At 42.3% G+C, this 116,761-nt stretch overlaps 3 protein-coding genes across 7 annotated transcripts; 2 read left to right on the top strand and 1 right to left on the bottom strand.

Moving 5' to 3' along the window:
• Positions 1 to 16,878: 16,878 nt before the first annotated feature.
• LOC117484751 (ribosomal biogenesis protein LAS1L-like) lies at positions 16,879 to 19,513 on the top strand. Its single transcript, XM_034133169.1, has 2 exons — positions 16,879 to 17,357; positions 17,756 to 19,513. Exons 1-2 carry the CDS (start codon positions 17,086 to 17,088, stop codon positions 19,209 to 19,211), a joined length of 1,728 nt encoding a protein of 575 aa, XP_033989060.1. The 5' UTR covers positions 16,879 to 17,085; the 3' UTR covers positions 19,212 to 19,513.
• Positions 19,514 to 20,727: 1,214 nt separating this feature from the next.
• Positions 20,728 to 23,707, top strand: LOC117484752 (CREB/ATF bZIP transcription factor-like). 2 transcript variants are annotated; one of them, XM_034133170.1, is made up of 4 exons: positions 20,728 to 20,911; positions 21,856 to 22,696; positions 22,877 to 22,951; positions 23,324 to 23,707. In XM_034133170.1, exons 2-3 carry the CDS (start codon positions 21,915 to 21,917, stop codon positions 22,884 to 22,886), a joined length of 792 nt encoding a protein of 263 aa, XP_033989061.1. In that variant the 5' UTR covers positions 20,728 to 20,911; positions 21,856 to 21,914; the 3' UTR covers positions 22,887 to 22,951; positions 23,324 to 23,707. The 2 variants fall into 2 exon arrangements, with proteins under 2 accessions (XP_033989061.1, XP_033989063.1); XM_034133172.1 differs by having other exon boundaries at positions 21,856 to 22,951.
• Positions 23,708 to 37,177: 13,470 nt separating this feature from the next.
• LOC117484749 (plasma membrane calcium-transporting ATPase 3-like) lies at positions 37,178 to 106,897 on the bottom strand. Of its 4 annotated transcripts, XM_034133165.1 has the most exons (27): positions 106,802 to 106,897; positions 102,258 to 103,086; positions 93,851 to 94,048; positions 91,877 to 92,134; positions 90,666 to 90,791; positions 89,618 to 89,743; positions 87,086 to 87,127; positions 86,695 to 86,859; positions 86,017 to 86,088; positions 85,764 to 85,906; positions 84,781 to 84,913; positions 82,983 to 83,092; positions 82,659 to 82,793; positions 78,864 to 78,970; positions 78,652 to 78,727; positions 76,803 to 76,961; positions 76,106 to 76,285; positions 75,108 to 75,195; positions 74,917 to 75,023; positions 73,854 to 74,045; positions 71,341 to 71,554; positions 69,942 to 70,153; positions 53,262 to 53,369; positions 51,797 to 51,979; positions 49,430 to 49,435; positions 49,276 to 49,317; positions 37,178 to 41,602 (listed from the first exon to the last, which is right to left on the bottom strand). In XM_034133165.1, exons 2-27 carry the CDS (start codon positions 102,502 to 102,504, stop codon positions 41,117 to 41,119), a joined length of 3,915 nt encoding a protein of 1,304 aa, XP_033989056.1. In that variant the 5' UTR covers positions 102,505 to 103,086; positions 106,802 to 106,897; the 3' UTR covers positions 37,178 to 41,116. The 4 variants fall into 4 exon arrangements, with proteins under 4 accessions (XP_033989056.1, XP_033989057.1, XP_033989059.1 ...); XM_034133167.1 differs by lacking the exon at positions 37,178 to 41,602 and adding an exon at positions 43,629 to 44,105 and having other exon boundaries at positions 49,276 to 49,435; XM_034133166.1 differs by lacking the exons at positions 49,276 to 49,317; positions 49,430 to 49,435.
• Positions 106,898 to 116,761: the final 9,864 nt, after the last annotated feature.

Raw genomic sequence — 116,761 nt, 5'->3', positions numbered from 1 at the left:
TCTTTCACTTACTTTTTGGATACAGTTTTATGTATGACAACTTTACAACTGGTAGAAAGTTAAGTACTTTTTCTGAACAGATTTTCTTTAAGACTGTGACTCTTAAAGGTAAGACAATCCAGTTTTATGGAAGTAACTTAAATTATTATTTTTTTGTTTTTCTCCTACAAAGATACTTATAGTTACACTTTAATGGATGCAAACTTTATAACTTGGTAAAATATTCATTATTTTGTAATGAATTGAGTTTCTTTTTTGTTTTTTGTTTTTCAACATACTATTGTACACAATGACTTTTCCATATATATATATTTTTTTTTTTTTTTTTTTTCAGACAAACTATACTTTTGACTTTTTCCGTAAAATCGTGACAAACTATTACTTATTCTTACATTTGACCTCTTGCTGCTTGGTTGGAAATGATAGATGAAAAAGCTACAAAGCTTAAAGAACTTTTCTAAAAACTCTCAATTATACCGATGACTCCCCCACTTCAACGCAATAAGTCCACCCCCCACTCAGCAAATCATCTAAAACGAAGGACCCCACTAAGACGCCCGTTGAAAACTAGCCAGGGATCTGAGAAAAACCAAGTCTCCCCCCGCGAGATGCAGCCAGGAACAAACTCCTGGACTACTATCGTCCCCAGCATTGTGGACACCCAAATCTTGCAATACTACAGCTGCTGATGTTACTCCTGGGCCAAGACGTCTCTGTTTTGAACATAGTGAAATCGGAGTTGGTTGATATTCTGGAGAGGGTGCTGCATCGGTACAGAGAAGAAATCTGCAATGGATCCCGAGTCAGTCACCCCAGCCAGAGGCAACACGATTGTGTGAATGACATTCCAGAATATTTCTTCAGAAACCAATTACAACGCGTTAATGAAAAAGACTTTGGCTCGCCGACTTCATTACTGCGATTGACCAGAGTCTTAATGATATAAACATTTACATAGCTGAATGAAGGATCCAAGGCGCTTCGGAGGCTTTTCTGCACAATCTCAAAAACTGCAGACGCCTCAAGGAGAGACTTGAAAAGATCCACGCCGAGCTGGATGGAGAGGAAGAAGACTAATAACCAGCGGTTGATTTGAAGCCGGGGATTTTTTCGATACTTGACTTTTCTTTAAAGTAAAATAAAAATGGGTAACTACTATGGAAAACAATCTGTATTATCTATCAGAATGCAGTCAATACCTGTTTAATAAGTGTGTTGTTGATGACGATTGAAAACAGAATGAGTAGTGATCCCCGTGTAAACAGAACGGCTGAAGTTTGTAAACTAGAAGACATTTTGGATATCGTTCATTATGGCAGTACTATTCCGGGTCATTGGGAAACGATTGTAAACGAAACATTTAAAGTGGTACTGGAATCTTCATTTTCCGAAACATTCTGTAACATTACCGAAGAAATGAAACAAACACCAAAAGTGTATCATGTGCTCGCATTGTATGCTCTGTTTGTAGATGTAATGCATCTTTGTGTCAAAAACAGCATACACATGAATACTTTGGCCGAAGTGCAAAAACTCCATTATAATATTTCCCTTCATCTGGGGGATTCTATGCTGGAAAAGATCCTGGGGATGTTGCAATCAGTATAATTGTATTATTGATTCCTATGGGGTGAAAACAATAAATTGTAAATATGAAATTCTGCAAATAAAAAAAGTGTTTTTACATTAAAAAAAACTTGTCTTCAAATCATAGTATAGTATTTCCTACATATCATTTTAAAAAAGAGTCACAGTGTAGAATGTCCAAACATTTAATTTAAAAGTACTAGTATAGTATGTTAAAAGTATCTTGAAAAAAGTCCAAGTATAGTATGTAGTTAAGAATATATTATATAGTTTTGTCTGCAATGTCAGTATAGGATCTCTAATAAAAAAATAAAAAAATGAGAGAAAGTCATAGTATAGTTTGACAAAAAGATCCTGAAAAAGTCATGACACTGTGTGTTGAAATGGTTTTGAATAAACACATCAGTATTTTAAAAAGTAAAATTGTATCAAGTGCATCAGACAACTCAAATTACTCCATTTGAACCATATTATAAATAAGTAAAGAATGGTCATAGTATATAGCAGGGGTGTTTAATAGTTTTCTGTGTGTCGGTGTTTCAGTGTTTCAGTGTTTCAGTGTTTCTGTGTTTCAGTGTTTCAGTGTTTTGTGTTTTTGTGTGTCAGTATTTCAGTGTTTCAGTGTTTCAGTGTTTTGTGTGTCAGTGTTTCAGTGTTTCAGTGTTTCAGTGTTTCTGTGTTTCAGTGTTTTCAGTATTTCAGTGTTTTGTGTTTCAGTGTTTCAGTGTTTTGTGTTTCTGTGTTTTGTGTTTCAGTGTTTTTTGTGTTTCAGTGTTTCAGTGTTTCAGTGTTTTTGTGTCCTCCCCTGGAAGGAATATAGCAGGATGAGAGAAAAACATTTAAAAAAAACGTATCTTAGAAGTGGCTATAACATTTGATGCAATTCTAAAAGATAGTCAGATTCCTAAAAAGTTACAAACGGATGCTGGAAAAGAATTATTTGTTTCTTCAGCAAGGCTTCAAAAATCTTGTTAAATAATTATTTTCCAGCATCCGTTTGTAACTTTTTAGGAATCTGACTATCTTTTAGAATTGCATCAAATGTTATAGCCACTTCTAAGATACGTTTTTTTTAAATGTTTTTCTCTCATCCTGCTATATTCCTTCCAGGGGAGGACACAAAAACACTGAAACACTGAAACACTGAACAAAAAACACTGAAACACAAACACAGAAACACAAAACACTGAAACACTGAAACACTGAAACACAAAACACTGAAATACTGAAAACACTGAAACACAGAAACACTGAAACACTGAAACACTGAAACACTGACACACAAAACACTGAAACACTGAAACACCGAAATACTGACACACAAAAACACAAAACACTGAAACACTGAAACACAGAAACACTGAAACACTGAAACACTGAAACACCGACACACAGAAAACTATTAAACACCCCTGCTATATACTATGACCATTCTTTACTTATTTATAATATGGTTCAAATGGAGTAATTTGAGTTGTCTGATGCACTTGATACAATTTTACTTTTTAAAATACTGATGTGTTTATTCAAAACCATTTCAACACACAGTGTCATGACTTTTTCAGGATCTTTTTGTCAAACTATACTATGACTTTCTCTCATTTTTTTATTTTTTTTATTAGAGATCCTATACTGACATTGCAGACAAAACTATATAATATATTTCTTAACTACATACTATACTTGGACTTTTTTCAAGATACTTTTAACATACTATACTAGTACTTTTAAATTAAATGTTTGGACATTCTACACTGTGACTCTTTTTTAAAATGATATGTAGGAAATACTATACTATGATTTGAAGACAAGTTTTTTTTAAATGTAAAAAACACTTTTTTTATTTGCAGAATTTCATATTTACAATTTATTGTTTTCACCCCATAGGAATCAATAATACAATTATACTGATTGCAACATCCCCAGGATCTTTTCCAGCATAGAATCCCCCAGATGAAGGGAAATATTATAATGGAGTTTTTGCACTTCGGCCAAAGTATTCATGTGTATGCTGTTTTTGACACAAAGATGCATTACATCTACAAACAGAGCATACAATGCGAGCACATGATACACTTTTGGTGTTTGTTTCATTTCTTCGGTAATGTTACAGAATGTTTCGGAAAATGAAGATTCCAGTACCACTTTAAATGTTTCGTTTACAATCGTTTCCCAATGACCCGGAATAGTACTGCCATAATGAACGATATCCAAAATGTCTTCTAGTTTACAAACTTCAGCCGTTCTGTTTACACGGGGATCACTACTCATTCTGTTTTCAATCGTCATCAACAACACACTTATTAAACAGGTATTGACTGCATTCTGATAGATAAATACAGATTGTTTTCCATAGTAGTTACCCATTTTTATTTTACTTTAAAGAAAAGTCAAAGTATCGAAAAAATCCCCGGCTTCAAATCAACCGCTGGTTATTAGTCTTCTTCCTCTCCATCCAGCTCGGCGTGGATCTTTTCAAGTCTCTCCTTGAGGCGTCTGCAGTTTTTGAGATTGTGCAGAAAAGCCTCCGAAGCGCCTTGGATCCTTCATTCAGCTATGTAAATGTTTATATCATTAAGACTCTGGTCAATCGCAGTAATGAAGTCGGCGAGCCAAAGTCTTTTTCATTAACGCGTTGTAATTGTTTCTGAAGAAATATTCTGGAATGTCATTCACACAATCGTGTTGCCTCTGGCTGGGGTGACTGACTCGGGATCCATTGCAGATTTCTTCTCTGTACCGATGCAGCACCCTCTCCAGAATATCAACCAACTCCGATTTCACTATGTTCAAAAACAGAGACGTCTTGGCCCCAGGAGTAACATCAGCAGCTGTAGTATTGCAAGATTTGGGTGTCCACAATGCTGGGGACGATAGTAGTCCAGGAGTTTGTTCCTGGCTGCATCTCGCGGGGGGAGACTTGGTTTTTCTCAGATCCCTGGCTAGTTTTCAACGGGCGTCTTAGTGGGGTCCTTCGTTTTAGATGATTTGCTGAGTGGGGGGTGGACTTATTGCGTTGAGTGGGGGGAGTCATCTGTATAATTGAGAGTTTTTAGAAAAGTTCTTTAAGCTTTGTAGCTTTTTCATCTATCATTTCCAACCAAGCAGCAAGAGGTCAAATGTAAGAATAAGTAATAGTTTGTCACGATTTTACGGAAAAAGTCAAAAGTATAGTTTGTCTGAAAAAAAAAAAAAAAAAAATATATATATATATGGAAAAGTCATTGTGTACAATAGTATGTTGAAAAACAAAAACAAAAAAGAAAACTCAATTCATTACAAAATAATGAATATTTTACCAAGTTATAAAGTTTTGCATCCATTAAAGTGTAACTATAAGTATCTTTGTAGGAGAAAAAACAAAAAAATAATAATTTAAGTTACTTCCATAAAACTGGATTGTCTTACCTTTAAGAGTCACAGTCTTAAAGAAAATCTGTTCAGAAAAAGTACTTAACTTTCTACCAGTTGTAAAGTTGTCATACATAAAACTGTATCCAAAAAGTAAGTGAAAGACAACGGGAGAAAAAAAAAAAAAAAAAACTTCCCCTTTTAGAGTCACAGTCTTAAGAAAATACATTTTATTACAAAATAATTGACATTCTACCAGTTGCCAAATGTTCCTACATTAAAGTGTATCAAAAAAGTATCTTGGTAGCTGAAAATAACTAAAATATCAGAGAACACCTACATTATTTAACTGTACAAGTGTTTTTAAAAATAAAAAACGGGGTATTAAAGAAACCCCCATTCCTTACAAAGTACTTGTATACTTGTAATATTATACCCTTTTGTTAAGTGTTGCATACATCAAAAGTGTATCTAAAAGTATCTTGGTAACACAAGAAAAGAGAAAAAAAAGTAAATAAGTGTTAAAAATCACAAAATTTGCCTTTTAGAGAAACAGTCTTTAAGAAAAAATCTAATCAGACAATGTACTTCATTTTCTAGTTTTAAGGTTTTGCATACCTCAAAGTGTGTCTAAAAGTATCTTGGCATGAGAAAAAAGCCAAAATCTGCCTTGTGTCAGTGAATAAGTGTTAAAATCACAAACTTATAGATAAGCTAGAGGCTATTTTAGATTTGTCTATTAGAGTTAGAGGGTTAAATAACATTTTCAACTGCTGTTCATAGTTACTGGATACATAACGAACCTCATCATTATCTCGATTTTCTACTTCCATTTTTTATTTAACAGTGAAACGTCTTATTTTAGTACAGTCTAGTCAAAGGAGTTAATACTATTACTATATATGAAAGCAAAAATAAAACACATTTTCATTTGTTATGGTTGCTTAATTGAAAAACACACTATTCGCCACATTTTCAGAAAGACATATTACATGTGACCAAGTTAATGTCGTAGTGCATTCAAGGTAATAGACTTAACGATTTGCACTGCTGCTTCTCTCCGCGTTTCATTTACAGTGATCGGTTTATCGTTCAATTCACATTGCCCAAGTAGATGTTTAGGGGTCTCTTGGAAGTAAATGAATGCATTTTTTTTTATATCAGATAAGTGCATTAACATCACTTGCAAATTCTCTGTCCTTTCACCCGCAACGATTATAATCTGCTTTGCTTCTTCTTCGGTTTCACCATTATTAGCTCTGAATGTAATACTTTCTGGGGCTTCTTGTGCTTCTTGTGGTCTGTAGAATACCTGGCATAGGATTTGTTTAGCTGTAAGGACGGGTACCATATAATTATCTTCAAAAGCTGGAAATTCTTACAAGTTCCCCCTCCTCAAAGTTCATTCCCGTAGCACCTTTCCCCCACTGATGCTAGTGACCCCCCTTTGTATGCTAATTACCCCTTTGTTCGAGGCGTTATCACATGTAGGTGTGTTCAGTTAAACACTGAGATTTTCAACATACTACTCTACAAAATGATTTTTTCATATTCTTTTGACAAACTATACTTGACTTTTTTACGGAAAATCATGACACACTTTAATGTGACTTATTCTTAATTTTACCATACTAAAGTAAGACTTGAAAATACTATATCGTTTTCTAGTTTTTTATATTATACATCCTTATTTATGTTAGTGTGCTGAGAAAACACAATAAGCAATAGCGTTTTAACAAGCAGTTTAAACTGTCTGTGTCAGTTTTACTTATCTCCATATTAAGTGATTATATAATATGACAGTGATCAATTTCTATGTTTATTCATTGCAAATACTTAGTTACTTACCACTTGAACTGTTTAGCTCTTCAAGGTTAACTGACCTAATATATATACTTTTGTGTAGTATTGTCACCACGTTCTTAAGAATTATATGGACGAGTTGGCAGCTGCCATGGCTGGACTGTCAATCAAAAGTTACCAGTTATCAAGCGATGGTATGGACAACTTAACAGCTGACTTGGCTAGACTTACTATGAGGAGTCAGCAGGTAACAGATGAGTGTGTGAATGAAATAACAGCTGCCTTCAGAGGACTCTCCACTAATGCACAGCAGCTTCCTGTTAGTGCCTGCACTGAGAATCCTCAAATACAGAGACAAGTCACTTTGTCCACGCTCCCTGAGACCCTCAAGCCCACTAATGCCTAGGTGAATAATATTGACTTGTGTTAGTTTTACTTAAACTTACTTACATTAAGTGATCATAATATGACAGTGATAACTTCTATGTTTATGCATTGCAAATACTTAATTATTTTTTGTTAGTTCTACACCTCTCTTTATCCGCTCTCCAAGCCTCCAAGGGCGGACTCCTGAGGTCCGTAATGCCCCCCTAACATGACACTTAGACTATTTACATCATCTAGGGAAGCACACCAGTAAATGTAGCCTCATGTAACTTCATATAGGGATTCTTTAATAGTTGTGTGAAGTAGTTAAACAATAAGGGGGTAATAAGATCTTTAAATTATAATTTTCCTCTCAAAGAGACTTCGTTGTACACACACACACACAAACAAAACAACATTAAATAATGACATGATATTATAGTGATAACACATAATGTGTAGAAAGAGATGTCCTGTATGGGTTGATTGCGCGTTGATCTGTTGGTAAAATGCTCATCTATCATTTTCAACCAAGCAGTATGAGGTCAAATTTAATAAGTAATAGTTTGTCACGATTTTACGGGGAAAAAGTCAGAGCACAATGTCACATCTTAAAGACAGCTTGAACTGGATAGATGGTTAGTCTTTTTTCAAAACATACCATATGTTCTGCATGTTAGTATATTTGGCCAAATCGGGTTAGGCCCTACTGCCCCACTCCCCCAATAGGGAAGTCACGCTTTGAGAAGAGGTGTTTAATTTCACAGATCTGACTTGATGTGATGGCTGAAGTAATAGGGACGGGGGAGGAAAATTCAGGGGTGAAGAAGCAGAAAGATAACTTGTTTGTAAAACGGACAGCACTTCAGTTTCAGGAAAGATGACACATATAACTTCATATAGGGATTATTTTATTAGTGGATTTGATGTAATTAAACATAAAGAAAAAAACCAAACGCCATGGGGTCATTAAGATCTTTAATTTATTGCCAACCTCTTCAGAGAGACTTTGTTGCATTTATTACCAGATTACCCCTCCTTTCAACAAAGAGAGGCCCTTATAGTTAGTATAGTAATTAAACATTAGTTCATCATCCGTACACTTCAAGAGAGCCTCCTTAGTTATTAACCCAACTCTTATTTAAAAAAAAAAAAAGGCGGGGTAGGAGGGGGAATACGGGTATGTGTGTGTGTGTGTGTGTGTGTGTGTGTGTGTGTGTGTGTGTGGTGTGTGTGTGTGTGTGTGTGTGTGTGTGTGTGTGTGTGTGTGTGTGTGTGTGTGTGTGTGTGTGTGTGTGTGTGGATGGAAATCTCTCAGAATGATATCCCCTTTAGCGCAATACAGCATCAGTTGCACCTCTTATGTGACATACAAGAATAGTGTGTGACAGACAAAAGATGTCCTATAGGGGCTGATTATGCATGGACATAAACGCTAGTAACGTCTAATCTGACGGGGGATACCCGCTGTTGCTGACGGAGGGAGACCCCGGTGCTGCGGACTATTCGACATGCATCTCTGCATGCGGTGAGCGGAACAAAACACACTCGTAGATAACACACGTAGCTATTTTAATTACCTCTCAAACTACCTAAACTAGTTAAAGTTTGTTTTAGTTTTACTGTCGAGTCACTCATTATTGGACCCGCGAGCTGCATGATACTGGCGTGTTGTCAGGAGGGGGGAGAGCAGTCCGTTTATTATTCCCGTGTTATTGTAAATTACTGTACACGTTTTGAATAGTTAATTAATCTACTATAACTAGTTGGTTTAATATCGAATCATATCAGTTTGTTTCAAAGCTCATTAAATAACATAGAAGACCTTTAGCCGGCACTTTTCTAATTTTGCCACGGAAGATTTAAACTGTAACGAACATGCCGACCGGACAGGAGGGGGGAGGAGGAGGAGGGGGTTGAGAGGGGTGGGGGCTGAGGAGGGGATGGGGGGCTACCTGAGAGGATGTAGCACCTGTATGTGAGGGGGAGGGGGGGTGGGCTGAGGGGGGTGGGGGGTACCGGGGAGGATGTCACACCTGTACGCGATAACACCTCGAACAAAGGGCTCATTAGCATATCAAAGGGGGGTCATTAACATAATTAGGGGGCGGGACTTAGAAGGTGTGACCTGTCACTTTTTTATGCATACTAATGAGATTGAAGCGGGATATGTAATACTACTCACTTCCGTGAGTTTCGCCCCGCCCCTCGCTCCAATGACCATTAGACCATTTAGTAAGGTAAAAAGCAAAAAGCAAAAAGGCCTCTCAGACGCTCTTCCGTTTACGTGTTTAATAAAGAAAAACAATTGGACGGTAGATACACGGATTGAACTCTTTAGTTCTCATGAACTAAGTACAGATCGCGTTCACACCGGAATAAGTCCCTGGGGGAGGATTAGGCAAATGAAGCCGCTGACGTCACTTCTTCTTCTTCTGCTTTGGGTTTACTGGCAGGCCGCAAACCACTTCACGGCGTATACTGCCACCCGAAGTCCCCGGCCGGAAGTCCCCGGGGTTGGGGACTGGCTTCAGTAGAAGCTGCTGGGACTCCCAGCAGCTTCTACTGAAGCCTTCCGAGTAAATCGCCAGAACGCCGACACCTCCTCATCTCCACCGCTCCCATGTTTTCTTTTGTGTTGCCATAAGTTAGTCTCTCTGCGTTTCTGCGCTGGGCTAATGCTAATGCTAATGCGAGGATAATGAAATGGCGGCTTCACAAAACTTTTTGGGAGTTTTACGGGGCGTGGTTTGCATTCCGCCCAGCCAATCAGACATAGGAACCTTTTCCACGAAAGTACCTGCTCTCTAGCAGGGGTAAAAAAGGTTCTGATGAACTCATTTTAGTTCCGGCTCTTTTTGGTGTGAACGCGACATTTCGGAACTATATCGGAACTAAAGTGGGAAAAGTACTGCGGTGTGAACGCGGCTAGTGACTGACTGAATGGAAATGACAATAAATGAAAATGTAAAACGAAAAAAGCGATCATGAAAATGTTTCCAATAAATGAATAAAATGATTTTTGACCACTTTGTTGTTTAGATATATCACATATTTGTAACTAAATGATACATTAATTGAAACAAAACACAGTATAAACTGAGGAGTGAGTCCCGTGAGATTCATGTGTTTTCTTCACTCCGCTGGGAAACTGCTCTCATGTCAAGAAGCAACAGATCAGTGCATGCGCTGCATCGTCCAATCAGTGAGCGATACACAGTAAGGGGGCGGGGCGAGTGTCTGAGGATTTCACCGGAGGATGGTCTGGTGGTTCCTCGATTATCGCTCCTCCGTTATCACTCCTCGATCCTCGGTCCTCCGGCAGAAATAAGGCCACTGGGACGGTACGGTATGGGGGGGAGCCAGGGGGAGCTTGGCTCCCCTAAAGAGGGGGGGAGCTCCCCTGAAGGCCGACTTTGAGATAAATAGGGGGAGCCCAAGAAAATCGTGCATATTTGTGTCACACAGATTAGAAATGTTGAGTTTCTGTAAATACAAGTTCTTGAAATAAATAATAGTCATTAGGCGCGTTCACACCAAGTACTTTGCCGTATTTAGTGCCAGCACTCAGTGCCCCGGCACTTATTACCCCAGGGCATTTAGTACAGATCGCGTTCACACCGGAGTACTTTTCCCTGAGGGAAGATTACGCAAATGAGCCGCTGACGTCACTTCGTCTTCTTCTGCTTTGGGTTTACTGGCAGGCCGCAAACAACTTCACGGCGTATAGTGCCACCCGGAGTCCCCGGCCGGAAGTCCTCGGAGTTGGGGACTGCTGCTGCTGGGAGTCCCAGCAGCTTCTACTGAAGCCTTCCGAGTAAATCGCCAGAACGCCGACACCTCCTCATCTCCACCGCTTCCATGTTTTATTTTGTGTTGCCATAAGTTAGTCTCTCTGCGTTTGTGCACTGGGCGAATGCTAATGCTAATAATGCTAATGCCAGGATAATAAAATGGCGGCTCTACAAAACATTTCAGAGTTGTACGGGGCGTGGTTTGCAATTCGCCCAGCCAATCAGAACTGGGGCACTTTTTTCCCTCAGGAAAGTACCATCTCTCAGCAGGCACTGAAAATGGGGGTAAAAGTTCCCGAGATTAAGTGCTCTTTTTGGTGTGAACGCGACATAAGGGGTACTGTGACGACCCCTGCCTTGTTATCTCGTGTGTGTGTGTGTGTGTGTATGTTCCTTTAAGGTTTTCCCTTTGGTCTATCAGCTGGGATTGAGGACACCTGGCGGCTGGTACCAGAGGGTTAAAGGGCCTGAGTGAGACCTGCAATCTCTCTCCCCGCAGAGGACCGGACCTCGGAGAGCAGCCACGTCGCCTATTCTTTTTTGCTTTGCCTTTTTGTTTGTCTTCTGCCACATTAAGTTTTGTTAAATAAATACCTTTTTCCACATATTCTTGTCCTTCCCACGCTTTTTGTTATGGCTAAGAGCCAGGCCATGACAGAACGGAACTAAACGCGAAAAGTACGGTGAAAAGTACTCCGGTGTGAACGCGGCTATTGTTCATTACAGTTTCTGAACATTTGTTTTATATTTGTGAATATTTCTGGGCGTTGCCATCTGTACGTGGCGGCGCTGCATTCTTTACGATACTTACGTTGCTATGGTTACGGCGGCGATGCCGGCGCGGTATTTGACATTTTTATATTGATATTCTTTTAACTCTGGCTTTGTAATAAGAAATATGGCGAAACGAAAACAGCCAAGCCTCACAGCTTTTGGATTCACAAGCAAAGAAGCAAAGGAGTCTAAAAATGACAACGTGAACGGAACAACTTTTAGTTGGCCGGCTGTAAGCGGCGTTAGGGTCAAATTAAATCAAATCAAATCAAGTTTTATTTATATAGCACATTTAAAAGCGATTTTTGGTCGAGCCAAAGTGCTGTACAAACACATTACTACAATCACAATAAAAGACAATAATTTTCAACAGAAATATAAAAAACAAAAACACAGGGAATAGTCAGGTGTCATGCTCCGCTCTTACTAGAAGGTCGAGTTTGACAGCTCCACACCGAGGGAGAGGCCTGCCGATGCGGAGCCTGAAGAGGCTTCAACAACGGCCACAGCCGCCACCTGCACTAGCGAACCTGACGATGCCCATGACCTGCCTTTTAACTGGACACAGAAAAGATGGAGTGAGTGGAATGAAAGGTATCCATGGCTTTTCATTAAAAAAAAAAAAAATGTGGATGTGAGATTTGCAAAGAGGCAAAACGTATATTGATCTCCCTGCCGCTCGCAGAAAAATCCACCGGAGTGCACCTTTCACAATAATGGATTCAGGGAAAACTCAGCAGTGATCAACAGAATAACCTGCGGAAAAAGATTTATAAGCACCATAAGAGCCAGGCACACGAAAAAGCAATCGAGATTTTGGAGATGAGAAAAAAAGATTTCCTACCAAACAAGGTAGGCCTATTAGCCGCGTTCACACCGGAGTACTTTTCACCGTACTTTTCGCGTTTAGTTCCGTTAGTAGGCTACTCCTTATGTCGCGTTCACACCAAAAATCGTACTTAATCTCGGGAACTTTTACCCCCATTTTTAGAGCCTGCTGAGAGATCGTACTTTCCTGTGGGTGAAAAGTGCCCCAAAAGTGCCCCAGTGCTGATTGGCTGGGCGAATTGCAAACCACGCCCGTACAACTGTGAAAATGTTGTGTGGAGCAGCCATTGTTTTTCCTCGCTACAAAAACCGGAGCGTTGGGTTTGTTTTTGAAAGCAGTTATGGCAAGCATCAAGAAATGATGAGGAGGTGTCGGCGCTTCTGGAGATCTACGCAGAGGACGCGACCCAGGGAATGCTACTGAAGCCAGTTCAGTAGCTTTCACTCGACCTGGGAATGTGCACAGCCCCACCGGCTCAAAATAAAGAAACTCAGGCAGGACTACAAACGGCGGATTCAGTGGCCAACGATGACTACCACGACGAAGGTAAAATCAGCTACATGCACTGGGGTTTTAATCTGCACAATAATGGTCTCGGATGTACTTTTATTTGCTCAGTAGATCAAGCTAGCCATGCTAGGCTGAATAGGCTAACACCGGCCCCGAGCTAGCTACATCTAGCTAGCTAGATATTCTCGGCCGCTATGAAAACGTTTTGACTTGTGAATAACTGTGCAGTGTTTCTGTAATTTGCTTCACTAACTCATGGCACTAATCGTCTGTTTCAGGCGAGGATGGACAACTCTCGGGATTGGAAACAAGCGAGCTTTGCATTCTAGATCACAGCGCTTGGTCGTCCTCCTTACCAGCAACCAAACGCAAAGGTACACACACTGTAACTTTGTCTTGAAAGAACGTTACGCATCGAACTGATGTTCACAATCATGTTTATTTCCTTCTTGGTACAATTATGAAACAGCGTGAAAACGTATTCGCCTAGACCGGCATTTCCGTTAGCGCCTTTTTACTCTCACAAACATTGTAAACATCCGGGCTAGAGGTCACATGACTTCCGGTAAGAAAACTTGCCTCAACAACATTAAACAAAGTTCAAGCATACATGAAGCACACAAAAAGGAACAATCCTCCGTGTTTGAACCTCTTAAATCGCTGCATAGCCGATTTATTTGGACTGGATTATCCCAGAGAGGCCAAACATTCTTTATAACACAGTTTCAGATTTGTGAAACCTTAATTCTATTTGTGAAAATACAAAAAAGGGAGATTTCAGTGCTTTTTTTACATGTAGACCACATTAGACCAGGTCCTGATCTAAAACCACTAGACCTAGACTCATCAAATCTGGACTGGATTATCCCAGAGAGTCAAAAGATTCTTTATAACACAGTTTCAGATTTGTGAAACCTTAATTCTATTTGTGAAAATACAAAAAACACATTCCTAGTATGTTGTAAAACTACATGGCGACTAAACAGATCTTGTATCTTGCTTATTTTCCCCTCTTAGGAAAGCGGACACGGGATGCGAATTTCTTTGACACCGCCCAGGCGTTGGAGGACCGGCGTGCCGTGGTGAATGAGTCGCTGCATGGAGATCAGATGGTGCTGTTCACCAAGGCCCAGGAAACGGAGGACAAGATGCTCACCTCGATGGAGCGCCAGGCAGAAGTGTTCAAGCAGCAGATGGAGCGCCAGCAGCACCAGGATGAAGTGTGGGCGCTGCGCCATGAGGAAGCGTCGGCGCAGCGCCAGGAGCGGCAGGATGAGCGACAAACTGCATTTAATAACAGTTTATTTGGTATAGTTTTTGTAAATACTGACACAGGACACACAACTTTGCACTAAGGTGTGTATGCTGCTGAGAATATCCCTACACCTGGGACAGTTTATTTTATATTGTTATTACTGTTATGACTTTATTTTATATATAATGTTTACTGACATGTACAACTGACACTTTATTTACATTTAAAATTGTTCTATTTAATGTTATGTCTTGAGAGTGCAATAAAGAAAACCGACATGGCGATTAAGCTTATTTCTCCTGACACTTTATCTTTTGTGACCTGTGTAGCATCCTATACATCACATGTAAGTGATTATTCTGATACCATCATGTTTCATCGGTTATAAACTGGCAAAGCTTTATTTGTCATTTATTTATCATCAATGTTGCAACCTTGTGGGGGAATGGCAGCGGCACATACACAAATATGATAATTTATATCATTTTAAATATTATTTGACCTAAACTTTTAATTCCCCCCCATTTCACACAACACAACATGGAGTCCATGCTCGCCGGAGCTGTATTAGATTAACATTAACATGCTTATTGTAGTTGTAAGTGCACTGCCTTGCGGCCTGTAGCAACATCCTTGATGGAGCATATGTGGAAAGGAAAGGAGTGAGCAGAGGGTTGAATTGTCGATTCTGGTTCTGTTTGCTGTGACTATCTTCCTCACCCTCTCAGACTTTCAGTTGCGTCTAAAGAGACGCGCTACCATGGAAACCAAACAATGGTGTAGCTGTATTAAAGTCCGAGTGGAAACAGTCCTGAGTAAATCTGATTTAGTCAGAAATCGGGAGAAATGCGGGAGAAATATGACCCCGGGAGGAAACCGGGAGAGGGCAATGAAATCGGGAGTCTCCCGCGAAAATCGGGAGGGTTGGCAAGTATGGTGGCGGCTCCGGATTTTTGTCGGACGCCTAATAGGCTCAGGCTCTGGCCGCATTAACGAAGTTACAAAGCTGTATAACATGAGCACAACTTCAGTCGACTCCATCTCCATCATGTCTGAGGTCGGAAGGTAAACAACAGACAGTATACGCGGGAAGTTTTTCTTCTTCTTCTTCTCTTGTTTTGTAGCGGATTGCAAACAACTTTAAGGTGCTTACCGCCACCTACTGTACTCGCCGTGAAGTGGTTTGTGGCCTGCCAGTAAAGCCAAAGCAGAAGAAGAAGAAGTGACGTCAGCGGCTCATTTGCGTAATCTTCCCTCAGGGAAAAGTACTCCGGTGTGAACGCGATCTGTACTAAGTGCCCTGGGGTTAAAAGCGCCGGGGCTCTTAGTGCCGGAACTAAGTACAGGAAAGTACTTGGTGTGAACGCGGCTATTGGCAATCAATGTTGATCTAATGCAGGAAACATATACATCTTTCAGTCAACAGAGTGTGCGTGACATATTTAGTAGCAGGATGTGCACTGAAAAATAGGGCTCCCCCGAAAGCAAATGGGTAATTCGAACACTGGCGCAGACAAATCAACTTCCGGTGATACCGAGCCCGAGGAGCGAGGACATAAAAAATAACCGAAGTGAAACGCACCCCATGAGTGACCAATCATCTTACAGCAAATCAACAGTTATGTCAATACAGTATACAGGTATACAGCCAGTGAAACATGTGCTCAACTCCATTCTACACACTTAATGTAAACATTTACTCAGGGCCGTACCTGGTCAACATGAGGCCCCACGCAAAGTTATATGATGAGGCCCTCTGTATCGCGAGCGTCGACGGGGGGTGGTCGGGGTGCTATAGTGGAGCCTCGCAGCGGCGAAACCGTGCCGCACCACACTATTTGCGCCGCATAAGTGCATAGGTGCGCAGCATTTTCGGCTCAGTTGAGGCACCCTCCGCACGATGAGGCCCCCTCCGCAAGGTGAGGCCCCACGCAGTCTGCATGATCGGCATGTAGGGAGGGACGGCCCTGCATTTACTAATCTACATAACATTTTTTTGCAGCTACTGTAATGTGATGTAATTAATTACTATAACTAGTTCATATATTCATTATTTTATTTTATATATTTTATTATTATTCATTGTTATTTGAAATATATTGTTGTCTTGAAACTTTGAAACTAATTAATAATAATATATTAGTTAATTTTTGTGTAAATAAATGTTCTTTTAAAAGACTGCTTCTATCCATTTAATAATAATATTTCAATATATTTCACAGCCCTTTTTATTTCCATCTGTTGGATAAACATTGCCTATTCATTTGAATATAACAGACTGTCAAATAAATGTTGCATTCAATAAATAAACCCCCTGAAAGTGAAACATGTGGCAATATGAGATACAATTCCCAAGATAAATGCATTTCGAATTATTATTATTATATACTAGTACGCAGTAGGCCTACGCTTATTTAGTTGAAGAAGAATACTAAACATGACATTTCCGTGGCGAAGAAAGTGGAACTCAACACATCCATGGCTGTTAGAGAGAGAAGCCAAACAAGTTCAGAATCAAATGGATGTTTTAAATGTACGAACATCACAGGTTTTATTTAAATATGTGAGAAAGTTGTCCTCCGGTGCAACAGGTGGCGACACACACCTTCAACGTTGGTTAGTAGTCCGCCATTACACTAAAGAAGAGGACGTCACTTCCGGGATGCGATACAATCCGAACCGAACACTTCCACGCTGCGACTCAGAGCTGGTATTGTTTTTAACGGCCGTCAGGAGGCCCGTTTCTATGCGTTCAGGAGAGGGGTATGTGTGTAAATTGTTAACCTGTTCGACCGACCGCCTTTAACACCGATAACATGAAGAAAAGGAGCGCGGAGAAAAGACGCCATGTGGTGGCGTGGACCAACAAGGCTGAGTGGGACCAGGTTCTGGAGTACCTGTACTCCAAGGATCCCGCTCTACAGAGGTACGCCCTGCAGCGGATCTCAGCCTGGAGAGGCCGGTACGCCAACAGCAGTCCGGTGGCGGTGGACTGCACGGCGGACCTGGTTCGGTGCCAGGTGCTGGACCGGTCGGGCCAGCTGGACGGAGACGACCTGGTCCTGCTCTATGGAGCCGCCCTGATGAGGTTCGACCATTTTTTGCATTTGAAGAAATTATTTGATTACAAGGCATACATAACAAAATAAACACTTGTTGTTACTACAAGTCCTGCATACAACATCTACATAGCAATCCAATAAAGGAAAAGAGAAGAAAGAAACAAAAACACACACATTGATAATTACTTATAAGTTTACACATAATGGATTAACTGTCACATTTTAACAATACATTATAAATGTTTTATAACTTAACCATTTTCCCATCGTTCATCAAAGATATGAACTTGGTTTCTGATTCTCATGGTTATTTTTTCCATTTCATTTTCTAGATAGTTCCATTGTGAGTTAATGAAGTTATTATCGTTTAACCGATTCCTTGTAATTTGTTTAATAATTGCTATTCTTATTTTTGTATTATTAGGTTCGTCAATTTGATCACTGAGAGACAGCAGGGGAAAACAGCCCGTCCCCTGAGGCGGCTGGCTGGGAACCTGAACATCCCAGCGTGGGTGGTCGACCTGAGGCATGACTTCACCCACAGGAAGCTTCCCACCTTGAAGTGGTGTCGAAAGGGATGCAAGGTGGTGTTGGAGTGGCTCCAGCATGAGTACTGGTCCAGGCAGCTGGGAGGAGGGCCCGGTGAGGACTGGGAGTCAGAGTCTGATGGAGAGGATGAAGAGGCTGACCTGAAAGGGGGGGAGCTCATTGCAAGGCAAAAAGAAATGGAAGCCTACAAGAATGCACGGGAGCTGCTGATATCTTATGAGAAGGAGCAGTACCAGGCTTTTGACGGGCTTCCTGAAGACAAAGAGAAGAACATGTCGCCACCCCCCTTTGCAGACATGAGCTGGTTGCTAGGTGAGATCAAGCAGTTTGCTTTGCAGTCCAGTAACCTGCTGATTGACGTGTTGCTGGAAGATGGATTTCTAGTCCCTACTGCTGAACAGCTGGAAACGTTAGGTTGTGACTCTTTTGACAGCGCTGGTCCTTTTGAGCTCAGACTCCCTCAAACCTTACTGCGCTTCTGGCTGCCCCTCGTGAAGGTGCTCAACTCCCCGTCCTTCATTCACGTGCTCCTGGAGAAGCTGTTTGTTGAACTGAAGCAGCTCGCCAAAGAGCAGAATAATAATCAAAGGGCTTTCTACATTTCTACTTGGATTTCAGAAATCATTCTCTGCAACAGCAACAAATTTGAATACCATTTTGAAACGAAGGGACAGAAGAAGACCAGAATGAAGGATAGGATCTTTGTGAACCGCATCCAGCTGAGGTGGCAGCAGCTGCTCTCGGCGTGCCTGGATGCTCCCTGTGTCAGCACGCCTCACCTGCTGCAGTTAATCCTGGACGACATGGAGCATCCTCTCCCTCTGGAGACCCGACAGAGGCTGCTCCAGCTCTGCTCCATCTACACACAAATTGGCCACTCTGAATGTGACACTTTTCTGGAGCACAAACAACAGCCCATATACACACTGGAGAGTTTGCATGAGAAGCTGCAGCAGTCGCGGCGCCACAGCCAGCGATGGCGCTCCACGTCTGACGCGGAGAGAAGGAGTGAGTCCTCCTCCGAGCACAAATGGGCGGATGCTCAGGCTGAAAAGGCTAAATTGCTCAGAGGTTCTCCATGGCAGGTGTGCAACGATAAGGTTTTGTGGAAGAACTATCCTCTTGGTAAAGTACCTGGACAGTCAGATGACCCATCATGCCTCATGGTGGAAAACTACTCAACAATGACTGTCTTTGACCAGCCGGTGGAGTTGGACAGCAGTACGACACACACTGCCTCTGCGGTCTCTGCATCAGTGAGAACAGCTGATGGTCTCCTTTGGAACCACAGTGATGTTAACAAGCTGAAATCTGGACTTCAACTTTTTTGAATTGTTGTTATGCTAGAAGTTTAGTCCCTGGCTGCTGGCATCAAGCCTTTGTTGAGTCATTTATCAGGCAAGAATGCAGAACACAGGCTTTACAGTGATTTGTTTCCTTTCTTCCACCTTTCATTGAAGTTGACTTGCACTGTTAATGAAGTAGTCAGTCCCTACAAGAGGATTTGGAGTAGATGCCTTTCAGTTGAAAACCCTGGCAGAAGGGTTATGTTGTAATTTCAAGGTGTTTATGTGAAATACATTTAAGTGCCATTTACATGGCACTTATCTTCAATAAAAGAAATTATACTGAAGGAATATGATTGTTTTTGTTTTAGTTTAAAATGTATGGAGCTGGATTGCAGCATTTTGGTTTGAAAGAATGTCTAACATGGAGAGTGCCATAAACAGACAAAACCCAAGTGTCTTCTAATCTACAATGTGAAGAGAACTATCTCTGGGTTCTGTTCATGCCTATCCAATTTCAGCAGCTAAGTATAACGGATCAACAGTTCTAGAGTTCACATGAATGGTTCAAGAGAACTACAAACACTACATGAATGATAACATTTCTATTGATATTACTTAAGGAGACGCATCCACCTGGACCACATTAAAGCAAGTAACATAAATCACACGGTATGAATAAAATGAACAATCAAACAGTATATATATGTACCTATAACATTAAATACAAGTACTTGAGTAAAAAATGTAGGTACTTAGATATTTCCACATTATGCTACTTTATACTTTTACTCCACTAGATTTATTTGTTCATATTTAGTTAATAGTTACTTTGCAGTGTTAGATTATAATAAAACATATAAATCAACTAATGCATTATCATCGTTATTATCATTATTGTACGTTAAGCTACCCAGTAATATATGAAATCATTTAAATAAACCCCACTTTTACCAAGTGCAACACTGAAGTGATGAAATCATAAATCCATCAATAATTATAATACAATAATATAAAATATATGGTGCTTAAATAGGACATTCTGCAAATTGAGTATTTTTACTTTTGGTATTTTAAGTATACTTTGATGCTTTTAATTTGGAACTTTTACTTAAGTACACATTTGATTGGAGGACTTGTATTTGTACCTGAGTATTTACACTGTAGTGTAACTTTTACTTAAGCAAATAATAAATGAGTACTTCTTCCACCACTGTTAACATGGTCTTTATTATTGACTGCGTCATATTGAAATATTTAGTTGTGCTTTTATTTTGAATGTTTTGTCCGGAAGTGTCTTGGCAGGTCGACTTGGTTGTGACAGTTGTCACTGTCACTACCCGATAGCTGTCTAACAGTTGTTAAATCCATTTCTCACTTATTCTGACAATGTACTTAACCCAATAAAAGGAGTTATTAAATAATAGTGAAGTCACGTTGTAATAACAATAACTCATCTCTCTCGTTCAGATTAATATTGTCGGTTTTTTGTTGTTTTCTTTTTCTGCTTTGCCAAACGCCACTGTGTCAACTGTCCTATTTGAGTTGCCGTATGTAGTTGTCAAATATGGCGGACCATCTCGCACATGCGCAATGCAGATCGGGTAGAGCCAGCTTGGAGCGCGCCATTGTCCGCTTCACTTCCGAGCTGTGAGCGGTGGAGCCAGCCTTCTGTAACCAGCTCCGTTTCATCGAATGACTCTGCTGCAATCATTTATTGTTGCATTTATTTCTCAAACAGAACGGTGAGTAGTCGGCTGGGGAAGTGGCCTTTTTAAGATGCTGCGTCACTCATTAGCTAACGTTAGCTGCTTCTCTTAGTTAACACCTTATGGCTTTAGTTCGCTTTAACACTTAACGAGCGGGCAGTCGCTTGTAGAATGTGTGAGGTAGATGTTAACCACCTGAATAAAATACAGCATGATGCTTTATTTAAGTTAGATTCTGTGTTTTTGTTAATTAGCATACGGCAGGTGGACTTAAGTTGGACCAACGTTAGCCGGGTACTTAAGCTAGGAGGCTCCCAGGACACTCAAGGCCTTAAGGGAAAGTTACTTTTGTGAAGATTAATGTTGCCATTCTCATTTGCATTTTTTGTCGATTGTATATTGAGGTGTATTGTGTATAGTATAGTGAGGTGTATGTGTGACAGGGTGCATTGCAGAGCATACATTGTTAAACTACGTATAGTACTAGCTTACGCCTCTGGGCCTAGCTTGAGCAACATATCAGCTAACCTTACGTTTGTAATACGATCAGCCAACACACCCTCAGCTATTGTCTGTGCCTCCAAGAAACTGCATGACTGCACCGTCTGAAGTATGCATTTAGTAGCCCAGTTAAATGTAGTATTGTGTCTGACGTTTAATGCATTCAAACTCAACACTAAGCGTGCATGTTAATCAATTCAGCAGATCCTTCTTTTAAAGATTGTCGACTAAATAATCCTCAAAGTGGATCACAGTTATTAATTAAACCACACGATTCAATGAGATTTGTCCAAAGACCACAGTGAAAATATATAGCTTCGTGCTAAGTATTTGATATGTTTGAAATTGTTATCAAATATTTACTAAACTTTGCTCCAGTCATTAAATTGATATCGACATGATACATTGCCTTGATAAACTAATCGTTTAATTGCTGAAAGTTCTCACCCTAACAGTACATTTAATTTATCCCCCCCCAGGTGAGGAACCGATAGACATCTTCTTGACAGACTCCTTGCCGTCTCACTGACAAGCCACAATGATCACCAGAAGAAGAGGACGCACCATGAACAGCACGGAGGGCCAGCTTCTGGAGGTCCAAGTGGGAGATGTGATGGAAACTGTCGAAGATCTCCCAAGTCCATCTGAAGGGTTCCCAGCTGAAGATATTGACGCCACAGGAATAGAGCTAGACGACCTATTTGGAATTGAAGACTTAAAATGGACACTTGAAAGAGACACCGTCTCCTCTCTCTTTGATATTGAGTTGGCAGATCTTGATATGTGCAGTGCCAAAGACCAGGATTCTGAAGTTGAAGCCTCAACGTCTTCGTCTCCAGAGAGATCATCATCTGACTTGAAGACTAAGAACAGGCAAAACCAGTCGAGTCGCATGATCAACAAAAACGCCATCGCTGCCAGATTGAATCGTCTCAGGAAGAAAGAGTATGTCAACAGCTTGGAGAAGAAAGTCGGCGTCCTGTCGACAGAAAACAACGTGCTCAAACAGGAGAATTCTCAGCTGACCAAGAGGGTGGAAGAGTTGGAAGACGAGACCAGGTACCTAAGAGCTGTGCTGGCCAATGAGAGCATGTTAGCCCAGCTCTTGTCCAGACTGAGCGGTGTGAATGGGATGAAATTATCTTCCTCGCTTTTCCAGGGGCCTGACTCGAACGACCACGACTACGCTTTACCGAGGAAGCGCGTGAAAGTGGAGGAGAAAGAGACATCTGGCGGTGTGTGTCTGCACGTGGACAAGAACCACGTCTCTGTGGAGTTCTGCACCAAGTGTGCCGAGAGTGCAAGCGCAACACTCAAAATGTAGGGTCAAGTACTTACCTCTGTTTTCAGATTTTGAGACTGAACTTGCTCTGTACTGAACCCCTTGAGGGTGGATGAACACTGTTGAATAAGTTAAGATTACCTAAGAACTGCTGAATGTGCATGTGTTTCTGTGTAATGATGGATTGAAAACACGTTACTGCTAAACCTTGTTGACAGTTTCTTCTAGGTATTGGTTGATCCTCCATGCGGGATGAGTGGCTTTCTGAACACCTTTACCTGCTTGGCTCCATGGTAAGGATCAGACAAGAAATGTTTTTTTCACAGGCTCGAGGCAGCGACCTCACTACTTCTGTTTGTACTTCTTGTTCCTAGTTAGTAGATTTTGAGTACTTTTTATACTCTTATGTTAACAGTTTGATATTGAAAATGATTTGATTTCAGTTAATATCTAAATAAGAGTTGAATTAAAGAATTCTTAATGTAAATGTTAAGATAAAGGTGAAGCTCCACAAAGAGTGATCTTGAATCAGCAGTCAAGTTGAAACATGCTGACACAGATAAGACTGTTATCCTTGTTGATAAGAATTGATCTCTTTGTGAATCAGCACCAGTGTACAAAAGAATGCTTTCATTTAGCGCCACCTATTTTTCTTTATGCTAAAGTGGATTCTGCTGGTGGAAGGTGACGAGGCTGGAATCGCTGCTGCCAACGTGGCCTGGTATTTTTTTTTTTAAAGGTAGTATCGGTAACAAATGGTATACGTGATCAATCCTTCACAACATCTGTACTTCATGCAGCATTTTTGTCGGCTGTACTACAACTGCTCCATTACTCAGAGTTGCTAGTAGAGGCTTAATGGTCTCATTATCATGTCCTGTTTATTGACATATTGGAATGTATTGTTTAAATATTTCCAAAGTTATCTGATTAAGTGGTGAAATGCCAGTTTTTTGTGTAACAAATGTAAATGTGTATATAACTTTGAATACCTATTGTTTGAGGCAAATGGCCTTGATGTTGGACAAATAAATCATATTTTCATTATGTTTATGAGTTACAAATATTTACTGTGTCTTGTTCTGAACTGTTGATATTAATGCATCTTTTTTTCTCTTTTTAAACAGCAAGCTCTGCCGATAGTGGTCTAACTTTTCCTGAACATTTGGGTCAAGTCTGGTAAAGGTTGTCAAAACAAATGACAGACATCATTTGATGGAAATGCAAAGCCTGCAGTATTGGGGGGGGGGGGGGGTTTAAATAATTCCGATCTGTACAACCAGTCGTAAAAAATCCCACATTTATTTTTGTTTAAAACAAGCATTTCTAGATGTCATAGTAGGAAAAGCACATGTTAAATGGAAAGGGCTATACCTGCATCAGGATATATATATTTTTTCAATTGGATTTAGCATTTCAATACAAAGATCATATTTTCCTTAATATCTGGCCATCAGCAAAACCATTGGCCTGAGTTTCAGTGAAGTTTCTGTAGACACATTTACGTAGTCGCAGCTTCCTAGGTAACCATTCTGCTTTAAAAGGCTTGGGTGTCTCATCAAACGTGGAAAAAACTGTTCACATTATTTATTTATTTTTTATGCAAGTGCTAACGCTGCTAGTATATAAAATATAAAGTTGGCTAATGCCCAGTTTCAAACATCGATCAGCTGACTCAGGGGTAAAGGTCTAAATTTGACTCTTAGGGGAAGCCCTAGAAATTGTTAATATTGATGACATACGTATGACGTAAGCTCCAGTGATCCAGCTTTGAGCTTCCCTTGGTGGAGTTCAGCCAGTTATTGGTATTGAATGCACTTGTGCTTTTTCCACTGACAAATCCAAATTGTGCTGTGAAAAAGATCTATTGAAATTAAAGAGTTGGTGGTTAGTCTGCTTAGACCTTAACAACACAGCTTCAACACGAAATCCTGGTAAACAAAAAACTGTCTCAGTCAGTCAATATTTAACTACCATAGTGGATATTGTGGTCTTTTTTTTTTTAAAGAGTGGGTCCATGGTAATATAGTTGAGAGGTTGTACTGTGCTGAAGCCTTCCAAGTTCCTTCATTCCTGTGTAGTTATGTGAAAGTCAGGATTAAAGGAAAAGTTCAGCATTTTTAGGAAATAAACGTTTTCACATTCTTATTGATAGATGGGGAAATCTTCACAACTAGTTAGCTGAGTAAAGCTATAGCTAGTTAGCTGAGTAAAGCTATAGCTAGTTAGCTAAGTAAAGCTACAGTTAGTTAGCTGAGTAAAGCTACAGCCAGTTAGCTGAGTAAAGCTACGGCCAGTTAGCTGAGTAAAGCTACGGCCAGTTAGCTGAGTATAGCTACGGCCAGTTAGCCGAGTATAGCTACGGCCAGTTAGCCGAGTATAGCTACGGCCAGTTAGCCGAGTAAAGCTACGGCCAGTTAGCCGAGTAAAGCTACGGCCAGCTAGCTGAGTTAGCATGAACACCAAATGGAATTGATCTACCAATGCCCTGTGTAAAGCTCACTAACACATTTACCTTGTTTGTTAAATCTATACAGACACTGAGGTGTAAAACCAACAATGTGTGAGGTGCTGAGACATACTGGAGCCACGTCACCATGATATTGCTATTAATTTAGGACAGAGACAATTAACTGCGACCTGGCAGAAATAATTCTACACATATAGACATTTTATTTATTGGGATAAACCTCTTGAGATGCACCATCTCGTTTTCAAGGGGGTCCCGAAATAACCCTTCATTACATGACATTTCTTGATTAAAATAATATGTTAATTGAGACTAGCCAATTAGTGATTTGCGATGCTGATTGGCAGATGTTAGACTAGATGCCAGGTTAGCTGTTCCTTATTTAATAACATTTAAAGTTCTTAAATTGGCTCCTGTGTCCAATGGAAATTATCATTCTAATGATGTGGATTTTCTTTTTTGTTGCAGAATTAAACAGCATGTTTTGGAAAGGGTTTGTGTGAGGCATTTATCAAAGGTCAGTGTATACCAACAGAAGATGGTGGTCAGCACACCCCCACTTTGTAGAAGCAGACAGGAGTAGCAGCAGTAAGCTCAGCAATGTACTGCTAAGGGCAGAAGCGAAATCTATTTGTCATCCTAAAAAAATCTACATAAGTTTAAGTGTCTGCTATATTTATTTATTTTTTCACCATCCTACTTTGCTGTCAGACAGTTCTTATTACCAGACACTACACTTTTTATCTATGCTCTTTTCAAAGCCAGCAAACCTTTTTGTTAATACTGCTGCCTCAATCAGTAAGTGTGTGTCTTTGTTTGACGTTGGTGTATTAATGGATCAGTTTGGTTTAACCAGTCAAACAATAACTGATTTATGGATCTAGGCAGCGGTAGACCATCAAGTTCCGTTTGATGTTCAGTAACTTTGAAGAGAGCTTTAATTGTGGCTCAATTTCCTCACCCTAACGGACCGTCTCCACAGCAGCGTTAAAAAAATCTTGGAGGTGGGCGTATCTGAGGCTTGGGGATTTTTTTGCGATCAACCAATCACATGAATCTCCCGCCCGCGACATACGAAGCCAAAAAGCCCGAAGTAAACTGGATATAAACTCCCCAAAACAGGCGAAAACATACCACTGTCTCTGCCACCTCCCTCCATGCCTGGCTCCTCCGGTTTATATCCCGGTAGGTCTGGTCATAAAGCACCGGGTGATTGATTCGCTACCGCTAATTTCTCCTCCATTTTTTGGAATATGAGGAAATGATCTGCGGTATGTCTTTCCCAGCATACACGCCGTTTGATTGGCTAGAGCTTGAACTGCCAGATTTGCGTACACGGGATTTGATTGGCTGCCGCTTCCACCTCAGCTTCAAAAGTTGAACATTGTTCAACTTTGAATCTTGAAAATCCTGAGAATCTCCGCTCGCCTGCCCACAATGCATTCCGGCGAAAAGTGAGGGAAAGTGACGTCACCCCATTCAAAGTGAATGGGCAGAAGCGTTTCAAGATTTTTTTAACGCTGCTGTGGAGACGGCCCGTAAGGGCCAGCTGACAGAAAGGTGATTCTGTAAAATATGATAAACAACTATTTCATATATATAATATAAAAAGCTGACTGTCTTATGACTCAAAATACAGTACAACCTCACAAAAACAGAACTAACCCTTTAAGATTAACGGAAATAAGCAAAGTAACAAAATAGAGGTAGAAAGTGATATAGTAGCCTTCTGAAGATGATTGTGTAACTTAGTTTGAATTTGTCTACGAATTAATTCAGCATTAATAAACAGCATTTCAATTCACAATGAACATGTCGCTAGGTAAAACATTAAAACTGCTTCATTTCCTAATCATGACCAGTGGCGTTTTTATATGTACAAAAGTGGTGGGGCACAAAAAACGTAGATGTCTATATATAAGCTTCTGCAGTGACGTGATGTGCAGTGAGGTTCATGGCTGGTGAGGCACTGGCACTGACTCTTCAGGTTTACAAATATTATATTTTGACCTAAACCAAAATATAATATTATTTTCAAAAGCTTTTTTTGTCTGATGCTTCGATTAATTTTAAACAGACAAAAGCATACCCAAAAAATGTAATTTTATCATTTAAATATTGAATTGTTCTCTCTTAGTAAGATCCCATTTTCAATAAAATTGCGGTCTTACCTTGACTTGAAGATTAAGTCCATTTGCCTATCCTTGTGGACAAACATTTCTATAACTTTTTTTGTAAATGTCCTCCTTATCTTCTTGTAGTTTCAAAAGTCTATCATAAATCTAATCGATAGATTTATGATAAAAAAATTATAAAAGTAGGGTAGACGTGGATATTATCCGGCTGAACAAAACGTGCATTTATCTAACAGGTACGTTTCCCACAGATCTTATTTCGAGCTATTTTCTAAAATCCTATGGAGAAACCTCATTGCTTTTTTGTGCTTACTTCCTGGTTTTAGGACGCGTCACTGCAGCTCTCTCGTCTCCTCTTCAAGCACCGCGGCACACGTACTTACAGCCAATCAGCTCTGGATGATTTGAGATGATGTATGGTGGGGATGGTAGCTCCGTGCCCCTCTGGTCATTATTTTTTTGCCACACACATTAAATAGGAAAATACTCTGAGCATGCGCAGTGTAGTTTTTACAGTCACCGTTCACTTCACAGCGAGAGGGAGGGGCATGATCAGGTTTTGTCCCACATGGCTCTAAACAGCTCAATAGGCACACACTGTGACTGTAGACACACTAATTAGAAGAACACAGACTAAAACAGCAATGTACAGACGAATCAGATGATTAAACATGATCTTAAAATATATTTTATATTTTTTTTTAATTTAATTTTTGCATTTTTTGTAATCATTATTTGTAATACTTTCTGCTGACACTAGGTGGGGCTGTGCCCCACCTGCCCCTAATGACCAGTCGCCACTGATCATGACATAAGGTGTCTTGAAGTGCAACACTGAAAAACACTGGGTGTTTCTCAATCGCGAGTAAAGCTGCTTCAGAGCCACTATTTCAAGCATACTACGTCATCGAGTGCCGCCGAAGTACTGTTCCAATCTCCAGTATACTTGGAAATCTACCGAGCCCGGCGTACTCCGTTTGGAGAAATATCGAGTCTGCACATGAGTAGACTTCACGATCTTAAAATCCCCACAATGCTTTGCGCACGGACCAATTTCCCCAAATCTGTGGCGGAAGATGTAAGGCGGGGCCTCTCATATGACGCACACCTGTACACTTGCTAGCGTGTTCCACACTTCGTTTTCCGAATGCCAGGAAGTATTCTTGACTCGCTTCTGAAGCAAGATGCTCGGCAGACATGTGCTACCAAGCAAGCGTACTCGCGATTGAGAAACACCCACTGTCTGTTCTGTAAAGAAGAGTTTCAGCAGTCATGTTTTTCCATTGATCACCAGAGAACTTTAAAGATAATTAGAATGAAAAGTATATCGTATGAGTGACAGTAAACTGCTGAGAAGATATTTTGACAGAAACATCTCAGACTGTGGTATGATATTCCCAGGTGGACCTAGTGTGGTGAAACAGGTTATACCATGGTGCTATTTACCTTAGTGAAAGTAAAGTATTCACAAATCAAACTTTTAGGTATAGTGGGTAGGATTTGGCGCCATTTACTGCTCAGCCCTGCCCCTGCAAGACGAGATGTAGAATCTTTCAGAGGCCAGCCTCACCATAAGACTACTTCTAGAATGTATTTCTGAATAATATATATTCTAATATAGGATTCTAATTGATGCATTAATGTGTTGAATGTAATGTTGCAGCTCGTGAAGGTATTTACTGCTAGGTAGATTTGCAAATGTCCCCTTGCGGGACGAATAAAGGTATTCTGATAGCTTGTGAATTTCACCATGGGATATTTTTTAATGCACATTTCAGCACAACCTCATGGTAAATGAAAATCAGTGCGATGCACCAGTCTTTGATCATCCCTATAATGTGTAATAATGATGATTGGGATATCGCGATAATGCCTTTATAGAGGCTTCATGTGATTAATAAGTGGTGATTCTCTGATGCATAAGGTTTTATGAATTGGGCAAAAATGACATGCATATTTGCCTGACACATTTGTAGTGTAAATATACAGTAGGCCTCAGATAGCTTCACAAATCTGGCCCATTGAGTCCTACTTCTGTTCTTCATTAACCATATAAGTGCTTTTGTTAACCGATGACAGTCAGTGCCTGCAGAGGTTCAGCGAGTCATCTCAAGATTCAGGACTGGAAAATAATTTCATCATGTTTATCCAGTTGCAACACTGGTCCATTGAACAAAGAAAATGAATGCATGACAGTACAACTTTTAAAAGTTATCTGAACTAAGACAAGTCCATATAGGCTCTAACTCGAAGACATGAGCTGGGGCCTCATTTATAAAGGGATATACTCTCAAAAAATGGCGTACGCCAGTTTCTACGCAATGTTTGCGATTTATAAAATACTAACTTGACGGGAAAATGTGCTGTCCTCCACGCAAACTCTAACCCATGCGTACGCACTAAGCACACAAACGGGAGAGACGAGAAACTGCGACACCGTTGGCAGAAGGAAGAATGGAGAGAAATATGTGGAAATAATACCATAAATAAAATGTTACCTCTCATTTATCAAATATGAAGAATTCATTTTCAAACATTGATTAAAGCCAATCTTAAAATGATTAAACAAACGCCTGTTTGAGACTCCTCAGTGCACACAAAAACATAACTTGGAGAAATAAATAAATACGGATATGCTATTTAAAACCACCTCGAATATGTTGTGTTAATGTTATGAAATGTTTTCTCATAAATGATGCGGTAAGCAGGAGGACAGAATTACGTCTAAACTGACGCCGTTTTGCATTTCTATAGGTTGTAGATACGAGCATGGTTTTATATACTATCACGTTTAATCGTGTTTTATGCCGTTTGCCAAGACTTGATAAGTCGCTCGTAAAACACAGGAGGTATGGAAACTAAGAACACCATATGTGGTAAATTGTACAGCTAATATAACACAACCCATTAGTTGTATTTCCTTTAACTGGTGGATTATGGATATATAGTTGCTGATCGACAGCTGGAACACAAACCACCAAATACAACAAAATAATTCAGATCCAGTCGTCATGACTCCACTCCGGAGGGATTCCCCGATCATTTCTTACAGTTTCTCATCAAGGGGGTGTCTCCTGTCCCCGGTACAAACACACTGCCTGAGGAAGGTTATGTGTATTTTTTTTGTCATTAACTTTTTTCGGACCACTTATTTACAGTAGCGTGGCGTGGGGAAAAATTTAGGGGAAGCCCATTTTTTTGGGTTGGGTGGTCAATAACGTAACCAGATGAGTGATTACAGCGCCCGGTATCATTTTACACACATTTGTATCACACAGATGCAGGACTTGCACACAAATCTGATAGTTCAAGCGCTAGCCAATCAAACCGCGTGTATGCTGGGAGAGACATACCGCAGGTCATTTCCTCATATTCCAAAAAATGGAGGAGAAATTAGCGGTAGGGAATCACCCGGTGCTTTATGGCCAGTCCCTATTTACCTACCGGGATATAAACCGGAGGAGCCAGGCATGGAGGGAGGTGGCAGAGACAGTGGTAGGTTTTCGCCTGTTTGGGGAGTTTATATCCAGTTTACTTCGGGCTTTTTTTAATGCTTCATTTGCTTGATAATTTCAAACGGCGGTGATGACAGTTACAGTAAGCTACTACAGTACGTAGTAAAACTGATGTTGATAGATAGATAGATAGATCGTACTTTATTGATCCCAAATTGGGAAATTGTTTTTGTTACAGCAGCATAAAAGGCATTTTACAATAAAACAAAATATACAAGAATAGAAATAAAATAAAATATAAAATAAAATATAAAATATACATGTCAAAATAGAAAATAGAAAATATACATACAGATATTATATATATATATATATATATATATATATATATATATATATATATATATATATTCAAAATATATGGAATTATGGAGTATTAAATATGAAACAGATTATGTGTGAGTAAAATGTACAAGGTGGTTTTATTTCTAGAGAAACTATGGAGCAGAGATGTGATTTGATTGGATGGCAGTGTCCAATCAAATCGCCAGCCGTCTCTGAAGGGAAGCCAGAGGCGGTTGGCTTCCCTTGGCATGGCCCTGACCAATCACAGGTTGGCAGGGGCATCACCTGGGCCTCATCTGATTGGTCAATCCCTCCATTTTTTTTCACCAAGGGAAGCCCGATTTGGCTTGCCTCCTCTCGCAACAGTGAATGCAATCTACTGTTTCACCATAACATCTAGAGGGGCGCTGTTTGTTTCACTCTTTGTAAAATACTCAATGAGAGTGGGGGAGAGACGGGCCGGCAGCAACACACAGCAAAGGAGAATTATCTAAACAAAACAAAGTGTTTTATTTATTTATTTAAATTATAACTACAATCCGAAAAAACAGGGGAAGCCTGGCTTCCCTTGGCCTCCGGGAGAAAACGCCACTGCTTATTTATTTATTTTGGTGACGATCCGACCTCCATGCTGCTACTCTGGTTCAAACTGCATCCATCAAACAATATGATTTATCTCGACCTCCCCAAAATAACCAAAATCTGACACGGTGTGAGATGTCTTTTTTAGCTGTTCTGTCCTCATTTCCTGCGATCTTCTTCATGCAGTCAGTCAAAATGAATGAATGAATGGGCGTTTCTTTGACTATGTATAGGCAAATATGGGCGTTACGAGTCGATTGTGATTTATAAAGGGAAACAGGCGTAGGAAGTGCCGTACGCACTTCCCTCGCCGGTACGCAATGTTTTGTGAATCGGAAAATGGCGGAAAATGTATGTACCTATTTTTGTGCTTTGTACTACGTAAGCAACCTTCCTACGTCAATCCTACGCAAGGCGTTATAAATGAGGCTCCAGATGTCCACATAACCCACAGGATGAGATCTACAGACGCCTGAGTTTTAACAGCTCAGGGGCCTCATTTATAACGCCTTGCGTAGGATTGACGTGGGAAGGTTGCTTACGTAGTACAAAGCAAAAAAATAGGTACAGAAATGTTCCGACATTTTCCGATTCACAAAACATTGCGTACCGGCGAGGGAAGTGCGTACGGCACTTCCTACTCCTGTTTCCCTTTATAAATCACAATCGACTCGTAACGCCCATATTTGCCAATAAATAGTCAAAGAAACGCCCATTCATTCATTCATTTTGACTGACTGCATGAAGAAGATCGCAGGAAATTACGACAGAACAGCTAAAAAAGACATCTCACACCGTGTCAGATTTTGGTTATTTTGGGGAGGTCGAGATAAATCATATTGTTTGGTGGATGCAGTTTGAACCTGAGTAGCAGCATGGAGGTCGGATCGTCACCAAAATAAATAAATAAGTGGTCCGAAAAAAGTTAATGACAAAGAAATGATCGGGGAATCCCTCCGGAGTGGAGTCATGACGACTGGATCTGAAGTATTTTTGTTGTATTTAGTGGTTTGTGTTCCAGCTGTCGATCAGCAACTATATATCCATAATCCACCAGTTAAAGGAAATACAACTAATGGGTTGTGTTATATTAGCTGTACAATTTACCACATATGGTGTTCTTAGTTTCCATACCTCCTGTGTTTTACGAGCGACTTATCAAGTCTTGGCAAACGGCATAAAACACGATTAAACGTGATAGTATATAAAACCATGCTCGTATCTACAACCTATAGAAATGCAAAACGGCGTCAGTTTAGACGTAATTCTGTCCTCCTGCTTACCGCATCATTTATGAGAAAACATTTCATAACATTAACACAACATATTCGAGGTGGTTTTAAATAACATATCCGTATTTATTTATTTCTCCAAGTTATGTTTTTGTGTGCACTGAGGAGTCTCAAACAGGCGTTTGTTTAATCATTTTAAGATTGGCTTTAATCAATGTTTGAAAATGAATTCTTCATATTTGATAAATGAGAGGTAACATTTTATTTATGGTATTATTTCCACATATTTCTCTCCATTCTTCCTTCTGCCAACGGGTGTCGCAGTTTCTCGTCTCTCCCGTTTGTGTGCTTAGTGCGTACGCATGGGTTAGAGTTTGCGTGGAGGACAGCACATTTTTATGTTTTTGTGTGCACTGAGGAGTCTCAAACAGGCGTTTGTTTAATCATTTTAAGATTGGCTTCAGTGGCGGCCGGCCCATAGGGGCGCTAGGGGCGCCGCCCCCCCTCTTCCCACATTAAAAAAAAAATATATATATATATATATATATTTTAAAAATATATTTTTTTTTTTTATTTTTTTTTTTAATAAACAAGGTAAATATTATATAATTGGTATCAGTAAAATGTATAATCTACAATAAAATCTAGTTTAAAATTGTGTTACGATGTCTAAAGTTACTGATAAGTCACATGTTTCCTGCCTGGCCTTGCCCGTGTATCATTACCCTCTCTCGTCTGGGCGCTATGCACAGCGCCCAGACGAGAGTGCAGCAAGTGCAGCAGAAGCCAACTGTTGCTATCTTTAAACTATGCCGCCGAAACATAATTTCAGGCAATCAGCGTCGTCAAATCTGATGGTCACAGGGCTCCTACGTGAGCACCCGGTGCAGTCTGTGAGTTGTTTGGACTCGTATCCAAGGAGACAAAACAGGAATCTGTCATACACTCTGGAAGCTACCATTAGCAGCTAATGAAAACTCAGTTTTTGACATAAAAATTGAATTATGGATCATCAATCATTTTTCAAAGTGACAGACACATTGGATTAACCTATGGATTAACCTTCAACTGCGTTTTTCTCGTTTTTGATCAGAATTGTTATTCTGCAAAAGGTGAGCATATCTCCGTGTTTTGCTACCTAAAGCTACGTCGTGTGATGTCTGTATTTGCTTCCCCTTGTCGCGAGTTCTGATCGCTCAGTGATGATACTTATATTTCTAGAATCTGTGGAATCTCAGCTTGTAAGCTTGTTTGTGCATATCCGATAAGTATATCGATTGATTTATACCTAGAGTGCGTTAGCATTTTTTCGCTCAGGGCTCATTTAGACGCTTCTTGTGAGACTTGTGTTTTGTTTCGGTAAACATGGTTCATATCATCAGTTAGATGCGTTTCCTCTGAGTAGGACACATGAATAGTTTATTACATTTTAAGAAGCCCTGAGACACAGTTTCGTGAGAAAAAAACGGGGGAAAAAAGCCCCTTAACAGGTTAAATGGGAATTAAATCAGTGTTCCCAAAGCCCCGGTGTTCTGCAGTTTGTGTGGGCCTACTGTACTGTTGCACAGTTTATGCTGTAGAAACTATGTCTAGGACAAGGTGTTTGGAAGTTTTGGAAGATTCATAGCTAACCACACTGAAGTTATAGAGGTATTGATCAGTCTTCTCATATTTTTAAGCCTCAAATTGTCCCCCCCCCCCCCCTCTAACATCACCAGAAGTCATAATTTAAGGGGTCTTTTCTCCAAAACTTTTACCGGGGGAGCATCCCCCCGGACCCCCTAGTATTGTTTGATCATCATTTCCACAGCCCCACCTAAAATATTTTCCACCAGCCGCCACTGATTGGCTTTAATCAATGTTTGAAAATGAATTCTTCATATTTGATAAATGAGAGGTAACATTTTATTTATGGTATTATTTCCACATATTTCTCTCCATTCTTCCTTCTGCCAACGGTGTCGCAGTTTCTCGTCTCTCCCGTTTGCTTAGTGCGTACGCATGGGTTAGAGTTTGCGTGGAGGACCGCACATTTTCCCGTCAAGTTAGAATTTTATAAATCGCAAACATTGCGTAGAAACTGGCGTACGCCATTTTTTGAGCGTATATCCCTTTATAAATGAGGCCCCAGATGAGGCTCCCTCCGCAAAATGAAGCACTCTCCGCAGTCTGCGTGATCTGCCTGTAGGGAGGGGCGGCCCTGCGAGTAAAGTAACGCGTTACTTTATGTAGAGAGTAACGAAGTAAAGTAATATATTACATTTTGTGAGTAACGACCCCATCTCTGTTAAAGATGATTCAGGTGTTACAATGTCGAACATATAAGTAACAAGACTTCTCCTTTACTACGCTATAAAGGAAATATTTAACATTGTTTGTAGCCTGAAAGCTCACTGTAGCTGTAATGTTTGTTGCAAGCAAATGGATAATCTGTTTATGTCACTTCTTAAGTGTAAATCCCAACATCTGTGTCAACACAGAAACAAAGGTGTTAGGGACAACTTAAAGTGGACCTTCATGCTATATTTAAAGGGGACCTATCATGCAAAATGCACTTTTGTACGTCTTTTATACATGAATATGTGTCCCCGGTGTTCCAGGGAACTCACCAAGTGTCAGAAAACACAACCCTCTCTATTTTCCTCCATACCCAAATCTCTAAAAAAGGGGCTGCAACGGATCTGATAAAAACTGATCCAGATTTGAACACTGTCCTGACGTCAGGACAGTGGCGCTACGGCTATTGGGCCAACTCCACCAATCAGGAGGAGACAGCCACGGCCATTGCCGTTCGAAAGCGCTGGAGACGCTGTAGTACATATGCCAGGCCTGTAGATGGTGCTGTTCTCACATAATCTGCCCTTGCAAAAACAGAGCTAAACATTTTCAAATTGAGCAAAATGAGGCATGGCTAAAATGCATGATCTGTTTGGTATTTTGAAAAAAAAAAAGTATAAATATGCCTTATATAGGTATGGTCCTACACTATATTATTCAAATATAGCATGATAGGTCCACTTTAAATGATATATTGTAGGGCCATACCTATATAAGGTATATTTATACGTTTCTGTTTTCAAAATACCAAACAGATCATGCATTTTAGCCATGCCTCATTTCGCTCTATTTGCTGTTCTCCAGCACTGTTTTTGCAGGGGGCTGATTCTGTGAGCTGCAGCTGACCACGCTCCCCTGCAGGAGAGGGGAGCGTGCTCTGATCAAGTCAGAAGAGGGGGAGAAAAATAGATCTCCGTCCTCCGTGTTTTATTATATTATTATATAGAGTCGTTATTCATTTGTTTTAAAGCTCAATAAATAACAAAGAAGACCTTTGACCGGCACTTTTCTAATTTTTCCGGAAGATTTAAACTTTAACGGACATCTTGACCGGCGAAAGAAACCTGAAACTGAAACTCTGCCGCACGGTCCCCTCGTTCCTTGGAAGAGGCGGAGAGGTGGGTGTTTGTCATCTGCTGGTGGACTAACCGGAGAGAATTACAGTGCTTGCCTCGACGGGGAGGGATTGCATTGAATTACAGCAGCAGGAGGAGCAAACGCTTGCCTCGGGGAGGGAGAAAGAAAGCCACAGCGGAGAATAAACAGAAGGGTAACCATGGTAACCATGCGCGGGAAGTCTTTGCTGCTTTTGTGGCAGACTACAGCGCCACTTACAGGCCTGGCATATGTACTACAGCGTCTCCAGCGCTTTCGAGCGGCAATGGCCGGCCGTGGCCCAACCCCACATTCCCCTGATAGGAGAGTGCCATTAACATCTCTTCACTTCAATGATTAAACGTGCATAAGCATAAACAGCCTCACACTTTATGTCATGCAAGTCTGAAGGGTTTTACATGGTTAGTACTGGATAAATCAGACTGGGATTATACTGCAAGAGTTATGTGAGATTTTCTTTTCTTTTTTACTTCTGAGTGGCCAACTTGCCCCATGTTTACAAGTCAGCATATGCACAGCTAAATGGAATGCAGCCTTTGCTAACGCCCCCTGTGTTTCCTCATGTATGCTTTAAAAAAAAGATCTGATGGAGAAAGTTCTTCAGTCATACACCTTCCCCCCTGCAGGTGTAAATAAGGGACAGTCTTTTTTTACTCTAAGATAAATGATCAAACTCATTTTCTGTGAGTGTACCATTTCAAAAAGACTTCATGAATATTCCAGTAACCTGTGAGAATAAACGCTGCATCTGTTCCCAAACAACAGGCCATGCAGGTTTGACTTTCCAGAGGTGGAAAATGTGAGTATAGTTTTGAATCATTGTGAACAAAAAACACAGGACCAAACAGACTTTGTCAAAGTTATTATTGTAGAATACTTTGATGTATCTTTCATACAGACAAAAGGTGTTGGACTTAATTCCCATTAAATTCTCTTAGATTTCCATACAGATTTAGTCTACAGTATACAGGTGTGTTCTTTCTCATATATAGATATTTATTCGCTTAAATAACAGGCAGGTAACTCTTTAATATATTCAATAGTCTTTATGGTTGTTTTACTTTTTTTGGTCTTTTTTCGTTTTAGCACAGGTAAGGCTGCACTTTCTGTCTGCAGAACAGCACTGCGTTGTGCAAGAAGGGGGACCATTCCACACACAATATGTACAACAGTATGTATAATGAATAATGTAAAACGTTAAGTTCTTCCCATCTTAACATGGCAGTAAATACTTGTCGCAGATCTAAGAGAGCAGCCTAAACAACGCACTGACGCATTGCACTCCTGCAGTCTCTAGCTCTGCATCGCCCTCCAGTTCTCCATCCTCCCCGGGTCTCCACTTGGTCCAGTCCTTTAGATCATAATGAGGTACATCTGTGTCTCCTGTTCTCTATTTACAGAATGGTGTCTCTGGTCTTAAGAGACTAGAAGCTTCTCCACACCTCTGCACACTTCAGGGGCTGTTCAGTGGACAGAAAACACAGCCCTCAGAATATGCTCAGGAGAATGTGCAACCGTCTTTCTCCATCAGTGGGAGCACTGATGGAGAAAATCTAAAATAATAATAATAATAATATACAAGCGCTTTCATTGTGTTGTTCCTCTCTTTACAGAAAGCAATAGGATTCAAGAAAAAAAACATCAGAAAAAACAAAAGTGTAACAGGAACATAGTACCTGTAAATCAAAGATGCACATGTGCACATTTGGGCGATCTGTACAGTAGTGGTGCAGTTGTACAATTTATAATTTTGATAAATATAATATATTCTTTTTCACATTGTGTTTTGTCTTCTGTCTCACAACATCATGATGTAACGTGGCTGGACGGATGGACAGAGATGGCTGGGACTGGACAGTCAAATTTACACCACTGTGGATTATCCGCCAGTTGTTTGCTGTGTGTGTGTGTGTGTGTGTGTGTGTGTGTGTGTGTGTGTGTGTGTGTGTGTGTGTGTGTGTGTGTGTGCACGTGTGTGTGTAGTGCAGAAAAGCATTGATAGAGCTGTGCCAAGAGTTGCTGGAATAGAATAGGTTGGGCATGAACAGGATGTGTGTGTGTGTGTGCGTGTGTGTGTGTGTGTGTGTGTGTGTGTGTGTGTGAGAGAGAGAGAGACAGAAAGAGAGCAGTTGTGGAGAGATCATAGCACACAGTAGTGACAGTAGCCTACATGATTTACCAACACATAAAGAGTGACATTAATGATATCAAATGCATGCTTCAAAACAGACAGACCAATACAATGTCCCCCCCCCCGGCCCCTCCGTCAGGGCAAGGTGGTGGTGATGATGATGATGATGATGAGCATTCAAGAAGACAGGGTTCTGTACAGGTAAGGGTGTTCCCACAGAGCCTCCTCACAGACCAGCAAGACACACTGTTCTCGGTGTGCATGTGTGACGCTGTGTTTCTGACCCCAGCTGGGCAGGAGGGTCCACACGGGCGGGCTGTTGCATAATGTCTGCCAGCGCCTTTCTCGGGGGGGAGGAGCAGGTGAGAACTCAGGGAAGTCAACAGGGCGAGGAAGGGTCCAGATCTGCGGTCCCGCTCCGAGGCAACATGGAGTCAGCGGTTCACCCACACCTAGTGCATCATGGGAGACAGGAGGGCGCTCTCACCCACGCTGGAATGTGATGTTTGGAATGTATGCTCCATGGAATGTCGGCGAGGTGACGGTGGAGTGGGATGTCACAAGCGCCATGCTCGCTGTCACTGGCGCGCTGTCCAAATGTTTTCTGGTATTTTTTGTTTCGTTGGGGTGTGCTCATGCAGCATGGTTTGCTGTTTTACATTGAACAGCTTTAGCATAATAACTCTCTGGGATTCATGTCATTGTAACGGCAGATAAAGGCTTACATAATAAATGGGAATTTCCTCCGATATGACAGGCTAATCTATTCCATGAAAAAAATACATGGCATGTTTTATATGTAACCTCAGGTACATTTGTTTGGTGATTTTGGCCAGTACCTGAGCACTGTATTTAATTCTTGCACATGCCAGTGGGCCTTCATGATAGCAGATAAATACCTTTATTTAACAGTTACTTTCTGCAATAGGGGGTCAAATGGGTGTTTATTGGAATCAGCATATTGGGATAGACCCAATATTGATCCCTAGTTTGAAAGCAATACTCCAACATTTTGTGGTAATGTATCCCAATCAACTAATTAAATATCATGATTAAGCGGAAAGCACAGTATTTGACACATGGACATGACACATGAGCTCTCATTGGTCAAACCTGATTGAGTGGGTCCTTAGGCCTAAAGCTAAAACTGAAATAAGATGGGTTCCTATTCAACGTCAACTAGTGATTATTTGAGTTCTCGGTAAAAATGACTGGACGCAACATCCTACTGATCAAATGAAACAATCTCCTCGTCCTCCAGACTCATGGAGGGTACACCATGGAGACAGCCCGATGGCACGTGAGCAGCTTTGAAGTGAGTGCATGTTAGTCTTAAAGGGCCATCGCCTGTGCATTGTGTTTGATGGCATTTAAAGGGTTAATGCTTCCAAAAAAAACAACTGACACACAAACCCACCAACGAAGGACCAGAAGATTGGATGAAGGGAGCGAAGGAAACTACATAACGGCTTGAGCCAGCATGATGGGACAGAAATGAAGAGGAAGAGGACCTCATAAGTATGACTCATCAGTTCACAAACATGGCAGGTAGATGAAGTTAGTGTGTCCATGACTACACTGTGAGATCCTACACGCTGTGTCCTCTCATAGCAGTGGACAGAGTGACAGATAACACTGGCCTGATGGAAGGCCTCCAAAGGATGGGAGAGTGTGAAGATGACAAGATCTGTGCTGTCGCTTCCCACACATTCAAATGATAACACATAAACTGTATATATATGTACCCCCCCACTTCTTAAGTTGTTTTTTGCAGCCATCCTATTGACTATTAGGTTTAAATGAACAGCATCTTTGTTTGCAATTCCTATTTTTGTTGTGTTTTTTTGTTGTTGTTTTTTTCAGAAGAGACAAGACAATACACATACACACACTGAAAGATAGAGAGAGATGAAAGAAAGAAAAGATTTGGACTGAAGTAGGCTACATTGAAAAAACTTCAACCTTGACTTCAATTAAATGTATCATTTATTAGGTTAGATGAAAGCAATAATATTAAGTTGACCCTAATATTTTATGTAAACTAAATATTATTGCTTTCAGCTAACCTAATACAGTTATGTAAAATCTGTTGACATATTACATTTAATTAAAGTCAATGTTTCAGTCTTTCAGTGTATCTGTCTGTAGCCAGAGAAATGACAGGGGTGGGGGTGACTTTGGTGCCATGGCAGGTAGGTAGGTGGGTAGAGATGAACTCTAAGAAACAGAGTGGGTCAGCCTCTGGCCCTGACGTGGCCCCTGTTCGGCTGAAGCCTTGTAAAATGTGAGGGGTTTAATTTGGGGGGTTTTTCTGTCCCCCTCCCTCCCCAACCCACTGTCACTCAGGACTCTGTGTCTGCAGTTAGGCAGGATGGGGTGGTTTCTTCAGAGAGGGGGACAGAGCGGCCGGTTGAGGTTGGGGGGGGGGTGGGGGTGGTGGAGGGTGTTTTCAGACTGAGAGGGCCGGAGCGAGGGCAAAAGGAGGGAAAGTCGCAATATTCTCAGGGAGTTGTGAGCAGAAGTCTCCAACCATTGTCCACTCCCCCCCTCCGGCCCTCCCTCGGGAAGGGATGAAAATGTCATGTGTGAGTCCTCAGCCCTCTCTTCCTCTTCCCCAAAGCTCCCTTCCCCCCCCCCGACCCACGCTCAGCTCAGTTATAAGGAGGTCTCCACACAGTAGAGATGGGCCAGGTGAGGGGCGGAGGGTTTCCCCGGCCTGTCCCTGCCATGTTGGATATGGTGGTGCTGTTGGGGATGATGGGGGTTCCGGTTGCCGGGGGTAGCTGCAGTGGGGCTTTTTTGGTTGCCGTAGGTGACTGTTGAACTGCTGCTGCTGTTGTTGTTGTTTCTGTTGCACGGAGTCACAGGGAGGCTGTACTGGCGGTAGGGGCGGGTGGGGTGTACGCGGGCTGGGGGCTGGGCGGGAGGGGGCGGCGGCTTGCGGAGGGCCGGGTGCAGGTGCTGGTATCTGCTGAGCTCTGATTCGTCGTCCACGTCGGTGTCGTCGATCAGCGGGATGTTATGGATGAGGTCGTTGATGAGGAACTCTGGGTGGGCCATGAAGTTGTGGATGGAGTTGCGGGATTCCGGTTTCTCCCGGCCCTCGTACAGCGAACTACGGAATGCTTTCACCACTCGCATCTGCCCAGAGAAAGGGAGACGAGGGAGACAACAAGAAAGGAGTAAAAGTCAGACATCAAAAAGAAAGAAATAGACAAGGGAAACCCAGAGAGAGACAGAACAGTGTCCTCCAGCACACAGAGAGACAGACAGACAGACAGACTGACTGACAGACAGACTGACAGACAGACAGACAGACAGACAGACAGACAGACAGACTGACTGACAGACAGACAGACTGACTGACAGACAGACAGACAGACAGACAGACAGACAGACAGAACCAGGTGGCTACAGTCACGCTGATAGAAGCTTCAAATGATTGTTTTTGGGACCGATCCAAAGACGTATGTTTTAAAGACTATTATCATATTTTGGAAAGAGTTAGATTGGAAGATTGTTACCACTCTTAATATGAAACTACAGCCGTTAGCCAGTGGTTAAAGCTTGGCATTACGTTTTGAAAACGAGTGAAATACCTTGTCTGTGTAGATAGAATAATATCCACATACAAACACCTCAAAAGCTAACTAATGAGTCAAATCTCTTCAATCAATTGAAGGGTTAAAAACTAAACAAGTTCTTGTGTGGCACTAATTCTTGGCTTGGAGATTGACTTCCTTTAGTCGGCATTACTGTTTTTCACTAAAATGAGTTATTTTCGAGTTCCGCGTTGTTACTACCGTTTGTTCAGAGTTGGTTTAACGTGCGCAGAGGTGGGACATAAGTAGATTTACTCTAGTACTGTACTTAAGCAACATTTGGAGATACTTTACTTGAGTATTTCTATTTTATACAAAGTCATTCAAACTAGCTGCACCTTTTGATAACACTTTAATGACCAACAGGCCGTTGTGTCCTTGGGCAAGACACTTCACCCGAATTTGCTCCTGTGGGTATTGTCCACAGTACATGTATGATATTATTGTGTACTTGTAAAAGCGCCTTGATGACTTCGAGGTGTGAAGATGGCCAGTGTGGCGCAGTGCGCTGTGCAATGATCATCAGATCAAGGGGGTGAAACCCGCCGCCGCTGCGTCTGTAAAGCCGTTGTGTCCTTGGGCAAGACACTTCACCTGAACTTGCTCCTGTGGGTATTGTCCACAGTACATGACCGTTACATGTATGTGTAATGTGTATTTGTAAAGCGCTTTGAGATTCATTGATAAAGCGCTATAATAAATATAAGGATTATTATTATTATTATTATTATTATAAAACATATCATATATATTATTCTGAAATGGACCAATCTGCACAATGACTACTTTTACTTTTGGTACCTACTTTAACTATATTTTGATGCTACTACGTTTGTACTTTTACTTGAGTAACATTTTGAATGCAGGACTTTTACTGTAACAGAGTATTCCTACACTCTGGTACTTCTACTTTTACTCTAGTACAAGATCTGAGTACTTCTCCCACCTCTGAAAATGTGATATGTGATAAAAGCCCAATTACTTGATGGTTTGAGCAAAATGTGTCTGGTTCTGGATAAAAAATGTTCTGAACATGAGCTAGGACATGAGCTAGGACATAAGCTAGGACATAAGCTAGGACATAAGCTAGGAACTATCACCAAATGTAAAGACAAGTGTAAAAGACGCCTCACTTGACACTGGACTATTCAACATTTAACAACTATTCAACAAGATGCTTGTCTCTTCTTTAAGTCATGTATCCTTGTTTTTCTTTAGGAAGGATATTGGATTAGTGCATGACATTTTAGAGGATATCAAGGTCATTTATCAATCTTTGTAATTTTATAACTGTAGCTTTTGGAACCCAAATACATTGACTAACTGAGATTGTCCACCTGATCCTGTCTCTAACAGACACAAAAATAAAAATGAGTTGATGATGTATTTTTGTCAGTTCTCACACACACAGTCAAACTTCACAAGACTAGAACATTCAGGAGCCACCATCACAGAGACCAAAAAGCTTACATCATACACACATGGTCTGTGTGTGTGTGTGTGTGTGTGTGTGTGTGTGTGTGTGTGTGTGTGTGTGTGTGTGTGTGTGTGTGTGTGTGTGTGTGTGTGTGTGTGTGATACAGCATGTGTGAAGAAACCTAATACCTCAGCATACTGGATAACATGCATGTGCACATACAATGATGGTGTTGTTAGGCACAGATGGAGAAGAAGCGAGACTGGTGAGTGTGTTAGTTAAAGTACATTTAAATTAAAAAAAATCAAGAAAATGGAGCAGTGGCACACACACGCACACACACACGCAAACACCAATGTGCATGCAGCAGCTGTGTAGGTTATTTCATGCAGCTTGGAGGTTGACATCTGCATGCATCGGACAGTTGTCAATCATGGGTGCTGAAGAGAGCTGGCAGACACAAAAACAAACCCACATACACACACACACACACACACACACACACACACACACACACACACACACACACACACACACACACGGACACTGTATTGCAGTCATGAAGCAGTGCGGGACGGAGGACAGCAGAGTGATTGAATTGATGCTGATGCTGATAATGGAGTCGCTGCAGGATAGAGAACAAAATAAGTATTGCAAAACAGAAAAGTGACATCACAGAGAATCAGCAGGTGAGAACAGTGTGTGATTGGTTAGATTAGAAGGGGAAGATGATTGGTTCAAAGGTCAGTGCGAAACTGGGGTGTCAGCTCTGTCGCAAACACAGTTGAGCCAGGTCATGCTGAATCAGACCTTTGTCACTTACGCTCACTTTCTGTCTCTCACTCACTCACTCACACTCACACACACACACACACACACACACACACACACACACACACACACACACACACACACACACACACACACACACACACACACACACACACACACAGACAGACAGACAGACAGACAGACAGACAGAATACTGAGGCCTATGAGTGTACTTGAAGGTGCATTATGTATGTGTGCGTGAAAACATTCCTTTGCCATGGCAGTTGGTCCATGCACCCTTGCCACAAGCCCAAACAGAGGAAAAGAAGCAGCATGAGCTCGAAACAAACCGAGACAGTTTAAATACAGTGACAGGCCCAGGCAGGCAGGGCCATACATAGAGACAGTTTGGCCAACAGGATCAACAGAGAAGAAGCTTTGTGTCGACTGGAGTCCAAACCGTGATGAGAGGTGGATGGGGATCAGAGCTGCAGTTGGTCAAACTACGAGGAGTCTCTATATATGACAGAGACTATACATAGACAGACATACAGACATACAGACAGACAGACAGACAGACATACAGACAGACAGACAGACAGACAGACAGACAGATATACTGACAGACAGACAGACAGACAGACAGACATACCCTGTCAGACATACTGACAGACATACTGACAGACAGACAGACAGACAGACAGACAGACAGACATACATACATACTGACAGACATACTGACAGACATACTGGCAGACATACTGGCAGACAGACAGACATACATACTGACAGACATACTGACAGACATACTGACAGACAGACAGACAGACATACATACATACATACGACAGACATACTGACAGACATACTGGCAGACAGACAGACAGACATACTGACTGACAGACATACTGACAGACATACTGACAGACAGACAGACAGACAGACAGACAGACAGACTGACAGACAGACTGACAGACTGACTGACAGACATACTGACAGACATACTGACAGACAGACAGACAGACAGACAGACATACAGACAGACAGACTGACAGACATACAGACAGACAGACTGACAGACATACAGACAGACATACAGACATACAGACAGACTGACTGACTGACAGACATACAGACAGACAGACAGACAGACATACTGACAGACATACAGACAGACAGACATACAGACAGACAGACAGACAGACAGACAGACAGACATACTGACTGACAGACATACTGACAGACATACTGACAGACAGACAGACTGACTGACTGACAGACAGACAGACAGACAGACAGACAGACATACAGACAGACATACAGACAGACGGTCAAGCAGTTGGTTCAGTGCTTATCTGTTTTTCCAAAGAGCCTGTCAGACAGTAGACAAACACCTCATGCAGCCTGAGAAGGTTTCCGAATGTTACTTTCTCACTTCGTCAGCGCTTGGTTTGTTTTCATTTTGTCTCTGTGGACAGAGTAAACTTTCGAGTATATAACGTCCCCAGTCTGGCCGGGAGGTCAGGGCACTGCTGTGTTACTAATGTCTCTTTCTCTCTCCCTCTCTCCCTGTCGGCTCTTTCAGCAGTGCTTGATGGAAAAACAATGATGGTTATAGAAGGGAATGGCGATAGAGAGGCTGCTGTGTGCGGGACAACTGCTGATGAGAGGGAACTGCAACATAAATACAGGGAGAAGCTGTGAGGTAGATGGCTGGTTAATGGCTCCCATTGCCCACCCGACTCTGATCAGCACCCACCCTTTGATATGTGATGACTGAGCTTGAATCCATAGCAACCCCTCAGCAACACCTTCCTCAATTCAATGCACGTTCTGAGCCAAACCTGAGGGCGGAAGCTGATTTTCTTTTTGAATATTGAAGAACTTAAGCAAAGAATTCAGGAGCTGAGGATGGATTTTGCCTACACACTTATTTCCTCTTTTCCTCACCAACGCAAATCTTCATATTTATCTATTTTCTCAACTCCAGGCCGGTGAAACTAGGCCAGTGTGAAATGAAAACAAACTGGATCCGAATATCTCTGCTAAAGCTGCAGTTGGATCACTAAGGTCCGGCACAGCTCAGATGGATAGATTGGATAGTGATGAGAGATGTGGCTGTAATAGTCAGGAAAGGTGATGGTGTCGACGTCAGAACTTACGCACATCATACTGCAGCGAGGCACACTGCCAAGTCTGAGGACTGGCTCTGCTTTGCAAAGAACTCTGGGTAATGGAGTTTAATAATGACCCTGCAGCTTGGGCAGAGGTCAGGCAGTCATGATGACACACAGGCAGTCATTTAGAGTTTGTGTGTTTCTTGATCCTATTTGACAATGGCTTTAGGCAATCATAAAGTACTCAGATAATAAGGCTGATGATCTGATGAGCTGGTTTTGTTATATTGTTACCAAATAAATAAAAAAGACCTAATCAACAAACTGTGGCTCCAAGCCCCAAGCCATTTGTTCTTATGAAGATGGAAATCTTCAAAAAGGGTGTTAACTCAGCGGCACAATGTAGTCCTTAGCAATCGTACAAATTTGCATTTGTTTCAGGCACTGATTTGGTGCGATATCAATTATATTATTTCCTTATAAGGACAGTGTATATGTGATTATGTCAAATTAACCTATAGTGTGTTTGTTCGTGTCAGCCAGTGCGACAGTGTGGCTCATTGCAGTGTTTTTAGCTAGGCTAGCTGCCTGGCTCAATGGATGTCACTCCACCCAGCTATAATCCCCCCCCCCTCACTCCCCATTGCTCCCCGGGCGCTGTACAATAGCTGCCCACTGCTCCTAGTACTAGGACGGGGTTAAAACCAGAGAACACATGTCACTGTGTGCTGTGTGCTCTGCATGTGTGACCATTAAAGAGGGGTTCATCCCTCCCATTCTATTCTATCTATCATTTTCAGGTCATTTGGGTTTCTACTAGAAACATGTTCACATGGTTAAATGATAAAAACATTATTTTTCTCATACTGTCAGTCTGAGTATACCTAATCATCTGTCTGAAAGCCCAGTCTGATCTGATTGGCTTGTGAGAAAACGTATGGTGCACCGTGGCAAAGGCAGTTCTGCAGCTTCCGGTGGAGATACTCAGATGCATGTGACACAGGACGAAAGCCCATCTGAATGTGTTTTGGACCCAAATGTACAGTATAAGCACAAGCGCTGAAAACGTTTTTCATTATTTATAACATGCACTGACATCCCCATCAACCTCAGCTGTACTCTGTGCTTAATGCTTATTAGCAAACGTTAGCATGTATCTTAAAGCGCTGCTCTGAGTGCAGCCTAACAACGCTTTAGACCTGAACCCTACTCAGCTGGCGTTTCTATCAGACAGTAATGTTGCAGCAATGCCCAGATCTGAGAAATTATATAATGCATTTTATTCAGAATATAATAACGATTTAAAAAAAAAAAAAAAAAAAAAAAAATAACCTCTTGTGTGGGTGTAGGATGATCAACATGTGGTGTCAGCAGCAGCGCCTCACTGTATCTACACCTACAGGGGATGGAGGGGGGCAGCGTGGAATGGGAGGAGGGACGAGAAGGAGCAAGGAAGGTAAGGAGAAGCAACTGAGAAGACGGATGGAGACAATCAAATGAAGAGACAGCACAACCACACACACATGCACACACACGCACAGGTACACGCACAGGTACACACACACACACACACACACACACACACACACACACACACACACACACACACACACACACACACACACACACACACACACACTAAGGCTCTCAGATATGTCAGCAAATGCACACACATAAACACACTTGCAAACAGACACGTGCGGAACTGACATACAAAGAAATCAAGAGAAAACATGAGGGGTGGACGCTACTCTAGAAAGGAGATGGGAGGATGACACAAAGGGATGAGGTAAAGGACAAAGTAAGATGTATAAATAAAATGTAAAATGAATAGAAATCTACTAAAGGAACCTTATCAGTACGCTACACAAGAGCCCATATTTAGATCTGGTGAAATCTAAATACTTCTACAAAAGAACAACTATACTTATGAAGAACAATAAGATTACATTTCACAGAATATTTCTGCAAACACCTGTAATATCTTATGAATATTAGAGAAAAAGGAGAGAACTGTGATGAAGAAAGAGGAAAAAAACAGACTGCAAGAGAGAAAAATCAGGACTTTTTGGAGACATCTGTAGCCAAACGTGTGGAGCTGGAAATACTGTTACAGAAACAACAATCGGACATAAGTGAGAGGAGCAAAAGAAGGAGAAAGAAAGCAATAGTGATAGAGGAAGAGGGAACTTTTTTTGAACGGTTTTCTTGGAAACAGCAGTGATGGGGCTTTTATACTCGAAGGTTTACAGTTTAGAGAATTCAGAAGCCATGTGAAAGCCATTTGGTAATGAGTATGAACTCTATGGCAGTGGAATCTCATCATAGCATTTGCTACGAATAATTAGGAGTCACAGAATTGCAACAACTCCTTTACATTAGTGATGTTTCAACCACGGTAACCACGCTTGACCTCATTCACAGACAGGAAAATAACATGCGGAGCAGGAGGAGCAGCCGTTTGCTCTCTGAACTTTAGGCCTTGTCACTTCACTTCTTTTGGTTCTTTTGAACATCAGTGTATTTCCTTTAGACACCTTTCCCCAGCCAGAGAACAGCAGGCTGCCTCCTGCACCGAGCAACACTCAACAACAAAACAAACTCTGGGCTGGGACCAAGGCTGGATTTTGGACCAGACCAGATCAGACCAGAAGCCGCTCAGAACTGGGTGCTGTTTGAAGGGAGAATAAGAGAAAAGAAAGAGGAGACATTGCACACACACGAGCAGCGAGCGAGCCGGAGGGGAACACAACCATAGAGTCAAAAATACTGCAGTCCACGTGCCGTGCAGCAGTGTGTGTGTTTGTGTCTGCGAACTGAGTGTGAGTGAGAGAGACTGCAGGTATGAGTGCAGGTAAAGGTGTGTGGGTGTGTGTGTGTGTGTGTACATGCGTTCGGCGGACTCACTCCCGGGGGCTGGGCTGGTATTGGCTGTTGCGGTGGAGAGAGCTACGTGAGAGGGGGTAGAGATAGTGTTTACGTCGTGGAGCTGACTGAGCACGGAGGAGCGCCGTCTCACCGCTCCCTGAAACGAACCGCTTCGCTTGAACGTGCTCACTACCTCCATCTGCAGGACAGAGACAAAACAGCAGCACTCAGTGAGGGCCGGCCTGAGTGTGTGGGTGTGGTGTACGTCTCTCTGTGTGTGTCCTGTCACAAAGACCTGATCAAGTTTTATGATTGGAAGTTGTTAATTCATGCTTAGCTTGAAAGGCTTTTCTTGAAATGTAAGCCCAACCGCTTCCCTGGTCTCGAAATCAACGCTTTTGGTTAGATGTCGGAAATAATATCTGTCAACACAAGCTAAAGAGATTTTCACGTTTGGTTCTACGACAGAAAATATGTCAGGAAATACCCCACTGGTGAATGTCTGAAGCATCTTTGAGTCATAAAAATGTTGGTTGTTAACAAGTGACTAAATAAACTACTAAACGTCATCACGCCTAACATTAGCCGCCTTTAGCTTAGCGGTGGTGATGCTCAGGCCTGTTAGTATTTGAGCTTTTTACCACCTGCTACTGCATTCACGCTTTGAAAATCATAAAAGTTGTGTATTTATGTGGAGATTATCCTGCTGAACAAAATGTGTAAGTATCACCAACATGTGTTTGACACAGATTTTATTTTCCTGTAATGTCCCAAAATCCAATGAGAACATCCAATGCTTTTACCGCGGGAGCCCTTGTGACGCTAACTTCTGAGTTGGCTAACAAAAATACATCATCACTGCACCACTGTATAATGTTTACCGTTTGATATTGCAGACACATTTGAGCAATAGTAACAAGCTAGGTCGCCGCTTTTGAGTAAGTAGGCATATTGACATGACATCAAGTCAAATTCCTCGTATGTGTGAACCTACCTGGCAATAAACCCGTTTCTGATTCTGATTCTGATTCTGATTAGCATTATAAGCTGAATAGCATTTCACTCAGGCATTTGGTGTGACAGACTGCTCCTAAAAGGACACTCCTAGTTTAGAGAATGGAGCATTGTTTTATGCCGTCTTTCTGCACGGCTATGTTGAGGAAATTAAAATAAACCATTTTAAACTTTGTAAAACACTGCTGTTTTACAGTTAGTCAATCGTATTTATTTGGAATAAGATGATTCATCTCGTTTTCAACGAGCTCTTCAATTGTCAATTGACCCTTTATTACGACATCATTTTTGAACTACTATCAATGCTTAATTGTTCAAATTCATAAAAATGAATCCAAAAAAAGTGCAATACTTGTTTTACATGCTACTGCAATGAAGACATTTCCCAATTCGGGATTCATAAAGTATATCTTATCTTAACTTACTTATTAGGACCTAACCCCAACTAGGGGATATTACAAATATATACTAAGAAGCTTTTGTGTCAGATTTAAACTCTAGCTAAATGAAATCACTTTGCATTTGTGAAGAAACTAATATGTGTATTTCATCAGCAGGACACAAATCTTCTTATAGTGAACATTGTATTCATGAAAAACAAGCATTCAAACAATTTTAATGAGGTAATTAAAGTCTCTTGTAAGGATAGTCAAGATTATCTCGATAATAAAAAAAAATAATTATAGATGATGACTGTATGAGGTGGATGAGGTTGAGTGTGTGTGTTTGCATGTGTGTGTTGTCTGCACACTCAGACCAAACCCTCCCAATGATAAACTGACCACTAAGGCACTTAAGCAGAGACTCTTGACTGGAACTAACAGTGGTCAGGAGGCTGTTAGCAGAGCGCTCATGTTGATGCTGCTTTGCTGTCTTAATGTACATTCTGACAAAACGCAAGAATCAATCAATTAAAGCAATCCAGCAAGTCAACAGCCTGTCTACTTAGCCTGTATACGAAGTGTAAACACTTACACACACATGTGCAACGCAGGTGGCGACACACAAACTAATTATAGATTTATCTTCTCTCATGAGTTTCTAAAATACCACTTCCAAGTTAGATGAAGCCATTTCACCAGGTTTAAGCAGAACAGAACAGTTAGCTGTGTGGGAGAGAAATGACTGGAATCATTATGTTTGGCACAAGTCAGAAGAACAAATCAGACAGGATGAGAGAAAGATTGCCTTTCCAAGAGTAAGAAAATTCAGATAGTGTTTAAACTCAACTTAAAGTGTATATATCTGCCTACAGAAAATAAAGCATCTCTGAAAGTCTCTAATATTAGCGTGTAAATACCATGATACTGGCAGTTTTTTAAGAATAAAACAATATCCCCCTGATAAAAAATGTGCGTTGCATTATAAAGCACTCAGATTAATATTCCTAAATCATTATGTACATACTTCTGGCTCATTCCCCTGGTATCCAATTCACTTTATGCAAACTGCTTGTGTGTTAGGACCAAAAACCGCTGCTGTTTGAGCTTTTATCTGGAGTCTATTCCAGGACGTTTGGTTTAGGGTTGTGTTGATGGAACAGTACCTGGGTCTGGATGCGGTTGAGGCCTCTGAACCAGAGGATCTGTCCGCGGCGCAGCTCTCTCTCAGCACAGTCGATCTCATCCTCATCATCGGCCATGTCCTCCCCGTCGTCGTCCCCGGGATCCAGGTTCATCCCCGCCTCCTTCAGGCATGGCAGCCGCTCCGTTGGCACCGTGGCAATCACCTTAAAGCAACGTTTGTTCAATTCTTATTTGACCAGAAGACTATGTTGTTTTGCTGAGCAGCAGTGGTTTCTTTTTAAATCTTACACAGATGATGGATCAGGTAACACAAGATTGATTTAATACAAAGAAGTACAGCATTTTGAGTTTAGTGGTGTAATCTAAGCCATGTTCTTTTACACCAAAGTATCGAGTACAGTATATACCGATTTGTTCAGATGTGGGAAAACCTGCTTAAAAAAGGTGATAGACTTATTTCCTATTGCAATGATAAATATGCACTATGTTTTTTATCTATGTAAACGTCACAAACACGCCTGAAAAACAGTGTTATTAAACAGTGAACACTTTACAGTAGTTACTTCTGATTCCCTTTTGTCTTACGTTTAAATGTGTCACTTGTTCAGGTTTCTTTCAAATTCTTTGCAAAGTTGTAGCCGGGCTTGCAGGGCCGGCCCTTGGCATAGGCAGTATAGGCGAATGCTAAGGGCGCATCAACCTATGGGGGGCGCCAAAGATTTTTATTTATAAAAAAAAAAAAAAAGGTTTTATTTAAATTTCATAACAAAACAATTTCCCGATTTTGGATCAACAAAGTACATCCTATTATCTTATCTTGACAGAACTACGCCTATATTGCATACAGCGCCCCTAAACTATGGCGCAAACCCCCCCCCCCCAAATCAGGTAAGTTGAACTGCCCCAGCCCCACTGCCCCCGGAGCGAGGGGGCGGGTCAAGTGTCATTTTTAATGTGGAAGTAGATTACAGCCCTCTCTTCACTTGATTAGGACAGCTCCCTCTGCTGTAATTAATGTAAATTACAGTAAAAACCAGAGGTTTATGTGAAATTGTTCTTTTTTTGAAATAATGGTTTTTGTGTGCAATTATAGGTTTTAATTTTGTATTTGTGTTCATTTAAAATAGGGGGGAGGGGGCGCCAGCTAAAATATTGCCTAGGGCAGCAAATTGGTCAGGGCCGGCCCTGCGTGCTTGGACAGGATACTTGGGCATAGCATTGCACCAGAAAAGTGGGAAAAAAGAGGGTGCCATGTTTTATCCATTGTCTATCAGATAAAAACTGATTAAAACTGGTAATTTGTCCCAGAAATTAATCCTGTTTGTAATCTTTCCCAATCAAGACAAAGGCCAGATATGTGTGGGGTTTTGTCCTGAAGAAAATGGGCTTGGGTGGGAAAATGTTTCCTTAGCCTCATCTGAGCCTCATTACACGCCATGTAAAGCAGGCCTGTCAGACTACACTAGGTCAGAACGGTTTGCTTACCTGCCCCCAGAGGAGCTCCCCGACCCCCACGAACAGACACCAGAGCCACTGCTCCATGTTGAGAGGAGCACAGCTGAAGGGCTTCCCTCCCCACTGCACAATCACGATCTGCAGCAGAAACACAGAAAGGGACATACACAGTCACATATACAGTACACACACACTGTGGAGGGAGGAAACGGAACTGTCTGTGAATAGAAAAACAGAGCCAGGTTGTGCCACCTCTATCTTCTCATCTGTCACCATTCAAGTATAAAGTATGTAATCCCTGCTGCATCCGATCAAACCAACATGTGCCGGTGAAGATGGCCGCATCGTCTACGTGCTCCTCTCCAACTTTGCCCATTTTCGTATTTTGTACATATTTCTTTTACTTTTGCCGTTTTACTTTTAACATGGTTCGCAACATGCTAGCCGACCGCACCTACTCTGCCATACAATATAGCAGAGAGGAACTTCTCCAATTGCGAAACTTCGTGGACAAAAATAACCCTCCGACAAACAATGGAGATTCACCATGGCTACCTGTTGCTGTTCTACCTGAGAGACGCAAGGAGAGGACAAAGCGGGGATGCCGGGCCGGGTTGCTGGTCAGACTGAGGAAACGAGAGAACCGACCCCCTCTTCCGAGTATTCTTCTGGCTAATGTTCAATCCATTGAAAATAAGCTAGATGAACTCAGAAGCCGGATTGCTTTTCAACGGGACATTAAGAACTGTAACGTGTTAATTCTCACTGAGACTTGGCTCAACCCCGCTATCCCGGACTCCGCTATTGTCCCCTGATGGATTCTCTATTTTTCGTCAGGACCGGACTGCTAACTCGGGGAAAAGTAAGGGAGGCGGTGTGTGTGTAATGACTAACAACAACTGGTGCTCAGATGTGAAGATTATTTCATCGGACTGTTCCGCACAGCTAGAGCACCTCATGATCTCATGTCGGGCCTTCCATCTGCCGAGGGAATTCACATCTGTTGTGATAACAGCAGTGTATATCCCGCCGCAGCCACTCGCCGACAACAACACGGCACTCGATCAGCTGTTTGGGATTATTGATAAAACCGAGACTTCACGGCTAGATGCGGCGTTCGTTGTGGCCGGAGATTTCAACACCGCCAACATGAAGAAGGTTTTGCCAAAATATTACCAACACATCAACTTCCCGACGCGCGGGGGAAACATACTGGACCATGTTTATTCCCCTTTCCGGAATGGATATAAGGCTCTCCCTCGCCCTCCCTTCGGCAAATCAGACCATATCTCACTACTGTTGTTGCCTGCGTACAAGCAGAAACTTAAAAGGGACAGACCGGTAACAAGGACAGTACAACGATGGAGCGTGGAATCAGATGAGGCACTGCAGGATTGCTTTGCATCCACGGATTGGAGTGTGTTTGAGGACAATAACATCAACACACACACGGACACTGTCATCTGCTACATTGGGAAATGCATCGATGACGTGGTACCGAAGGTTTCTGTACGGACATTCCCAAATCAAAAGCCCTGGGTAAACGGTGAGGTGCGCAGCAAACTGAAAGCGCGCACTATCGCGCACAGAGCTGGAGAGTACAGGAAATCTAGGTATGATCCGGAGAGCAATTAAAAATGCAAAGAGACAGTACAAAGACAAGGTGGAATCTGACTTCAAAGGCTGTAACACTAGGAATATGTGGGCGGGACTAAGGACAATGACTGAATGAAAGGAGCAGCGGGGGGTGCTGCGGGAGTGTCTGCGTGCGCATCTCTCCCAGATGAGCTAAACAGTTTTTTTTGCACGCTTTGAGAGCAGCCAGGCTGTGGAGGCACAGAGGGACCAGGAGCTATCCTGCCCTTTTGTTTTAAATAGGGCAGATGTGTGTAAATCCTTTAAAAGGGTTAACCCACACAGGCTCCTGGACCTGATGGCATCCCTGGCCGTGTTCTCAGGGTGTGTGCAGTTCAGCTGGCAGAGGTGTTCACAGACATCTTCAACAGGTCCCTGCTGCAGTCTGTAGTCCCCACATGTTTTAAACACTCCACCATCATTCCTGTCCCCAAAAAGACAATCATCACCTGCCCCAACGACTACCGCCCAGTAGCACTCACCTCCACCATAATGAAGTGCTTTGAGCGGTTAGTCAAATTATTCATCACTTCCTCCCTCCCTGAATCTCTGGACCCCCTGCAGTTTGCCTACAGAGCAAACAGGTCCACAGACGACGCCATAGCCCTCACCCGCCACACTGCCCTCTCACACCTGGACCCGAAGAACAGGAACACATATGTGAGAATGCTGTTCATTGACTACAGTTCAGCATTCAATACCATTGTGCCCTCCAAGCTGGCCATCAAGCTCAGAGACCTCGGGCTCAACAGCGCCCTCTGTGACTGGATCCTAAACTTCCTGACGGGCAGACCCCAGGCAGTGCGGTTGGGAAATATCACATCCTCCACCCTGATTCTAAACACCGGTGCCCCTCAAGGCTGCGTGCTCAGCCCTCTCCTCTACTCCCTGTTCACCCACGACTGCGTGGCCACACACAGCTCCAACACCATCGTGAAGTTTGCTGATGACACGACCGTCATCAGCCAGATCACAGACGATGACGAGACGGCGTACAGAGAGGAGGTCAAAAACCTGACATCTTGGTGCCAGGATAACAACCTCCATCTCAACATCAGCAAAACAAAGGAGCTGATTGTGGACTACAGGAAGCAGCAGGGAGAGGGACACGCCCCCATCGCCATCAATGGGACTACGGTGGAGAGAGTCAAAAGCTTCAGGTTCCTTGGGGTCCACATCACTGAGGACCTGACATGGTCTCTTCACACCACCACCATCACCAAGAAAGCTCGACAGCGGCTCTTCTTCCTCCGCAGGTTGAGGAGGTTCAAAATGGATTCCAGGATACTCTGCAACTTCTACAGGTGCACGATAGAGAGTATCCTCACTGGCAGCATGACGGCCTGGTACGGCAGCTGCACCGACCTCGATCGTAAGGCTTTACAGAGGGTGGTGAAAACTGCACAGCACATCACCAGGACGGAGCTGCCATCCATGGAGGACCTTTACTCCCAGCGGCTCAGGAAGAAATCACTACGGATTATCAAAGACCCCCATCACCCCAGCCACAAACTGTTCTTTCTGTTGCCGTCTGGCAGGCGGTACCGCAGCATCCTGGCAAGGACAAGAAGATTCGGAGACAGTTTCTTCCCGCGGGCAGTGAGACTGTTAAAAAATTGAACTGTTGAAACAACATCAAACATTCATCTGCTACTCAGTAGTATGTATCTAATACCTAATATATATATATCATTCCAATAACTTGTATATAGACTCGTACTGCACTATTCCACATCATAACTTTATTTCATTTTTATAACTATTATTATTTTTGTATTGCTCATGCTCTTATTGTTATTATGTTATTATGTTGCATTGTTGGAGAAGCCTGTGACATAAGATTTTCAACTGCATAATTACTCTGTAGCTATGTCAGATTGACAATAAAGAACCTTGAACCTTGATGTGTAATGACATGTTGTGGTTGAGTATTGTATTTAGTTATTCATGAAGTATGGCTCCTCCTTAATGGCTATTACCATCATAAACCGTCTTCTTACGATTAGACTTTCATCAGGTCATAGAAATATATGAGTGTGTATGTAATAACATATGAGGAGAGCATTGTGTTCTCTAGGCCAGTATGTATAAAGCTGTTCAGAGCACAATTTTCGTTGTAAAAATTGTAAAAATTCTAAAAGTTGGTGTTTTTCTGAGAATGCCTATAGCCAATGTGCATTGTAAAAACGTTCATACATGTTAAGTGTCATTTAAAGCAATATATCACCATTTGTGTAAATATGCTTATTGACTTCCTTACTGAGAGTTGGATGAGAAGATGAATACTAATGTCATGTCTGCCTGTAACATTTAAAGCAAAAGCCAGGAAGAGTTAGCTTAATTGAGCATAAAGACTGGAAACAGCTAGCAGGCTCTGTCCAAAGGTAACCTAATAATTACCTACAATTCTAAAGCTCACTTGCTAACACGTTTGTTGAATATTTACCAAACTGAAGTATAAAAGTTGAATTTTTGTGGTTTTTCAGGAGCAAACATGCTATTTTGACTTAGCTTAAGAGTGTTCATATCCTGCTAGCTTGGACGTGCAGCAACATAGTGTACACAAATAAGAGAAGATATAATAATAGCACGAAGCTATTACTATATTAGCTAACATTAGCCACTAAAGCTAGTGGTCATACCATAAACATTGCATTGTTTGTAATGTAAGCGGAAGGGTTTGTTAAGATCAATGTTATATCTCTCACAGGCTTCGCCCTCTACTGGACTCTATGGGTACTACCTTATCCCGCGTGCATTCTCCCACTGAGACTTCTATAGACGTAGCTGGCCCAGGGCGGGCCTACAGATGGAGCCTCTTATTTTGGACCCCAGCATACAGCTTCCTGCCGACTGCCAGCCAGTTGCCAGCCAGTTGCCTGCCAAAGACCAGTATTCAGGAATGTTAGGCCCTCCCACTATTCTCCAATTTCAGGGTTTAACCAGGAGATGGCGCTATATATTAAATAACTAAGACTTAGTTTTTCACAATAGAAAATGCAGATATTATATAAAAAACTAAAGTTAAAATCTTGTTTTTAATGCCCCAAGAGCAATAACATCTTGTCACAAGCTTTTTGGAAGAAAAAGACTGACTCAAGAGACCTGTAGTTGACTAATTACAGGCCTCAATAAAGTTCTGCCATTGGTTGTGAAAAACAACGGTGGACATAGTGGAAAGTGAAATTGACATTGTCGAATTTAATAAAAATACAAAATAATGTATCTGTGTACGTGTTTTACTATGTGATCTGCACTTATCAAACATCTAATTAAGGCGAGACACCCCAGGTGAATAGGGTATTTTTAACTTAAAGATATCAGCTAAATATTTCTCCAGTTAATTACTTACAATAAGGCAATTGTTTTTTGTATTACAAGTTTTCTGAAATAGCATGTTTAAATATCCAAATGAACCATTACCTCATGAAATATGCGCATATTTTAACACATTTCAGGAACCGAAATCTGAACTTTGGATAAAGCCAGGATCAAAATTATTGTTTCATTTTGTAGTCATATTAGTATCTAAGGCTTTTACAGAAGGGATTTTGGATATCTCTTTGTATCACTCCATAAATCAGAAAATACTGTCAACAGCCCTAAAATATCAATTTTCACCATGTTTTTAGGTATAAAATGTTATATAATTCAGGCTATGAATTATATATGACCAAACCCTTCTGTAAAAGCCTTCATAATATTGATAGGAATATAACTGGAAGGTTTGGTGTATGTAACTGCTGAGTGATTCTACAATTTAGGGTACATTCCATGTCCATTGATGTCCATTGATGATAATTATAATTATTCTAACTATTTTCTTCAAAAATATCATATTTTGCCTATTATTGGAAAGCATGTTATAATATCACACAAACATTATGTGCATCCTATGCTTTATTTAGCTTGAAATGTGTCATGATGTTCTTAAATTGTCAGTTTTTGCTATGTCCGTTTTTCAGTTGAGGGTGTCTTGGATTCAAAATAATGAATAAAAACCATTAAAGTAAATTTAAAAAATGATTCATTTATTTCAAAAGTCTAAATACTAAAGAATAATAACATATTTTTAATTGATTTCCCCCTTTAAATAATTTAAATATCTTAATATATGAATGTCCGCAAAAGTTCTGTCAACTATGTTACTAACAGAACTTCCCCCTTTAACTCAAAAATTGTTTGTCCCAATACCATGTCACCAGCATCACATGATGCCATGTTCCTCTTTGGCAGACATTTTGAACACACTGTGGTGATTGTCCTCTACATTTTTACAATATTTTATGTATAATAGCACATGGTCAATTAATATACTCATTGACAATCAACAATGTTACGTACATTGTTATGGTTTACAATTGTTTAATGATTTTAATTCAATTATATGTGCAAATGTGATGTTAACCTGTTCAAGAAAATGACATGTGGTCATCCAGGCAAGGCCTACCATTGAAATGATGGGTCAAAATAGGGAAATTGTCAACTAGGTTACCTGTCAACTGAGTTACCCAGTACTGTAATAACTGTAGTAACTTAGTTGACAGGTAACCTAGTTGACAATTTGTACGACATGTAGACGTCATTACACATCATTATCAATGGAATTTTGCACTTCTGCCTTGAAATTAACATAGTGCTGATGGTTAATAATGTGTCCAGTCAACTATGTTATTTGCGTCAAATGTTTGACTTTCATTGTCAACTATGTTGCACCTCATTTTTTCAAATTTAAAATATCTAAAATAGTGCTTCTGATATCCTTTATAGTATAATGTATATCTACACAGGTTGGAGTTTTACATGACATATCTTAAAACTATCAAAATGACCTGTATGGTAGTTTTATAATACAAAATATCCCTAAACTTAATGACAGTGCTGAACATATCACATGAAAAAACAAAACTTTAATACAATTATTTTTTAAACTTTAAAAAATCTTTGGATATATGGTAGAATAGACTCAAGAGCCTTTCAAATTTGATTTTACTTGAAGTGCAGGACTTAATCAAATGATTGTAATGACATCAAGTTTGTCCGTAACATAGTTGACAAACTGAGTAGTGAAAACATCCTTTCCCTTAAAATAAAAAAATATATAAAAATGTTTAAGCTTTGCAACTAGTGGATATGTTACACTGAGGAATATACTAACTTGAACCACTGATTGTTCTATCTATACATTTTATTTGGCATTAGTAAATAATTATGCACATTTACAGATATTTTACATGATATGAGTGATAACACGTGTTATAAGGGCTATTTCGCACAATAGGTGTGCCTTGAGATTTTTACTTGTCCTTTGGTGTGCCTTGGGCACAAAAAGTTTGGGAACCACTGCTGTAGAGAAATGTAAACGTTCACCATCCCCCACCCGCCTACTGTATGTTGCTTTTTGACATGTAAATGGGTAACTACCCCCCTCTGAGTGAATACCTGTTGTACCTGTCCGGGGCTAAGCCCATAGGACGATGCTCTGATGTCATCACCCTCGCACATTGGTCATATGTTTACAAAAAACGATGTTAACACTTTCTCGTTCTTAATATATGCTATATTTAGGGTCGATATGTGTTGAATTTACTTTAAAATAGCAGATCACTGTGATTCACTTCTCCGCGGCTCCTCCGTGCAGAGAGGCCCCCCCCCCCGTTGACAATTCACGAGCGTCTAACTCTCTCCCCCCTGTGAAGAGATATCACAGGGGGGGGTTGGGACACACACATTCCGATGGCCAATTCGTTTTAAACAAAGAGTGGGGTGGGGACTGGTGAACGGTATGGTCAATGTTTGTAAACACTGTGACATTTTGACTTTATTTGATCATTTCAGTTAAAAACTAACGTTCATATTTCATATTACTGTTTTGCCTGGCTGGACCTGTAATTTACAGGAAAGGAGTGCACGCTACTAAAGAGACACGCTACCATGGAAACCAAACAATGGTGTTGCTGTATTGAAGTCCGAGTGGAAACAGTCATATTTGGAGCGTTATGTTAGAATGAAACAGCGAGGTCGTGACTCACAAAAAAAAAGTGTTACTTCACTAACTGTAAGCTTGTCACTCAGAGTAACCTACAGTTAACTTAACTGTTGGAAAAGAAAGATCAGAGTTAGGAGTGTGAACACACAGCTGAGAGCTGCCGTTTCATTCTGACTGTTTAAAAAACGGTAACAACGGACTATTTTTCTTAGCGGATGCATGTAAATTTAAATCAATACATAGAACTATGTTTTAAATCAATAAAAATATTTTCTAAATCCATAAAAGCATTTTAATTAATATTGGGAGTCATGTCGTTACTTTGTTGAGAATGTGGCCATGTAATAAGCGGGATAATTTGCAGCGACTTGGTCATTATGGGGGAAAATAACACCCAGGGATCAAGGGACCCAGGGATCCCTCCGCGTCGCGGAGGGATCAGTAATTTTTAGTGAATTACTGAGTTTAGGCACGTTAATAACATTTTAATGAAGTTGAATACAGTATATTCATATTTGTCAGTGATTTCATGTCAATTCGGCGAACATAAACGATTAAATTAGGATTAAAAATCGAGAGCCGGCTGCTGTTCGTTACGGTAACCCAACTAGGACACTTGACACAGTGGCTTTTGGCAAAGCACACAAAGAAAACAAAAAAAACCGAGAGAGATGAATTATTGTTATTACAACGTGACTTCACTATTATTTAACAACTATTTTTATTGGGTTCTTTTATTTGGGGTTAAGTACATTGTCAGAATAAGTGAGAAATGGATTTAACTTCTGTTAGACAGCTATCATACTGAATACATATTTATGCAAAAATGTATGGCATTAATAATGTATATCTAATTACATTTAAAAATGTATGGCATTAATAATGTATATCTAATTACATTAACTGTGAATGTCTTTCATTTTATTTAAAATGAAATAAAATTACATAAAACATTTTCCATAAAAAAGTTGATTCAAGAACAAATCAGTACTTTTCTTATATGACTATTATTGCTAAATTTGAAAGGTCTTTACCAGCTTTGGAATTATATATATATATATATATATATATATATATATATAGCACCTTCTGCCATCCCATCTCTACTGACATATGGATCTTAACAAAGATCCGCTATACATTAGTACCAGATATACTGTACACGGACATTTTAGTGAACCAGACCAGCTGTTTCCGCCGGGTCTTCGCTTCCCGGGCATCACGTTGTTTACAAGTGTGTTCAGATGCTAAATGACAAGTGCAAGTGACAATTGTTGTCGTCTTCTCTGTGAACGTTTTTTTCTCCGTTATTTTGCCATTTTCAGATTTAAATTTCGAGCGGAAAGCTAACCAGGAAGTAATAATTACTTAAGCGGAGAACGGAGAAAGTAAACGTTACAGCAGGCATAACAACAGCCGGTGTTTATTTTATTATAATATTCAAGAACAAATCAGTACTTTTCTTATATGACTATTATTGCTAAATTTGAAAGGTCTTTACCAGCTTTGGAATTATATATATATATATAGCACCTTCTGCCATCCCATCTCTATATATAATATCTATCCGTGACATATGGATCTTAACAAAGATCCGCTATACATTAGTACCAGATATACTGTACACGGACATTTTAGTGAACCAGACCAGCTGTTTCCGCCGGGTCTTCGCTTCCCGGGCATCACGTTGTTTACAAGTGTGTTCAGATCGTTCAGATGCTAAATAAAAGTTTAGCTTGTACTTTTGATACCCCGCCTCTCGGCACCACAACATCCAGTTTACTGTATTTCACATGAGCGATGTCGAACATTGAAAAGTCCTTATAAAATCTCTGTTATTAGATCAGTACTTTTCTTATATGACTATTATTGACTTGAACACTGAGAATGTATTTATTAACTTCAGACATTTGAAATATTTGAAATCAGATGAAAACAAACTGTAACGGACCCTGCCGTGTTATCTATGATTACTATGCCTTACTGTACATTCATAATTTCAGCCGGAGGTAGGTGGTAGGCGTTGCGGAGGAGCAGATTGCGAGTGAGGTGCCTGTTCTAAACGAACTATTCCAGCTGTTATAAAGCATTAAATAAAAAGTAAGCAAGGAATACAGAATGTTTCGTTACGTAACTTTGTTGAGAATGTGGCCATGTACATGTAATACATGGGATCATTTGCAGCGACTTGGTCATTGTGGGGAAAAATAACACCCATCCTGATCGTTTCAATGAAGTTGAATACAGAATATTCATATTTGTCAGTGATTTCATGTCAATTCGGTGAACATAAACATCAATGATGATGATTAAATTAGGATTAAAAATCGGGAGAGCCGGCTCGTTCGTTTTTTCCGACTAAACAACATCTATTATTTAGAAGTTGATTTCACATGACTCCAGTGTGGAACCCCACTGCACCCCCTGGTGGATCAATGATCCATTGCAGCTGGCTTCACAATAATTAAATGTATTTATCATGGGGGCGGTATCAAGTCTGACTGGGGGCCGGCCGGCCATCACGGAACGTGCATGAACCGATCACGACCCTCGCACTTTAAACTGTCCAAAATAAGACGCTTCATCTGTACCTGAATGCGCGCGCATCACACCGTATAAAAGGAGGCCTCGCCTCCTGACTATCATCCTTTTTCTCTTCAGCAGCGGAAGTGATTCCACGAGCTTCGAGACGATTGAGAAAGAGAGAGTAAAGTGGAGGACCTACCCGAAATGCCCGAATCTAATTACCCTTCTGCTTCACGTCCTTGGGGCCTGACCACGCGGTGGGTAATATGGGCCCGACGCTGACATGCCCAGACTGCCAGATGATCCCGCGGCTCACACGAGAGCATCGTGGGCAGCACTTCCTGGCGAGGGCTACCCCGCAGGAGGAGTCGGTGGATCTGGAGCTCGACGTCGTGGATGTTGGCGATTCGGGGAGCGAGGTGACGTCTCCCGGTTCTTCCGATGGGGGACGAGGAGGACGCCTCGCTGACCGGAGGTCCAACTCTCAGGTCTGCGCGGATCGATTTCCCGGCGGTGATGACTCTGGCGGCGGAGCATGTAGGCTTACCGCTCCCCCCACCGCTGCCACAGAGGCCTGTAAACCTCCTGAGATTTACGGCCCGGTGCGTTCGGCGCAGCCGACCTTCGTTTCGCCCCAGCTGCCAGAGGTATGGCGGTGTGTGGAGGCGACATGGCAGCAGCCATTTAAAACGAAGGCCCCGATAGCCGCCATGGCGGGTATCGTTAAGGTGGTGGATCGCTCGGACACGACATGTCCAGGTGTGCCCCCCCCCTCGATGAGAGCCTGGCGGCCCATCTGCTTCCGCGGCTGGTTGGGCGGAGGGTAAAACGTCCTCTGCCCCGCTGCCCCGGGACCGAGACACCTGGAATATCTGGATAAGTTGTTCAAGCTCGGTACGCAGATGGCGGCTGCGGCCGATAATCTTGGCGTGTTGGCGTCTTCCTGATCACCCTCAGACAGACGCCCCCGCCCTCCCGTCTCAGGACGAGAGCGATTATTCGGACCACGCTGTTAGTCAGATGAGTAATCTGATTTATGGCGTGGCCACCGCAGCAGGGCGGATGATTTCCCTGGCCACAGTGGCGTCTCGTCACGTGTGGCCAGGGCTCACGGCCCTATCTAAGAAGGACCGAGAAGATCTCCTCGGAGCCCCCGTGTCCACGGAGGGGCTCTTTGGGTCGGTCTCCTCGGTCACCCAGTCAGCCGCCTAGAGGAGGAGAGAGTCCAGCTTAGCCGCATGCTATCGCTGGCTCCTCCTCAGGCCCCGCTACGTGCCCCCCTCGCATTGCCATGCAGGGGAGGGAGCGTAGTACGACAGTGAAGAGGAGGGAGAGGCGCCGGCACGGGGGTCCCGTAGCTGCAGCGCCCTCCACCTCTACGGCCCACCCCGTGGCACCGGCATACCGGCAATCACGGGGAAGGGCTGCCCGACCGAGGCAGGCTCCGCAACAGCAGAGCACCCGGGTGGGGAGCTCCATCTTCGCGGAGTTATCTGTCTATTTAATGCCCAGATCTCTGTCAAAACTTTTAAAATAAAGATGGTGTTGATCTGTATCCAAGTCTGAGTGTCCTTTGTTTCCACAATACACTTGCACATGTTGATGACTGTACAAATTCCCCACTCGCCGCCCCAGCTATAGCTCCCGTTAGGGAGGAGGCTAGTGGGAGTGCGCAGATGAGAGTGATAAACCGCAGGCAGCACTGTTATAGTGCGGTGCGGGTACAGGGACATTATGGCCGACGTTTTTCTGTTAGAAAACATTCTATGCCTGAGGCTAAGACTCCAAATAATGCTGTTTACTATAGTGATAGGGGCTGCACTTGTAAAAAGGCGCGTGGCGGTGCGTTCAGGGGCCTTAGTAAAACACACTACGCCTGTAAGAACTCCGGTTAATGCTGTTTTCCATAGTGAAGACGCGCGGCCCCCCCCCCTGAGAGCGGGCCGCGGTGCGTTCATGGACAGAAGAAGCTCCGATTAATGCCTCTTTCTCTCTAAGAGGAAACAGCATTATGGCGGAGCGCGCGCTCTCACGGGAGCGTGCCGTGGTGCGTTCAGGGACCTCAGTGGAAAATCTGACGTTTTTTTCTTCCAGAGAGTACCACAGCTTCATAGCTGCGGCCCCACAGCTGAGGGCTTGCCCATTAACACAATGTTATGGGGAATGGAAACTCAGCTGTGTACTGACAAGGTGGATGGACACAGCTGAAACGGGGCTATTCACTCCAGTTTTGCAGCATCCCACCTCCTTTTATGGGCATGCGAGAGGTAAATCTGTCTTCCCAGGAGGAGATGGGTTTCCTCTCAGCAGAGATTCAGGCTCTGGTGCAGAAACAGGCTGTGTCTGTTGTGCATCCTCAGCACAGAGAGAAGGGTCTTTATTCCATGTATTTCCTGGTTCTCAAGAAAACAGGGGAATTCAGACCTATTCTAGATCTCCGGGGCCTGAATCGTCATATTTCCAGCAGGAAATTCCGCATGTTAACTGTGAAACAGTTACTAGGGCACCCCCACCCTCATCCACCTACACTGGCTGCCGGTCAAGTCCCGGATTCACTACAAAACACTCCTCCTCACGTACAAGTCCCTCCATACCCTCGCCCCCCTAACAGACCTCCTACATCCCTACACCCCCTCTCGGAGTCTGCGGTCCTCAGACACGGGCCTGCTCTCCATCCCCCGTTCACGCCTTCGTACTGTGGGTGACAGGGCGTTCAGTGTTGCGGCCCCCACCCTCTGGAATGCACTTCCTGCTGAGATCCGGAACGCTGCCTCACTGGACATCTTCAAATCCGCACTGAAAACGCACCTGTTCACCCTGGCCTTCGGACCCTAGTCCTTTCCTGGTCCCCCGGCCTCCTTTATTTTATTTTTGTTTTGTTTGCTCCTCTTTGTCTGTTTTGTTTTGTCTGTCCACCATGGACAGACAAAACAAAACAGACCACTTTGTACAGCGACCTTGGGTCCCTTGAAAGGCGCTTTATAAATTCCATTTATTATTATTTAGTGGGAATGCTGATACAGCATTCCAACTATATGTTATTCTACGGACAAAATTATTATTATTCCGCCGGAATTTTGCACCTCTTCTCCTCCTGCATTCAACATCGCAGAAACTCCGTTCAAACATCAAAACATTCAGCTCGGTCGGGAATTGATGGCTATCATTTGGATTATTCATAACTTTCATAATTCCAGAGATACATCCCATAATTCATCACATTTTTAACCATTGAAGTCAATGGAGAAAATCTTCAGACTTGAACAATCTTCATGCGACTTCAACTGCTAACTGTTCATTCATACTTTCACTCAGAAACCTCATTCCAAATTTTAAATGTTACACATCTTTCTGACATTATTCGTGTAACACAACTTTTAAATCTGATTCTTACTTTTAGAGATATTAAACATTGTTCAGACCTTGGTAAAGAGGCTTTCTTAAGATTTTAACATTAACTAGAGTGCGTGATGTCACAGCTAGAGGGTAGGAAATCTTGAAATTTGCCTTCATATTTTTTTTTAAAACTGCCATAATTCCCAAACCCTACATTCCTGAGACATAATTTTTCATGAGAAACGTAGGAAAACATCTCGTAGCTTGAAAAATGACAAAATGCCTCTTGAGGGCATGAAGTGACAAAAACTTTCAACATGTCTCCATTAAAACCCATTGTAATTTCAGGCTGATATTTCCTCACAGCAGCAGCCGCACACCTTTAGTTAAACTGCCAAAAAGGCCACATTATTAACCCGAAAGTACACAAAAATTACACTTCAGATACTCAACTTCCTTGACATGCTTCACGTTTTGAAATTTCACAGATATCTGTTACGGTTCTTCCACAAAACGTTCACATGTAAGAGGTTTATCTCTCATTCAGAATAATGCAAACCTTTGATCTCTACAGAGCTCGTTAGCTCAACTATAAACACCTGTGTAATGGAACACGATGATGTCATCACTCCAACTGACAGCAGTCAGTTCTAACTGTTCCTCTCTCTCTCTCTCGGCGCAAAAAAACGTCACAGGTTTGTTAACGATGCAGCCATCAACGCATCTAAGCGTATTATGGGGTGTCATCAAATGCCGTTGCCATGGCGACAGACCACTCGCCATGAAACACGATGTCGCTGTAAGTCCAATGGACACGGTCCGATCGTCCCCCAAACTTCACTTGTATATCACCGGTACAGCTCTACGTCAATTATGGGGTTTCTTCAAATGCCGTTGCCATTGGCAACACAATGCTTGCCATGAAACACGGTTTTCTCATAACTTCAGTGAAAATGTTCCAAACGGCCCAAAACTTCACAGGTTTGGTAACGATGCAGCCATCAACGCATCTAAGCGTATTATGGGGTGTCATCAAATGCCGTTGCCATGGCGACAGACCACTCGCCATGAAGCACGATGTCGCTGTAAGTCCAATGGAAACGGTCCGATCGCCCCCAAACTTCGCTTGTATATCACCGGTCCAGCCCTCAACAGCTCTACGTCAATTATGGGGTTTCTTCAAATGTTGTTGCCATGGCAACACAATGCTCGCCATGAAACACGGTTTTCTCATAATTTCAGTGAAAATGTTCCAAACGGCCCAAAACTTCACAGGTTTGGTAACGATGCAGCCATCAACGCATCTAAGCGTATTATGGGGTGTCATCAAATATCGTTGCCATGGCGACAGATCATTCACCATCACGTTAGTTCAAAAGTTTGCAGTTCAAATATTCTGCTGCTTTTCCAAGCCTTTTTACTTTCTTTTCTTCACTCATCACACATTCAAGCCCCCAGTGTTCATGTATCATTTCAATCTAAATTCTTCACTTTCTTCTTACACATTACCTTTCAGCATAGCAGTTTAGCGTCAGCTTTTCAGCATAAAGCATTCCCACTAGCAATTTCTTCAGGAATTGCATTCTCTAGTTATTATTATTATGCCAGTTTCCTTCTAAATATATTCTGATAGCTTTAAGGATTAGTTAAAAAGTAGAAATTATTTAATGTCTAATAACAATATGAATAAAAGGATCCTCTTTTTAAAGTATCTAAGTGGTATTGACATGATTCACTATGAAACAGTTCTGAATTATAAGCGTTGAAACCTTAAATCTGAGACCACAGTAAGCTTGCCTCTCTCAGTGGATGAAGCGTGGTATTTGAAACAGCAACATGATCATTTACAACAAAGGCAAGGTTTATCAGTGACACATCATCCTGACACCAAACTACGCAAATCTCACTGGGAGTATGATACAGTGTATCACGTAACGTAATATCTTCCTACAGGGAGGAGGGATCCCTTCCTTACTTATCTCCCTCGTTCAACTCTCAAGCTGCCACCAGCTCTCTCATCTCTACATTTCCAAATCCCTCTCAACTGTCTCTTTGTTGCTCTTTCACTCCATATCACATTCCGTCCCCTCCAGCTCTCTCTTTTCTTCTTTCTCCCCAGAGTACCACGAGCACTGAGCTTTGGAAAATGTCCCTTTTTCTCTCTATCACTAACTCAGATTTGCTTGCTTGACTATGTTTTTGTGTATGCAAAATTCCCTGCTTAATGCATTTGACTGTATTCTCTGTGAGTTAATTCAACAAACAATTCACCTTTTGTTGGTAATGTTGGACTCTTAAAGCTTGAAATGTGAAACCGGTTACATTGTGAGAGGCAATGTCCGGCCTAAAAATAATCCAATTCCTTTTCCTTCCTTGTACTAAATATACTACATACATAAGAAGGTGACCAAGTCAGCACAGGCCATAACCGAAATGCAACCTCTATCTGTAGAATCCATTGAAGCTCTTATTGCTTTATAAATACAGCCTAAAACCATTGTTACCAAAGCTGAAATTATGCAATTTTGTCACTGATATTTTCAACACATGCTCTTGCATCCTTTCACAAACAAAGCCATGTTAGGAAACGAAGGTATTGTGAAATGCAGCAGGGTTTTGCCTTTGGAACAAACACAGGGAATATGGAGTTGAGAATAACAATGTGATGCAGTAACAACGCTTTAAATGGGGAAATGGGAGCAGATCAGAAAAAAAGCAAGCTTCATACTTGTGCTTACCTGATATTCCTACTGTATCAAACAGAGGAAATTAGAAATCCAGGCATTTGTCTAGTATAGGTCTGCTTCGAAAAGGACATTGACACTATTTGAGAATTAGCTGCAAACTGAATATCTTTTCTTACAGTGCTAATTAAAAAAATGCTATAAAGTTGTAAGGATAGAAACTAAGAGCAAGCTGTTGTATTGGATTGCAATAAATGTTCAAATGTAACTAATAACGTGGCCACATATATACAATATGCAGTAGAATACCATTTATCATACAGGCAGTGCAATAAGAAATATTGCCGTTTCAACATAAATGTACTGAACTGATAGATGGTAGAACATGTTTCTTTAAAATGTTTTGTTTTTCATTGGTGTACTTTACAACAACATGTCACAACCCACAGCCTCATACTGTATCACATCAATTCATAAACAAACCTCTTACAATATTCTCCAGCAAACAGTATGGAAACATTAAAGGGCGATAACCCTTACCTGCACGGCAAAGGTTCCCAGAACGATGGTGCAGAAGATGGGGTTGGCAAATATGCCGTCAAAGACGTTTCTCTCTCCGTGGATCTTGCGAGCGTTGATCTCGTTGAAGAGTTGCATGAGGACGAAGGTGTTGAAGATGATGGTGTAGTGCTCAGAGGGCGGGGAGTGGAGCGGGGCGTTGCGGCCGCTGTCGATGTTAAAAATGTGCTCGCCTGGTGGAGGAAGCAGGAAGTGAGAAAAAAGGCACAATTATCAGCTGTGTTGTACACTAGGAAGTGTGTTGGATAGGCTGCTGGAAAAATAACCCATTACCACTGTAACATAACATGTGACGTGTGAATGTGTGTGTCGACACCAAAGCTTTGTTTTTGTTGTCCTGGATTCTTGGTTATTAGCATATATATATTGTTTTTAATTCTACTTATTCAATATTAATACAGACCATTAATGAAATCAAACCAAATGAGTGGAGGTGGGAGGGCAGAAAGCATAGCCCTCCTGTTATGCCCCTTTCACACCAAGGCTTTTCCCGTTCTAGCTCCGAGCTAGAGCTTTTCTGGTTCGGAACCGGTTCTTCGGTTCAGCTCCCGCTCTGTTCACACCGCTCAGAGCCCGACTGGTACTGCGTCATTGCGTCATCGTTTGCGTCGTGACGTAACTGTTTGCGTGCCTGCTTCATAAAGCCAAACCGCGCGGAAACCCCTCACATCGACAACAACAACAACAATGGCCGATTGTATTGAAGCGCTACTCGTTTTGGTTTTGCTCTGTCGAAACGAAATGGAAAAAATGGGACGACTTCACTACCAACTTTACAGTCGTTACATGCTACATTCAAAAGTTCTTACATATTTACACAGTGGGCCAAAATAAAAAATTCGGTACTAGTCGAGGGCCGGACTGGTTCAATGTTTATTGCAAAACGTATTGAAATGAACTTATTGCACATATTAAACCTGTGCTTTTCAGGCTCCAGCTCCGAACCGGTCCTGGAACCGCGTTGGTGTGAAAGGGGCATTAGTCATCCAGTTCAGCGCTTTTGGTCAGGGACCCAAATACTACGGTATTTTAACTGCAAACTTAGAAGGTAGGTTTCCATGTGTGTATGTATATAAATACATGTCCATGCCCAGATTACAATACAATTTCATATTTCATACTATTTTTAAATCAATAATTATTGTTTTTATTTTTTTATATATATTTGATATATATGATAGAGCTGGTTATTTCTGGCTGTTTTAATAGTAGATGAAATTGTATTCCTTCCTGTGTGTGTGTGGTTGTGTGTGGGTGTGTGTGTGTGTGTGTGTGTGTGTGTGTGTGTGTGTGTGTGTGTGTGTGTGTGTGTGTGTGTGTGTGTGTGTGTGTGTGTGTGTGTGTGTGTGTGTGTGTGTACCTATGAACAGCAGGGTGAAGATGATGATCAGCTGGTACACTCCATGGCCCAGGATGTTCTTCATCATGGTCAGTGAGATGAGCGGGTTGTTCCGACCGTAGGGTTTCCGTAGCAACAGGTCCTCAGTGGGGGGCTCGGTGGCCAGAGCCAGAGAAGCAAAGGTGTCCATGATGAGATTCACCCACAGCATCTGCACCGCCTTCAGAGGAGAGTCCTGCAGAGAGTGTAACAAAACATCTGTGTCACCAAGCAACACACACACACACACACACACACACACACTGGGGTTTGTGGGAAGACCCTGATTCCTTTAGAACAGTTTACAGCTCATAGAAAGTGTGACAAAGGGAACAGTATTTTGTAAGAGGTCACAAGCCAACAGGTTGGGAACCACTGTTTAAATCAATGCATTGTATTTTATAAGTACATTTTCACTATGATTTTAATATAAAATCTTAACCCAAATAGAAACCGGTGTCAGATATGCCTTTTTAAAAGATGTTGAGTAAAATATATCTGTGCGATTTATAGACAACAGAACACTTCATGTGTCTTACTGATGCGACAACCAGCGGTGGAGAGAAAGTACATTTACTCAAGTACTGTACTTAAAGGTGGGGTAGGTGATTTTTTGTCAAAGCACTTAAGATATTCATTGCTATCGGGATGTTAAGAGCATTCCATGGAATATAACAAAAAGTGTTTCTGAAATAAATTACATACCCCACCTTTAAGTAAACATTTGAGGAACTTGTACTTTACTTGAGTATTTTCACAATATGCTACTCTATACTCTTACTCCACTACATTTATTAATTTATTTATTATTTATCAAGATTTAGTGACTTTTCAGATTAAGATGTTGCATTAAAAAACATGTGATACACTTTCAAATTAAACCAATGCATTGACTGTTTAAGGGGGATAAAACCAATTATACAATTTATACAACAAAAAGTTCCTATAATCAATCATTTGTGTATAGAAATTGTGTTTGTCTGAGACAGTAAAATACTACCTGATGCTTCAATATGAAAAATAATGTCATATATATTTAATAATAAATCACATATGGAGGAAATGTTTCTGCATTTGTACTTTTACATGTTATACTCTTGATAATACTTCTGTACCTTTACTTGTAATGGAGTATTTATACATTCATGTATTGCTACTTTTACTTAAAGGTGGGGTAGGTAAGTTTGAGAAACCGGCTCGAGTTACACTTTTTGTTATATTCCATGGAATGCTCTTAACATTCCGATAGCAATGAATATCTGAAGTGCTTTGACAACAAATCCATACAAAAATGTCATCTGTGGAAGCCGTAGTACTGTAAAAAGCACGACCAATCATTTTAGCCGGCCCAGCTAAAATAACTGGATGGCCTACCTGCCTGTCAGCCTTCCATCTGTGCACAAACTTATCTCGTGCCCTCATTGGTCATGTGCGCCTTCGTGTGTGTTGGAGGAGGGGCTCTGTAAGGAAGTGGCAGATTTTCTCCGGTTGTGTATTTTCAAATTCTAGCGCACTCGAGCTGGTTTCTCCGAAATTACCTACCCCACCTTTAAGTAAGTAAGGGATAATGTGCAGCGACTTGGTCATTATGGGGAAAAGAACACCTGTGTTCTATTATTGATTTAAAATGGCTTGCATCCGCTAAGAAAAATAGTCCGTTGTTACTGTTTGAACTACATAGCAACGGCAGGAACTGCTTCGATAGCGTTTTTGCGGACCTTTTTGATTACAGATTTGAAAACATCGTTGCTTGCTTTAAAAGTAGCACAATTCATTATGTCAAACCTTGGAAAGTATCTAGATATCCCTGCCCTAATGCCAAAGGAACTGCACACTGAATATGTGTCGCCGTTTGATGTCTATGTCTGGACCGCTGCGTAAAAAGGAGGGTTTCTGCCCCGTTACTTCTCCGCTGTTTTCTTGTCCCAGTTCGAAAAGCAAACTGCATGCAGTTTGCTTTTCAGCCAAACTGTATACAGTTCAATCGACCGGACTTCTTTCTGCATATGTGAGCGTCCTTAACAACGGTCAATAAGTCCTTGACAGCGGTCTGTCTGTACTGGATTAACAACGTGTCACATGTTCTGAATTGACCAATCAGAATCGAGTATTCAACTAAGCCATGTAATAAAGGATCTTAATACTTCTTCACAATCAAGTAATCAAATATATATGATTCTGAAAATGGGCCTCAGTCATAAGTACTTTTACTTTTAGTAACAGGAAACAAACTGGCACCTGTCCACTCTCCATACTTGTTCCCTTCTGGGACTTGAACCAGGGACCATCTGGTTTCCATGCCAAGCCCCTACAGACAAAGTTTCTGCAGCCCTAAACATGCTTATATAAGCTTAGTGCGAAAAATGCATTAAAAGCATTGTAGCTTTTTGCTTTGTAGCAGATAGAGGGTGAGTGATGTTCACAGAAGTGACGTCTCTGTGACTGAGTATGAATGCACGTGTGTCAGTGTGTATGTTTATTAATAAATGTGTCACCTGAGTGATGCAGGCCCCGGTGAAGGCCACGATGACAGCCACTACGTTGACTGTGAGCTGGAATTGCAGGAACTTGGAGATGCTGTCGTAGACATTTCGGCCCCACATCACCGCCTTCACAATGCTGCTGAAGTTGTCATCAGTCAGGATGATGTCAGACGCTTCTTTAGCCACATCCGTCCCCGCAATACCCTGACACACAATGAGACAGTGAGGAGCAGACGGACACTCGTCACATGATTCACGCAAACACTCAAATTATGTTGGAGTGCTACTGTGTGAATATCTTGTTGCCCTGACTCCAATTGCAAGTGAGAAAGGTCCGTGACCATAACCACTATTAAACCACACTATTAAAACATTTTTTATTCCAAATAAAATACAATATATATTAGGTATGTATTTAATATATATGTATCTATAGATTGTAGGGTACAAATCGAGTCATAAATCCTTGACCATCTTAGTTACCTTAAGTTAGGGCAAGCATAGTTAGGTTGTTTTAAAGTGTTGAGGTATTTATCCAGTGTATAAACGACAATAGATGGGGGTCAGCACACCCCCAGTTTGGAGAAACACACAGCAGTACCAGTAGAGGGTAAGTTACGGACTGCTGTGGATTGGGCAGCTGCAAAACAGATTGTAGACCCCAATAAAAATCAGTTTGGCTGGGTTAATTTGTTTATGTCCTCTGTTCGTCAACAAGATGTCTGACAGCAAGGTGCATTGACAAAATGATAAGTATACTTCAACTGAAGCCACTTATTAAGGTGGCTAAAATATATTTTTCTGAGCAGTAAATTGCTTAGCAGATTCTTCAAAATGGGGGTGTAAACAGGCGTGTACTGTAGTAACACACCAACTATGGAGAATAATGTAAAACAACCTCGCTTCAAAACACTCTTTAAGTCATTAATATATTTAAAGGGATAAGAGATAAGTGTGTAGGTTAGGATCATTTGTTCTCCAAAATGCATTTATATAAGTGTGTGATTGCATTATTGTAGCTACAGAAGGTATGAACATTAAATAAACATTATTGGTGAATACTCTTTCAGGTTACCATGGCAAAGCCAACATCAGCCTTCTTCAGAGCTGGTCCGTCATTGGTTCCATCTCCTGTTACTGCGACAACCTGCCTCTGCTCTAACACCGTGCTGTCGATGATGCCTGGACACAAAAAGGGGGTCAGATGGGCTCCAAGTGTGTGTGAATGAATGTGGGCGTGCATCTGTTTATAAAGCTGAAGCTCACCTTTGACCAGAGTGTGTTTGTCCGTTGGCGAGGATCGAGCCAACACGCGAAGTTTGGGCCAGACTTTGTCAATGCGTTCCTGTTCGATCTGTCAGATGGAGAGAAAAAAGGGGGGAAAGAGTGTGATGATTAATGACATCATAAAGAACCTATTAGCTGTTCTCTTCTTTCAATAGATGTCACTTTTGGATCTTGGATGGAGAGTAAATTATCAGGAATTGGTTCTAGCCGCTGCAGTGCGAGCTGGGGATGTGCTGCTGCTTTTTTGGTATCACATGAGTGCATGTTTCTACACATTTTCAATAGCAACTCTAGAGTCTAGGCATCGTGAGTGCAAAGGTTGCCATGAAAAGGTAATGGTCTCAATCAAGTCAAACTCCATTAAATGAGTATTCCCTTTGAAACAAAGTCAAAGTTCAGAATGGCAGACATTTTTTTGAGGAGTTCTGAGAGTTGGCAACCAAATATTTGGTGCATTACTGAAACCAACTAGACTGGAGGAGCAGATTGTCAGAAGAAATACATTATTCTAGGTCTCTAACATCCTTTTACTGATCCTTTAGCCGAGCTCTGTTTGCCTTCCACCACTACATAAGCAGGAAACCAAGGGAAGGAGATTTCACATCACCTATATGTTCTCTGAGTAGAAAATCCTTTCACAATATAATGCCTGAATGACATACAGAATACAGGAATATGCAATCTGTTGACATGGGAATGTATAGAAGTTCCTGCATGAGCTGTGAATATGTGTATTTCACAGAGGAAATAGTCCAACAGATGTTAATGTAGCAAAGAGATAGAAGTTGTGTTTCATGTCAGAATGCATAAAATATAATTACGTGTACACATGAATCTGACTAAGATTAAAGGCTAGTAACAAACAGATATTTTGTGAATATCCAGTCTAGTTCATTCTAATGAAGTACAGAGACAGAATACTTCATGTGAACACTAAAGGAACCACTTTTATGTAAGTTTACTCAACCCCAGCTCACCTCTCCTTTCTCGTTCCTGATTCGTCGGTTGAATTCTTTGCCGTCTATACAGAGGAAGTCGTCCCCGGGGTGGATGATGCCACATTTAACAGCAATGGCCCTGGCTGTGCTAATGTTGTCTCCAGTCACCATCCGCACCGTGATGCCCGCGCGCTGACACTTACGGATGGCCTCTGGTACCTTAGAGAGACAGTTGCAATTAAAATTCATCTAGATTATAAAATGAAATAGATCTATGTAAGTGTGTGAACATTTGAGCCAACATGATGCAGACATATGCTTTGTTTTGTTTTGGTTGTGTGCTTTTATATGATTTCTTTCTGATATTTTAATATTTTTTTCACATTCTAATTTTAATATCTGAATATTAAATTAGATTAAAAAACACTTGATATATTAAAGTATATTATATAGAGAACACAATATAAAATCTAAAGATAAGTTGTAATACACTGTAATAGAGCCAATTACTACTAAAACAAAATATGAGGGTGTGCGTTCATTATTATGATGCATAAAATGGTCTTAGAATGACAATAACTACATTAATTGCGATTTCTTTTTTCAGGGGAAATTCATCCCCCCACAAAATAAGTTATTGAGTCAGAACTATAATTATTCACACAGTATGGACTGCACATAAAGACAGTACTGTCTCAGAGTGGAACTAGTCTCACCCAGACTGCACTGCTCCTACCTCAGGCCGCACAGGGTCCTCTATCCCCACCACAGTGATGCAGGTCAGCTCCGTCACTATTTCAGCTTCGTTCTCCCAGTCTGGCTCTGGATTCCCCGGCAGGTCACGGTATGCGATGCAGATGGTCCTCAACCCCTCACAGGCCATGGGCTCGATCACCTGTTATTCAGGGAGGGGGTCCACAAAATCTCATTCCGCATCAAACCACAGACTGCTTCATTTACATTCCCATAATCTGATGAATACAAATTAAACACAAGGGGGAAGTTTGTGTCAGATGACCTTTTGTGTTATTCTGTGAGAATGTTCTATGACAGGGATGAAGGGAAAAGCCCCTGGCCTGCTGCAGCCAGCAGAGGGACGTATGATGTAAAGAGGAGGTGACACAAAGCTGCTACAGTGCAAACTGAACTACTGAGCTGGAATAAAGTTGTTCAAAACTGTTAATCCTGAACCATTTATGTCAGTCAGCCTGTCAGTCAATGTAACCTTCCTTCCTTGTGCAGCCTGCATAGGCTAATCTGCTATGTGAAGAATTAAAACATGTGTTTTGCTGCTAAAGATTGTACTCACATGTAATTAGACTGATCTAGCAAAGTAGTCATATGCTCAATTTCTGTGCATTTTTTTAAAGGAAAATGTTAATATTAAAGGTCCCATGTCATGCTTTTCCGGTTATTACCCGTCCCCTTGTGTGTTATGAAGCTTTTTCTGCATGTAAACGGTCTGCAGAGTCACAAACCCTCAAAGTACACCCTCTAGAGAGTAAAACTCTAACACAGAAAAGACCTGTCTATGCTGCCCCAGAACGCCTCGTTGGAGATTTCACTTTTTCTTCCTGGGTACAGTGACGTGACCATACCCAATCCGTGGAGCTCCTCACACACACACACTCTCTCAGTGGCGAAACTGTAACGCGCTGGGGGGGGGGGGGGGGGGGGGGGCCGCTTACACTGTAGGTGCGCCGCATTTGGGGGTGCGGGTGCTAGTGGAGCCTCGCAGATGGGGGTGCTGTACCCATACACTCAACAATATAAATCTATTCTAGTAGAACTCAACAATGGAATTACGATCAGTAGAAATGGCCATGACATGGGACCATTAATAAATATTTGGTTATTTATTCTTATTCTTTTTCATGTCAAGAAATGACATGTCTGTATGCTAAATATGAAACTAGAGCCAGATTAGCTTAGTTTAGCACAAAGAGTGGACTCTGAGGTAAACAGCTGGCCTGGATCTGTTAAAGTAAAAAAATACAAACGCTAACACATTGGTTAAATTGAAAAAACTATAACAATGTGAGAATGGTCAAAGGGTCACTTAAAGTGATGAGTTTTGGTTAGTTCTCACCACTCTCAGTGTCTGTTTTTGGACACAGTGGACAGCTGTTTCCAGAAAGAGCTTTAAAACCCCACTGTACGCTCAGCAGCAAACAGACAGGGTTAACTGGAATGTAGTGAACATCAGAGTATTAGGAAGCTAAGTGCCAGATATTTCCCTCAGGAGTTGGTGCAGACCAAAAGCAGGAGTTGGTGCAGACCAAAAGCAGGAGTTGGTGCAGACCAAAAGCAGAGCTAAAAGAGAACAAATTAGCCTTAAAAGCTTTCAGTCTAATTTAAACATTCCCTAGCTTTAACTTCATATTTAGTGTTTTGGGGGAATTGGCCTGCATTAGACAGTGAGAGTTGACAGGAAACAGGGGGAGATAGAGTGGTAAATGACATGTAGCAAAGGGGTCCGGCTGGGGACAGGATCAGCATCTTAAACCCTATTTCACCAGGTCCAAATTAAAGATATTGTAAAGATACTATTCAGCACATTGGAGTGTTAATTCCTGAAGTCTCACCTGTTTGACCATCTCATCTCTGTCACGGGGGCGGAAAATGCGTGCTTCTCCATTGGTATCCAGGATGAAGGAACACCTAGAGGACAGAAACACTCGTGAGCAAAGCATCTTTGGTCTTTTACATTCTCTATTTAAACACAATCTAATAATCAGTGTTTAACTATCACATTTCCCCTCCACACCTCCTCCCCCATCCTTCCTCCCACACTCACTTCTTCAGCAGGATCTCAGAGGCTCCTTTGCTGTAGATGCGGAAGGAGCCATCAGGCAGCTTGATCACTGTGCACATGGATTTACGCACTGAGTTGAATGTGTACACCTGAGAGGAAGACAGGTGGGCAGGTAAGATCCAGACTTGTCAGAGTAGAGATAGACAGAACATGTATCATGTTTGTACTGTGTACTGTGATCTGCAAGCAAAGGGCGGCACACACATGTTTGTCACTGTTTTGGTTAGATCCAATGTGGGTTTAGCAAAGACTTTTTATAACCAATGATGATTATTTTCTCCTCCAAGTAAGTCATGTTTTCAGCTCTTTCTGTCTGTCAGCAGGATTGCGGAAAAACTACTAACCTGATTTTCATTAAACTTTGGGTAAGGGTGAAGCATGGGCTAAGAAATGTTGTAGCAGATATAATCATAAGGCGGATACGCAAATGAGGTTTCAGTTCTATTGGAATTGCACAATATGGCATTTGTGCTGCATTCATGTAGTATATTAAAAGTTTGTTCCCGACTAGGAAAAACCACAGTAAAACCCCCTCGTGTGAGAACAGAAACTCTGAAACATATTAAGGTGTTGTTAAAATGAGCAATACATTACTACACATCTTCTCTGTAGTGACCATGTTGTTTGCACGACCTAAAGAACGACCCTGAGGACTTTCCAAGTCGCATGTGAATGCACCATAGTCCTTGATAGAGATGTGTGATGTCAGTGTGCTACTGCATTGGTATTGTATTGGTTGTGGAGCATGCAGTCACTCAGTTCATGGCGCTACACATGCATACTGGGGAGAGTAAAGACGTTTTTCTCTACAATTGTACTTAAGAAACGGTATTTAAAGGGGACCTATCATGCAAAATGCACTTTCTGATGTCTTTTATACATAAATATGTGTCCCCGGTGTGTCAGGGAACTCACAAAGTGTCAGAAAACAAAACCCTCTCTCTTTTCCTACGTACCCAAATCTCTAAAAACGGGGGTACAACAGAGCTGATCCAGATTTGCGTCCGATATGACGTAATATCGGAAATGTGGACCCACGGCACTATCAGAAACGTCGCTATCAGAAACAATGCCCGACGTGTTTGGACGTAATATGGTCTGTGTTTACATTAGCAAGCATCGCTAACACTCAGAGCTAACCTGTACTGCACAGAGCATGTGTGTGAAGAAGCAGGAAATAAAAAAGGAACTCACCTTGCGGTAAACCCGTAAGAGAAAAAGCATTGAGCTCCATACTGTTTCAGAAATAATGCTTGATGTGGTTTGGAACATGATATGAACTCTCTCCCCTCCCTCCCTCCTCTCCCTCTCTCTCCTCTCTCCCTCCCTCCCCCCTCTGACATCTCGCCCCTGACCTCTCCACCCTGCCTCCCACCTTTCCCTCCTGCCCCAAATGGACCTGGACTTTAACCCCCCCCCCCCCACACACACACACAACCTTCCCTCATCCAGCACCAGTCACTTTTCTACCCATCTCCGCTGCTACTGCACTGAAACTGCACTAAAGAATACTTGCATTAATGTCAATTCATGTTCTGTGAATTGTGTTTTTAAAAAGATATTATTAACTCGTACTTATTATTACTATTACTTTGTTTTATACCCCGTTTATCTAGGCCCTTTTTGTATCTTGTTTTATGTATATATATCACACTGTGGGACTGCGAGAAACGGTATTTCTAGATTTCTGTATGTATAACACATGTAGACATTTTGACAATAAAGCTGACTTTGACTTTGACTTTAATCACGGCAGCATTTAGCTGCATCTCGTAGAATTCTGAGCAGGCACAAGCTCCCCCTCCTCTTTTTTTTTTTTTTCAAGCTAAGGACCCTGAATCAGCTGTTCTCTAACAGGGCTGGAATAGAGGGATATGAGGGATTTCTAAAATGGATGATCTGTTTGGTATTTTGAGCAGAACACATCATAGACATGTTTTTTATATAATTCTATATATTTGAGACCGATAATATATGCCTAAAAATAGCATAATAGGAGACCTTTAAGTATGATCAGGAACATCTAGTTAAAGTATTCATTGCTGCTCACAACAGGTCTAAAAATACACAACCTAAACGTATGCAGTATAAATTGGTTGATGTGAACATATGTGACCCCGGTTGATTTGAACCGATACAACACAAATATATGCACAAAATGCACAGAATCAAGGGGGAACATGGTTTGACTGTATTTGGCAGTGCAGAAAGATGAAGGTGTTCACCCAAAAGTTGTTTCTGTTTGGTTTATATCCAGAAGAGCATCAATATAGTAACTGTTGGGGAATAATTTGCCCTGCATGTCCTCCTTCGCCCTCTGACGCAGCTGACCAACCTTGAGCAGCCGTTATCTCCCATAAGGAGGGGCTGCCCTAGAATATTGTTGATGTTGCCAGTTTATGACCGGGCAACTCTCGGTCAGAGATAGTTATTGTTGTGGGACACCTGGAACACATCCTTCTCGGGAGCCCGAGCCATAAGCGACAACAAATGTGATTCAGTGTCCTCAGCTGTTTAGTCTATCAATTGAAGAATGTTGATTATTACACTCTGAACTAGTTAAAACCTGGAGCTACAGGAGGGTTCTTCAGAATTGATTGTGGCATCTCAACCGTGTGGTCAACTCGTGGCCCGTGACATGTCTTGTGAATTCTCCGGCCGAAGCTCCAAATAAACCGTCAGTGTTTGCCATCAAAGCTCCAGCTCTCCTCGTGTCTGATGAGCGAACATCTATAGACCTCAGCGTGCTCTACGCCAAACTCATTGCAGAAGTAAGAGCAGCAAATCTTCACATTTGAAAAATTGGAGCTGTGAAATGTATTTTGCAAAAATGACTTTTCTGTCAATACATAGATGGACTTAAATATATTGTTGGTTAATTTAATCAACATGTGTTTTTTTATATTATCTTTTGTGTGTACAAATCTGAATCTATGCAGTAAATGAAGCTGTAAAATGTATGTAGTGAAATAAAAGTACACTATTTCCCTTTGAATGGTAGTGGAGTAAAAGTATAAAGTGTAAAGAAAATACTTAAAGGAGAGGTGTCATGGCCATTTCCACTGATCATAATTCCATTGTTGAGGTCTACTAAAATAGATTTATACTGTGCATTTTTCCAAACTCACATTGGTTTCTCATACAGCATCTCTGTAAACTACGTGTATTCACTGAATTTCACTCTCTGCCTTTAACGGCTCGTTGTAGCTCCCAAAGCTCCCAAAGCTCCAGCCAAATCAGCTGAGCTGCCTGTTCCCTGCACACAGATGTGTGTGTGAGGAAGTCTGTGGATTGGTCAATTTGGACCAATCAGCGGGGGCTTAACGTAACGGCTCCGCGGACGTAACGTAACGGCTCCACGGATTGGTCCATTTCGTTCCGGGTACGGCTTGACATCATGCCGTACCCGGAACGAAATGGAAGAATCAAATGAACAATGACGTATCTCCAACGAGGCATTTTGGGGAGGTCTTTTCTGTGTTAGAGTTTTACTCCCTACAGGGTGTACTTTGAGGGTTTTGACTCTGCAGACCGTTTACATGCATAAAAACCTTCATAACACACAAGGGGACGGGTAATAACCGGAAAAGCATGACACCTCTCCTTTAAGTATATTCCAAGCCCTTCAAATTCGTACTTAAGTTACTAAGTTACTTTCCACCACTGCGTATCTATTGCCTTTTGGACATATGCGGATTTATGGATTACAGGATGCAAATCAGATATCAGTATATAACACCTTCACTGAAGCTAGTGGATGTGGATGTGTTTGCCCACCTTGTACAGCCTCTCCTCGGGGATCTGCTCTCTGACAGCGGCGTAGTCCCGCTGGAGGTCCAGAACAAATCCCAGCAGGCCACACTCTGTCTTGTTGCCCACCTGCTTAGCCAGTCCCCCCTCCACATCAGGCGGCTGATCCAGGGTAAGATTGAAGCGAGTTGGGGTGGTAGGTTAGGGCAGTGAGAAGGTCAGGAAAGGAGATGTGGGAGGCAAGAGGAAGAAGAAAAGGATGAAGTTAAAATAAAGCAGGGAAACGCACCAAGGCCTCCTGAAGAGAAGAACAAAGCCAGATCAGTGTGTGTCTGTGTGTGCGTGACTCACTAGGATCTTGGAGGTGTAGGCACTGTTGATAGCGATAGCATTGACTAACAGATCCAGCGTCCGGGCGTTGATCTGACCGGGGTCCGGGACCAAACGATGGTGCACGTCACCTGGGCAACAACAATCTAGCTTTAATACAAATGAAGTATAATCTGCACAGTCAGCCTGCAGGAATCCCCATCTGCTGCCTGCTCCTCCGTCATACATCAGATCATATGAAGAGCCCGTGATATTGATGAGATTAGTATATGTTCACACATCTCATCTGTGACATGAAAATGGAAATAGCTAGCTACAGATAAACAGCTTTTCTACTATTGGAATTAAGTTTAGCTCTATTGGTTTGAGTCTTGAGCTCTTTGTATACAAGGTGCTATGAAAAGTGTATTACTGACAGAAATATAAAAGAGCAACCTGATGTCATCAACGCCGTCTCAGTTTATGCAGGATGATTACAGATTGATATCTAATATACAAAGAAATGTGCATTTGAAAGTAGGGCATTGTGTTTGAAAGGGAGAATTTAGAGTTTAATCATGTGTTCTTTTTTTGCCTGACCCACAATAGCAACATAACGTTTGGATATATCTTCATATTCTTTATTGATTTTGACCATAAAGTAACACTTCATCATCACTGATCAATTGTAAATTAAAAGTGAATTAAACACAATAGTAATGTATTCATAACAAACTGTAAACCCCTCACACACCATTGCACGCTGTACTCTTTAGTCAACTGGACATCATTATCAATGCGCAGATCACTGCACTGGTACAAACTCATCTATACCGCTATGCTTGGACTGCTGCCCCTCTACATATCCACTTACATATCACACAAACAGTACAGCTATAGACTACGATCTCAACATTACATCACTCTGTCCGTCCCCTCAGTTCGCACGGTGCTTGGGAAAAAAGCCATATCATACTCTGCCCCCTCGACCTGGAACACACTTCAGCAGGAACTTAAGCTGACCAGTTTGATACCCATCACGGATTTTAAACTCATTTTAAAAAAACTGGAGAAATCATCTGTGGGTGTTTGCACCTGCTTTACCTGACTACTGTATGGATTTCAATGACTACTTTTTTTACGATGTTGTATTTTAGTGTTGCCTCTGTGTTTAGTGTCCTGTCTGTCTGTAACTTTGTGTGGTAGTGTTACCACTGACAGGTCTCTCTTGGAAATGAGACCTTGTGTCTCAATGAGATTTTACACCTGTATAAATAAAGGCTAAATACAAATTAATTATATAAATGCTAATTTATAATAATGTATTAATAATTATGTAAATGATTGTGCATAATTTGCTAAACAATATTAATTGATATTATAATATTACTGAGTGTTCTGGCACAGGCAAAATGTCAGTATTTAAATACATGAAGTAACTATCCAAGCTAAAACAATTCTAGTCAAGTACGAATAAAAGACATCCCAAGAAAGAGACTCGCCCCCTGCTCCAGTCCGTCAGCTGTATGTCAGGAAAGATGTGTCAAACACTGGATTTAAACATAACCAGTGGTTTCCAGTTTATTCAGAGCAAGGAATTAGAACCCATTTTGTTAATTAGTTACACTAACAAAAAAAATGTAGTATGTCAACAGATTACACCTAATTGTATTAGGTGAGTTTAGTTCAATTAGCCTAAAAACCTAAAAACCTCATTGTTTAAACTAAGTATAGACCATGTTATGTTCCTAAAACCTATGAAAACATATTTATTTTGAGGACAAAAACGAGACCGCATTTTGTAAAATAAAAGCATTCCCAAATTGTCGGTGTCACTCACCGATGTGGGTCTGCACCACCGTCATGCGGTTGGTGGTGAGGGTCCCCGTCTTGTCGGAGCAGATGGCCGTGGCGTTCCCCATGGTCTCACACGCATCCAGGTGACGGACAAGGTTGTTGTCCTTCATCATTTTCTACACGTGAGAGGGTGATAGGGAGCAGGGGGAGGAGGGGATGATGGATAGAGAGGGGGGGGGGGCAGAAGGACAAAGGCAGAAAGGGCAGGGTAAATTAAGTGTGAAAAGTTCAAGGGCAGATACAGTCCTTTTTTTAAATAACAATATCTCCCTCTGAAATGTAGTGGTAGGACTATATGTAGAATACAATGAAAATACTCATGTAAAGTACAAGTTTGACAAAAAAAGCACTGAAGTACTTCTCAATCTATTGTGTAATATCCACCACCGCTTAAATTACATCTTGATGTAAAGTTCGGCCTCCATCAATCATTTCATATCTACCAATCAAAGAGCCCCTTTTGACGTTAGAGCCAAGAAGTCCAACAGGTAGAGTGAAAATAACACGCTCTTTTTTATATGAAGCTGCATTAATAAATGAGATGGGGTTATTGTGCTTGTTTTAAGCAGATATTGTACATTTGGACAGTGCAGATAACAAAGCATGTCAGGTAGGTGCATGTATTCAAAACCCTGATCTGCCTCCACACACTCCACAGGCTTTTCATATCAGAATTGGCAATATATATATCATTTGTTTTGGCATTGGCATATTTAAATATATTCGGCATGATAAATAGCCTCATCGTTTTATTTGAAATATAAATTCAGGCTCCTTCTGTTTTTGAATATCATTTGTGAATGAGAAGGTTTAGCTTAAAGTCTGTTGTTATCATCATTTAAGTATAATATAATTGGGTTTAAAATAATTTAAAATGCTATCAGTAGAGTGTGAAATTGTTAATTTAATGAATCTAAGATAACATGCACATTTTCTTTTCCCCATCAAGCAGGTGTGTGTGTGTACCTTGACAGAGTAAGCCAGAGAGATGGTCACAGCCAGAGGTAAGCCTTCTGGGACAGCCACCACCAGCACGGTGACACCGATGATGAAGAACTTGACGAAGTACTGCACGTACAGCGGAGTACACTCTGCCAACCACGATTGACCTGCGACACACACCATCAATAATTATTGTGGCAAAATAACAACTTGAATCATACTCAGCACAGTGGAAGACGTGAGAGGGGTGCATTCTGAGAAGTTGTTCCACACAGACCTTCAACAACAAACGTGTTGATGACGAAGTACAGCACCAGGATGATGACGGTGATGGCCGACATCACCAAACCTGTGGGGAGATTCAAAGCCGTGTTTAACAATAATCTGTGTGATCACATTCCAGCATTTAAGTATGAATCTAAACATTGTTTAATGTTGAAATATGTTAATGAGGTCTTATTTAATATGTGCATATATCATGTTCAGAACAGAACATGTACATTGGATAAAGCCAGGTTTAATTCGATTTGTGGACATATTAGAGTCAAATATTATGAATGAGTGTGTCTTTATAATCTTTTTATATCAGTTTACAAGTCCGAAAATACAGTGAACTGCTAAATATCTTTTTGGTAATTAAGGGTTTGCCATTTGTAAGAACTCTGCCCTCAGGAAGGCCCTTCAGAAAATGCTGTGGATGAGAATGAAACAGCAAAGCTTGGTGCATATAGAAGTTAAGGTTTTGCAACATTTTTGCAAGATACCACGAAGATAGTTTAAAAACAAATAGCAAAAATATATTGGCATCAAGTTTAAGAATAAACAATGTCTTTGCCTTCTCTACGTCATTGCACCAGGAGCTCTGCGGGACAGCTACAGAATGGATGTGTTCATGAAGTAGAAGGTTCCCTACGCCTGCTGAAACCTGATGAGGTCAGGAGAGACGGTTCTTTACCTGCTTTGCCAATTTGAACAGCGAGTTTGGTGAGCTTGCCCTGCAACACACTCTTCTCCTTCTTTGGAACGCTGGTCTTCTTCTTCTCTCTGTCCTCCACCTCCCCTCCCTCTGCACTCTTCAGGGGTTGCATCTCCATGGCAACACCTCCATCCTGCTTCTTGGCTGAAACACACAGAAAGATACACTTACACACTCTTTTCATCAAGTCCTGCAGATGAAATAAGGTCATCCCACATTTGAATTCAGCGTTACACACACACACACACACACACACACACACACACACACACACACACACACACACACACACACACACACACACACACACACACACACACACACACACACACACACACACACACACACACACACACACACACACTTTTACCTTTGTTCTGATTGTTCTCCACAGCTCCATCAGGTTGTTTTCCTGTGAGAAAGGGAGGTTGATTTAGAGAAAGGTACATTTAAAGGGAATGGAAAGAGATAGGTATGAAAGAGAAGTGTTCACATGTAAGGAGTCACCAACAGTTCATATTTCTGACAGACACACTTTTGGAAAACCACAAAGAAACAATACTAAAGGGAAGATGAATAAAGGTACACACATCTTCATACACTGGGTCAAGAGACTGAGAGACATGATCATATGTATAAGTCCATCATAGGTCACTCTCACTGCACTGTGTGCTGGGGTCCATTCATTGGCTGGGGAGGAGTGGGGCAGGCAGACAACGTTATGCTCACATACCATTGGTGACTGTGCTGAAAGAGGCATCTGTGGAGATGAGCAACTGAGTACTGTCCTCTGTTAGGGGAGTGTGTGAGGAAGGGAGGTTTTGAGAGGATTTGGCAAAAAGGGAGAACAAAAGAGAAGCAAAGAGGGAAGAATAAAATACTCCAGTAGTGAATGTGTTTGTACGCATAGTAGAATGTTTGCACATGACTAAATAGAATGGAAAGGTGATTTGAATAAAACCTAAATGACAAATGCTAGACAATTCAAAAAGAAAAGTGTGTATCCCCATAGCTAACCCACAGTGCATGAGGAATAACAAATAAGTTATGGCATTGGTGGAAGTCGTATGAATAATGTATTATCTCCAGTAAATGACTGTCTGACTGATCCTGTCCACAGAGGCTGCAGCACTGAGTGCATCCTCCGGTGCCTCTCACACTTTGATAAAACAAGTGTACTTTTCTACTAAAATAAGCATCATCAGCTGATTTGTTGATGGTCACATCTACATTCTAGCAGTGGTGGAAGAAGTACAGAAATACCACACTGTAGAAGTCCTGCAATCAAAAACAATTAGCATAAAAAGTAGTCATTGTGCAGATTGGTCCATTTCAGAATAATATATATGATATGTTTTATAATGATTGATCATGAAAGTGTTCTCAAAGCTGGTAAAGGTGCAGCTAGTTTGAATGCCTTTGTATACTGCAGGGTAGCTTGTGGATTTACTCCAGGTGGAACTAAAGTCTGATTTAACACTTGGTTATATTTCACATCATTCATCCACATCTGTAAAGTAACTAAAGGGATTAAATACATGTAGTGGAGGAAAAGTACACCATTTACCTCTGAACTGTAGTGTGGTTGAACTACAAAATAGCAAAAACAAATTAATATTTAAGTAAAGTACAAGTCCTTCAAAATTGTACTTTAGTACTGTACAGTACTTGAGTAAATGTACTTAGTTACTTTACACCACTGCTAATATACCTATCATTTCAGAGTTTCTAGTGTTGTTAATGATCAAAGAAAAAAAAAGAAACTTAAAGAACAGTACCTTAGTAAATGTACTTAGTTACTTCAAACCACTGCATTCCAGGATGTGTTTTGTCCTTTTCAAACAAACGCCACACATGCCCATGCATGAGGAGAGCTGGTGGAGGCATGGAGAGTGCCTGGGTAATGACATTAACCTTAAGTGCTTCTGATGCTGTCTGCAGCTCTGCTCTGACTGCACGGCTCCTCCTAAACAAATCTGAGCAGACACTAATGCTCCGAGCATTGACCAACCAACACTCTCCCCTGAATCTCACCGGCTCCCCCACTCTCCCCCGCTCTCTCAATAATTGATTCAATCTGCTGCCTCTCTCTCTCTCTCTCTCTCAGATTAAGGGAGGGAAGGGAAAAACAGGGGAGAGCAAAGGGAAAAACAGGAGAGCGAGTGAGAGGCACAGATAGGCAGAGAGAGGGAGAACGAGGGGGGATTGGGGGGGGTCAGGGGGATGAGGATGGGGTCTAAATTATCGATGAGGTTAAACTGCTGTTTTTCCGGTTGGAGCTCTTATCTGCAATCAGTTAGGCAGCCAAATCACTGTACACACACACACACACACACACACACACACACACACACACACACACACACACACACACACACACACACACACACACACACACACACACACACACACACACACACACACACACACACACACACACACACACACACACACACACACACACACTGCCAGATAATGAGATAGAGGGCCCTTAGGCACAGACATGTAAAAGTTGTTTTGTTTCTCTCCTTCTTGTGTTTGAGGTTGTTTTACAGGATGTGTGTTCGTTGTGTGTATCTTACCAGCACATGGGCCTGTGCCCGGTAATTCAGTCATCCATCTATGTGTGTGTGACTACATGACTCGAGAGCAGTGTGAGGTATTGGTCCATGGAGATGGCAGAGATGTTTGAGAGATACTGTCTTCTTTTCGTCTGTTTACTACTGCATTGCATTTCATAAACCAAACCATTTGTTCTTCTAATGTTTCACTAAATATTTAGAATGTTCATTTCCCGATTCTTCAACAAAGATATTTCTATTTCTAACCTTTTTTCAATACAGTCCAAAACATTTTTAGTTGGTATTTTGTGTCTCTCTCCTGGTTCCTCTCCTTCACTTACCTTTCTTATCCTTCCCTTCCTCCTCCAGCTCTCCAGCCCCCAGCAGGGTGAAGATGATGCCCGTCTGTGAGTTGACTCCTACAGCGGTCACCAGCATCCTGCCCGAGCCCTCCATCACGTGGGTACCTTAACGACCAAAAACAATTATGTTCATTAGGTAATGGTGCATCCCCAAGTGGTCCAAGATACCGATTGGTGCTAGGCAGGTTTACCAGATATGTTTCACTGAAAACAGCCGGTTGCTGTCGCTTGAGGGAGGATGGGAGGAATTGTACTTAAAAGTTGCTGAGGGGAACTGGACTGGTTGATAATTATTTTGTGTCGATGAATCCATTCCATGTACACACAGAAATTGGGCAACAAGTAGCCTAACAAGTTGAACCATTGTGACACAGCCCTAATAAAAATGTAACATTTAGTAGTATTTATTTCCCTGCTATAGTATTTAATTTAATTTAATTGCCAGGTGTTTATTTCATTCACCCAAAATCCACTTTTTCATGGCTTTTATACATAAATATGAGTCCCCAGTGTGTTAAGAGATTCGGAAATTATCCACCTATCTAAAAACCTGTCTGAAAATGAGCTGATCAGATTTAGCCACTTTGTGAAGTCACAATGTTTTGGTTGGGTTGGGCAACCGTTAGCCACTAACTAACCAATGTAAATCCGACCGAACGTATCACCTAAATATCCCTCTAGAGCACCATTGTGTTTTTTAAGCCAATCATCTCTCAGAGGGGCGTGGCCAGCAGCAGCTCCTTAGCATTTAAAGCTACAGACACAGAATCAGCACTTTTGGAACAGGGCTGAAACAGAGGGGATTATGGGATGCTACAATGATCTGTTTGGTGTTTCAGCCAAACACTTTAGAGACAGGTTTTATATAAATCGGACCATTAAGAATATTTAGGTCTTCAGTTATAGTGTCCACTGAAATGTATCTATAACGATACAGAAAAAAATGGATACCATTTGATTTCCTCTAAGTAGTAGGCCTACCAGGTTGGAGTGCAAATACAAACAAACGTTATGAGTAAACACAAACCTGAGAGCAGCATGGGGTCCTTGTCCACTGACTTGCTTACGTGGTCAGACTCTCCGGTCAGAGAGCTCTCATCTATCTTCAGATCGTTGGACTGGACCAACACACCGTCAGCTGGCAGCAGGTCCCCTGAACACACACGTGCACAGATCACAGTTGATTCAGCCTACAGTTTATTTCCTTTATAGTTAGGGACATTTCAACAGAGGTATTTATGTATCAATATCTTGTGTGGACACTATGCATACCACTACATGATACAGAGAGGCACTACAGGCAGTGCTGGAAGAAGTATTCAAATGCATTACTTGAGTTAAAGTACCAATACATTATGGTCAAAAGTCAAAGTCCTACTTTCAAAATGTTTTTCATTCAATCAGTTATCAGCTAAATGGACTCAAAGTATAACAAGTCAAAGTAATCATTGTGCAGAGAAATGACCTTTATGTGTGAATATAATGATATTTATATATGTGCAATTTCTAACATGTTACTGTTGTAGACAAAAAGCTCTGATTGACTATATGTAAAATATTTAAATAATTGGACTCTTTCATTGACTTAAAAAGTTCGTCCACTAGTTTAATATTGAGGGATGCATTTTGTTCAAAGTAGATAAAGCTGTTGGAGTAGAAGTATAAAGTAATATGAAAGGGAAATACCCAAGTAAAGTACACGTACCTCAAAATTGTACATAAGTACAGTACTTGAATACATGTACTTAGTTACTTCCCACCTCTGAGTACAGGTGTAGCAGAAGTAGTTCCTACAGTGAGTAAATAGGCTTTTCTGCAGACTTAGATGAGAAGGTTGAATGGCCAGGAGGTGACTTTGGGAAATGTTAATGTTTGGAAAGGGTCTGCCTAGCTGCTAGCTGAGATGTGTCCAGTCTTTAGGCTAAGCTAATTGCCTGCTGGCTGTATCAACATGGTATGTACATTCTCATCAAACTCCCAGCAGGAACAGTGTATTTTAAGATGCAACTTAGTTACATTGTGATATTGTAATATATTTTTAAAATTGTGTCAAGAGCCAGAAAGGTCCAGACAGGAGCATTACAACTTCCTGTTAAAAAAGAGATATCATTTATTTTTGCACAAATGCAGGCTTTACCATTTCAAGTCAAAGCAAAAAAGGTATAAATGGGGTTAGCAGTAAACTATTTATATAATGCTGCTCCTTTTTGCAATAAGCGTTCATGATGGGTTCCTTACCGTATTTGACCTGGGCCATGTCCCCCACCACCATGTCAGCCACCGGGATCTGTATGACATTTCCTTTACGCACCACAGCGAACCTCTGTTCTTGTTCGATCCGACTCTGTAGACCCCGGAACTGCTTCTCTTTGGACCAGTCATTAAACGCCGTCACCAGGACAACACACACGACAGACAGTAGGATGGCGGCGCCCTCGATCCAGCCGGTGTCCCCCTCGCCTTCATCCTCTGCAGACCCCTGCACTACCCCACATGCTGGAGAGAGGGCGGCAGAGGAAACTTGGTTAGATTTGTTGTGAAATATACAGCCAGACGTGATATATTTGTATTTAACCTACTCAAAGTACCAGCTGTTTTTTTATTTCCCTTAATTTATTGGATGTATGATGGAAAGTAAAGTTAAAGACAACCTGCGATCCAAATTTAAATAAATGGGTCAAGCTGAAACTGAAAGAGGACAGATTTCTAAACCTCCTAAAGGAGGCTGGCTCTTTCTACAGTTTTAAAAATATTTATATAATTTACTTTTATTTAAACGATTATTCAATACCTAGATTATTGCTACCTAACTAAATAAATGTGTTTGTGTGTGCTGCGGTTTTCTATGGGAACTAGTTGGTTTCAGACAGAGGCACAGCGTCCTGTTCACTGAGCCCACATCCTCTCTATGAGGACCTCTCACTGTGGTAAACACACAATGAGAGCTAATGGCAACCATTAAGCTTTTTGTTTCTTCAGCCAAATGTATCACTGCAAGATGCAGGTAATATAACTATGTAAGAACAAAAGAGCGGCCTCGCTTAAACCAGCCTTGCTGTTCCTCTGTGACAGTAAATCCCAGGGTGATGTGGATAGCCTGCTAACATCTGTTCATTTAGCTTAAAACAGCTCATGTGCCAACTCCTCTTCAGCATTAAGAGGTTACATTGTGACAGCGCAGTAACTGACCCCTCAAATGTTTTTGAACATTGTAAATACTTCCTCTCATTTTGCTTAAATCCACTGAGGAATCAAAACCTGATTGTGTTTAGCTAACGCTAACGTTACTGGTTCATGCTATGTCAGTCGTCACAACATATCCACCCACATTTATACACAATTTCAATAATGATCAAATCATTTTTTATGTGACATGTATATGTAATAAATAACTGATATCTGTATTCAAACCTAAGAAATGGTCTTGGGTCAGTTAGTGTGCAATTGTTGAGGTCATTTTAGCAAGGCTCTTCCCTATCACCAGTGCTATGTGTCACTGGTCTTTTGTTTCAGTGTGCTTTATTTTAAAGGCGCAAGAATAAAAAAGAATTGACCTACTTTATCAACAGAATAGAGGTTACAGCGCAAAACAGATCTCAATGAATATTGTGCTGCTGCAGTGCTACTTGGTCTGGTATGACTCCTAGTTTATGGTGGTTAATATTAGCAAAGTTTGATATGCAATGTTGTTCATTGGGCTGACGTTATGGCTGTTCTTTACTTGTTTTACTGTTACACTAAGTAGTCCGTAGTCCATTCCTTCATAACCATTTTTTTTTATTAAACAATTATTGGTTTTGCTGCTACAGCCTTATGCAGACTGTATGACCACTTACGGGGAATTTACATATTGCTGTCTGAGTGAGATTACTGAGTAAGTTTGCTGATTTTATCCCTCTTGAATGTCAAAGATTATTCTTGGAGATGAACCAAATTATACTAACTCAAGGTCCACTTACTAGCTATTTTTTACAGCATTTTACAGTCTTCATCAGCAGATTGAATTGGGATGGACTTGTCAATTCATGTTTCTTTGTTACTTGTGTCACAGAAAAATTACATTTAAAAATTAACCTTTATCAAAAAGGCAAATGATGATTCATCCTCCTCACCACCTCTCTATGTCTCTCCCCAACTATTGCCCTTACTGCCTAACCTCCTCTCATCCCCTCCCACACCCTGCTGCCCAGCCCCTCCTGGCCCTGCTCTCACCTTCGGTATCACCTCCTGGAGGCTGGTAGAAAGAGAGTCCGAGGGAGATGATGGCAGCAACCTCCAAGATAATGAGTGTGACGTCCTGTAAGGCCTCCCACACCAGCTCCAGGAATGTCTTGGCCTTCTTCGGGGGGATGAAGTTTGCGCCGAACGCTTGGCACCGACGCTCAATGTCTGCTGGGTCTCCACTGACACCTGAGAGACAGAGACGCATGAAGGGACAGACAAGTGTTAGCACATTTCTTTCTGTAAATAAAGTAATAAAATCACAAATTCAGCAAGAATAAACTACACATGTCTGCACACACAATGGGAAATACACAACTCAAGTGAGTCTTATTCTATTTTAACATTAGACACTACAGGCAAAATGTGCAATAATGCCTTTAAGAAAGCATTATGCAAAAATAAATGGTCTTAATGTTTCAACTGGGGTAGCTTCGTGATGATATTAATCAGTTCAGATTTCCTATTCACCTGTAGTATCTCCCCCTTAAATGAAAGTTTTAAAGGTTTATTTCAGTATTTCAGTAAGGCTGGCGTCACACTGTCCGGAAATTGACACCAGATGGACACACGAATATGGAATTGTGAATTTCGCACGAAGATGGCCCCGAACTTGGTCAACAGCCAAGCAACAGCCGAAGCAAGTACGATGCCTACAGATTGCACGATGGCACCCGAACCACACACGAAGGCAACACGAAGATGTGCATTTTTATAGTAGTTTATACCCGCAGGACACACGAAGGCCACACGATGGCTACACGACGCATCGTATTGAGAGTACGATGCGTTCAAACTAGGTCACGAAGGCGTCACGTGACCTCCCGATGGTATTTACATAATATGTTTACATGAATCTCCACCGGCGGTCATACGATGGCTTAAGATGCCCTCACGAATGGCCCGATGTTGTTACGATCAGAGCCGAATTTGAACATTTCCTTTATCGTGTGTCCATCTGGTGTCAATTTCGGGACAGTGTGACGCGGGCTTAAGTGAATCCTTGACATATTAAATATCCCGGGTTCACTGTCATCCATAAAGGTGTAGATAAAGAGTGTTGAGCAGTTAAGAGTTTAATGCCAGGACACACAGGCACAAGTCACTCACACAACATGTAAGAATCCCCCAAAAATGTAGGACTTTACGCTGCTAACTCCAACTTTACTTCCCCTCTCAAAACTCGGTCTCTTCACATCTCCATCCTCTCCATCCTCTCCCCCTTCGACCTCCCCTCTAAGTAATTCAGTTTCCATGGTGACCATTATATCAGGTCCAGGGCTTCCTGTCTCTAACAGGTTTCTGCCCAGCAACAGGTGATGTCATTTCTTCAGTGTGCTTGCTTTAGAGCAGAGCTTACTTTTTTGTATTGGCTGTTAGGGAGGGGGAATGGCAATTTGTATGCTGTGGTTGGCCGTGATCTGTGACTGTGTGTGTCCGTCTGTCCGTCTGTCCTTCTGTCCGTCTGCCTGCGTGTGCACAGATATCCTGCTCCGATGTGCCGCAGGGACTCATGCAGCTCCGCAGCGCTCTGCCTCACTGGTGTGGCAGTACGATGCTCAACAGGGTTCAGAGGCAGGGAGAAACAGGTGACCTTATGCTGAGTAATCGTAGCGAGCTGTGTCCTGCTTCCATTAGTCCATCCTCCCTCCCTCCCTCCATCTCTCACCCATCCTGTTGTTCCTCCCTTCCTCCTCATCCTCACTCGTTGGCTCTCCTCCTCTCTTTTTCTCCCCCTCTCAATCTCTCCTTGATGTGTCCTTGACAATGCGGCAAGCTATTCTAGCTTTCACTCCTCACAACCCTTCCCCCCCACAACGGCACCCCCCCACCACACACACACACGCTTATACAAACACACTTTCTTTCTCTCATTCCCTCTTTCCTTTACATCATTTCTCCGCCTCCTCTTTTCTGTGCCTTCAATGTGGATATAGCAGTCTCATCCTGCAGCGATGGGGTATCCATATCTCTCTGGTGTGTGTGTGTGTGTGTGTGTGTGTGTGTGTGTGTGTGTGTTGTGTGTGTGTTGTGTGTGTGCTGTGTGTGTGTGTGTGTGTGTGTGTGTGTGTGTGTGTGTGTGTGTGTTGTGTGTGTGTGTGTGTGTGTGTGTGTGTGTGTGAGAGAGAGAGAGAGAGAGAGAGAGAGAGAGAGACATAAAGAGTAATATCCCATTCTGTATTGGTTTAACCCCCACTCTGTGTATTACAAATGATGCTCAGTATCAATTGCATCATAATGTTTGCGTTACTCCAGTGTTTGTGTGTGTGTGTTGTGTGTGTGTGTGTGTGTGTGTGTGTGTGTGTGTGTGTGTGTGTGTGTGTGTGTGTGTGTGTGTGTCATACAGTACGCAATCTATTTTTGTAGCACCGATGCTAAATATGTATTTCTGTTAGTATGAGTATTTTCCCATGTATATACCCATGCTTTACATCTGTCTTTGTGATCTGCCAATTCCTGTTCCTCCTCTGTGATCAGTGTTATTGTAATTATACTAGGAAGAGGCAGCAGCTCTTGCCTAACATCAGAGCGGGGTACTACAAAAAACATTGGACAGAGGCTCTATCTGCATTATCTGGCTTAAAACGAAATAATAAACCTCTCTCCAATTAGCAGGGTCGGCTTCATGGGGGGTCATTCGCGGGCCATGCCCCCCCAAACGAGTCACTGTGCCCCCCCAACGCAGGGCAGGCAAGCCCTGCCACTTTGCCGTTTTTTTGTTTTTTGTTATCATATTATAAGTGAAAAACGTTTCCACTAAATGTTTTTTATGTGAAATAAATCAGAAATAAAGAATACAAATAAAAAACACAGCCTGAGGTGTGCTCACTGCTGCTCGTTGATTGGTGTGTTGCTAGACCAATGACCCCCGACCTTTGTTTTGTTGTCATTACGTGGCTGTGTGTTTAGCATTTTGATTCCCCTGCATCATTTTAAAGCACGGCTGGATGAAATGTTATTAGATACCTGTCATTGTAAATAGGTTGCTAATTTGTACCCCTGTAATTATTGTGATGTCCTTTTTGTTTTCTGTTGTTTTTATGTGTAACCAATGTACTGCAGGTCTCCCTTGAAAAAGAGATCGTTGATCTCAATGGGATTTTTAACCTGGTTAAATAAAGGCTAAAGAAAGAAAGAAAGTTGTAAGCCCAATGGCGATCTGTTCATCTGTTACACTGATTATACAGTAAAGTCATCGAAAATAATATGATACAGTACAGTACAAGTACTTCTGGGTCTCTGTGTTTCATTCAAGCTCGGCTCTGTGTGTGTGTGGCACGAGCGCATTTTGTTGTTGTTAGCATCTGGTTAGCTAGCTATGCTAACGGTTATAAAGAGCTGTTTCTACACCAAGGTGGAGGAGAGTCCTCTCCTGTCAGACTGAGAGGCTCAGATAACTACAGCTCAGTGAGGTAAAGGACAAGACAAATCTCGAAGCGCTTCACAGCAAAGAACACTGATACAATTTGAGAGATTAAAACAATAATAATAATACAAATTAAAAATTAAAACAAAATTAAATAAAAATTAAAATTAAATATAAAATTAAATAAAGATAAATAAATAAAATAAAAGTCGGAGATAGCGATAAAAATGACAATACTACAGGTGTACCATGCTCCAAGTTTATTGGAAGGCCTGCCGAAAGAAGAGGGTCTTAAGGCTGGTTTTGAAGACCTCGGTGGAAGGGGCAGATCTCAGCTGATCTGGGAAGGAGTTCCAGAGTTCGGAGACGTGTGCGGAGGATGTAAAGAAGAGGAGCGTGGCTGGAGCGTAGAGAGCGGGTAGATGTCTGGGTACGGATGAGGTCACAGAGGTATTTTGGGCTTTGTCCATTCAGGGCTTAGATACTTAACTTAAGTGTAAGTTATCTCAGTGGGTCTCAAACGGTTTGGTCACCATTTATGTAAACAAGTATTTCCGAGGAACACCTTTATATGATCATTATAGTTATTAAAAAATAAGAGAATACATTAAAAACTGGTATGAAATACTATATGACAGTAAAAAAGAATAAAGTTTAAAAGGGGAGTGATTTGTAAAATATCCATAAAGAAAAAGTAAATCTGTTTACAGTTCTGTTTCATATGGGTGTTGAGAGATGTATCCATAGATCTCTCCATGTTGCTCTCAAAGTGCACCAGATTGATGCTTTTAACTTCAATATTTTAAAACAAATCTTCCGGGGGGAGCATGCCCCCGGACCCCCTAGATCAGGGGTGTCAAACTAAAATACACAGTGGGCCAAAATTAAAAAATCGGTACTAGTCGAGGGCCGGACTGGTTCAATGTTTATTGCAAAACTTATTGAAATGAACTTATTGCACATACAGTATTAAACCTGGAACTAACAAAGCTTAAATGATTGCCTATAAAAACAACATTAAATAATCAGTTGCATTCATTTCTTATGGCTCTATGTGAAGCTTTTCCAGAGTCATTTCTTATGATTACATTTTTCCACAGGCCTTCAGAAACAGCTTCAAAAAAACAATTTCCCTCAAAGAGAAAACCAAACATGCCCTGTTGTCGTGAGAAACAAAGTGCAGAAGGAAACATCCATTGCAACTCAGTTTGCTGCTCTGTGATGCTAGTTCAAGTCGGATACTTGGCATCTCATCTTGAGTGCAAGTTCATCAATGTTTGGGGTCAGGCTCTGAGCTGAGGAAATCCTCAGGATTGAGTGAAGGTGTGCGTTCAATATACCGGCGGGCCAGATCTAATAGTAATTAGAAATTATCCTGCGGGCCGAAATTAAATCCACCAAGGGCCTGATTTGGCCCCCGGGCCTTGAGTTTGACACATGTGCCCTAGATGAAGTTAGGTCCACCCTCCACCTAAAACATGTTCACATGGATAGGATACTAAATACATTTGCACACTTTTTATATGGTGGCCTATGTCCATATGTTTCTGTTTGGGTGGTCGTGCCACAACCGTGCATGTCTGCACAAGTCATAGGTGCGCTACAAAATAGCACTACACTACAGTGTGTGTGAAAGACAATAGACTTTACAGCATGTTTTGAAATTGAAGTTGCGTTGGTGTTTGTGTGTTGGTTGTGGACGGCAGTGTGTGCCCCCCCCCCCTGTGGTAAATGATTGCCCCCCCCATTCGATTTGTTCTAGAGCTGACCCTGCCAATTAGACATAACAGAACAGTAACTATATTCCTCAGACTCGGTGCATGTTCTCATAAAAAGGGGCCATTGTTGCGCTATTTGACTCTTATACCACAAATCTGATTGCTTGCCCCTACTTTCGCCTGTGTAGATATGTTTACTGCGCACTTCACAGCTGTTAAACATGAAACCCGATGCAGCAAATGTAAACGTTAAAAGAACTATGAGATCTGACACTGTGCTACTATTATGAATGATACATTACAAGATTTTAATTTGATTGAATAAAGAAACGGAATGCATGGCAGTTCCTGTTGTAGTTGCACAGCTTGGTTCAGTGACAACACTTATGTAAAACGTATGTATGTTCTTATATAAAATGTAACATTATGGCTTGTAGCATTCTATAAAGTAGTTATTAGCTGAAAATGTTATAGTGCCTGAACATTTAAATTTAAAAAAGCATTTAACCTCAAAGAAAATGTACCAAGAGCCAATAGTGTAATACCCTTGTCCAATAATGCAATTAAATGTCCGGACCATCATTTTGACCAATAATAAATTAATGTAAACGTTTTTTCAAAAATGTGCAAGCGCACATTGTTATCAGGAAAAGATGCATTCAACTAAAGTGAAATGCTATTAGAATAAGAGTTGACATTGAATGACATTATTGGTCAGGTTTTTACATCATTGTATTTTATGACATTTTTGATCTGGTTATTGCACATTTGATTACATTTTCAGGAAATAATAAAACGTTTGATCGCCACACAGTTCAACAGGTTTGCATAACATTTTACCATCTACAATGTCTCATTATCGACTTATCTTACAATACATATGTTCTTAATTGATATACTTATCGTAGGATATTCATGTATGGATATATATATATATATATATATATATACGATAATTATATAAATTACCATATCATTTTGACCTGGATATTGCCCGTTTTGGAGAATACACTTTTCCCTATAGGAATGTCATGACATGACATATCTGTTTACAGAGACAGAGAGTCCATCTCAGTTATTTTCTATTATTTGTTTTTAACAGTTCAATTAAAATGTCTAAGTGTTCGTAAGAATTTCAAAGAAGTTCATTGACACTATGGCTGCAAGGTAGAGTGGTCGTCTCTCATTCAGAAGGTTGTGGGTTTGATGTATTATCCCCGTATTACCCCCGTCTGTGTGTATCGATGTATTACCCAGCGACATGTCGATGTATCCTTGGGCAAGATACTTAACCCCAAGTTGCTCCCTATAGCCAACGGTGTGTGAGTGTGTGTGAATGTTAGCATGCTGATGACTTCTAAATGTAAAGCGCTTTGAGGTGTCGTAAATACTGGATAAATACAGTACATTTACCACTGATCTTTAAAAATGCGTACTTTAATTATTATGCAATACTATTATCATAAAATCAGTGCCATACAACTGTCTTAACATAACAATAATGTTGTATCTCTATTATTTATGGCACAATATATTACCCAACAAAAGTATGTGACAGGCCCAGGTAGGAACATGTTTTTTGGAAACATGGTTAACCATGCAAGATGACACCAATATGTAATTAGTGAAAGTCGGCACAGTGCCAAACAAGCCAATCCAAGTGTATGCAGAGCAGCGTTAGTGTGGTTGTTTGCCAACTGTGCTTTGTAGGGACAACTGCAGAAACATGAATCTGTGTGTATGTGTGTATGTGTGTGTAAGTGTGCGCTGGGTTTGTTGGGACCTGCTGCACTGATTCCTGACCAGCTCACAGTATCGAATTAGCAACACTCAACACAGACTTACTGTAACTTAACACCCACCAACTCTCTCACTTCTTCTCCATCTATCTCTCTCTCACACACACACACACACACACACACACACACACACACACACACACACACACACACACACACACACACACACACACACACACACACACACACACACACACACACACACACACACACACACACACACACAGAGAGAGACTAGAGACAGTAACCCAAATTCTACCTAAAGTAGGGATTGAAGATCTTTGACAAGCATAATTATATCAAAGTGCTCTTGTCCATTAGTGTGTGTGTGTGTGTGTGTGTGTGTGTGTGTGTGTGTGTGTGTGTGTGTGTGTGTGTGTGTGTGTGTGTGTGTGTGTGTGTGTGTGTGTGTGTGTGTGTGTGTGTGTTGCCCTAACATCATTATTGTATTCATTCAAAGAACAATGAAAATAGTTGCACTTCTACCTGGACCTTCACTTGTTATGCCATTATTGCAGGTGTGCTTTTTGAGATTCTAGTCAGTCCTTGTACACTTTTACTCTGCTCATCCATTTGTGGATTTACTTTCCATCCATTCATCCATTATAATCCCATCACCCATTCACCAATCAATCCATCCAGGAGACCATCCCAACCAGGATTAGACTCCCTGAATACAATGTGTTTGTACTGTTTGATGGAAGTGCTGTGTAGGAATAATGCATGAGTAAAGCTAAATGAATGCTGTCGTGTTCCATTTGTGTTAAATGTTGCATAAAAATGATCTTAAACAAATGGACTCATGCAGTGGTATGACTTCACCCAAGAGTCATCCATCCACTCATCTCAGTGTGCCTAATCATGTCACTGTTAACCCATCTCCATGTATCCACTCTGCTATTCCATCCATCAGGCCAGCAATCTATTCACCCTTTCATGAATCTCATCCACCCAACCATCCGTTTTTTCATACATGGGCTCTCATGTCTCATTGTTAGAAAAAATGGAGGAACACTTTCTCCCGATAAAAAAAACAAAACACCACTGCATTAAGCGCCCCCCCCCCAAACAAACATATATACTGTACATACCTATGCTTACAATACTTTAAAAAAAAAACTAGTGCACTAACTACGCTGCTGCCAAGCGGGAGCAGCAATTGCTTTACTATTCTCTATTCATTTATTCCTAATATGAAACGTGTCCACTTGGGTCACCAGAAAGACACCCAGAGAGTGAGAACAGTCCTCCACATTGGACATGTTCTCTTGTGCAAATAAAAGTGTTCTCAAAGTGTACAATTATTTGTGCACTCTATTTTCAGAACATTTTAAACAAATTATTCGAATGCAAAGTGGTAGGGACAAAATTGGCCATTTCCAAAAGTGGAGGGGACATGTCCCCAGCGTCCCCAGTATAAAAGACGCCTATGGCTCGCATCCAGTCATCCATCTACTCCTACATATTTCATTCAATCTACTTTTTCAACCATTCAACCCTTCATGGCCGCTCACCTTCTGTGGTGTTGGACTGTAGTCTCTGGCAGAGCCCGTCTGTGTCTCCGTAGCTCTCCTGGATCTTCTGCAGGGCATCGGTCCCTCGCAGCTCCATCAGCTCCGCGAGCTCCGTCACCGTGACCCCAAAGTCTCCCCCTGCTTGGCTGCCTTCTGCCCTTCCTACTGAGCCAGTGCCTCGCGCCCCTTTGGGGTAAAACTCCACCGCGCTGTTTGCCATTTCACCCATAGTGGCAGTTGTTGACATGTCAGTAAGGTTCTTCTCTGTTTTGGTCCTCCTTTCTCTCCGTAGTCTGTCCTCAACTCAGTTCCTCTTTCGTTTGGTTGGTGGAGGGTTGTTCATGTGCAATCAGAATCTTGGTTTGCTTGATTTCTTACTTAAAAATGTGAGATTATAACGATACAGCTAAACCCTTTTTTATTTCATTTGAGGGCAATGAGGGGTCGCTGGTGGTTTATGTTTTTTTCTCCTCACTTTTGGCCTAGCCTCCCGCTGCTCCTTTAATTCTCCATAACAGGAGGAGGAGGGGGGTGAGGGGGATCAAGAATAGCAAGCAGGGGCACTTCAGAAGCGTGATGTCTGAATGAATCCAGCTTTTTTCTATCCTTCGTCTCCTCTGCGACTCCACTTTTTCCTCTTTTCTGTCCCCCTCCCTCCAGGGTCACCGCCAGTCCATGGACAGACGGGCGGACGGCTGACAGACTCACAGACAGAGATGGAGGGGTGATGGACGGATGGAGAGAGGGGTGAGCAATGCAAAGGCAGCTGATAAATTGGAGACAGGAAGTGGATCCAGTTCAGAGGTAGCTACTTCTGCACCACCAGGACCTGGGAGGGAATGAGATCAAAACAAAAGATAAAACATCAGCTCTATTGATCTCTCATTATACTCAGACTGGATTCACTTGATAACAGCCCTGTAAAACACCTGGACATGTGCTCAGTGGTCCCACAACATTTAGCGACGTGAACACATTTGTCGCAATCCATGCAATGTTTAAACGTTTTCCTTTTTTTAGCCACTTGGAGGCAGCACAACAAGCTGTTAACAGAGCACCGGCACATTTGATAAAGTACATCAACAGTGGCGTATTTCATTTACTTGTATTCATTTGGAGCTGAGTCTCTTGTTTACAGAGTCCATCTCAGTTATTTTCTATTATTTGTTTTTAACAGTTAAATTAAAATATCTTAAGTGTTCGTAAGAATTTGAAGTTCATTGACACTGTGGCTGCAAGGTAGAGTGGTCGTCTCTCATTCAGAAGGTTGTGGGTTGATGTATTATCCCCGTATTACCCCGTCTGTGTGTATCAGATGTATTACCCAGCAACATGTCGATGTATCCTTGGGCAAGATACTTAACCCCAAGTTGCTCCCTATAGCCACGGTGTGTGAGTGTGTGTGAATGTTAGCATGCTGATGACTTCTAAATGTAAAGCGCTTTGAGGTGTCGTAAATACTGGATAAATACAGTAGTCCTTCAACAACTCCTGAGTTAAATATCAGTCTAGTTACCTGCTTAATACTCCGCTTTACAGATGAGAGCCATGGGACTCAACATAAACAGTGACTTTGCATGCCATGAAACCAGAACTCTGGATTAAAAGATGGTAAAATGCTCTGAAAAGGTCAAAATAGGGTGACAGTGGCTGCGCAGGAGTGCGGTTGTCTTTCAACCAGAAGGTTGTGGGTTCGATCCCAGTCCGTGCAGTCAACATGTCGACGTATCCTTGGGCAAGATACTGAACCCTAAATTGCACCCAATGGCATGGCACTGCTCTGTATGAATGAGATGTGAAAGGGTGAATGACATGTTGTGTGTAAATGCACTTTGAGGGGTCGAGAAGACCAGATAAAGCGCTATTTAAGTAGTCCATTTACAATTTTAAGTGATTCATAAATGCCTTCACTGTAAGGGAGCTGGGATGAACAATTTAGTGAGACTCAACTCTTTATTTAGGGTGGGGGAGGAAGACACACCTGGCTGAGTTATGCTCTGACTCTTTCTTAGTATACATATTATTTAAAAATTATGAAAAGAACAAATCCTTAACATGGCACAACTCGCAGCTTGAGCCCATTGGTTCCGACATAAGATACAAATCTTTAAAATTCATTAATTTAATTGAATTGAATGCTAAGTCATTTTCTGGAAACTGTACTTTTGTAGTTTCTCAAACAGCAACATTTGGTTCTCTGTTGAATTTGCAACAATGTCTTTAATCCTTTATGAACATCGAAGCTCTATAGCACAGTTCATTGTTGGGTTAGGATAAGGGTTAACCCTTTCATGGGATTGTTGGTAATACTCAAAGAAAAGATTAGTACCCACGTTGATCCTTTATGAACCCATGTAATGTTACTTAAAACCAGACCTGACAGTGGTATTGTTGTACGCTCCTATACAACAGCAGCCTTAGCCTCCTGGAGTGAGACCAAGCCTCACCTCACATGAGCAATCAGCGCTGCCTGTAACTCAATACTCTCACACACAACCACATTCTGCCATACCGGGGTGTTTTATATAAGGATCTCGTCGTTAATTCCTCTTCTTCTCCTCCCTCCTCTCTATTCCTCACTCTCCCTCTGCCTCTTGCATCTTCTCCCCCCGTTCCCTCTCTCATGCCTCTATCCTGACTGAGAGTGTGAGTTTATGACTGAGTCACCCTGCTCTGCCTTTGAAGCTTCCTCCCGCTCCATCTTTCCTTATTTGCCTTGCTCTCCCATATATCTATCAGTATTTCTCTGCATGGATTTGCCGTTTGTCATGCCTTGGTTTGTGGTGTCCCATTGCTTGTTATTATTTCCCCCTCCTCTTCCATCTTTCTCCTGCCTTCATCATCATGATCATTTTGTTGCCATCCCTCTCCATGTGCTTTCTGCTACTGCAATCATTTATTTACTCAGCCATTCGAGCATGTTTCTCTTACTCACTGATTCTGTCTGATTTTATAATGCTCACGCAAGAAAAAAGCTCTTCTGTCCAGCCTCCTAACTATCACAACTAACTCTGACCGCATCTCTCTGTTTGTCTCTGATGTGTCGTGCATGTGTGTGTGTGCACATGTGAGCCTGCATTATATAAATTAAAAAACTAAAGTTTTGTTCCTCAACACACACACACACACACACACACACACACACACACACACACACACACACACACACACACACACACACACACACACACACACACACCTGTCTAGGTACATCAAACAGACTTGAGCACATCTGATTTAACCAATATCTGCACTTTTGTTTTCCTGCCTATACCTTATTTGCTCACAATTGTCCTCACAGTGACTTTGTTGACCCATGCTCTGTGTGTGTGCGTGTGTGAACAGTGTTTTGGACACCTGCACACGCAGTCCTACTTTTCGACAGGCATCTGAGGGGGGTCACCTCTGGCGGGCCCTTGTATCTGTAACAGCACTGCCATCGCAGGCTCGGCGACAGGAGAACAGACAGAGATCTGCAGCACAGCTTCGTACAGTGAAGCACGAGAGGATGCTGACAGTGAGGATGAGGCGGAGGAGGATGGTGACTGTTAGGGATTGGATTTGGGAAGAATGAAAAAAGGTCCCAGTAGTGACTCCACTGATGTGTATCCATTTCACACACATGCACAGACACACACATGCACAGACGCACACACGCACACACACACACACACACACACACACACACCACACACCCCACACACACACACACACACACTCTTAATACATGCAATTGCCAGCAGGACAGTGCACTCCTGAGCAGGAATGGCTCTGTTTAACACCGTGCTTCACACACAGAACGACCTTTCCTGGTCACCTTCAGACGTGCCTGAGCTTCTTAGCTCTCCCCCTCCTCACACATATGGCAACAAGATCGTGATTCATGCCGAGAAGCCACACTTTAGGCCTGCTCAGAGCGCCAGCAGAGAGAGAGTATCCTATGGTGCGCCACATGCTCACCCTGTGTCCCTCCGCAAGGTTACCGGCCCGGCCACCGCCGGCCGGCTCAGCCAGAACTCACACCGAGCCTGAGCAGGCAGACTCGGGGAGGTCCCTCCGGCCACAGATCATTACCAGATCAAATGTACACCCCCGCAGCTCAGCGCTGCAGGTGCGACGCGCCGTAATCGAGACAGACAACGCCACTGATCCCCAGCATACAGCCGGGAGAAGTGGGAGGCAGCCCGCACCACTGCCCGGACACGATGGATGGACGAAGGGAGGGATGGATGGATATGTATCATGAGCTCTACACAGGCACATCGTCGCGCTCACAGGCGCACTCACATAGCCTTATATCTTATCATGTCAGAGCGCTGTTTGCCGGAGCATTATGGTATGTCCTACTACATAGCTGTTATCACAGCTGAAGGCCTGTGCAGTGAGCTCCACATCAGGCCTGCTTAACAGTCCTAAGTCCGGTAAAAAAAAAACACCACTGCTGCCCTGATGAACCTCACCATCTCCCCTTATTAACACCGCGCTCGGGCGCCCGGGGTAAATAACAGTCACGCACGCGGGCACGCACGGACTCACCGACTCACCGTGCAGGCCGAGCTCAAGGACATCAGCATCAGCGCGCGAGCAGGAGGGCAGAATCCCGTTAATCTGCGTGTGCGTGGAGGCGGAGAATGTCCCGGACCGATGAAGGGACACAGGGGGGGACCGGGCTTGCTGGAGTCCACGACGGAGGGATGAAAGACGACGACGGTGCTGATGAATATTCCGCTCCGCGCGCTCCACACTGACGGATGGTCGCCGGAGTTCTGCAGCGAGGAGGAGAGAGAGAGAGAGAGGGAGAGAGAGTGATGGAGAGAGGGAGGGAGAAAGAGAGAGAGTGTGTGTGTGTGTGTGTGTGTGTGTGTGTGTGTGTGTGTGTGTGTTGTGTGTGCCGAGAGAGCGAGAGCGATAGAGAGCGAAAGGAGATAGAAGAGAGCGCGCGCGCGCGCGCCGCGCGCGCGAGCGCGCGCGAGCGCGATAGAGAGAGAGGAATGCGCCGGGTTGAGGGTTTAAACACCTCCGTTGATAGGAGGGGGGAGGCAGTCCGTGCCCCGAGACAGGGGTTCTGCTCCCAGCGGTGAGAGCTGCTAATTTGACAGAATTAGGTTAGGAAGTGTTAAGGGCATGTGAGAAAATGATAACACAAAAAGAAAACAGACGCCGCGGTGAGAGGAGCAGCTCATGCGACATCTTTGGAGGAAGAAGGGGAGGAGGAGGAGGGGTTGAGCCACTGCGAGAGCCCGCGTGCACAGGAGCTCGGTCTCAGCATCCGAGGAAGAACCGAGTGAGGGAAGGGAGGGGGAGGGGCCGGGGCTGTATACGTCATCCCACCTACTTGGCTGCGTGATGACGACAGCAGACACACCGCAGTGTACGTTCTGCTCTGGGTATTAACTATTAACATGATTTTAAATACTCACACAGACATGCAGATGATCCTAAACAAGCCTGCTGGTCTGTATCTATCTTTTTGATGCAAAATATATGTTAGATACTGTTGGGGAAATATTTCCCAAGGCCCATAACTTTGACCCAGTTTATCAGTTCATACTGTCCTGACAGAGCACAGGCACCTGCAACCTTGGCTACTGTGCTCTCAGTGTTTTGTCTTCCTGTTCCTGCCTGTTGGCGTCAGCTGATAGAGGTGTTATGATTCTATCTTGTTATGCACAATGTTGATTATTCTCTCAGAACTAGCTAAATACATGGGTCTGGGTTCTTCAGAATTGATTGTGGCATCTCAACTCGTGGCCCGTGACATGTCTTGCCTCTTGTGAATTCTCCGGCCGAAGCTCCAAATAAACCATCAGTGTTTGCCATCAAAGCTCCAGCTCTCCTCGTGTCTCTCTGAGTGTTGACTCCAATTGCTTCAGAAGTTTCCCCTACAGATACAGAATGAAAGAAAATATCTATCACAGAAGTATTTTAGCATTGTGAAGCATCAAACAGAAATGTAGTGAATGTAATCCATCATTGTGGATAAAAAAGAGTTCTCCTCACTTTAAATGACTAGTCGAGTGAATGTAGACCTATAGCATTAAAATCAATCCTCTCATTTTGTGAGTTTGCAAATCTTTTAAATGCATTTGTGGATGGTGTGTTATACATTTACAAATCACATATTTATTACACACAAATTATTTTTCTGTTCACACAAATAATTATGAGACACAGTTAGTCGGTTTCATAACTGTAAGTGTTTTTTCAGTATATTTAAAATGACTTAATTAGCTATCTAACTAGCTTACAGCAGATCTGCAAAATATATGAAAGAATCATGTGATCACATTGTTAAAATAAGCCCATAAAACCTTTTACGTACGATTCCGGTGACCGTCCCAATAACAATAAGCTGTGTGCATCACTTTATAGTGTCCCCTGGAAACAGTTTCTGTTGGGTTTTGAGCTCCTTGCGGTGAATTTTTGCAATGTTTTCTAAATGCTGGTCATGTGTTGTCAAGTTGGTAAAAATGCTTCTTCATTTGCATCTGTTTCAGCACATTTGTGTTTTTATATTTGCATTTTTTTTAAATAGCAGCGCATTTCTCCCAAAGGAAGTGTTTTTGACTGTTGTAGCGCGTGCACCTGTCGACCACCATACACATAACTCTTAAGATGACCTTCAACAAATGAATGAAGCTCAGTTCAGTTAACTTGCATTTTACGGTGGCAGGGGAACTTCTGTTTTTAAGATGAACCAAGTTTAAAACTAAATGATTAACAGTATTTGCTGCACAGCAGGTGGGTAATAGAACCTTGTGGGGACTCTAATATAAACTTTAAACAAATGGTAAAAGAACACCGACCCTTTAAACATTTAAAAAAAAAAAATGTAAAGCATGTGTATTGCATACATGTGTGCAGGATGAGCTAGTTTAATTACTTAAGAAGCCAACTATTTTTCCACCCTTTTCCAAGCCCCTGCCAATCACATAATAATCATGAAGGGTAAATGACTGAAGGGGAAGAAACAGATTTGTAATTTGTTTTACTTTTCTCAACTTTATTAGGACCGTGACCAGAAATGTAAATAAAATCATCTGAAACTAGATGGTGCCTTTTTGACAAGCGGTCACAACACATGTACTCTTTGGCATAGCATATGTTTGTATGAAAAATGATTAGAAAGAACTGTTAAATTAATAAATTAAAAAGTAAACAATTTCCCTCTGAAATGTAGTGTATGTAATGTTATGTACTTTTTTTCTTCATTAATAGTAGTTTTGCTGTTTATTGACAATGCTCTTTATGAACTTTGGTTATGAAAATAAAAACCTGTAACATTTTATTCAAGCTTACTAAATCCTTGATTGATGAACACATGATGATGAAAACATGTATTAAGTCAATGAAAGCTTTTCCATTTGCTGTTATTAAACATTTAAGTGTAGTTCTGGGAGAATACAAAGCAGGAGATGACAAAATTAACTGTTTTTTATTGTATTTCATAATTACAGGAAATCATATTAAAATGACAAGAATAAACGGTTTATTGAAATGTGTGATGTATTTAAACAAAAAAAAACGGTATAAATGGAATACATTATTTATCTGTTTTTTAGCAGTTTTTAAATGCGAATTTAACAAAACTAACCGTAAAATTAATGATTTTCTGTTGGCAAAAGTAGCTGCATTTTTGTTATGGCTATATATCACTGTCAAATACATAAAAAATACTGTTAATACTCATTTAAAACATATCTAATTGCAAGAAAATATATGAGTAAAGAAAGAAATATTTTGTAATTTTGCTTAATTTAACCACTACTTTACATTGATAAACTGAAAAAACACAGGTATTGACTATCCTATTATAGTAAAAAAAACTACATTTGAACACATTTTGACTTGTATTACTTTGAGGATTGAATTGTTAAATATGTGAATTTCAGGTTATAAAAACTGTGTAAAACCATAGAGTTAAATACAACAACAAAAAAGTTGACTGTTATTAACAGTACTTAAGGTACTTAAGGTACTTAGGGTGCGAATTACCAGAGCACAATACAGATATAAAATGATGCTATAACCCACAAGTAACAGCCATACTGTGGGTTATATAGGAGACATTTGTCTATGCCATCATAAATCTATTAACTAGCTCATAGCTGTCAGCATTCACTGCAGGCAAACCTAATGTGACCGTTCACTTATGATTTCTAAGTAGAAGAAGAAGAAGATATACTTTATTAATCCCTCAGAGGGAAATGTCTTCCCCCACTCTGTTGTGTTTTTAAACACGTTACACACACAGGGAGGATATACAAGCAATAACAGACAGAGTTCGGTGCGTTCACAACCAAAGTAACATTGACCTGCTGATGTCTTTCAACACAAGAAAAAGCTGTGTCAATTTCTGACATAATTTAGCTTTTCACAGATGATCAGATATGTGATCTGTAGCGATTGCTACAACTGCACCGTGTTTGTTAGGAAAGTAGCTTTTAGAAATGTATCAATGGACTAAAATGTGTGACTTTAACTCAATACACAGAGTGATTGGTGCACAGTATGCAAAAAACGAGGGGTTACGTATTGTAACCCTTGTTATATAAGCACAGGTGGAGCCCTCTACTGGACTCTATGGGTACTACCTTATCATGCAAGCATTCACCTACTGAGACTTCTATAGATGTAGCCGGTCCCGGGGCGGGCCTACCTGAATGCGCACGCATCTCACCGTATAAAAGGAGGCCTCGCCTCCTGACCGTCATCCTACACCTCTCTTCAGCGAGCGGTATAGGACAGACAGTGCCCCGAGTAGAGGGCTCCGCCTGTGCTTATATAACAAGGGTTACAATACGTAACCCCTCGTTATATCTCTCACAGGCTCCGCCCTCTACTGGATTCTATGGGTACAGTGGGCGGAGCTCCGATGTATACACGCATTGTCGTCCAACACACCGTTCCACCTCACTGTCCCTGACCGGCTTTAGCAGCCGCTGCGCTTCACTCACCTCTCCCTCGGTTGTAACGCCGCCTACACACGGCGGCGTGCGTTGCCGCTTCAACGCTTCTGCCCATTCACTTTGAATGGGGTGACGTCACGCTTTGCCGAACTGCATTGTGGGAGCAAAGCGTAGCGTCAGCCAATCAAATCCCGCGTATGCAAATCTGCCAGTACAAGCGCTAGCCAATCAAACCGCGTGTATGTTGGGAGAGCCAGACCGCAGTTCATTTCCTCATATGTCAAAAAATGGAGGAGAAAATAATCGTGGCGGTAGGGAATCACCAGGTGCTATACGACCAGTCCCTCTTTACCTACCGGGATATAAACCGGAGGAGCCAGGCATGGAGGGAGGTGGCAGAGACAGTGGGTGAAACTGGTAGGTTTTCGCCTGTTTGGGGAGTTTATATCCAGTGTACTTCGTTTGAATGGACAGCTAGCAAGCATAGACAGTATATAGCCAGCATGGAATGTTGCGTAAAATAGCACCATAGACATTAATGTCATAAATGTTCATCATATAAAGTGTGACATGTAAAACCTTTTATGCAATTGACAGGAGAGATTCATGTGATTGGTTGTTGGTCGCGTTGCTCGCGTAAACTCCCCAAGCTCAAGACACGCCCACCGCCAAGCGTCAACGCACGCCGCTGTGTGTAGGGGCCGTAACCGTGGAGTCCGGGCTGCGGCTGACAGAGCACACCTTGACACGCTTACCTCGCGAAAAGTGTGCTCGGAAACAGTACTGAGGGCTCCCCCCGTCTACCTATAGGCAGACAGAGAAAGTCCCCAGCCCTGTATGGGTTCACTATGCACCACCTCTCCCGAGTCCCTAAGGAGCACGGGGAGAGCGCAAGTGCCCCCATGTTCCCCACACTCAGACACTGACCCTGTGCAGAGTGTGTACAGACTATAGTGTGGAGGGCTCTCCCCCTCCTGCCCCCAGGCAGGTGAGGCGAGCCCTCCAGCCCTGTGAGGGCCCAGTGCGCACTACGTCACCCCGCGACCCTCCAGGGGGCCCGGAAAAAAACGTAAGCGCATTTACGCCCGGGGAGGGGGTCAGATACCCACTGACCCACAGCACCCCCCCCCCTCCTCACCAGTCCTGTGTTGCCCCAGCAAGCACAGACGCGGAGAAAGAGCCAGACATATCCAAGAGATAACACTTTATGAAGGGGCCTGGCGTTGACCAAGACGCCGCCGTGCATATCTCCTCCACACTCACACCGTTGAATAAAGCTGTTGACGCAGCCACAGCCCGTGTGGAGTGTGCACGGACCCCCGCGGGGCAGGCTCTCCCCGCCTGCTTGTAGGCGTGTGCAATGCCTTTCGCAGAGCCAGCCTGCCAGGCGTTTCTTGGACAGAGCTTTTCCAGTTACCCCGCCCCCGAAGCACACAAACAGCTGTTCAGTGCGTCTAAGGGCAGCCGTGCGCTCTACATAACATGCTAACGCACGCACCGGGCAGAGGAGGTGTAATTTAGCTTCCCTGGCCCCACCATGGGGTGGAAGACTAAAACCCCCCAACTGAATAGCCCTCGACCTGAACGCACTCCTTCAGCTCTTGGGCACAACGGAGGGGTTCGGTCTGAGTGTCGCCCCGCTCCGGTCACCCCGAATGAACAAGCAACTCGGGCGCACCGACAGAGCGGTTAACTCGGACACTCTTTTGGCTGACGTTAAGGCAAGTAGCAACGCTGTCTTCCATGACAGTGCTTTCAGGGAGGAAAGCTCCAGAGGCTCAAATGGTTCTGTGACCAGAGCCTCGAGCACCAGCGGCAGGTCCCACTGCGGGGCAGGGGGCCGTCCCTCGACATGAGGTCGGCCCCCCTGTTCTCCAGTCCCGGGACATGGAGGGCTCTCAGAGATAACACCACCTCTGAAGCCCATAACCACAGCCTCTCCGCTGTGGCCAACAAGGCGGCGGAGCGGACTCCGCCCTGCCTGTTGATATAAGCCACTGTGGTGCTGTTGTCGCTCCTGACCAGTACATGTATCCCTTGAATTAGGGGCATGAAATGCTGGAAGACCAACACTACCGCCCGTAGCTCTAGGAGGTTGCTGTGTCGTGTCTCTGTTAGAGACCAGTGCCCACCTATAGCCCTCTTCAGGCAGGTCCCTCCCCATCCTGTTCTGGATGCGTCCGTGAACACTGTGATGTAGGAGGTTACCCGTCCCAGTGGAGACCCCCTCCGGAGGTGATCCGGGGACCCCCAGAACCGGAGGTTGCCCTCCACTGAGGGGGGGATGGTCACCAGACGTCGTTTGTGCCTCTTGGGATCCAAGCGCAGGCTGGAGAACCACCTCTGCAGGCGTCGCATATGCAGTAACCCGAGCGGAACCACAACGTGAGCAGCCGCCATGAGACCCAGAGTCTGCATGACAGTTAAAGCTGTCACTGTTCCCCCCTGTCGCAGCCTGCGAACCACCCGAAGCAGGGACGCACGTCTGCTCTCTGACAGGGTGGCGCGTAGCGCGCCTGCATCGAGCACCACTCCCAAATACAACGCCTGTTGGTGAGGTATGGGGGTGCTCTTTTTCCAATTGATCGCAAAGCCCAACTTGGTTAGGTGTGTGATCAATTGCGCTGTGCAAAGTATTGCCTGTTCCCTGGACCTGGCCATGACTATGAGGTTGTCTAGGTAAAAGAAAACTCTCATGCCGTGGATGCGCAGCGGTTGGAGCGCAGTGGCCACACATTTGCTGAACGTGCGTGGGGATAGGGAGTAGCCGAACGGTAATCTGTTGTACTCATAGGCTATCCCCTGGAAGGCAAAACGCAGATACTTTCTGTGCTCTGGAGCAATTTCCACATGAAAGTACGCGTCTTTCAGGTCGATGGTGGTGAACCAATCGCCCAGTTGCACTAGCCCCATTAACTGTTTTAGAGCTAACATGCGGAATTTCCTGCAGGAGATGTGGCGATTCAGGCTGCGGAGATCTAGAATAGGTCTCAATTCCCCTGTCTTCTTGAGAACCAGGAAATACATGGAATAAAGACCCTTTTCTCTGTGCTGAGGGTGCACAACAGACACTGCCTGTTTCTGCACCAGAGCCTGAATCTCTGCTGAGAGGAAACCCATTTCCTCCTGGGATGACAGATTTACCTCTCGCATGCCTCTGAATGGAGGTGGAATGCTGCAAAACTGGAGTGAATAGCCCCGTTTCAGCGTCCTGTCCATCCACTTTGTTAACACACAGCTGAGTTTCCATTCCCCATAACATTGTGTTAATGGACAAGCCCTCAGCTGTGGGGCCGCAGATATGAAGCTGTGATACTCTCTGGTGACCCGTTCCGCCGCAAAACCCCCCGTGAAGGGAAGATTTGCCTATGGAGGGTCGACACAGAAAGGGCCGATTATTTACTGAGGTCCCTGAATGCACCGCCGCACGCTCTTGTGTGAGCGCGCGCTCCACCATAATGTTCCCTTTACCACTACGGTAAAGCGCATTACTCTGATTATTTACTCTAGGCGTAGTGTGTTCCCTGACAGTAATACGCCGGCTCTGATAGCACTTCCTGCGGTTTATCTCTCATCTGCGCATGCCCACTAGCTATCTCCCTTACAGGAGCTATAACCGGGGTAGAGAGTGGGGAATATGTACGGTCAACATTGTGTGTGAGTGCAGAATTGTGAAAACAAATGACACTCAGACTTGGTTACAGATCAACCTTTTTATTAGACACAATAGGGATCTGTGCATTGTATAGGGAGGAGGCGGGATTCGCCCTAGCGTCCCGGGTGGAGAGAAACCGTCGAGACGCTTCCTCCCCCCGCCAGTCAGCTCCGTGATGGCGGAGCGCCCCCACTCGGCCGTTCTCTGCTGCTGCGGAGTCTGCCGAGGTCGAGCAGCCCGCCCCCGCGAGTGCCGGTACGCCGGTTCCACGGGGTGGGCCGAAGAGGTGGAGGGTGCTACGGCCAAGGACATCACCCGCCCGGCTGCGGCGGCCACTCCATGGATCAGATTGTTCATCTGACCTATGCAGCGGTCCGGATAATCGCTCCCGTCCTGAGGCGGGAGGGCGGGGGCGTCTGTTTGAGGAGTAATCAAAGAGACGCCCAACACGCCTAGATTATTTGCTGCAGCCGCCATCTGTGCACCGAGCCTGAACATTTTGTCCAAATACTCCAGGGTGTCTCGGTCCCGCGGCAGCGGGGGCAGAGGTTTCTTCCCCTCCGCCCAACCAGCTGTCCGCCTGGCGGCCCATCTGCTGCCGTCCTCATCCTCGTCATCCTCCCCCTCCGCGAAGGCGACCACCCGGTCCCTCGGAGGGTAAACTCGAACGGCACGTCGTCCAGATCGTCCATATCGACCACCTCGAGGTCCTCCACCTCCACCTGCGGGCCGAGCTTCCTCCGGAAATGCTTGCCACGATGCCGGCGGTTTAGCTGCGGGATCGTGCGGCAAGCAATACAGGCCGGCGTCTGGCCTAGGCCCTCCTCGGCGTGGTCCGGCTCCAGGCACTGGAAACACTGACAGCCCCCGCAATCAGGCCAGGGCATGTCGGGCAGTTTCGGTGCTCCAGGAGTGGTTCCATATCTAAATCAGTTCTCTTTCTATCACTTTCTCTCATACGTCTTTCAGCTCAGTATCACTTCTGCTCGCTGAAGAGAAAGGGATGACGGTCAGGAGGCGAGGACTCCTTTTATACGGTGAGATGCACGCGTATTCAGGTAGGCCCGCCCCGGGGCCGGCTACGTCTATAGAAGTCTCAGTAGGTGAATGCTTGCATGATAAGGTAGTACCCATAGAGTCCAGTAGAGGGCGGAGCCTGTGAGAGATATAACATATTGAGTTCCACTGTAAGTGAAAAATGAAAGGATCTAGAAGTTAAATAACATTAGCATCTTCCCCTAGGCCTTATCACACTAGCATGTACAATTTAGCCCATAACATTGAACATGATAGCAAGCACTAACAGCCAGACTCTGAATATCAAAACCTTGTTAGCAGTTAGTGCTACCACTATGCTAAATTGGTATTAGCATTGCAATTACAGTCAAATAACCTATGTTGTCCTTTTAGACGTCTAATAATATCCAACTATTCAAATCCATCATATTGAAGAATAGGCCTTCACCAAAGCATGTTGACAAGCTAGTAACTACAGCGAAATACCTTTAAAATCCAAGTCAATTAACTTAAATATGTATTGTGATAATGTCCCACACAGCTAGTTAGTTACAACAATCTACAGTGATGTCACAGGGATTTCAGGCAGCAGGTAGTTGAAGGTTAAGTACCTAAATCCATTTGCTATAGCTACAACTGCCTCGTGGAACAACAACGTTTTCTTTTCTGTTTGTTTAATATAGGAATGCATCTTTGTCTATCACACTCTTCTGTAGATCTCCCATCTGACTTTATTGTGAGCTTGTGTTTTCAAAAAGTAAATTGAGCATGTCTTATGAGACTGAACAGTCTCATAGGGCAGGGGTTTTCAAAGTGTGGGAAGGTGAGCCTCCCCTCAGAGAACATAAGAACAGTCGCGACCCCCCTCCCAATATTATTGCTATTATATTATTATTATTATAGTTGTTGCTATAATGCAGGGT

This window comes from Trematomus bernacchii, unplaced genomic scaffold, assembly GCF_902827165.1.
Source record: "Trematomus bernacchii unplaced genomic scaffold, fTreBer1.1, whole genome shotgun sequence".
Lineage (NCBI taxonomy): Eukaryota > Metazoa > Chordata > Actinopteri > Perciformes > Nototheniidae > Trematomus > Trematomus bernacchii.
Note: the sequence above shows the minus strand (reverse complement) of the source record. Positions and strands in the feature narration are given on the sequence as shown.

What these genes read in the sequence shown, in the direction of transcription:
- LOC117484749 (XM_034133165.1), bottom strand. Translation starts at nt 102,504, where the DNA reads ATGTCAACAACTGCCACTATGGGTGAAATGGCAAACAGCGCGGTGGAG. An exon ending in TCAGGAACGAGAAAGGAGAG is followed by an intron (nt 75,196 to 76,105) that starts GTGAGCTGGGGT and finishes TCCATCTGACAG; the next exon opens with ATCGAACAGGAACGCATTGA. An exon ending in CTTCACCCTGCTGTTCATAG is followed by an intron (nt 70,154 to 71,340) that starts GTACACACACAC and finishes TTCCTCCACCAG; the next exon opens with GCGAGCACATTTTTAACATC.
- LOC117484751 (XM_034133169.1), top strand. Translation starts at nt 17,086, where the DNA reads ATGAAGAAAAGGAGCGCGGAGAAAAGACGCCATGTGGTGGCGTGGACC. An exon ending in TATGGAGCCGCCCTGATGAG is followed by an intron (nt 17,358 to 17,755) that starts GTTCGACCATTT and finishes TTGTATTATTAG; the next exon opens with GTTCGTCAATTTGATCACTG.
- LOC117484752 (XM_034133170.1), top strand. Translation starts at nt 21,915, where the DNA reads ATGATCACCAGAAGAAGAGGACGCACCATGAACAGCACGGAGGGCCAG.